The following is a 144,179-nucleotide window of genomic DNA, read 5'->3' as shown; positions in this document are numbered from 1 at the left end:
GGCTAAGCTGGTTTGGGCCGACCAAAGCACTGTCCTTCACTCCTTCAGACTTCAGTCGTTCACTCCCCATTTCCTACCGACGGCCGAGGGGGCCACATCCTTTGGCTTTTCTCCCGGTTTTGCCCCCCGGCCCTGCCGAGCTCCAGCAGGGGAGGCGCTGCGCTCCACTCCGCTTCACGCCAGATCCAACCTCACCAGCTCGCCCCCATGGCCGCCCGTTTCCTCCTCGCCGTTGCCGTCGCTCTCCTCCTCCGCCCCGGGGATGCGTCCGTGCACGAGTACCGCGGGCTCAGCTTGGCCAACAAGGGCAACGCCTTCATCCTCCACGCCGGCAGCGAGGGCCTCTACGCGGCCTCCCACGCCAACACCACCGCCGAGGACGACGAGGACGCCGCCGCGCTGCCCGACGCCTTCATCCGGTAATGTGCTAGCCAGTAGCCGTTCCAGTTCGCTATCCGGTGGCAAATTTTGTTTGATGCGTGCGTCTGCAGTACAAGGGGTTGGCTGCGGTACAGGTACAGCGGGGGTAGATGCTGGCAGCCGGGTGGATCTTGGATCCTACCGACCTGGGCACTCTGCCGCCCGACACTTGGATGGGTGCGGGTTTTGCGGGAATTTAGTAATCTTGCGTCAAGGTGTGCAGCTACTGTTATGTCGGTGGCGGCTGGGAGTGTTCATCTGTATTGCCCTGAGTAGCATTTACCACGCGGGATACGAGAATTATAGCTAAATAGGGTGACTTTGGGTTATCACTTTGCCAATGATGAAAATCAGTCAACATTGGGTGACATTGGAGAGGAACAACCTCAAGCACGTGTTTTGTACTTGTTCAAATGCAGATGCATCTCATAAGCGCAATAGAAAAGAAGTTGTGCTGTTTTCTCCATGCAAATATCAATTTGCAAGCCAGGCTTGTGGTGATCATTTCCAAAAATGCTGCGAGCTTTCTATTTCTTGAGTTTGTATTTACTTGCAAGCTGATTACTCTTCAGCGAGTTCAGTTTTCATCTTCGAAATCATTTATTTAGTAGCGGTACAAGTATATTGACCACTGTCATGCAGAAATACGCACATGCATTTTACATCTATTCAATTGAGTATAATCTGACACTTGGATTCAGATATTTGACTTTTGCATTTCTACCATTTTTCAGGTTTGACAAGATTACTTTTAGGCGACCAGAAGATACTAACGATTCTGTGAAGGGGACCAGTTCAGCTAAGGTTCAGGTACTTGTTTTTGAGATAGAAGACCGTGAAATGATTGGTGGATCAGCGTATGGAGGTCAGAAAGCTATTTGTTGTACTTCAGATCTTGCGAAGTTAGGAGCTTGCACAGAAGGTTCTGTCATCTACCGCCCATCCCAAGTAAATCCTGGTTGGCCAAAGTTGTTTGTTGCATCTTTTGATGGAAGCGATCTGATCGCAACGCTACCATCAAGGACCATTCCAATTACCAAAACTGGGATGTACAATATGTACTTTATACACTGTGATCCATCACTTGCTAGTTTGGAAATCGAGGGGAAAACCATATGGAAAAATCCTACTGGGTACCTTCCGGGTCGGATGGCACCTCTTAAGAACTTTTTTGGACTGATGTCTTTTGCATTTGTCGTACTTGGGATCTATTGGTTTTATCAGTACATGAAATCTTGGAGAGAGGTTCTTCCACTTCAGAACTGTATTACTTTTGTGATTACACTGGGCATGTTTGAGATGGCATTGTGGTATTTTGAGTATGCTGAGTTCAATGAGACTGGAGTTCGGCCAAAAGGCATCACATTTTGGGCTGTCACGTTTGGAACTGTCAAGAGGACGGCCGCTGAAGTTATTGTTCTCATTGTCTCAATGGGATATGGTGTCGTCACGCCTACTTTGGGTGGCTTGACATCAAAAGTGGTCATGCTTGGTGGAACATTCTTTCTAGCAACAGAAATTCTTGAATTGGTAGAAAATCTTGGTGCTGTTAATGATCTATCTGGAAAAGCTCGTCTGTTCTTGGTCTATCCAGTGGCCATTTTAGATGCTGCATTTGTTATTTGGATATTTATTTCTCTAGCTAAGACCATTGGTAAACTTCAGGTGGGCAAAACCTCTTCTTATTAGTTCCCTTGCATTATCAGTATTGCTACACTATATCTTTTGTGCTTGCATTAATTTTTTCCCCAGGCACTGACTTATGTGATACAAACACTAATGTTTCCTAATCTTTGGTGTGAATGATAGGCAAGAAGGTTGATGGCCAAACTTGACATTTATAGGAAATTCGCAACTGCATTGATCATATCTGTTCTGGTGTCTGTTGGGTGGATTGGCTATGAGGTATGCTTATTTATGTCAAAGCCGTATTCTAACTCCAGAATTATAAGGGAATATTGTTGCATCTCACAAAATTAGATTGGTTCCTCTTCAGTGTTTGCAGCTGGAGACCAGGAGTGTAACATTAAACTGCACCTTTCTACTTTCAAGAATCTGTCCATTTTGTCTTGTTTGGATTCATTTGTTTGCACCTTACTTGGTTATGCATCTGTTTCATTATTTCTGAAGTCATTGATGTCATTGCAATTTCTTTCATGCAGATTTACTCCAAATCAACAGATGTATTTAATGAACGATGGCAGCATGCTTGGATTATTCCTGCCTTCTGGCATGTCTTGTCTTTCTTACTTCTTTGTGTCATTTGCTACCTGTGGGCACCTTCACAAAACTCAATGAGGCACGGTCCTAATCTTTTTGTAACTTTTCAGCTGGACAATGTTTTGGTTATATATACCATCTCATTGGTACTTCTGGTTAAGAATGGAAAAACCTTATAGATTTTTGGCTTTTCTTTTCAGATTTTCTTACGATGCAAGTGAATTCTTTGATCGAAAGGATAATCTCTCATTAATTAGGCCAGCACCCAGTGCTTCCAAGAATGGATGGAGTTCATCTTCTACACCAGAGCCCAAAGCTAAAAAGGACATGAATACTGTAGCAGATATTGAAGGTGATGATGAGGAAAACAAAAGGGAGTAGAACGTACTGTCAATTTGATTAGGGGAGGGTATATTTGAGATCCATTGAAGTGGGTGCTAGAGCAATTTTGGTATTTATGAGAGGATTGACCATGCTAGTTATTATTATTAATGGAGCACGCCACTTGAGGTTATTTCTTTCTTTGGTTCTTTACCACCATAGTTCTTCGCATGGCCAGTTATGCTGTTATCATCATAGTCTGAATGATGGTATATGATAGAAACAATTAGTCTGATGTATAATATTTATATTGTTGACACCATATTGCTTCTGGTCCGTGTAAACTCTACATATGCTACGAATGTAGAGAATAAATTGTTTTGCTGGATCTTTGTTACGAAGGGCGGGCCTGGTGCAAACGGTAGAGTCTTACTGCTTGTGATTGGAAGGTCTTAGGTTCGAGTTACGGTCTTCTTGCATTGCACAGGCGAGGGTAAGGCTTGTCACTGACACAATTCTCTAGACCCCGCACAGAGCGGGAGCTCACAGCACTGGGTACACCCTTTTTTTTTAGAATTTCACTTGGTTGTCTAATGTCTCAATATGCTTTTGTCATCAGACATGATCTGTAATTGGTTAGATACATGGGGTCAAAAGCAACAATAAGGCTATCTCATTTAAACCTTTGAATTCGTAAATGTTAAAAGACATTTCCTTGATGGTCCTTTTTGCCTTAGTACAAGGGATACGATTGTATAAATTGTAAATCACACCTATACAATTAATTTCTGCCTTCTAGAAAGAACTTCACTTGGCACACTGGTCAGTGTGATGTCCCAATTGGTTTACGGATTGATGCTCGGCAGATCAATCCAAAAGTAACGTCGTTTTAGGCCTTTCGGAAATATGCCCTTGTTTGATCAGCCAGTTATGATCGGTTAATAAAACTACTATAGTCAAACCAGTTGGCATTGTTTGCTTCGGTTCTTCCTGTCGCCGACGTGCATTGGACCAATCGAGGGAGGCAGGCCGCAGGCAGGGAGCATTAGGGCAGTCCCAATGAAGAAACGGGTAGTTTCTACAAGATAGGATACCGCACAAAAAAAAAAAGTACTATTTTTCAACTCATGGTTTCTATGAGTAATAATTATTCTCTCTCTCCTAACTCTATCTTCTTCTTCCAATGGGAGTGCGATACGAGCTCCCTAGAAACTGGTGGTTTCTCCCCAATAGCGATTTCATGGTTTCTTGGTGCATTTGATCAAGAGTAGACCTGATTTCTTCATGAAGAAACCATTTCTATGATTTTTACTCTCTTTCTTCATTAATTACGTTGCCATGTCAGCATTTTGCCTACGTGGCAAGTTATTTAATGAAGATAGAAACTATCGTCAATGCACCGTTAGAACTGCCCTTACAAATTTACACCATCCTTTCAGCGCATGGCCATCGGAGGAATGATTCCTGGTCTCTCGAGAATGTCAGTGCTGAGTGCTCCAACATGGCCAAGAACCACATGGCCGGGGGCCGGCCTACCTCCGGCAGTTCGAGTTCGGCACCCAACAAAAGCCGAAACCGCTGGACGGCGGTCGTCTGCTCGCCTCTGCACTGCATGTGCGCGGCTGATTGGACGGACGGCAGCCGCTGGCGGCAGTTGGCAGCGGCCGCGTCCGTGCCCCGAAGGCCCGAACCGAGCCGAGCCGCCCGACCACTATCCATCCGGTTGCCGGTGATTGATGGGGATCTTGCCAAAGCAGTGGCCGGCAAAAACGCGACCCCAGATTCCGCCGCCTCGGCTCACGGGACACACGGCGGCACAAAACGCGCGCTTCTCACGGTCACCGGTCACGGGGGCTTGCACAAACGGCACGGCACGCCTCGCCCCTGTCCCCGCTGACTGCTGGTCTGCTGCCCTTCCTTCGCCCAGGTCCAGGAATGCGTCGACTGCAAACTAAACTCTTCAGCCTTCAGGAGAGACTGGGGTTTCTGTTTCTGGCTTTACTATACGTTGCTCTGATCCTGCGCTTGTGCTTGCTCCATACAGTGCTACATCTGGCTAGAGTGGTATAGACTGCTAGAGTAGGTGTTACCAGTCATTAGTCAATTGATCATGATTGATGGAGTCAGCAGCCGGCTTGCCTGATGGTAGTAGCTGACTGGTGTTATTTTCTTTTCAAGTCAATCATTCTATCTGCCAGGAACTGCGGTCTCATGTTTGATTCAGTTGGAGGAGAATTCATTGACGCGCCTGTAGCAAGCTGGTATTCTTCCTATTCGGGGATGAAGTAACACATCAAGGCAGAAATGCCTGCACAACATGGTTGAGCAGAGTCAGTCCGTTGCACTTGGATACAAACACAAAGCTCGCGGGTAAGGTGAAAACAGATTCTCAAGTTCATAACAATCTGAAAAAGGAGTATTCTGATGGCAAAGATCAGTAAAGGCAGGCCATTGTTGTTTTCACTCTGGCGATAAGACTGAAGAGAGGTGTACAGTGAAATATAGTGAATTGATGAAGTGATGGGCCATCGATATTAGCTTAGTACCTTACAGTTCAATGCTTATAAGTGTAACTGATTGCAGCATATAACAATGCTAAATAGAGAACGAAACAGTGACTGGCACCACATGTCATCACAGGTATTCAATAACTACCCTGTTACTAACCGACCAAGCACATGTCACGACTTACATAATAGCCACTTGTAACTACAGTTCACCGTCTTTTATTTCTCAGGTTGAAGATAAATTCTAGGGAATTGTATTCACAACATCTAAATGGAATAAATTCTAGGGAATTGTATTCACAACCTCTACATGGAATACCAACTGCCATACGCACAGATTTCGAGTCGTGACTACGCTGCAATAAAGTAACTTGAACTCTTTGTTAAAGTGCAATGTTGGCTCTTAGTAGCTTTCACTACTGTTTCAATTCCTAGTTAATCTGCAGAGAACCAGAGGAATGGTTTTTATGTAACAATTCTATATGAACTGTGAAGTGTATATTAACATGATGTGTAACATGAGTTGCTTAACTCGCCTTGAAGCAATAAACAGAATAAAAAACATGATATTGACATGATGTAAGTGTTTGATCAGCACGCCATATTATTAGTAGATCGAGAAAGTAAACAATTTATAAGGTTTAAAGCATAAGGTTTTATAATGGCCCTAATTAAAATAAGCCCATTGACATACTACAACCTACTAGTGTGCTGCAAGAAACTTGAACTTACCATTTCGCTGCATAGCAGTAGAATCCTACACACATTTATGTGTGTCATGGGGGTCCAAGGTGCGGCAGTAGTCCCCAAAATAAGTAAGAGAAAATAATGATACAAAAGAGTAAATGCCAGCTTTTTCTCATTATTGAAGAGAAATGAGCAAACATCTTTCTTATTTTTCAGTCAGGTAGAATGTTTGCATGGAAAATATGACTGTAACTTTAATTATAGACATTGTAGCTGTATAGTGACTAATGCTATATTGCACCCTTATTCGCAAAGACATGTAAAGCAGAAAAATCCTCCAAACATATATTTCAAGGCCAGAAAAATGGCATTGCGAAATTGCATCATATGTGCATAGCCTTAGCATTACAATTTCTTTTTGCACCTCATCTATCAAGCAGCATTCTTCAGATACATGTGAACCACCAAAACGATGATACAACATTCCTAAATGTCAAACAGATACAGAAGTTACAACTTACAACTATGTTACATGGCTAAAAGAACATTCCTATATAAACACGCTACTCACAAGAATATAAACAAGTGTAACAAATGAAAAAAGATCGCTTACAGTGGAAGAAGAAATGGGACTTTTGACAGCTTTTTATCAAGATCCTGACCCCGTTTCAGATTACCTCTAGTCGAAGAAATCATCACCAACTATAACCCTCTGCCACAGGAGGACAAAACAAAAGACCCAACTGCATTTGTTGGCCTGTCCCCAAAGAATTAAAGAATACATTGCAAGAAGACTAAGCTTTTTCAAGCCATCTTTCATCCATGAGATCTCCTCCTGTTATGCGGTGGTGGTGGAGATCCCTCAAAGAAATCTGCCAATGCTATCTCAAGATCCTCAACTGTGTACTTGATGTACAACTCAGGGTGCCTGCTGTTCTCTATGTGATGCCGGAACCTGCCAAGGAAGGATCGATACGCTGGGAGCAGCTTCTCCGAAATTGAGATCCTAAGCTCTTCTCGCAGTTGTCTGTCTGGCACATACCACACAGACTGGACCCTGTGTGCCTCGTCAAATGCAGCATTGAAAGCCTTGAATCGCTCCCGTAGTGCCGATTTGGATATTCCAGACGAAAAGCCACCACTAACATGGAGGCCCTCATCTCTGAGACAATTCAGGATCTTCAACCATGCAGTTCGCTGGTAGCTTGTAGCTGCCTGCCGGAATTTCCCTGTGAGCCGCTTCAAATACGCATCCCCAATTAGCCCCCGAAGTTCAGCTGAATCCTTTACTTTGTGCACGATGTAGTGCACATTGTTCATAAGGAACAAGTGAGACAGTGCTGCATCCTTGTAGAGTGACGCCTTGCTCTCAAGGTTGTGTTCAAGAACAACAGTAATCCAGACAAGATGAGTGGCAAGGGGCAACTGGCTGTCAGGATCGGATGGGTCAAGATCAGGGAAGGCCGGTGTAGCCTCATTGCCCTCAGCAGCAGTCCGGGAGCTAGCTGATGGCCGTGAGATGATAAGCTCAGAGAGGGTAGCCTTGTAGTCCGAAATGAGGGTGCTGTAATTCATAACATAGCGAGTGAGCGGGTGGATGGTGCCGCCGGGCACTGGAGTCTTGGATGGGTCGCGAAGCACCGCGTTCTCAAACTCCGAGAGTATCCCACGCACGGCATCGGCCAACCGCGACCTGATCTCGGCGGCCTGCACGTATATGGATTCGGCGGCCTTGGAGGCGGCAAAGATGTCGGAGATGTCAGGCAACATATCGGAGAGCGCGTCGTGGAGGTCAATGATCTTGAACAGCTTCTCCGGGGAGCGGCGCCCGATGCTGATGGCCTCAGCGAAGCCGAAGAGCTGCAGCGCCGCGCCCTTGACGGCCTCAGCGAAGGGCGCGTCGTCCGCGGCGGTGGCGGTGGCGGTGGAAGTGCACAGCGGGAGGTCGTGGAAGATGTGGAAGCAGAGGCGGCGCTCGCTGGCGAAGACGCCCCGGACGGCGGCGCGGGCCGCGCGGATCCAGCGGCGGATCTTAGCCTCGAGGGCGTCCCACTCGAGCCGCTGGACGTCGCCGATGCTGAGCTTCTCGACGCCGAGCCGGCGCAGGGCGGAGTCGACGGCCGGCTTGCGGACGGAGGCGTACACCTGGACGCACTCGCGGCCGTAGCCCGCGGCGGCCATGCGGGAGGCGATGGCGTGGAGGTCGGCGATTGCGTCCGCGGGGAAGAGGTCGATCTCGCGGATGCTCTGCAGGGAGCGGTAGCTGCTGCGCCTGCCGACGGAGGACGACGTCACGGAGCTGTCGTCGTCGTCCCCCGCGGGCGCCGCCGCCTCGGTGGCGTCGGAGTTCCTCCGGTCGCTGCTGGACATCGAGAGCGAGCTGAGGCCCGCGAGCGCCTCGATCTCGAGGTCGAGCGCGCGCGCCGACAGCACGTGGCGGAACTCGTCCTCGAGCCGCGCCATCGCGACCTGAAGGGCGGTGCAGGCGGCGCCGCCACCCGCCGACGAGGCGCGGCGCGGGCTGCCGGCGGAGGCCGGCGGCGGCGACGGCGGCGGCGCCAGGCGGCGGAGGTCGTCCACCGCCCGGAGGAACCGCTCCGCCTCGGCGCGGTCGGCGGCGCTGTCGAACAGCATCTGGTCGTCCCCGCCCCCGCCCCCGCCGGACGAGGACGCCGCCGACGCCGTGGAGTCCCACCGCATGACCACCCTCTCCGCGGCCTCCAGCTCCTCCGCGGCGGATCCCTCCATGCTGGCCGGCCGCCGCCTCGGCTCCCTCCCCCTTTTCCCCTCCCAGTTACGGTGCCGCAGCACAACCCTCACCGAGTTGTCGCAGTCCCCACCACTCCCACACCGCTTTCGCGCGCGCGCGCGCGGAGGCGGAGCCCGCGATGAGTGAGTGGTGGCAGTACGCTACTCCCAGCGATTCGCGGCGGCGAAGCGAGGAGAGGAGAGGAGAGGACAGAGGGGGGCGCTGTATGCTGGCCCCCGCTAAAGACCGGCCGGCCGCTTTATGTAATCCCCCTCCTCGTTCATCTCATCTCGGCGATTTGGCTTCGTTCGTTCGTTCGTTTGGGCTTCCTTTCCTGGTTAACCAACCGGCAGGCGGCGATTACTGGCTGACAGCGGCCGGCACTGATTGGTGGGGGCACGCCTCTGCGGTCTGCGGGTGCGGGCCAGCGTTAGCGTGGGACCAAGGTACCAGTGGCTAGCTGGTTCCTGAGCCTGTGCCTCGTCCGTTGCCGTTCCGGCAGCCTTGTGACTTGTGAGGAATACGTACAGTCACAAGTTCGCGTCGCATTTGCATCCTCGGATCGAGAGGTCACGTATACCACACGTTGGTGCGACTCTTTTTTTTTTTTTTTTTTTTTTGGCCTTGAGGCAGCCTTGACATGGTCAGGATCATCATTACGACCAGAGCCCAGCTGATGAGACCGGCCATCGGAGCGCACTGAAAAAAAGGTAACGGGTGACCATGGACTCCTGAAAACAAAGTTGTTGGTTGCTAATCTGAGTTGAGGAGACAGTTATGAAACGAACACATCAGGTGATGGTGATGATGATGATGATGGGAAGCAGGTAAGCTGACAGCTCATTCAGCTGGGTCTCGAGTGGACGGCACAACCGCAACAGCAGTGCAAGTGCTCCGCCGCGCCGCTTCTAGTGCAGTCTGGCAAGTGCATGCCAGGAAGGATCAATCGTATCGGCCTAATAAACCAACACACCGAGGCCAAACTGATCAAACTGCTGATAAATCAACCTCGGATAGTCGAGATATTATATGCACGATGATTGTTCAAAGCAAGCTTCTTTTTACCTCTTATATAAATTAAATATATAGAATCTAAATCTGCTTAGAATTTAGTGCATCAAATCCTAAATGTAAAACTTTTCTTATTCGAACTTGAGGAGTTGAGGCGTGGCGCCCTTACATGAGAAATCAGAAATGACAGGGAAACTTAACCTATGTGCCGCCTTGACTTATTACCGTTTCAGTCAAATTTGTGATTTTCGTCCTTTCAGAATCAGAGAACTACTCGTGTGTGCACTTGTTTGATTGTTTCTAGCTCATCTTCTTTTCTCGCCTTTGACCGCTGCTAAGCACAGCTTAGCCTTCTTTAGTTCGGATAAAAACTGGCTACTAGTTTCCAAGTCTAGTTTCACATTTAGGATTTGAAGGACCGAAAAAATTCTAGATCTGCACTGAGTCCACCACTAATCCTCTACCTACTCAATGAAGTGCTTTGTTATTAACCTACTGGCAGGTGGCAACCATGCCAAATAGGCCATATAAGGATATGCAAGTAGCGATGAGTTTAATTTTTTTTTACCACATGTATAGTATTACCGGAGACATTATAATCTTACTATATGTGATGTTAGGGATGAACATGCATGGAACCATTTTATTAAGGTCAGTTAATCTAATAATTTTTACTAGCTCCACTTCCACAACAACTCTATTATATAAAATAACAAATCTATCATTTAAAATCGAATATGGCATTACACTAATACCCGGGTTGGATCCTTAGAATTGAAATCCATTCTAATAATCATAATTTGACACAGATCGATTAAGCCAATATGGTTGTATGCGGAATATATTTGTATGTTATTGTTGCCCATATGAAGGAGATATTTATGTGCTGCATTTCTGTTGAATCAGGGCAAGCCGAAGAGTGTATTGTAAGTTACAGAATAGAAACATAACATGATTATCTATATAATAAATTTTCATGTCCCGCCTTATGAATTTAAGATAGGCTTCTATCTAAACTTTGAAAGGTTATGGAATATTAAATTTCAAGCTAAATAGTCTAGTCCATTAAGTAATTTTTAATTTCTCCAAATAAAAGGATCAACACGGCCCCTTAGAGGTTAGGCAGAACGAAACCTCAATGAACCCCAATCCCAGTGACAGGTGCTCCTAGCTTCACTTCGCCCCTTTGTGATACGGACGCATGCAGGTACGGTGGTGATAGATCACGCTCTCTTCTCCTAGAACATAGCTTAACCAAATTCAAAAAAAAAAAAACATAGCTTAACATCCATCAATAGTTAGCCCTGTCAATTGAAGTAGGCCGGGTACATATATATCATATGAATATCGTAACTGTCGTTTTGGAACTGAGCCGTCTGTGCTCGATCGCATAAAGATTCGTTAGAGAACGACGTGAATTTAATTTAAAACGGCCGCCAGGGAGCCCCTGCCGATATTTCTAGAGAGAATTCTTGTGAGTCATTATAAAAGGTTGTAATTTCTTGTGAGTCACTGAAAAAGTTCGGTGAACTTTAGCGCCACTGTTCTAATTTTTTTTTACCCTCCATGCCACTGCCGTCAGATTGGACTCTAACGGTGTCAAACTGTAAGTGTGAAAAATCAAAAATACCCTTAGGTCTAAATATGTCATTATTTTTTTTGAGCATCTTAACGACTTCAAATAAAAAAAACTCAAAACTAGAAAGTTATAGATCTCGTCGAGATCTATAATTTTCATATAAAAATTATCTTCATTTAATTCCGCAAAAAAAGATATGATTTGATATGATTAATATATCTTAGAAAAATCATATTTTTTGCGGTATTAAATAAAGATAATTTTTATATGAAAATTATAGACCTCGACGAGATCTACAACTTTCTAGTTTTGAGTTTTTCCATTTTAAGTCGTTAAGATACTAAAAAAATTAATGGCGTATTTAGACCTAAGGGTATTTTTGACTTTTCACACTTGCAGTTTAACACCGTTAAAGCCTAATCTGACGGCAGTGGCATGGAGGGCAAAAAAAAATTAGAGCAGTGGCGCTGAAGTCCGCTGAACTTTTCCAGTGACTCACAGAAAATTACGATGTTTTTTAATGGCTCATAAGGAATTCCCTCCTATTTCTTCTTCGGTGTCCTGTCTAGACGAACACATGGACACGCATCCAGAGCCTTGTGTTTTGATCGAAGGAGATTGGAAACATCACAGGTAACCGAAATGCCTGAGCCTCAAGGCCAGGGATCCATCCATGATCCGCCAACGAGACAAAGGAAAAGGGTCAACAAAAGAGCAGCAAATTGTCAAGTACTGTATTACGTTCCACTTGTGAATGCAGTACGCTTTCGCAGACTTCCTTTAGAGCCGCTGTTGGCTTGTGCATGTTTCAGCCGTGCAATCACACTGCAAGTGTGCAACGCAACCAGCTGCGATGGAATATTTTGTGTGTGCGTGCTTGTAGAAAAAAAAAACTAATGATCGATTTTGTGTGACTGGCATAGTATAGGGGCTAGGGGCCCCGGCCCTCTCAGACGATGATGTGGTTGGTGCAGCGACTGAAGCCTTAACTAAATGAATTATTTGTGCTAGCTCCTTAAAAAAAAGAATCATTTTAGCTCCTACCGAAAGTACTCATGGCGGACGTAATATGCATGATATAAGACGCGCGCGCGCGCGTGTCTCTCTCTCTCTCTCTCTCTCTCTCTCTCATAGTGTACGTGAAACTAGCCAGGAGTAAAAATTTAATTGAGAAGAGCATGCCCAGTCGAACCAGGTCTTGTATTGTGACCTAAAGAGAACACCATAGAAACATGATACTAGTGTAAAAATCAGTTGGAGCCATTAGGATGTAATAATGTGTTTGGTGGCCTGACAGCTACCTATAAACGGTGGTAACGTAGAAGTGCACATGCCTGCCTTTAATTGTTGGAGGCCGTTGATCGAGTGGCAATAATAGGATGCGTAAGTGAATGCGAAAAGGAAAGCTACCGGATGTGTACATTCACAGTTTCTTTCTCGAAGACAAGAAGTTTGATTTCTCCATGGCGCCACACGGAAAAGGGAAAACGATGGTCAGCCCCATCATCGGTTCCTAGTTTCCTAACCGGCCAGTGGAGAGTGGAGTGCCGTTCCTGACAGGGAAGCGGGAAGCCATAGCCATGCATGCATGCCATCCAGCATCCTGCATCCAGGCTCCATCTGCCCTTCTGCAGCCTGCAGCTACACGCGGATTCCCACGCACATGGCTCGTTGTAGCTGCTAGAAACCTCGTCGGTTCTGTGTTAACCCTCGTTTAGTTCGTGAAATTTGGAAGTTGGGGCTATTGTAGCACCTTCGTTTTTATTTGGTAAATAGTATCCAAACATTGACTAATTAGACTTAAAATGTTCGTCTCGTAATTTTCCATCAAACTGTGCAATTAGTTTTTCTTTTCGTCTACATTTAATGCTCCATGCATGGGCCGCAAATATTCGATGTGACAGGTACTGTAGCAACTTTTTAGACTTTAGGTCCAACTAAACGAGGCCTTACCGTGTGGCGGGGCTTGTTGCAGCCGTTGGCTCGCTGATAAGTCGGGGCTGACAGCTGACAGTATTGATTTGTTGTATGAAAAGAGTACTGTTCGTTAGCTTAAAAAAAATATAGCTTATAAACGAGCAAGCATGATGAAAGCTGAGGCGCATGTGAGCGAGCCCCACTATATAGCATATCGAGTCGGTCCATGCGTATGAGGCTCTCGCGGCTCTGTGTTCTCTTGTTGCAAGCCTCTTCGGCCAAGAGGATATACGAATCCGGTAAAGACGGTGTAGAGCATGTCGGGTAAAATCAGAGGACGAACTAAAGCTAGTAGTACTAGCAAGGAGAGTTTGAAGACGAAGGTTTAAGAAGAAGAGAAAAGAGAGGAGGAGGGCGTTGATTTGATTTGAGAAGAGTGGCTGTGTTTGTTCCCACTCCTAAACTTGAGTTCCTGTCACATTGGGTGTTGGACATATGCATATAGTATTAAATATAGACTAATTATGAAACTAAATGCATAGATTGAGACTAATTTGTGAGACGAATTTTTTAATTCTAATTAGTCCAAAATTTGACAATATGTGCTACAGTACATGACAAATTAATAAGGCTTAATAAATTCGTCTCGCAGATTACTGAGTATATATATATCTGTAATTTATTTTATTATTACTACCCAAATATTCAATGTGACACCCCTAAACTTTAATCCTAGATTCAACTAATACGAATCCTACACGTAGATAAATGTACTACTACTATGACTAAGGTCTTGTTTAGTTTCAGGGTATAAAGTTTTGGAGTATCACATCGGGTGTTACATAGAGTGTCACATCAGGTGTTTAGATACTAATAAGAAAATAAATTACGGAATCTGTCGGTAAACCGCGAGATGAATTTATTAAGCCTAATTAACCCGTCATTAGCATATGTGTGTACTGTAGTACTTTATTGTCAAATTATAGACTAATTAGGCTTAAAAGATTCGTTTCGTAAAGTAGTCATAATTTATACAATTAATTATTTTTAATCTATATTTAATACTCTATACGTATATAGAATATTTGATGAAATAGAGTATAAACTTTTAGGGATAACTAAACAAGATAAGGTGCAGAGCAATTGTCAGCTAAAATGTAGCGCTGGACCAGAATGGATCGCAGATCTCGAGGCTGCATGAGCAGCTAGTGACAGCTCCTCCCACCATCTTGTTTCAGTGTCCGCTGTCCACGGAGATTGATTCCCCTACTAAAATTTTAGTTTCTATGGCATCAGATATTGGACACATAGATAAAGTAATAAATGTAGACTAATTATAAAATTAATTGTATAAATTAAGACTAATTTATAAGATGAATCTATTAAGTCTAATTAGGCTCATGTTTAATCTTTCTAATTAGTATCTAAATACCCGATGTAACATCTACTAAACTTTAGTCCCTATATCTAAACACCCCCGGATGCATGAACAATAAACTGAAAGAATGTTTGTGATACAGATGTGTTTAGTTCCACCTCCTAAACTTTGGTCGCTGTCCTATTGGATATTCGGACACATACATGGATTATTAAATATAGACTATTTACGAAACTAAATGCACAGATTGAGACTAATTTACGAAACAAATTTATTAAGCCTAATTAGTTCATGATGTGATAATGTTATGCTACAGTAACACATGTGCTAATGACAGATTAATTAGGCTTAATAAATTTATCACGTGGTTTAGTGAGAACTTCTATAATTTTTTTATTAGTATTTGAACACTCCATATAACACATCTCCAAGAGTTCCCTAAACCTTATCCTAATCCTTGGTTTTTAGAAAGAAGTAAAAAAAACACCTCTCCAACAACTCATAATACAACCCCTAATAGTTTAAAAGTTGGGAAAATCCCTCTCGTCCGCGTAAAGTTACGCGCAACACCGGTCACGCGTATCCTCGCGTGAGATGTATTCCTCCGCCTCCACAGGACCACGGCGCTGGAGCACTGGCGCACCAGCGAGACGACGCGTCCCGTGTCCACGGCCAGCAAGAACACGCCCACGCCCTCCTCGTCACCCGCACCTAGCACGAGCCGATGCGACTCCCAGATGCGGAGGCGGAGCTCCACGGCGGTGCCGCATTAGTGTTGTATACGGGCCACGAGTGCCTGTAGGTGAGCAACCAGCCGCAGCACAAACAACAGAGGAGGCAGGATTGATTTTATCGATTGCCGGATTGATGCAGACAGCCAGGTTCTGTCCTTATGGCCACCTACTGCTTCATGTGGCTCTCAGTGGCTGCCGGCCGCCTGCTGCTGCTTCCGAGTGGTCGGCTGGGAGAGCTAGGCAGCAGCGACCACCACCGAGGGCCTGCTCGCCCAGCTCTATGAGGCCACGTGGATGGCTACCACTAGCATGGGAAGGTTGGGGATGGCATGTGGCAGAACCACTCGAAATAACACTATCGGGGACCTAATACCAGGGTACCCAATGAGGTGGGACTAATGACCATCGAATGTTGACGCTTCTAGTCAGACAAAAAGCACTACTACGCTTCTTGCCCGAACGATGGAAGACTGGTTCCGCCTCGCCCGATGGCTAAGGGCTAGCTCCGCCTCGCCCAACATCCGAGAGCAGGCTCCGCCTCGCCCGACCCCCGAGGGCCGGCTCCTCCTTGCCCGACGTTCAAGGGCGGGCTCCGCCTCGCCCGACCCTCGAGGGCTAGACTCCGCCTCGCCTGATGACTAAGGGCTGGCTCTGCCTCGCTCGATGATCGCACCCTACTCCTTCACGAGGATGAGCACAGGATACAACAGGACATTCTAGTCAACCATGATATCGAGGGTCATGCCCTATGTGCCTGCGGGAAGGTACCGTCAGGATACGATGGGATAGGCGTTTTAGGTCCTTTTTGACGTAACAATGCCTAAATAGTATTGTAGGCATCGACTTTTGTCCAACAGTGTAGTAGGCGCCGCCTTCAGTCCTCGGGCGTGGATACTAACGCAGACATATGATAGCCATTACGGTCCAAGACAAAAATCACGTCATCTACAGTGACGGACGTATGGTCACTTCCCCTGTTACTCCCCAAGGGGTCACGGCGCGGCTCTCCAGCGCGCCGCACCATTCGTCGGCATAGGATGGGACACACCCACCTACTAAATAAGGCCAGGCCATGGCCTACGAAGATCAGCGAACATGCCACCTCTGACACGGTCTGCCGTGTTAAGCAGGGCAGGGACAGGGAAAAGGAAGACCCGGCTCCCTCGAAGGACCTTTAATATCTTTGGTATTTTCCTCTTTCTCCGATCTGTAACCCCTAGTCCCCTTGGTCTATAAAAGGGAGGGCAGGCCCCCCCACCAAAGGGACCGACTCGGGACGGATAAGTTCAACACACACACGATACTTCACACACGGCTGAGCAGTGACTAAGCTCTCAGCAACCTTTTCGATCATTCCATCAGAGACTTGGGACTCGTCCCTCTCTCGACCGTTTGTATCCCCTACTTGGCGCACCAACTGTCGGTGTTTCGAACAAACACCGGCTAGTAAATTTATGATTGTTGCGCGTTAGGCCCGGATGATGCACTAAAGGACACGAGGTTTATACTAGTTCAGGCTAAACGTCCCTACGTCTAGTCTGCTGCTGCTCGTGTTATTAGTACCAAAAATGGTTCGTAGTAGGGGGTTGACTAGAATGTTCTGTCGTATCCTGTGCTCATCCTCATGAAGGAGTAGGGTGCGATCATCGGGCGATGTAGAGCTAGCCCTTAGCCATCGGGTGAGGCGGAGTCTAGCCCTCGAGGGTTGAGTGAGGCAGAGCCCACCCTTGGACGTCGGGCGAGGAGGAGCTGGCCCTCGGGGGTTGGGCGAGGCAGAGCCTGCTCTCGGACATCGGGCAAGGCGGCGCTAGCCCTTAGCCGTCGGGTGAGGCGGAACCATTCTTCCGTTGTTTGGGCAAGAAGCATAGTAGTGCTTTTTGTCTGACTAGAAGCATCAATATTCGATGGTCATTAGTCCCATCTCATTGGGTACCCTGGTATTAGGTCCCCGACAGTAGCCCCCGGGTGATTCGGATAGAATCACCTAGGGGATAATTTTAGACCCTTCGTGGGTAAGGCTGCGAGATTTGGTTTTTGTCAACTGGAAAGTTTCAAGGGAACCCTAGTATCTCATTCGCGGGGATTTCATCCAGGGTCTACCTAGCTAGGGCTCGACAGTGGAACGAGGCCCTACTAACGCTCGCGTACCTGCGTCTTAGTTGCTCACGGTCCTGTCCCTCGTTGGGATGGCCATCGAGACTATTGGGTCAGCCCTTGGGCTTTCTAGGCCCATACAGGCTAGAGGGGAAATCTTCTGACCCATGTCCCCTCTATGGGAAAAGAGTCCGATCCGCTTGGGAAGATGAACCATCTGGCGTGATTTTGGTGGGAAGGGATAGGGATCGCTTGCGCGTATCCCACGACATGACACGATGGTGTGTTGTGGTAGGCTCAGAGATTGAGGCGGACGGTTGCCCTTCTTGCATCCATCGCCCCTATAAAACCACGAGGTTCGCCCCTAGGGTTCCGTACTTTGCTTTTTCACCTTCGCATCGTCAACCTCCACTGCCAAGCTCTTGGCAGCATCGTCAAGCAAGAAAAGAGCTGATGTTGGGTCCTCAATGGCCATCCACTGGAGCGGTGGCTCACCCCACTTGGGGGAGCGGCTACCCCCCGACAACAGGGCCAAGGGCGACCTCCTACTGATCCTCTCCACCACCGCCACAACGCCCGGAGACCCTCCGGCCATGTCCTCCTCCATCTGGCCCACCTCGGGCGCCGTAGCCTAGGCTGCAGGTGGCGCGGATTACGCCACCCCCTTGGAAGCCACCATGGCAACATCCAGCCCCATTAGGCTTGTCACGGTCGTGGTCACCTCTGCCTGGGCCTCTGGTGGCATAGACTGCGTAGCTCCCTCGGACGCCACAGCGGTTGCATCCGACTGCGCCTGGCGCGCTAGGTAGGGGGCTTTGCACGTTCCAAATCAGGCCGCGGATGGCTAACCACGCAATCAGCTGGGTTTCAGGTGCACACGTGCATTTTGGTGACCTGGACTTTATTGTCACACTGGGAGGAGAGTTAGCGCTGGCCCACGCCACCGTCCAGTCTCTCCCCTCTGTCAACTTCAACAACGGGAGGCTTGAGTACCAGCCCAACTTCTCCCTTAGACCACAGCAGTCTAGGGAGGACCCACGCCACCTCACCCTCTCTATAGAACACTCCACATGGAGCGCCCTGACCGTGTTTCCATTCGATCTCCACAACGCCATGGTGACCGTTAGCCACCTTGTGGCACAACGCATGATCCTATCCCCCCTCGAACAAGGAGTTCGTAGGGATGATTGAAAGCATTACGGAATCCCTCCATGGCCTCCTCACGGAGGGGCCGGGGTCAGACTCTGGCTCTAACTCCAGTAGGGGGAGCCATCATCCCTCTCGGGAATGTTTTATGGTGAAACCTCCAAGGGACATGTCGAAAGCATCTCCATAGAGGAGACTACCCCGAGAGGCAACCGCGGTGGCACAACCGAGAGGGGGACAACTGCCCCACCTCACATTGGGGTGGAGCAGCTGAGAGCCCAAAAGCGGGAAATAGACGAAGCCGGACAACAGCTTGTTCAGGAATACGTGAAGGTTGATGAGGAGATCAGGCGCCGCGGAGATGGAGGGCACGCATGCGCCGTGGCCCGCGATGTAAACCGAAGGATCATCACCGATGATGAAACCCTTCCCCACATTGCTCGAGCAAGCTAGAATATCGCCGCCACAACGGCCTTGCTCCGTGGCCTTCCAGAGGCCACAACACCCGAGGATCGCTGGGCCCACCATGAAATCCGCACGCTACTTGAGAGTGCGGCAGCACAGCAGGCGGAGAGCTCATTATCTTAGCGATGCGAGCCCAACACCAGCCAGTGTACGCCCTTGGTACACCCCACCAGGGATGCATCGGTCCACCAAGCGCCGCAAGGCAATGAGCAGCGCGCTGTAATCCCGGTACATCAACATCTCGACCACAACCGCGACGCACGCAGCACCCTTGATGCCCGTAGACATGTCTATAGTGACCCGAGGGAAGGAGCCTACCACGGCTATCATCCTCGATGCAGCGGACGCTACGACAGCGGCGAGGACCGAAGCCTGAGCCCTAGCCTCCCAGGGCCTTAGGCCTTCAGCCGGCACATCCTCAACGCTACGTTCCCACCAAGGTATCGACCACCTACTAATATCCCTAAGTACTCTGGGGAGACAAACCCTAGGCTTTGGCTTAAAGACTATCGGTTTGCCTATCAAGCCAGTGGTGCAGATAATGATGACTTCATTATCTGCAACCTTCCACTGTTCTTGGCCGATTCGGCTCGGGCATGGTTGGAACACCTGCCATCCAACGCAATCTAGAGTTGGACGGATCTGAAGGAGATCTTTGTGGAAAACTTCCAGGGCACGTACAAACACCCTAGGAACCCATGGGACCTCAAGAACTATCGCCAGAAGGCTGATGAGACCCTTTGTGGGTACATCCGGTGCTTCTCCTGGTAGTGCAACGAGCTCCCCAGCGTCATCAATGCCAACGTGATAGGAGCCTTCCTGTCCAGGATGACCTATGAGTCCTTGGTTCACAAGCTGGGATGCAAGGGCCCACAGACCACCAAGGAGCTCCTGGACATCACCACCAGCCATGCCTCAGGAGAAGAGGCAGCCAGAGCGTTCTTCGACCACCTTGAGGGCAAGGCAAGGTGGGACAAGGGTGCTGGTGAAGGCACCTCCAATCGTTCTACCAAAAGGACAAACAAGAAGCAATGGCATGAGGACCCACTTGTGGCTACTACTGACCACAAGGGTGGTCGAAAACCCATAGAGGGTGCTCCAAACCACTTCGAGAAAATGCTCGAGGGGCCATGCTCGAACCACGCCTTTCCCATAAAGCATCCGCTCAAGGACTGCAGCCTCATGCGGAAGTTCTTGTCTGTAGGCTCCAACAGAGGGGAACAGGGGAAGGAACCTGCCCCCGCTATGGACAACGCCGAGGAGAAGGATGAAGGCTTTCCAATGCCAGATGGCTGCCTCATGATCTTTGGAGGATCAATGGCCTACGACTCCAAACATTGTCAGAAGGTCGCACGCCGCCAAGTCTACATGGCCTAGTCGACCACACCTCTTTTTCTCCGGTGGTCAGAGTTTGCCATAACCTTTGATCAGACCAACCATCCAGACATTGTCCCGCACCCAGGAAGGTATCTGCTTGTGGTCGACCCGATCATCGGCCCAAAGTGCCTCACTAAAGTTCTGATGGACGGAGGCAGTGGCCTCAACATCATGTACGCAAAGACGCTCGACATAATGGGCGTTGACCAGACGCACCTCCACCCAATCCGAGCGCCTTTCCATGGTGTCATGCCCGGGAAGTAGGCCATGCCACCCGAACAGATCGATCTACCTATTACATTTGGGGATCAGTTCAATTATAGGACTGAGACCCTCACCTTCAAGGTAGTGGGGTTCCCCGAAACCTTCCACGCCATCCTAGGATGTCCATGCTATGCAAAGTTCATGGCCTTCCCCAACTACACGTACCTCAAGCTGAAGATGCCAGCCCCCCACGGGGTCATCACCATCGGCACCTCCTTCCAGCACGCCTACGAGTGCGAGGTCGAGTGTTGTGGCCACGCCACGGCAATCATCGCCTCCGAGGAGCTTGCCGCCCTCAAGGAGGAGGTCGCCGAAGGAGCGCCCGATGCAAAGAGGTTGACCGGGTCGTTCGAATCGGCCGAGGGCTCCAAGGAGGTCCTCATAGATTCTAGCAGCTCCAAGGGTAAAACGGTATGCATTAGTACCACGCTCTCCTCCAAATAGGAAAGCACGCTCGTTGACTTCCTCCACGACAACAAAGACATCTTTGTGTGGAAACCCTCGGATATGCCTGGCATTCCAAGGGAGGTCATCGAGCATACCCTAAAAATCCATCCAGGCTCCAAGCCAGTGATGCCACGCCTGCGCCGCTTCAATGAGGAAAAGCGTAGGGCCATCGGTGAGGAGATAGCAAAACTGTCGGCCACCGGATTCATCAGGGAAGTACACCACCCAGAGTGGTAAGCCAATCCCATCCTTGTATGAAAGAAGAATGGAAAATGGAGGATGTGTGTTGACTATATGGGCCTCAACAAGGCGTTCCCAAAGGACCCATTTCCTTTGCCATGCATAGACCAAATAGTTGACTCTACCTCAGGGTGCAAAACCCTCTGCTTCCTTGATGCATACTCCAGCTACCACCAAATCACGATGAGAGAGTTCGACCAGCTCGTGATGTCTTTAATCACCCCCTTCGGATCATTCTGCTACATCTTAATGCCGTTCGGTCTAAAAAATGCTAGGGCTACTTACCAGCGCTGTATGCTCAACTGCTTCGGGGACCTCACCGGGCAGACCGTTGAGGCCTACGTCGACGACATCGTAGTTAAGTCCAAACGGGCTGGCCACCTTATCGCCGATCTTGAGAAAACCTTTGCAAAACTCTAGGCAAATAGCATCAAACTCAATCTCAAGAAGTGTGTTTTCAGGGTCCTAAGGGGTATGCTGCTCGGCTTCATCATCTTTGAGCGTGGCATTGAAGCCAACCCAGGGAAAATCTCAGCCATCATAAGGATGGGCCTGATCCAGAACATAAAGGGGGTTCAGCAGGTCGTAGGGTGCCTCGCCACCCTCAGGCGATTCATCTTGCGCCTCGGGGAACAAGGACTCCTCCTTTATCGACTCCTGAAGAAAGTCGACCGCTTCGAGTGGATAGCCGAGGCCTAGGAGGTGCTTGACATGGTCAAACTACTTCTCACAAAACCCTCGGTCCTAGTTCCTCCAAGCAACGGAGAATCCCTCCTGCTATACATAGCGGCCACCACACAAGTGGTCGGCGCCACCCTAGTAGTAGAGCGGGAAGAAGAGGGGCATGCCCTCAAGGTGCAGTGCCCTATGTACTTCATCAGCAAGGTACTATCCGACTCCAAAACCCGCTACTCCCAAATCCAGAAGCTCCTATACGCCATCCTCATCACCAAGAGGAAGCTACACCATTACTTTGAGTCACACCCTATGACAATAGTGATGTCATTCCCCCTCGGTAAGGTCATCCATAGCTAGGATGCCACAGGAAGAACCACAAAGTGGGCACTCGAGCTGATGGATCAAGGCATCGCGTATGCTCCTTGAACGATGATCAAGTCCTAGGTGTTGGTTGACTTCATCACGGAGTGGACTGAGGTCCAAACACCACCGACGGTCATCGATCAAGAGTACTAGACGATGTACTTTGATGTATCGCTGATGAAGAAGGGCATCGGTGCGGGGCTGGTCTTTGTATCACCCCTTGGGGTCCGCATGAGGTACATGGTTCGGCTCCATTTCCCCTCATCAAATAATGTGGCCGAATATGAAGCACTTGTCAACCACCTGTGCATCGCCATCAAGTTGGGCATCCGATGCCTCGACATTCAGGGCGACTCTCAGCTGGTCGTTAACCAAGTCATGAAGGAGTCAAGCTACCACGATGCCAAGATGGCTGCATACTACCAAGAAGTCTAATGGCTAGAGGATAGGTTTGACGGCCTCAAACTCAATCACATCTCGAGGCACCTCAACGAGGCGGACGACGCACTCATGAAGGCGGCATCCGATCGAGAGCCGGTGCCAACAGGCGTCTTTGCTAGTGACCAACATAAACCCTTGGTGCGCTATGAAGGGTTAGAACGGACCGACGATGGCCCATCTGATCCAGCCTCAGGGGCTGACCAACCGACCGCTCTGCCCGGCAACGGTGTCATGGAGCTTGAAGAAGATCCAGCGATGGAGCTCAGGTGGAGCGGTCAGTTGGTCAGCCCCTAGGGCTAGATCAGATGGGCCATTGTCGGTTCATTCTGACCCTTTGTAGTGCACCAAGGGTTTATGTTGGTCGCTGGCGAAGACGCCTGTTGGCACCGGCTCTCGACCAGATGCTGCCTTCATGAGTGCGTCGTCTGCCTCATTGAGGCACCTTGGGATGTGATTGAGTTCAAGGCCATCGAATCTATCCTCTAGCCGTTGGACTTCTTGGCAGTACGTAGCCATCTTAGCATCGTGGCAGCTTGACTCCTTCATGACTTGGTTAACGACCAGCTGAGAGTCACCCCGAATGTCGAGGCATCGGATGCCCAACTCGATGGTGATGCATAGGCCGTTGATGAGTGCTTCGTATTCGGCCACATTATTTGATGAAGGGAAATGGAGCCAAACCATGTACCTCATGCGGACCCCGAGGGGTGATACGAAGACCAGCCCCACACCAGCGCCCTTCTTCATCAGCAATCTGTCGAAGTACATCATATAGTACTCTTGATCGATGACCGCCGGTGGTGTCTGGACCTCGGTCCACTCCGCAATGAAGTAAGCCAACACCTAGGACTTGATCGCCATTTGGGGAGCATACACGATGCCTTGATCCATTAGCTCGAGTGCCCACTTTGTGGTTCTTCCTATGGCGTCCTAGCTATGGACGACCTCATCGAGGGGGAATGACATCACTACTATCATAGGGTGTGACTCAAAGTAATGGCGTAGCTTCCTCTTGGTGATGAGGACGGTGTATAGGAGCTTTTGGATTTGGGAGTAGCGGGTATTGGAGTCGGACAGTACCTCACCGATGAAGTACACAGGGCACTACACCTTGAGGGCATGCCCCTCTTCTTCCTGCTCTACTACTAGGGCGGCGCTGACCACTTGTGTGGTGGCCGCTATGTATAGCAAGAGGGATTCTCCATCTCTTGGAGGAACTAGGATCAGGGGTTTTGTTAGAAGTAGTTTGACCATGTCAAGCGCCTCCTGGGCCTTGGCTATCCACTCGAAGCGGTCGGCTTTCTTCAGGAGTCAATAAAGGGGGAGTCCTCATTCGTCAAGGCATGAGATGAATCGGCTGAGGGTGGCGAGGCACCTTGCGACCCGCTAAACCCCCTTTATGTTCTGGATCGGGCCCATCCTTGTGATGGCTGAGATTTTCTCCCAGTTGGCTTCGATGCCATGGTCGAAGACGATGAAGCCGAGTAGCATGCCCCTTGGGACCTCAAAAACACACTTCTTGGGATTGAGTTTGATGTAATTTGCCCAGAGTTTCGCAAAGGTTTGCTCAATATCGGCGACAAGGTGGCCAACCTGTTTGGACTTAACTACGATGTCGTCGATGGAGGCCTCAACGGTTTGCCTAATGAGGTCCCTGAAGTAGTTGAGCATACAGTGCTGGTAAGTGGCCCTAGCATTTTTTAGACCGAATGGCATTGAGATGTAGCAGAATGATCCAAAGAGGGTGATTAAAGACATCACGAGCTGGTCGGACTCTCTCATCGTGATTTGGTGGTAGCCAGAGTACACATCAAGGAAGCAGAGGGTTTCACACCCTGAGGTAGAGTCGACTATTTGGTCTATGCATGGCAAAGGAAATGGGTCCTTTGGGCATGCCTTGTTGAGGCCCGTATAGTCAACACACATCCTCCATTTCCCGTTCTTCTTTCATACAAGGACAAGATTAGCTAACCACTCTAGGTGGTGTACTTCCCTGATGAATCCGGTGGCCGACAGTTTCGCTATCTCCTCATCGATGGCCCTGCGCTTTTCCTCATCAAAGTGGCACATGCATTGCTTCACTGGCTTGGAGCCTAGATGGATTTTTAGGGTATGCTCGGTGACCTCCCTTGGAATGCCTGGCATATCCGAGGGTTTCCATGCAAAGATGTCTTTGTTGTCGTGGAGGAAGTCGATGAGCGCGCTTTCCTATTTGGAGGAGAGCATGGTACCAATGCGTAGCATTTTACCGTCGGAGCTACTGAGATCTATGAGGACCTCCTTGGAGCCCTCGACTAATTTAAACGACCTAGTCGACCTCTTTGCGTCGGGCGCTCCTTCGGCGACCTCCTCCTTGAGGGTGGCGAGCTCCCCGGAGGCGACGATTGCTGTGGTGTGGCCACAGCACTCGACCTCGCACTCGTAGGTGCACTGGAAGGAGGTGCCGACGGTGATGACCCCATGGGGGCCTGGCATCTTTAGCTTGAGGTACGTATAGTTGGGGATGGCCATGAACTTCGTGTAGCATGGACATCCCTGGATGGCGTGGAAGGTTTCGAGGAACCCCACTACCTCAAAGGTGAGGGTCTCAGTCCTATAATTGATCTGATCCCCAAATGTAACGGGCTGATCGATCTGTCCAAGTGGAATGGCCTGCTTCCTGGGCACGACGCCATGTAAAGGCGTTCAGATTGGGCGGAGGTGCGTCCGGTCGACGCCCATTACGTCGAGCGTCTTTACATACATGATGTTGAGGCCACTGCCTCTGTCCATCAGAACTTTGGTGAGGTGCTTTGGGCTGACAATTGGGTCAACCACAAGCAGATACCTTGCTAGGTGTGGGACAATGTCTAGATGGTCGGTCTGATCAAAGGTTATGGCAGACTCCGACCACCGGAGAAAAGAGGTGTGGCCGGCTAGGCCATGTAGACTTGGCGGCATGTGACCTTCTAATGATGTTTGGAGTCATAGGCCATTGATCCTCTGAAGATCATGATGTAGCCATTTGGCGTTGGAAAGCCATCGTCCTTCTCCTCGGCATCATCCATAGCGAGGGTAGGTTGCTTCCCCTATTCCCCTCTATTGGAGCCTCTAGACAAGAACTTCTGCATGAGGCTATAGTCCTTAAGTGGATGCTTTATGGGAAAGGCATGGTTCAGGCATGGCCCCTCGAGCATTTTCTCAAAGTGGTTTGGAGCGCCCTCTGTGGGTTTCCGACCACCCTTGTGGTCAGCAGCAGCCACGAGTGGATCCTCACACCGTTGCTTCTTGTTTTTCCTTTTGGTGAAATGATTGGAGGTGCCTTTGTCGGCACCCTCATCCCGCCTTGCCTTGCCCTCGAGGTGATCGAAGATCGCTCTGACCTCCTCTTCTCCTGAGGCATGGTTGGAGGCAATGTCGAGGATCTCCTTGGTGGTCCACGGGCCCTTGCGTCCTAGCTTGTGAACCAAGGACTCACAGGTCATCCCGGACAGGAAGGCTCCTATCACGTCGGCATTGGCGACGCTAGGGAGCTTGTTGCACTGCTAGGAGAAGCACCGGATGTACCCATGAAGGGTCTCACCAGCCTTCTGGCGACAATTCTTGAGGTCCCATGGGTTCCCAGGGCATTTGTACATGCCCTGAAAGTTTTCCATGAAGATCTCCTTCAGATCCGCCCAACTCTAGATTGCATTGGACGACAGGTGTTCCAACCATGCCCGAGCCAAATCAGCCAAGAACAGTGGAAGGTTGTGGATAATGAAGTCATCATTATCCGCACCACTGGCTTGATAGGCAAACCGATAGTCTTCAAGCCAAAGCCTAGGGTTTGTCTCCTTGGAGTACTTAGGGATATTAGTAGGTGGTCGATACCTTGGTGGGAATGTAGTGTTAAGGATGTGCCGGCTAAAGGCCTGAGGCCCTAGGAGGCCAGGGCTCGAGCTCTGGTCCTCACCACTGTCGTAGCGTCCACCGCATCGAGGATGATAGCCATGGCAGGCTCCTTCCCTTGGGTCATTATAGGCATGTCTGCGGGCGTCGAGAGTGCTACGTGCGTCGTGGTTGTGGCCGAGACGTTCATTTACCAGGATTGAAGTGCGCTGCTCGTCGCCTTACGGCGCTTGGTGGATCGATGCGTCCCTGGCAGGGCATACTGAGGGCATATGCTAGCTGGTGTTGGGCTCGCATCACTGAGACAACGAGCTCTCTGCCTGCTATGCTGCCGCATGCTCAAGTAGCATGCAGATTTTGTGATGGGCCCGGCGATCCTCAGGTGTTGTGGCCTCTAGAAGGCCACGGAGCAAGGCCATTGCTGTGTCGATGTTCTAGCTTGCTTGAGCAAAGTGAGGAAGGGTTTCATCATCGGTGATGATCCTTCGGTTTACATTGTGGGCCACAGCGTGTGCATGCCCTCCATCTCTCCAGTGCCTGATCTCCTCATTGACCTTCACGTATTCCCGAACAAGCTATTGTCCAGCTTCATCTATTTCCTGCTTTTGGGCTCTCAGCTGCTCCACCCCAACATGAGGTGGGGAGGTTGTCCCCCTCTTGGTTGTGCCGCCGTGGTTGCCTCTTGGGGTAGTCTCCTCTATGAAGATGCTTTCAACGTGTCCCTCGGAGGTTTTTGCCATAAAACATTCCTAGGAGGGATGATGGCTCCCCCTGCTAGAGTCAGAGCCAGAGTCTGACCCTGGCCCCTCCATGAGGAGGCCATGGAGGGATTTCGTAATGCTTTCGATCATCCCTACGAACTCATTGTTCGAGGGGGATAGGATTGTGCATTGTACCATAAGGTGGCTAACGATCGCCACAGTGTTGCGGAGACTGAATGGAAACACGGTCGGGGTGCTCTATGCATAGTGTTTTGGAGAGAGGGTGAGGCAGCATGGGTCCTCCCTGGACGGCTCTGGTCCAAGGGAGAAGCTGGGCTAGCACTCAAGCCTCCCATCATTGAAGTTGACGGAGGGAAGAGACTGGATGGCGGTGTGGGCCAGCGCCAACTCTCCTCCTAGTGTGACAATGAAGTCCAGGTCACCGAGATGCACATGTGCGCCTGAAACCTAGCTGATTGCATGGTTAGCCATCCGTGGCCTGATTTGGAATGCGCAAAGCCCCCTACCTAGCGCGCCAGGCGCAGTCGAACGCAACCGCTATGGCATCCAAGGGAGCAGTGCAGTCCGTGCCACCGGAGCCCTAGGTAGAGGTGACCACGACCACGACAAGCCCGACGGGGCTGGATGTTGCCATGGTGGCATCAGAGGGGGTGGCGCAATCCACGCCACTTGCGGCCCAAGCTATGGCGCCCGAGGTGGGCCAGATGGAGGAGGACATGGCCGAAGGGTCTCCGAGCGTCATGGCAGTGGTGGAGAGGATTAGTAGGAGGTCGCCCTTGGCCCTGTTGTCGGGGGCAGCCTGAAGCGACCTGATTTCCGTGAAGGGAAATCCACAGAGTCAAAATGTAATAAGACCGTTGTAGATCATATTACCCAAATTTTCAGTCGAATACCACATCCATACAATGATAATATCATAGTACAAATAGTGTGGAATTACATAATTTATTACATCGCCGCATTGGCGGAATCAAAAGTAGCATTCATTCAGAACAGCTTGAAGATAAGATCGCCAAACTCGAGCATAGGAACGAACCCCTCAACCGTCAAATTCCTTGAAGCTATACTCCTCAGCAGAACCTATGTGCCAAAATTTATCAGTATGATTTGTACTAGCCACTCCCACCCTATGAGCATTGCTTTGTGGAAATTGGATGCAAGTTGGATATATTCAAAAGGAACCTATAAGGCTGGGGTTTCCTATGTTTTAGCATATCAAGTATATAATAATAGTTGGTCAAGTTTTAACACCATTCCCACACACATTCCACCCCATTCCCTTTCCAGAGCCAGGTTTCGGTCCTGGGATCATTATACCACCATCTCCACACTATCACCATACCATCGCTCAGCCGATAGGCCAACTCCCTCTCGGCACTGTCTCAAGGCCCATAGCCCCTGGCTACGACTGACACTCTCTTATGGGGGAAGAAGAGAAGGACTCATCTCTCTATCTAGTTTAAGCGAAACCTAGGAAAGGTCCATAGCCGACAAGTCGGCACATGTATCGATCGATCAACCAAACACTCTGTAGAGGTTTTACATACCCACAAGATAGCCATCCTTGACGGTGCCCCATCTAGGTAGATTTTGGCTGCTTGCTAGCTAGAATGATGCCACCCTACCTCTCAGCCCTAGAACATCCCAAGTCTAGTCTGGGATGGCTGATACTGTGAGTCATAGATAGATCCAGGGCCCTCCTAATGTCAAGAGCCAGGTCCTTAAGGCCTCCTAAAGTCTCAGAAGGGTGTGGGGGAAACCACGTGCCCCGTACCTCCTTGCACATGTTCGCCTAGCAGTAGTGGCATTGTTCTACCAAGTAGTCCGACCGTCCCGCACCATATAGGGCGAGTAGGATGTAAAGGATTCCCGGTGAGTCTGAGTACTAGTAAGTCCTTAGGGATTGACCAAGCTAGAATGTCTTCATTAGGGTTTCCATTTTACGTGCCACCACAGCACCTCTACCCTGGGCTCCACCTCTCTGAGGTTCACACCCAAGGACACCTCCAATTACCATTTACCCACCACAGGTATTCCATATCCAAGTGCCCAGGTAGCACCACATGACAAGACTCGCCCTAGGCTTGTCGTGTACTCTAACTTGGTCGACACAACCCTCACCCTCCACACACCCAAGTCACACACGCAGCACTCTCCCCATAATCTAGATAACCCCAGTTTCCACCATGCATTAATATAGTATAAGTGTAGTAGAAGTATAAGTAATGAAATATAGTAGTAAGTGTGTGTCTAGCCTAATAGCAGGGTATGTAGGGGTAAGGTTGCGTCAAGGTGAAGGCCATCAAGTAAGCATACTACCATGCAAGTCCTATAATAGTAAAGTGAAGCAATAGCAGTTCTACATTAGCCATGCGTAAATAGGTGCTACGAGATTGGGTGGGATGTGGCACCTTCAGTGTAGCCGTCTCCGTTCTTCTCATGGTACTCATGATCCTCATCCGTCTGGTTCTCCTCTGATTCTGCAACGATCGTATTGTAGTCGCATTAGCGACGTCTATAGAATAGCATAGAGAAGCAATGAAAATTCAAAAGTGCCAAATGCACTCAAACATGGGTTCATTGCGTAAAGCTCGATTTTAGATGAATTTTGGTCCTAGTTTCATATTTTTCTAAGGTCGTATGAATTAGTTATGAATTTCCGAAGTTTAAATCATTTCTGAAAATGGAAAAAGGCTGATCACTTCAGGGCTAACACATGTCACACTATGACTAGTTGACGTGGCATGCTGACATCAGCATGACGTCATCGTGTCGGTTCTGCTACTAACAGTGGGGTCCCACATGATGTCATCGTGACATCAGCATGACATCACTCAATGACAAGTGGGTCTAGCGGATCTGTGTTGCTGACTTGTGGGTCCGGTCTAGGTCATCGTCAAGCCAATCGGGCGAGTCAACGATCAATAGATCATAGTCACTGACAGGTGGCCTTGGTCAATGGTTAGTGTTGACCAATCAATGGCCAATACAGGCCGGGCCTCGACTAGGCTGGTTGGGCCTAGATATGGGCTAGGCTTTGGCCTGCCATGTGGTGCACGCTGGTGCGGCCATGTCGTCCTACTGGGCCACTAACAGGTCGTGATCCACGGGCGTAGGTGCGGCGTGGTTCATGGTGAACCCGCCTGTGTTGGTCCATAGACCATAGAGCCGGTCTATGAAAGACTTGGTCCACTTACTCCTTCTCGGGGTTTGGTTCACGTGCACGATGTGGTCATGGTCTGAGCTCAGCGGAGCTGCTCGGGACATGGTCGGCGTGGTCGTGGTCAGCGAGGTCATGGTCGGAACTGCTCAGGACATGGTCGGCATGGTCGTGGTCGGTGAGGTCATGGTCGGAGCTGCTCGGTGGAGCTGCTCGGGACATGGTCGGCGTGGTCGTGGTCGGCAAGGTCGTGGTCAGAGCTGCTCGGCAATGGGAAAATCCCCTTCTCTTCCCCGACGGGGCTCCTACTGATGGTGAGGTCATCGATGAGCTCCCGCGGCGGCGCTAGCATCCGATTAGGGTAGGCAATAGTTTCCCCATGCCTCAATGAGTGTAGTGGTGGGGTCAAGGTGGCGGCTGGGGCTTCATAGGGTCTCGGCCACAGTGAACGGCGGCGTGGGTTCATCGGTGTGCTTGGACAGGGCTGCAGTGCTAGCAAGAGCCCAGTTGGAGGAGCATGTGAGCTCCACGGTGCTTCTATGGCCACGGTGAGTGTGTTGGAGGAGCTCTTGGTACTCCTAGTGGCTTCGGTCATAGTGATGGGGGCAAAGCAGAGGCGATCACGTGGGAGAGGTTGGCGTGGGGAGGAAGAAGATGCTACTATGCTAACAAGCAGGGTCGGGTCATCAGGCGCTTGGTGTGATGTGATTGCGTGCTACGCATGATGACTGACGAGCGGGCTCGGCTTGTCAGCGGCTGTGCGTGTGCGGGCGGCGATGCTGAAACGACCCCAATTTCCACGAAGGGAAAAACCACAACATCGAAGTGTAATAAGACCGTTGTTGATCATATTACCCAAATTCCAGTCGAATATCACATCCATACAATGATAATATTAGAGTACAAATAGTACAGAATTACGTAAATTATTACATCACCGCATTGGTGGAATCAAAAGTAGCTTTCATTCAGAACAGCTTGAAGATAAGATCGCCAAACTCGAGCATAGGCACAAACCCCTTATCCATCAAACTCCTCGGAGCTATACTCCTCAGCAGAACCTGTGTGCCAAAATTTATCAGTATGATTTGTACTGGCCACTCCTAACCCTATGAGCATTTACTTTGAGGAAATTGGATGCAAGTTGGATATAATCAAGGAACCTATAAGGCTGGGGTTTCCTATGCATTAGCATATCAAGTATATAATAATAGTTGGTCAAGTTTTAACACCATTCCCACACACATTCCACCCCATTCCCTTCCTAGAGCCAGGTTTTGATCCTAGGATCGATATACCACCATCACCATACCATACCATACCATCACTCAGTCGACAGGCCAACTCCCTCTCAGCACTGTCTCAAGGCTCATAGCCCCTGGCTACGACCGACACTCTCTCACGGCGGAAGAAGAGAATGACTCATCTCTCTATCTAGTTTAAGCGAAACATAGGAAAGGTCCATAGCCGACAAGTCGGCACATGTATCAATCGATCAACCATACACTCTGCAGAGGTTTTACATAACCACAAGATCCACCTTCCTCGCTGACCGTCGTCAACTGGGCTGATTCCAGCCACTTGCTAGCCTAGGATAAAACCACTCTACCATTCAGCCCTGGTTCACCCCAAGTCTAGTCTGGGGTGGCTGAAACTATGAGTCATGAGCTGGGTCCACAAGGTCTCCATGAAGTCTCGGAAGGGTGTGGGGGAAATCCTCCGCACCCCATACCTCCTTACACTATCTGCTATCAACCTAGCAGTAGTGGCAATATCCTACCAAGTAGTCTAGCCGTCCCGCACCATATAGGGTGAGTGGTACGTAAGGCTTCCTGGTGAATCTGAGTACTAGTAAGTCCTTAGGGGTGACCAAGCCAGAATGTCTCCATTATGGTTTCCATTTACCGTGCCACCACAGCACCTCCATCCCAGGCTCCTCCCATCATAGGTTCACACCTAGGACCACCTCATATACCATTTACCCACCATAGGTATCCATTTCCAGGGGGGCCAGGTAGCACCCCATGGCAAGACTTGCCCTAGGCTCGTCGTATACTCCAACTTGGTCGACACAACCCTCACCCTCCACACACCCAAGTCACACACGCAGCACTCTCCCCATAGTCCAGATAACACCAGTTTCCACCATGCATGTAGTATAAGCATAGTAGAAGTATAAGTAATGAGATATATAGCAGTAAGCATGTGTCTAGCCTAATAGCAGGGTATGCAAGGGTAATGTTGCGTCAAGGTAAAGGCCATCAAGAAAGCATACTACCATGCAGGTCCTATCACAGTGTGATTACAACTTTAAAGTAAAGCAATAGCAGTTCTATATTAGCCATGCGTAATAAGTGCTACGAGATTGGGTGGGATGTGGCATCTTCAGTGTAGTCGTCTCCGTACTCCTCATGGTACTCACGATCCTTGTCTGTCTGGATCTCCTCCGAGTCTGCAAATGACCGCGTTATAGTCGTGTTAGCGACGTCTATAGAATAGCACAAAGAAGCAATGAAAATTCAAAAGATCCAAATGCACTCAAACATGGGTTCATTGTGTAGAGCTCGATTTTAGATGAATTTTGGTCCTAGTTTCGTATTTTTCTGAGGTCATATGAATTAGTTATGAATTTCTGAAGTTTAAATCATTTCTAAAAATGGAAAAAGGCTGAATTAATCCTGGGCTGACATGTGTCATGTTGTGACTGGTCCATGTGGCATGATGATGTCAGCATGACGGCAGCATGACATCATCGTCTCAGTTCCGAGCTGACAGGTGGGGTCCAGCTGACGTCAGCATGACATCATCAACATCGTCAGTTCCGACAGGTGGGTCCAGGGGTTATTAGGTCACTGACATGTGGGTCCGGTCAAAGTCAACGTCAGTCAACGGTGAGTCAACAGTCAATGGTCTACGGTCAACGGTCAGGGTCACTGACGTGTGGGGCCAGGGCTGCTGATGTTAGCAGCTAACATCACCATGACGTCACCCCGGCTGCATTGCCTTCTGACATGTGGGTCCTGCGTGACGTCATCATGACGTTAGTGTCTAACGTGTGGGTCTAGAGTGCCTGTGCCACTAACATGTGGGGCCAGGTCAACAGTCAACATTGACCGATCAATGGTCAATACGGGTTGGGTTCAAACTAGGCCGGGACAGGGCTGGATTTGGGCCGGGCTTGGCCCGCCACGTGGCGTGCTATGGTGCTACCACATCATAGCCGTGGGCCTCTACTGGGCTTCATCCATAGCGCTAGCTCACGGTGCATGGTTCATGGTGGACGTAGGTTCACGGTCCATGGACCTAAGACAGGGTCCATGGTGGACCGAGTTCTCCCTTCATCTCCTCCGTTGCGGTCTTCGTGAACCGGGTGTACGCGTGTGTGGCCGGCGAGGGGAAATTTCCCCTGCTTCCTCCCGGCGTGTTCCCACCGGCGGCGAGCCTCATCGGCGAGCCTTTCCGTAGGCACTAGCGTCCAATTGAGGAGGAGAAAAGCTCCCCTACACCATGGAGACTGCGATGGTAGGGTCAGGGCATTGGCTATGGATTCCTAAGGCCTTGGCCATGGTGATCGGTGGCTCAGCGGTGCTCGCCGGTGGTGAGGTTGCGCATGTGGGCTCCCTAGAGGCTCGGTAGGGTGGCTAAAAGCTTCTATGGGTCCGTGGAAGCACGGTGAGGGTGTCTAGGGCTCAAGGTGGGGCTCGAGTACTCCTATGGCCAGTAGGGGCTCCATGGCGTCCATGGTGGCATAGTGGTGACGGCGAGGCATGTAGTAGTGCTATGGGCACTAGTGGGGTTGTCACGGTGTGCGCGTGAGTTACTAGTGGATCCAGCGAATAGGACAGGCGAGACAAGGAAATGCCAGGCTCTCCCAGCGGACCTGGCCACGGTGGAGTCGATGTGGTGGCAGCGGTGCTCCCGCCGTGGCGCGGTGTGGCCTCCGGGGTCCTCCAGTGACCTACGTCTACCCTGATCACGAGTGTGGTGTCTTCCATGGCGAGAAGGAGCTAGCCAAGGCGGTGGCGTCGCTTCTACTGCGGTGATGTGGCTGTGGTGGCTTCGCCACGACCGTGCGCATGTCTACGGTGTGCGCCCGTGCGTGCTCGTGTCCATGGGGCTTAGGAGGAGGTCTCAATGGCATACGGCTCACCATTGGTGTTGAGGGCGAGAGGATGGCGGTGTAGTGAAGAGTCATGGCCGTAAAGCTCCGGAAGCAGTGTTGTGCAGTGTCGTCTGCACCGGCTCCGGTGATCTCCTGGTCCTCCTCCCGGCAGCGGCTCCGCCCTCTTTGTTCTTCTCCTCCCCTTGGCCCTCATGCTGGGTGGTCTGGTGGATGGCCACAAGTGGTGGCGGGGTGATGGAAGGGTGCTAGGGGCAACCGAGGGCCATAGCTTTATAGCCGAAGCTCTGATCTCTAATGGCGGACGGCTAGGGATTGCGCCAAGCGCATCGAGCAGCATCGCGGGGCGTGGGTGGTTGGCGCGGAGATTGTGTGGGCACGACGCCAAGGGGACAAGGCCATGCCCCGGGCGTGACCCCCTGGCCCACCCCTACCATGGCTGTCGGCCTCTGGTCACGCAGCGGTTGAGGCGTGGGGGAAGACGACACTGTGGTGGGTGTGCGGCTGACATGCGGGGTCTAGCTGGTAGCAGCTGTGGGCGAAGCAAAAAGGGGAGCGTAGGTGAGCAGCGTGCGGGGCTGGCTGCGTGGGCCACACGCGAGTCAGGCCGGCCTGCTACTGCGCGCGCGCTGGGTGAAGGCGGGCGCGGTGGGGATGGCTGGGTTATGAAGCCGAGCGGCCTGGGCCACAACGAGGCTTCCTCTTCCTCATTCCTTTTTTTGTTTTCTTTTTCTTCTTCCTTGATTTGAATTCAAATTTGGTTTGGGTATTTGAATTCAAAATGGGTGTACCAAATTCATTGGAGTTTTAGATATGAGGCCCACCATATTCTTTTATATATATATTAGAAATTTATTTAGCTATTTTGTATATCAACATAGGTGTAGTTTGTTATATATAAAAATAGAATTAGTTTTCTCTTTTTACACATTTATCCTTTGGTTTGAATAGTAATTACTTTATGGTGTGTTTCTTTAAAAGAGTTGTTTAAGCATAACATAAAACAAATGGAAATCCAAACCACAATTTGAGTTAACCATGTATGCATCACTTTATTTGTTAGAAATTAAATAATCATAATCAACAAATGACATGCCATGCTTATGTGTTGACTTGGGTTGGGGTTAGACCTAATGCATCTCTTAGGTTGGGTTTCTATACATGACACTTATCATCACATGTAAGTTTTAAGAAAAAATTTTATAGTTGGTATTTTTAGTGTATGGATTTTTGGGTTGTTACAGATGCTGGGCCAGCTCGCAAGCTTGAGCAGGCCTGGGCTGGTGCTACTCCCTCTTCTTTCCTTCCTCTTTTATGTATTGCCAATTTGGTTAGGGTTTATCGTAAAAATATTAAATAAGTTAGTTAAACATCACATAAGGCAAAAAAATCCAAATCACAAGTGGGTCTAAGGATGCATGCATGATTTATTTATTTAGGAATTTAATTACACATGTGGCATAAAACCAAACTATGCTTATGATCTTAACCTAGTTGGGTTACATCCAATCCAAAACTAGGGTTGGGCTTCTACATGTGTCACTCAACATCACATAGGGTTAAACAAAAATTTTGTTGTTGTGATTTTTGGTGTGTGGATTTTTGGGTTATTACAGTCCTACCCCTTAATAGAATCTCGTCCCCAAGATTAAAGCGGATCGTACCCTCCGAAGAGATAAGGATATTGTAGCCGAAGGTCAGACTCTTTCTCCCATGTTGCTTCTCTCTCAGTGTGATTGCTCCATTGGATCTTGCACATAGGAATAGTTTTTGCTTCGGGTCTCTTTGGTATCTCTACCTAGAATTCTGATAGGATGTTCTTTATACTCAAGTGTATCTTGAATGTCAAGTGCATCAGTTGGAACTACTTCATCGGGCACTCTCAAACACTTGTGTAGCTAGGATATATGAAACACGGGATGCACACCCGCCAATTCTTTAGGTAGCTCAAGTTTATAAGCGAGTTTTCTGATCCTCTTGCAAATCTTGTATGGGCCAACAAATCTAGGGACTAGCTTTCCCTTCACATGGAATCTGACAGTTCCACGTAGCGGGGATACCTTGAGATAGACGAAGTCTCCCACATTGAACTCAAGTTCTCTTCTTCTTTTGTCAGCATAGCTCTTGTATCGACTTTGAGCAATCCTCAAATTCTCCTTCACTTGAGCAACTCCTTCTTCTACATCTTGGATCATAGCAGAATCAAAGAATGATCTTTCTCCTGGTTGGGACCACATCAAAGGTGTCTTGCAAGGTCTGCCATATAGAGCTTCAAATGGTGACATCTTGATACTGGCTTGGTAGCTGTTGTTGTAAGAGAACTCTGCATAGGGTCAGCATTTCTCCCAATCAGAGCCATAATTCAGTACACTAACGCGAAGCATGTCTTCTAAAATCTGATTTACTCATTCAGTTTGTCCATCTGTCTATGGGTGGTAAGCGGTACTGAAATCAAGTTTGGTTCCAATGGATTTGTGTAGGGCTTCCTAGAATCAGGACACAAACTGAGGACCACGATCAGATACAATACTAGAGGGAGCTCCATGCAGTCTGAGAATATGCTCAACATATAGATCTGCTAATTTTTTAGCTTTGGTCTTGGTCTTAACTGGTACAAAGTGAGTGATCTTGGTCAAAGGATCAACAATCACCCAGATGGAATCATTGCCTTTCTGTGATTGGGGCAATCCAACTATGAAATCCATGGATATGCTCTCCCATTTCCACTCGGGAACATCAAGAGGCTTTAGCAATCCTATAGGCCTTTGATGTTTAGCCTTGACTCTATTACAGGTGTCACACCATGCCACATGTCCCGCAATGTCTGTCTTCATGCCTTTCCACCAGAAGTGTTTCTTCAAGTCTTGATACATCTTTGAACCTCCAAGGTGAATACAGTACTTGGAATCATGAGCTTCTGACAGAATCTCCTCTCATAGTACTGGGTTAGATGGAACACAGACTTCTATTCTTGAACCAGATGGTTCCTTGTTCATCTTCCTGGTGGTTGGTCTTGTAGCCTAGTTTCATCAAACCATAAAGATATTCAATCTCTTCGCAACTTTTCTGAGCTTGACGAATGCGATCTGTGAGATCATACTATATGCGGAGCTCATTCAACAAGTCATGCGGTAGTATCTCAAGTTGGAATTCATCAATCTCTTCCTTGAGCTCATGCGGTACGGATTCAGTGATCAAAGTGTGACAGTAACTCTTGGGACTAAGAGCATCTGCGACTACATTAGCCTTTCTCGGATGATAGTGAATTTCTAGGTCATAGTCCTTGATCAACTCTAGCCATCGTCGTTGCCTCATATTCAAATCTTCTTGAGTGAAAAAGTACTTCAAGCTCTTGTGATCGGTGTAGATATCACACTTGTTGCCTATCAAGTAGTGTCTCTAGATCTTCAAGGCATGCACAACTGCTGCTAACTCAAGATCATGAGTTGTGTAATGGTTATCGTGTTCTTTCAACTGTTGAGACGCATATGCTATCACTCTTCCTTCTTGCATCAGTACACAACCAAGTCCTTGATGGGATGCATCACAATAGACTACGAAATCTTTACTAATATCAGGCAATGCTAGCACAAGAGTTGTGGTAAGCTTCTATTTCAATTCCTAGAAGCTTTGTTCATACTCGGGTGTCCATTCAAACTCCTTAGTCTTCTTCAGAAGGTTGATCATTGGATGGGCTATCTTAGAGAAGTTCTCAATGAATCGGCGATAATATCTAGCCAATCCTAAGAAACTTCTGACTTCTGTCACATTACGGGGTTGATCCCACTCTTTCATAGCTTTAATCTTGGCCGGGTCAACTGTGACACCTTCAGTTGATAGTACATGGCCTAAGAAGGCAACTTCCTATAGCCAAAATTCACATTTGCTGAACTTTGTGTAGAGCTAATGTTGGGCTAGTTTCTCAAGCATAGTTCTCAGATGATGTTCGTGTTCTTCAGCGGTGGGTGAATAGACAAGGATGTCATCAATGAATACTACCATGAACTTATCCAGTTCATTCATGAAAACCTTATTCATCATGTTCATGAAGTATGCGGGAGCATTCGTGAGTCCAAAGGACACCACAGTGAACTCAAACTGCCCATACCTAGTAACAAAAGCTGTCTTCAGGATGTCACTCTCTTGAATCTTCATCTGATGATAGCCAGATCTGAGATCAATCTTGGAGAAATACTTGGCACCTCAAAGCTGATCAAGCAGATCATCAATCCTTAGCAGGGGGTACTTGTTCTTGATGGTGACTGTGTTCAAGTTCCGGTAATCAATGCACATTCTCATTGAGCCATCCTTGTTCTTAACAAACAGAACAGGGGATCCCTAGGGTGAAGCACTAGGTCTGATATATCCCTTCAAGATGAGCTCATCGAGCTATTTCTTGAGCTCGGCTAGTTCATCAACTGACATGTGATAGGGTCTCTTGGCAATAGGTCCTGTTCCCAGCAAAAGATCAATGATGAACTCTACATCATGGTCTGCTGGCATACCCATTAATTCTTTAGGGAATACATCGAGGTAGTCTCTGACCATAGGCACGTTATGAACTGTCTTCTCCTCTTTCTGTGATTCTGAACTCGCTTTAAGGGCACATAGGATAGAGGTGGACTTTTTAGACCGGGGTTCACATCTAATGACTTAGCCTGATGGGTGGGTCACTTGGACATATCTAGGTGAACATGATATGATACCTTAGTGAATGGTTAACCAATCCATACCTAAGATGACATCTAGGTTTGTGGAAGGTAACAGGGTTAGGTTGGCTTCAAAGACAAGACCTTCAATGGTAAGACTCACTCCCTTACAGATGTGTGTGCACTTTAGGTCTCCTAAAGGTGAACTGGTGATGATAGGCTTTTCATGTGGGGTTACAGGCAGGTCATGCTCTCATGCAAACTTGGATGATATGTAAGAACAAGTTGCTCCAGAGTCAAATAGAACTAATGCAGTATTGCCATTAACTAAAAACATACCGTACACAACGTTAGGGGCAGCCTATGCTTCCTCGGCGTCCAGATGGTTGAGACGTCCATGGGCAGCAGATCCCTTAAACTGAGACTTCTAAGCAGCTGAGTTCTATGGGCACTTAGTAGCCTTGTGACCTAGTTGGCCACAAGTGAAGCAGGTGAAAGGCGTATCACCTATAGGGGTTGGCGCGGGTGCCTTCCAGTTTCCAGTGCTTGGTGCAGAGCGGTTCTATGCTGGGCATTCATTCATAGAGCAGGAATGGTTGAAACGGTCCTGAGTGTTGCGGTCCTGAGCATAACAGTCCCGGGTGTAACGATCCTGAGCAAGGCGGGAGTATTTGGTGATGTAGGCTCCACTACCCCTACTCAATCTAGGGTTGTCATCCCTATTGTGGTGAGAGCATTCCATGGGTGGTGCGTCTCTACGGAACCTCTTGCGATCATGGCCACAGAAGGACTCCTTAGGCTTACACTTCCTCTCCCTGTACTCTTCTCTAGCTTCAGCACAATCTTTCTCGATCTAGATGCAGTGATCCACTAGAGCACGCAACGTGCTACTCTTAATACCGCCAAACTTCAGCTTGATGTGCGGGTTAAGTCCCTTGCAGTAATTGTATAGCTTCTCCTTCTCAGAGTTCACAACATAGGAAGGTGCATAGTGCAGAAGGTTGGTGAAACGAGTAGTGTACCCAGTCACCCTGTCCTTTCCCATCTTGATGTTGTGGAACTCCTCAGCTTTGGCCTCCATGATACCCTTGGGAATGTGATACTTAGTGAATGCTTCGGAGAACTCATCCCACGAGATGTTGGCATGGTCCTCATGGGAATCACTAAAACTATCCCACCAGGTGCGTGCTGCACCTGTGAGCTGGTGTGTGGTAGCTCCAACACACTCATCATCTGTGAAAGTGGTGATGTCAAGCTTCTTCTCTATCTCCTTGAGCCAGTCATCGGCCACAAGTGGGTCAGGATCAGTGCCATCATAGGTAGGTGGCCTTAGCTTTAGAAATCCTTCCAGCTTCCTTTGGAAGTCATTCTACTGACCTCCCTGGTGACTGTTTGCTCTGTTAATAAGAGCTGCAAGAAGTTGAGTCTGTTGTGCCATTACTTCTGCTAGGTTCGGTGGTGGTGGTGGTGGAATGTTCTCCTCAAGCGGTGGGGTATTCTCTAGGTTGAAGGGTATCCCTCCATGTCCATGGCCACGGCCATAGCCATGGTTGTTGCCACCACGCCCCCCATTTGGTTCGACTGGTTCAGGGGTGGGCGCACGTCCATGGTTCATTAGGCGATCAGATCGACGGTTCGGCATCTGCAACACGGATCATAGGAATCTTAGTGTTTGTGCCATAAGTGCTTATAATTTAGTATGATTACATGATTTCGATGATTTAAAGAAAAACATTTATACTATCCAACACTCATTACAAAGAAGCAATAAGATCCATAAGATGCAATAAGATCCAAAGCATTCATTACATGGGTTTTATTACATAGCATTATCTCCAGTAGCTACACTTGAAGACTTGCGAGAATTGTACTACGCATAGTGTCTCATATTACATCTCATAAGGGGTACATCATGGGGTACAACTTATGGAACCCACTGACATGACTCTTGACCATGCAGGGTCATCTACTCCAACTCGTACACTGCAACTAGGATATGACTATTCTCAATCTCGATCTCCTCATTAGACTTATGAAGTTAGGACACGTACTTCAAGGCCTCGGCAAGCTCTTTAGTAGGCTTGGCTCCAGGTAGGGTAGGGCAGGCATCTAGGTTGAGGCGAGTTGGGGCTAACTCAAACTCCTCTATCCTAGGCTTTGTCTTGCTACGAATCTCCTTGGGTAGCTGATCCCACATACCCTTCATCTCCCCGAGATGCTTCCTGTCAAACTTCTACCAAGCCTACCATGTCCTCTCACACTTGTCCTATAGGTACTTGTTCTGCCTGAGTGCCTCGATCAAGTGACCCTAGTTGTGAATGGCCTTCTTCCTGAACTCCTCTAGCTCTTAAGTCATGGTCTTGTTCTGAGATTGGATTTTTAGCATATCAATCCCCTTGGACCTTTCTCTGTCTCCTCTGTGGTTGAACTCGGCCTTCTTGTCATCCAACTCTCTCTGCAACTCCAAGACCTTGCTGTCGAGGTAGCAGTTTTGGTTGCCTAGGTCGGCGGCTTTGTCCTATAAGTCTACGACCTCGGTTCTATGGACTTCTTTACGACGGTTGAGCTCATCCTGTAGCTTGGCAACTGTCTCAAGTAGACTAGCTTGCTCCTGTGCTCCCTGTGAGTCTCACTCTTGGTACTCCCATAGAAGGGCCTGGTCCTGATGTCTCCTCTACTCCAGCTAGGTCACGTACCTATCCTGCTCCAGTAGGTGGATAGCCGAGACACGAAGGCATCTGTCCTCCTCGGCAAAGATAACTCTGTCGGCTGCGAAACTCTGCTCACTAGGGGTAAGGCTGAGGTCGAGGGTCTAGGGAAGTAGACGGAACTCTATCATCTTCAGGTGCTCGTAATGATCCCTCATCACTTTGTGAAGTGCCTTGTGTGAGATAGCTTGTAGCCCCTCCTCGACTATGTCCTCTATAGTCATCTCGGTGAAAGCTAGGATAGAAGGTAAGGTAGTGCTAGCTAGGAACTCGACTGAGGTGACAATCGGTCCTTTGATTCCTCCTTCCTGAGCTGGCTTCCCGGTGCAAGTGACCTTGATAAGCTCGTTGGGGACTCCTAACGTATCGAGAACTCGGCAGAGGGTCTGCGCAAAAACCCCCGAGCTCACGTAGGTTGAAGGTAAGCATGGCGTGGTCCAGAGGTAGAGGTCCTAGAGGTGGCTAGTCAACGTTCGTTGCCATCTGCATGTTTTAAGGAACAGGTGTTAGTAGGTCAATAATAGATAAGCCTTGCATAAAAGTAAATGTAGGGTCGGTATATAACCGAAAGAAGGGCTGTCCACGTCCTATTCTATCGTCCATTTCTAAGGGTTTTGTCCTATGGTCAAGTATGGCTCTGATACCAACTGAAGCGACCCGATTTCCATGAAGGGAAATCCACAGAGTCGAAATATAATAAGACCATTGTAGATCATATTACCCAAATTTCCAGTCGAATACCACATCCATACAATGATAATATCAGAGTACAAATAGTGTGGAATTACATAATTTATTACATCACTGCATTGGTGGAATCAAAAGTAGCATTCATTCAGAACAGCTTGAAGATAAGATCGCCAAACTTGAGCGTAGGAACAAACCCCTCAACTGTCAAACTCCTCGGAGCTATACTCCTCAGCAGAACCTATGTGTCAAAATTTATCAGTACGATTTGTACTGGCCACTCCCACCCTATGAGCATTGCTTTATGGAAATTGGATGCAAGTTGTATATATTCAAAAGGAACGTATAAGGCTGGGGTTTCCTATGTTTTAGCATATCAAGTATATAATAATAGTTGGTCAAGTTTTAACACCATTCCCACACACATTTCACCCCATTCCCTTTCTAGAGCTAGGTTTCGGTCCTAGGATCGTTATACCACCATCTCCACACTATCACCATACCATCGCTCAGTCGACAGGCCAACTCCCTCTCGGCACTGTCTCAAGGCCCATAGCCCTTGGCTACGACCGACACTCTCTCACAGGGGAAGAAGAGAAGGACTCATCTCTCTATCTAGTTTAAGCGAAACCCAAGAAAGGTCCATAGCCGACAAGTCGGCACCTGTATCGATCGATCAACCAAACACTCTATAGAGGTTTTACATACCCACAAGATAGCCATCCTCGACGGTGCCCCGTCTAGGCAGATTCCGACCGCTTGCTAGCCTAGAACGATGCCACCCTACCTCTTAGCCCTAGAACATCCCAAGTCTAGTCTGGGATGGCTGATACTGTGAGTCGTAGATAGAGCCGAGGCCCTCCGAATGTCAAGAGCTAGGTCCTCAAGGCGTCCTAAAGTCTCAGAAGGGTGTGGGGGAAACCGCGCGCCCCATACCTCCTTGCACACGTTCGCCTAGCAGTAGTGGCATTGTTCTACCAAGTAGTCCGACCATCCCACACCATATAGGACGAGTGGAATGTAAAGGATTCTCGGTGAGTCTGAGTACTAGTAAGTCCTTAGGGATTGACCAAGCCAGAATATCTTCATTAGGGTTTCCATTTTACGTGCCACCACAGCACCTCTACCCTGGGCTCCACCTCTCCGAGGTTCACACCCAAGGACACCTCCAATTACCATTTACCTACCACAGGTATTCCATATCCAAGTGCCCAGGTAGCACCACATGGCAAGACTTGCCCTAGGCTTGTCGTATACTCTAACTTGGTCGACACAACCCTCACCCTCCACACACCCAAGTCACACACGCAGCACTCTCCCCATAATCCATCTAACCCTAGTTTCCACCACGCATAATATAGTATAAGTGTAGTAGAAGTATAAGCAATGAAATATAGCAGTAAGCGTATGTCTAGCCTAATAGTAGGGTATGCAAGGGTAAGGTTGCATCAAGGTGAAGGCCATCAAGTAAGCATACTACCTTGCAAGTCCTATAACATAAAGTGAAGCAATAGCAGTTCTACATTAGCCATGCGTAAATAGGTGCTACGAGATTGGGTGGGATGTGCACCTTCAATGTAGTCATCTCCGTTCTCCTCATGGTACTCACGATCCTCGTCCATCTGGTTCTCCTCTAATTCTGCAACGATCGTATTGTAGTCGCGTTAGCAACGTCTATAGAATAGCACAGAGAAGCAATGAAAATTCAAATGAGCCAAATGCACTCAAACATGGGTTCATTGCGTAAAGCTCAATTTTAGATGAATTGTGGTCCTGGTTTTGTATTTTTCTGAGGTCGTATGAATTAGTTATGAATTTCCAAAGTTTAAATCATTTCTGAAAATGGAAAAGGCTGATCACTTCAGGGCTGACACGTGTCACACTGGGACTAGTCCACGTGGCATGCTGACATCAGCATGATGTCATTGTCTCGGTTCTGGTATTGATAGGTGGGGTCCCTCATGATGTCATCGGGACATCAGCATGACATCACTCAATGACAAGTGGGTCCAGCGGATCTGTGTCGCTGACTTGTGGGTCCAGTCTAGGTCATCGTCAAGCCAATCGAGCAAGTCAACGATCAATAGATCACAGTCACTGACAGGTGACCCTGGTCAACGGTCAGTGTTGACCAATCAATGGCCAATACAGGCCGGCCCTCGACTGGGCTGGTTGGGCCTAGATACAGGCTGGGCTTTGGCCTGCCACATGGCACGCGCTGGTGCAGCCATGTCTTCCTACTAGGCCACTAACAGGCTATGATCCACGGGCATAGGTGAGGCGTGGTTCATGGTGAACCCGCCTGTGTTGGTCCATAGACCGCAGAGCCAGTCTATGAAAGACTTGGTCCACTTACCCCTTCCCGGGGTTTGGTTCACGTGCATGACGTGGTCGTGGTCTGAGCTTAGCAGAGCTACTCAGGATGTTGTCAGCGTTGTCGTGGTTGGCGAGGTCATGGTCAGAGCTGCTCGGCGGAGCTGCTCGGGACATGGTTGGCGTGGTCTTGGTCGGCGAGGTCGTGGTTGGAGCTGTTCGGTGGAGCTTCTCGGGATGTGGTCGGCGTGGTCATGGTCGGCAAGGTCATGGTCGGTGAGGTCGTGGTCGGCGAGGTCATGGTCGGAGCTGCTCGGCGATGGGAAATCCCCTTCTCTTCCCCAACGGGGCTCCCGCTGGCAGTGAGGTCACCGATGAGCTCCCGCGGCGGCGCTAGCATCCAAATAGGGTAGGCAATAGTTTCCCCATGCCTCGGTGAGTGCAGCGGTGGGGTCAAGGTGGCTGCTGGGGCTTCATAGGGTCCCGGTCGCGGTGAACGGCGGCATGGGTTCATCGGTGTGCATGGACAGGGCTACAGTGGTAGCCAGAGCCTAGTTGGAGGAGCGTGTGAGCTCCATGGTGCTTCTATGGCCATGGTGAGTGTGTTGGAGGAGCTCTTGGTACTCCTAGTGGCTTCGGTCACGGTGATGGGGGCAAAGCAGAGGCAGTGGCGCTCCGATGAGGTGCAGTGCGGCAACGCCGGGCTTCGGTGGGCTTCTTCCTTGGCTAAGGTGAGCGCAGTGTGTCTCTTGACATGGCGGAGCCAGTTGGGTGTCAATGTTGCCTTTACCGCAACATAGAAGGCGCGGTGGTCTCGCCATGGTTGTGCTCTTGGCCATGGTGAGCGTGTCTGTGCATGTGCACTCCTACTTCGATGTACAATGTCATGGCTAGGGTCCTCCTTTTGGCTGATGGCAGCGTGCACAACGCGTCCTGGGTCTCGGCAAGCATGGCCATGGTGGTCTCCCTAGCTTACCAGTTGGGCTAGGCTAGAGCTCGAAGCTTCAGCAATGTTTCGATCATGGCGGTGCACGTTCCATTTGGCTAGGGAGGTGGTCTCAGCAAGATGGCTCACCGTAGGGTTTGTGGCGGTAGGATGGCAATGCGGTGGCAAGGCGAGGCCATGATGAGGCGATGCAGTGCCGTGACGAGCAGCTATGTTGCTGTAGCTGATCGGGGCGGCGCTCCTGGCTCCGGTGAGGTCCTCCCCGCCGTGGCTTCCTTCTCCTCCTTGCTTCTCCCTCCTCCCTCTCTCTTGGCTTGACGCTATGTGGTGCTGTGCCACCCACAGCGGTGGCAAACTGGCTGAGGGTTAGGGCTCACGGTTGTTGGCTTTTATAGCCAAGCTCCAAGGGCTCCAATGGCGGACGGTGATCGGGCGGTGGTGATACGTGCGGCGTATCCGACGGCTCTCGTGCGGTTGCGTAGGCGTGGCGCAAGGGGGAACAAGGTCATGCAATTTGTGTGACCCTAGGCCCATGCCTGCCACGCTGGTTAGCTCTCGGTCGCGTGGGAGAGGTTGGCGTGGGGAGGAAGAAGATGCTACTATGCTGACAAGCGGGGTCAGGTCGTCAGGCGCTTGGCGCGATGTGGTTGCGTGCTGCGCATGATGACTGACGAGCGGGCTCGGCTTGTCAGCGGCTGTGCGCTTGTGGGCGGCGATGCTAGGCCGGCTCGCAAGCCCGAGCAGGCCTAGGCTGCTGCTGCTCCCTCTTCTTTCCTTCCTCTTTTATTTGTTGCCAATTTGTCATAAATATTAAGTAAGTTAGTTAAACATCACATAAGGCAAAAGAATCCAAATCACAAGTGGGTCTAAGGATGCATGCATGATTTATTTATTTAGGAATTTAATTACACATGTGGCATAAAACCAAACTATGCTTATGATCTTAACCTAGTTGGGTTACATCCAATCCAAAACTAGGGTTGGGCTTCTACATGTGTCACTCAACATCACATAGGGTTAAACAAAAATTTTGTTGTTGTGATTTTTGGTGTGTGGATTTTTGGGTTGTTACACAGCCGCTCTCCCGTGCGAGGTGAGCCGCCGCTATAGTGGATGGCCACTGAGGACCCAACGTCGGCTCTTTTCTCGCTTGACGATGCTGCCAAGAGCTTGGCGGCAGAGGTTGACGATGTGAAGGCGAAAAGGCAAAGTACGGAACCCTGGGGGTGAACGCCGTGGTTTTATAGGGGCGACGGATGCGAGAAGGGCAACCATCCGCCTCAATCTCCGAGCCTACCACGACACACCACCACGTCATGCCGTGGGATATGCGCCAGAGATCTCTATCCCTTCCCACCGTCCGCGTCATGGTTCGTCTTCCCGAGCGGGTCGGACTCTTTTCCCACAGAGGGGACATGCGTCAGAAATTTCCCCTCTGACCTATATGGGCCTAGAAAACCCAAGGGTCAGCCCAACAGTCTTGATGGCCATCCCAACGAGGGATAGGACCACGAGCGACTAAGACGTAGGTACGCGAGCGTCAGTAGGGCCTTGTTCCATGGTCGAGCCCCAGCCAGGCAGACCCTGGATGAAATCCCCACAAATAGGATACCAGGGTTCCCTTGAAACTTTCTAGTTGACAAAAACCAAATCTCATAGCCTTACCCCCGAAGGGTCTGAAATTATCCGCCGGGTGATTCTATCTGAATCACCCGGGGGCTCGGGGGCTACTGTTGGGGACCTAATACTAGGTACCCAATGAGGTGGGCCTAATGACCATCGAATGTTGACGCTTCTAGTTAGACAAAAAGCACTACTACGCTTCTTGCTCGAACGATGGAAGACTGGTTCTGCCTCGCACCTATGGCTAAGGGCTAGCTCCACCTCGTCTGACGTTCGAGAGCAGGCTCCACCTCGCCCGACCCCTGAGGGCCAGCTCCTCCTTGCCCGATGTCCAAGGGCGGGCTCCACCTCACTCGACCCCTGAGGGCTAGACTCTGCCTCGCCCAATGGCTAAGGGCTGGCTCTGCCTCGCCCGACCCTCAAGGGCTAGACTCTGCCTCGCCCGACTATTAAGGGCTGGCTCTGCCTCACCTGACGATCGCACCCTACTCCTTCACGAGGACGAGCATAGGATATGATAGGACATTCTAGTCAACCTTGATATCGAGGGCCATGCCCTGTGCGCTTGCGGGAAGGTACCGTCAGGATACGATGGGACGGGCGCTTTAGGTCCTTTCCGATGTAACAGTGCCCGAATAGTGTTGTAGGCACCGACTTTTATCCAATAGTGTAGTAGGCGCCACCTTCAGTCCTCGGGCGTGGATACTAACATAGACATACGATAGCCATTATGGTCCAACACAGAAATCACATCATCTACAGTGATAGACGTATGGTCACTTCCCCTATTATTCCCCAAGGGGTCATGGCGCGGCTCTCCAACGCGCCGCACCGTCTATTGGCATAGGATGGGATGCACCCACCTACTAAATAAGGCCAGGGCATGGCCTACGAAGATCAGTGAACACACCACCTCTGACATGGTCTGCCGTGTTAAGCAGGGCAGGCATAGGGAAAAAGGAAGACCCGGCTCCCTCGAAGGACCTTCAATATCTTTGGTATTTTCCTCTTTCTCTGGTCTGTAACCCCTGCTCCCCCCTTGGTCTATAAAAGGGAGGGTAGGGCCCCCACCAAAGGGACTGACTCGGGACGGATAAGTTCAACACACACATGATACTTCACACACGGCTGAGCAGCGACCAAGCTCTCGGTGACCTTTTCGATCATTCTATCAGAGACTTGGGACTTATCCCTCTCTCAACCATTTGTACCCTCTACTACGAACCATTTTTGGTACTAATAACATGAGCAGCAGTAGACTAGACGTAGGGATATTCAGCTCGAACCAGTATAAACCTTGTGTCCTTTAGTGCACCATCTGGGCCTAACACGCAACAATCATAAATTTACTAGCTGGTGTTTGTTCGAAACACCGACAAACACGCTTATGGAGGTGCTCGTCTTTCACCAGACACTAATCACCCAAAAGCAAGCTATAGCGGGTGGTATCTGTCGGGCACACCCTAAGGGAGAACCCAAAAGATCCACATTTTGCCCAAGGATCCAATAATTAGAGCGAGTTACAATACTTGTCCATTTCATACATCAGAGTTGAAGGGTCGAGATGGCGACTAGAGGGGGGGTGAATAGTCTTTTCTAAAACTTAATTGCGTCGGCTAACCGATACAAATGCGGAATTAAAACTATCGGTCTAGCCAAGACTATACCCCACTATATATGTTCACTAGCACGTTGCAAAGATAACAATTATGCAACAAAGGTGCCGGGCTAGCTAGAGCTCTCCTAAACAATTCTAGGAGCAAGGTTACACAAACCTAGGCCACTAGTACTTTAAGCAACAAGGGAGCTCCTACACATGCTAGTAAGCAAAAGCACAAAGCTAACTAAGCTCACTAGCAATGCTCAATAACAAGGCAACCAATGCCTAATTAGAGAGCGCAAATACTTAGTTACACAAACTAAGCAATGTGACTAACAAGGTTACTAAAACCAAATTAGCCACGCAAGGGAGCTACTTCTATGCTACACAAGCAAGAAGGTACTTAGCAAGCTACACAAGCTATCTAATTACAAGAGCAACTACACAAGCTTAATATGTATAAAAGTAATTGCAAGCTTGTGTAATGGGGATGCAAACCAACGGGAAGAACAAGGTTGACACGATGATTTTTCTCCCGAGGTTCACGTGTTTGCCAACACGCTAGTCCCCGTTGTGTCGACCGCTCACTTGGTGGTTCGGCGGCTAATTAGCATCACCCGCTAAGCCCGCACGTCGGGCGCCGCAAGAACCTACCCCTTGAGTGAGGGTAGCTCAATGACACGCTTTACTAGAGTTGCTCTTCGCGGCTCCCGCGGGGCGAGCACAATGCCCCTCACAAGCACTTCTTCGGAGCACCGCACAAGCTTCTTGCGGGCTTCGACGGAGACCACCACCAAGCCGTCTAGGAGGTGGCAACCTCCAAGAGTAACAAGCACCACCGGCTTGCAACTCGATCACCTAGTGCCACTCGATGCAACCTCACGATGCAATCGCACTAGAATCGCTCACTCACACAATCGAATGATCACTATCAAGTATATGTGTGATGGAGGGCTCCCAAGCACTCACAAGCATGGACACTAAGTCCCTTGAGGTGCTCTACACCAGCCATGGCCGAGGGCCACTTCTATTTATAGCCCCAAGGGCTAAACTAGCCGTTACCCCTTCACTGGGCAACGGTCGGGCCGACCGGACGCTCCGGTCGTGTTGACCGGACGCTGGACCTCAGCGTCCGGTCGCCCACAGATGACCACGTGTCCCGGTTCCAACGGTCACTTGACCTGACCGAACGCTCTAGCTTCAACTGACCGGACGCTGAACCCCCAGCGTCCGGTCGTTTCCAGTAAGCTCCCGAGCATGACCGGACGCGTCCGGTCAAACGCGATCGGACACAGCTAGCGTCTGGTCACTCTCTAGCTACTACGTCACCGTACGTCAGCTCGACCGGACGCAGCCTGCCAGCGTCCGGTGCATTCAGATCCAGCGTCCGGTCAGTTGACCGACGCTGGCATCTTCGCGACCAACTCGTTTTTACTTCTAACTTCTTCACCCTTGCTCCAATGAGCTAACCACCAAGAATTTGCATCCGGCGCAATAGAAAATAGGCATTCCATTTTCCTGAAAGGGACCCAAACCCATCTCAACCCTGCAAACACCACCTCCTTTGTAAATGTGCCAACACCACCAAGTGTACACCACCATGTGTATGTGTGTTAGCATTTTCACAATCATTTCCCAAAGGATGTTAGCCACTCAACTTGCCACGCCACTCGATCCTAGCGACAATGCAAAGTTAGATCACTCGAGTGGCACTAGATGACCGATATGCAAACAAGTTTGCCCCTCTTGATAGTATGGCCATCTATCCTAAACCCGGTCATAAACTTCTCTACACACCTATGACCGGTGAAATGAAATGCCCTAGGTTATACCTTTGCCTTGCGCATTCCATTCCATCTCCTTCAATGTCGATGCAACACATGCACCAACACGATCAACAATGATATGATCCACTTCATATCATCACATGATCATATTGGTTCATCGATCTTGACTCTACTTGCTCTTCACCGTTGCCATCGTCCATCGGCGCCAAGTCTTGCTCAAGCTTCACCGCCACGCGGTCCATCACTCCAAAGCCTTCGACTTGCCCTTCACGCTTGCAACTGGTCCATCAAGCCAAGTCTTGTCTTGATCTTCTCCACCTTGATCACATGACTCAACGTCATGTCTCATGTGCATTTAAGCTCCTTCATCATCACATGTGTGAGCTTTGCAACATCTCCAAGCCATTTTCACCTTCATGGCATATGTTGCTCACACACATGTACCTGTGGACTAATCACCTGTGTATCTCACATAAACACAATTAGTCCACCTAGGTTGTCACTCAATTACCAAAACCAACAAGGACCTTTCAAGAGTTTCTTAAAATTACATTATTACAATACCAAATGTCAGAGTGCGGAATAATAAACAATGGAATTTAAAATAAACATCTAGCGATAGGAACGAGGATCCAACTGAGCCCACCAGAAGAATCCTCCAGACAAGGGTACTTCTCATGTATTACCTACAACAGGGGTAAATAAATCCTGAGTACACGATGTACTCGCAAGACTTATCCGACTAGTGGGAATAATTTCCTGACTCCAAGGAATATGATAAACTTTATGGTTTGTTGGTTTCTTTTGGCAGAAAGCAATACTAATAGTGAGTCCTTATTTATGTTATTATTATCAGCCATATTAAGTTATCATCTAACCAGTCTATATAAGCACATGTTCTACTTTCCAGCAAGAGTTAAGCAAGCAATTTCATTTCTTCTCCTTTCAACTTTCAGTTCTTACTACGGTGCTAAACACGAAGCAAGTCATACCGACTTGGCGGCGATTCATGAACCAATGTGCCCAGCTGGGTGCCTCGAAAACACATGCCCCGCTTGTACCCTAGGCACAAGCAGGACCAACCGATCACCCTCCTATCCTGGGTGTCTAGGTCCCCGTCTAGACTTGGACTCCAAGCCCCCACTCCTGAGTCCCGGACTCAGTGCGATGCAAGGACCTCCACCATCTCCGTCTCCAATCAGTTGGTCTAGAAAGAGCCGAATCCATGACATGAGAGCAACAAGGCTTCCCTACGCCCATACCCAAGTATGTGCTCAGGACAATAGATCTGTGACTTGCCCACGATGCCTTATGCAATGACCGGTCCTTAATCGACTCAGACAGGGAAAAAGTGTAATCGAGCTATGCCCTATTGGCCACAGGGCACAACCCCATAGACCCACCAATACCCAAACCATATCCCTACCCGGTCACTATTTTTCTTTTGAGCAAATTCCTTCATTACCACTGAAACATATAACACTCCCTTCACTGCCATTCAAAATTATATGCTCCCTTCACTGCCATCCATTCTAAATTTCAAATCCCTTCACTACCATTGCCGTCCAATGCAGGGAGATTGCTGTTAGATGAGCATGTGAAAGACAATCTTACCCTTAGAAATTTTCTCTATAACAATCCCTTAGTTGCCATTGAACTTTAGAACACAGGCAAATCAATTGGAGACCTATCAGCAATATACAGTGACAAAAATGATAACATTTCAACACATGCATAGAAATATGACAATAATATTATATTCATAGAATACTTAATATGGTTCACAACATCCATATAATATATTGATACTCATTAGTTCAAATGTTTACCAACCAAACTAGCAATTCATTGGATTACAGATCAAACAAAATAACATGTTCAAGCAGCCATTGTTGTCCATTTAATTCTCAACTAGGCTCATACTTGCTAAGCAAAATAAACAGCCATAAGTTTATACATCAAGCAAAATAAGAGGGTTGCACGACATTACAGACCATACAAATGAGTTGCTTGAACTACAAATTCAAATATGGAAGTTTTCTCTTGCTTCTAGTATGTGCAGCAGGGCTTTGCCTTAGAGGGTTCTTGCTTCTAGTCCCCATTGCTGGACTATCTGTTGATGCTGTAACTTGTTGCTGCTTCTTTTTCCCTTGTGCCTTTGCCTTCCTTTTACTCTTTTTCTCTACTATAGACATGGATGTGGCAGCTGGTGGTGTGGTTTCACCTAAAGTGAACAAAGGGTACTCAATGGAAAGTGTCTCGGGTTGGTTTGAGCCACTACCAGACCTGTATGTGAGTGAGTTTCACACTTTTAGAGAATAATATTGAGAATGCTATAATTAAGAACAAATGACATTGGATATTGGGCACATACTTGAGAGAGTTTCCAGAATCTAAGATAAGCGAGGCATTTTGGCTGTAATACAAAAAATAACATGCATTTTTTAGAAAAATAATCAGAATTTAAATTTCAGATCTCTAAGTATATGGAAGCATACCTAGGAGGAAAATGCATTGTTTTAGGTCCTGGGTCAGCTGGGACAATGCTACTCTCACATTCAGTTGTTTTCTTCCTTCTTTTTGGTGGCCCCCTGCATGAACATAAACATCAATGAGATCTCAAAAGGAAGCAATATTAAATCAATAACAAGTCAAACTAAGTAAAGATTAGAATGCTTACTTCTCAGCTAGCATAGCTGCTATATCCTCAGGGTCACCATCCTTGCAGTTATACCAGCGGTGTCCATAATCCTTGCAAATGGGGCATTGATGTGACCCTTTCTTCTTTGTTGTACTGCCATTAGCCTCTGTACATCCTTTGGCTCTCTTGTTCTGCCTTCTACCAGATGTAGATTTTATAAGTGGTGGATGCATAAAGTAACCATGGTCAGATTGTGGCCATTGGGATTTGTCAGGCATAGCAGGGATAAGAATCTCATATGCTGCTCTAAATTTCTGAACTGAATAATACATGTCAACATATTTCTCCAAAGGTTCCCGAAGAGATGTTATGAATGCAATTGCATGTTTGCAAGGAATTCCAGAGACTTGCCATTTTCTACAATGACAGGTTCTTTCATCTAGGTTGACAACACATTTGAACCCACTGCCACCCTTGACAGACACCTCAGCTAGAATATCCCCACTTCTCTGTACATCCATATCCAAGTTCCTGCTTTGCTCTTTCAAATTCTTGATGATGTGTGGCAGAATAAGTCCTTCAATCTTTCTTGATACTATTCTTCTAACATCCCACTTATCCATAATAAGTTGCCTGATCTTGTCCATAAGGTCATCCAAATTCAGCCCTTTGAACTGTTTTATCCAGTTGTTGAAGCACTCTGCCAAATTGTTTGTGACATAGTCAACCTTACAATGGGTCCCAAATTGACTTCTTGTCCATATCCTAGTATGCCACTGCCTTATATACGTCATTGCTGATGGTTTAGCTTCCTCCATTGCTTTCCAATGCTTCTCAAAATAGTATGGGCTCCATGAATATGCTGCAGGCCAAAGATGATCATCAAATATTTTCCCGCTGTATCTTTTCTTGAAATTCATCACCAAATGCAGCATGCACTCTCTATGTTCTACATCTGGGAACACTTCTTTCACTCCTGCCATTACTCCTTGACCAGCATCTGTACATATAGCTAAGCCTGTAGGTGCTCCAATGGCATCTCTAAGCCTTTGTAAAAACCATATCCAATTTTCATTAGTTTCTGAGTCTATCACTCCAACAGCAACTGGATACATCCAGTTATGCCCATCTACAGCTATTGCACATGCTAGCTGGCCCCTAAACTTTCCTGTCAGAAATGTGCTATCTATGGCCAAGTATGGTCTGCATCCATTGAGAAAACCATCGATACATGGTTTCATAGCAAAAAACATCCTATGAAATCTGACCTTTTCAGCAATTTTGTGATGATCTATTACTACAAAACTGCCAGGGCAGCACCTTTCCACCTTTGCCTTAAACCTATACAAGTTATTGAAGCTGCTGTCCCAACTACCAAATAGTTGTGTTCGGGCTAGCTCCTTACCAGCATACACTCTCTTGTAGTTGATATATACCTTGTGCTTGTCCTTTATTCGCCTCTGCAATTCTTTAGCTCCTACGCTTGCATCTTCCATAAGCCAATCCTTTACTTGTTCGCATATCCAGAATTTGGTTGCATTCCTAACTTCCTTGCTCCTTCTTGCACTAGAACAGTCATGACGACGTGGGTTTCTCCTCACCTACATACATTTAAACAAGATTATCAAATGTTGGAAAATAAAGAGCAAAAAAATGTGTACAACAGTTCAAATGTTACCTTTATTGTTACGTTGTCCTTCATTGTAGAAGCATGTAATCTCCATCTACACCCTTCGTCTTTCTTCCTTGAACAATATGCCCTCACTCTCCCTGGGTCACTCTTTTCAATGTTAAACTCAAATTCATGCTTGATAGCATGCTGAGATAGTGCAATCCTAAACTCACGCATGTTGGGATATATGCTGCCTACACCCATTGGAGGATCTTCTTTGTCATAAGCTACAACTGGTATAGGTGGCAGAGGATCTTGCCCAACTAGCCCATCCTCTTCCTGGTACTCCTCATCAGATTCAGAGTCGGAGTCACTACTATCGCTAAGAGCAGCTCTAGATTTCCCACAGGTTAGGTACAAACCTTCCTCATCAACACCCACATGTTCATTATGTGGTTTTGGATTTGCTAGGTAATCATCATCATCAGTAGGCTCATTTGTGCTAGGCTGGCTTGTTGTGGGCTCAGTGGGATTGCTTGTTGTAGGCATAGTGGGCTGGCTTGTTGTGGGCTCAATGGGACTGCTTGTTGTAGGCATGGTGGACTGACTTGCTACAGTTAGAATTGGACAAGCCACAGATGGATTGCTTGGGATATCAAGCACCTCTGCATTTTGTTGAGTATAACTCTCAGGGATAGAAACAACATCCGTGGGCTCACTGTAAGTAATCGTCATGCGAACTTCCTTGCTATCAACATGTTTGTTGAACATTGCAAGAAGCTCCTGATCTGTTGTGACTTGTGGGAAATTCTTTTGGACCTCATCATAGTAAAAAACAGATACTATTTCATTATAGCCATGAGGGTATGCATCCACAATTGTTTCCACAAGATCCTTAAAGTTGCATAGATCAGAATCGACAACCTTGGTGATATGAAAGCATGAAAATTCTTTCCTACGCTTTTTAGGATTTCCAGTGAGTCTGATTTTCAGTAGGTAAGTGGACTTAGGGTCCATCCTGTGAATGCAAAATTATGCAAACGCAATAAAGTGTAGTCGTCTTTACTTAAATGTGAAGAACTAAGAATAGCATACGAAGCACTTACCCTGCAGGAAGCCAAGATGTGTCGGGGACTTGCCCCGGCGTTCCCATGCGTCCCAACTGTTTTTTAAAAGCACAGCTGAGTAAAAAGTTGCACAATTAATAAGGCATTAGCTTCTGTGTAGAAAGAGTTGGAGATCAGACACTCAACCTTACGGTTTTTAAAAGCCTATTATATTAGTATAGATCACATCTATCCTTCCTTTCATGTATGATGTATCTGTGTATTGCCACTGATACATGTTTTGTCTTTGAACAGTTCAGTTTTATGGCCATGAGAAAAATGTGGATAGTAGTTTGCCCATCAAAACTGACAAAGATACACTGAGAAAAGGATATAGGTAAGAATGATGCTAGTAACAAACCTTTCAAATGGAAGTCTAGAATTTTAAAGGGTATTTAAAGAAATTGTATCAAACTATCAATGTACAGGTTTTCTCATATATTATTATTATACCCCGAGAGATCAGAAATATATATTCTTGCAAACAGGAACTGCTATTTGTTGATCAATATCAATAATATTCAGTAATAACCAGAATATGCTCTTATGCAGGACAATAACCAGAATAACACTAATCTGCACTAATTGAAAGATTGATTGGCATGGCTTTCCATTTGAGACTCAAATAGTCAAATATCAAAACCACAGGGAGCCTCAGGAAACTAATACACTCAACCTAAGAAGCTTAAAAGATCCTAAACATGGCTTAATTTGAATTACATTTAGCTGGCACAGGCAAATTACAAGTGTGCATCAATTCAATTGATCAGTTACATATAAAAATAGACAAAGTTAATTTCCATAATATGGAAGTTATTCAGTAAGATTCAGCGAAAAGATAAAAAGGCAAATAATTACTCCCCTCCAAGTAGTGACTGTAGGCTGAGTTAGCATTTACTACTAGTATATCAGGAGACACCTGATTTTCACATTGTATGAAACATGGTTGCACATATCGATTTTAGTACAGATAACAACGACACTTGCACATATCGAGTAAGACTGGTAATAAACTAGTACTAGCAGTAAAGTAGTAGTACTTCTTCCTTTGTTACTCGTTTGCTCAGAATATTTGTAGAGTTTGGAAAGGGTAGGGGCAAAAGAACCCAGACAACAGATTTGGGAAAGGAAAGGTGGAAGCGTATGCATACCAGTCTGACAGGAACTGCAGGGTCTTCAATAGAGAGCGTGAGTTCTTCGTTCCATTCCGGATTGGTACTCTTCTTCACCACCCGTGTCTTCAGTTTCTGTGGATTGTTGAAAAAATAATCACGATTCTGTGCACGCATGTGTGAAAAAAAGGATAGACAACTTCATAGGGGAACGAACTCCAAACAGGGAAAATAAAATCCGAATAGCTGGAGTAGCGTACTAGTCGTCGTCTCTGCTGTAGACCGGGCGGGGATCGATTCGAATGAAGTTCGACAGATCTGACGGACAAAACCCACCAGTAAATCAAGGAAAACTTCAATCACCTGTAGAAAAGAAAAGGAGGGGAGGAGAGTAGGAGGCACGGCGTCGTGGGGCAGGTCCGGCGTCGCGTCGGTGGAGTCGGAGGCGGGGCGTCGCGTCGGGTCGGTGGAGTCGGAGTCGGAGGCAGGGTCGGAGGTGGGGCGTCGTGTCGGGCGGTGTCAGGGGCGGGCGTCGCGTCGCGCCATGGGTTCAGGCGAGGCTCACCAAGCCTGGGATCTAGGGTTCTAGCTCGAGAAGATTTGGGACAAGGGAGCAAACTTCTCTGTTTTCATTATCAGGAAGAGGGCAAAATCGGTACAACACTTACGTAGGGATAGTCTTCTAACGCTGTTCCGTTACCTCAGTGGCAATGGACGGAACAAAATATATGTATGAATGGCAATCAAGGGAACGAAGTCTATGTGTTGGACTACAATGGCAGTGAAGGGATTTGAAATTTAGAATGAATGGCAATGAAGAGAACATATAATTTTCAATGGCAGTGAAAGGAGTGTTATATGTTTCCATGGCAATGAAGGAATTTGCTCTTTTCTTTTCACCATTTTATCATGAGTGATCATATTTTATCACCTATTTGCGAGTAATGGCAGGTTACTCACGCTACCGATATCCTGAGCATAGCAGCTACTTGACCTGTACTAGTAGGACTCATGGGTGGATATATTTATGCATGTAGTTTTCATAAAGTGCCTGTAACTTAAATTCACATCCCATATATATATATTCAGTGATCATTAAAATAGGGGTTATGCACCGGGGCTTGCCTTGGGTAGGCGACGGGTCAGTAAGGTCAGCACCAACAGGCTCTGGGGCTCCCTCCTACACAAGGATCTCCTCCTCGTACTCCTCGATCACCTCCTCATACTCCTGGTTGTCGACGGGCACGAACTCTACTAACTCGTGACCTACATACATGAAATGATGATGCAACACTTAGTAACACAGCAACAACAACTCTTAAATGAAGGTACATCTGTCCAACTACTAAGCTAGTGCTACCGACCATGGCACTAAGTTATCTATTGCTACTATTAATAAGCATGAAGTACGACATTCATTATTATAGCAACTACAGATATCTTTACTCCTAATGCTGATTTACACTACATACGATAAAGTAAAAATAAGAGCTACTCTACTTATCAACTTATTCTAGGGCTACAAAATTCACAGCAAGTACCTAATAATCTAGTGAGCCTACTGTAAAATTTCTATAGCTATAGCTAACACCAATTTACCACAAAAATTCCTACAAATATTAATCTATATAATACTAAGCCATCTAGTTTGAATTTATGAACCTACTATTGACACAACTAACTGTAATCTAACTATACTAACAGGTAGATGGTAATTTTACGAACCTAACAAACTTGGTTTCACTATTTTTGGACATCTACAGAATTTACTATAATTTATCAAAGTTCAGCTCATGACTAAATTAAATAAGCATTTCTACTTTACTGAAAATTGAAGAAACCAATTTCTAACTTGTGGCCCAACTCGCGTGGCTCAGCCCACAACGGCGCGACGCGTGCACGTGTAGCGTGGCCCACGCGTGGGCGTGGCCTAGCCGGACAATGGCCCACGGCAGGAAGGATCTACGCACGCTGGTAAAATGCAGAAACACCCCTAGACTATCCCATAATCACTCGAGAGCTAACCACACTGTTCCGCGTGTCTACTATTTTACAGCTACACCCTCGGAATTTCCTATCTTCATGACGGTGATACCCCCGACACCCACGCGCGTGTTCCGGTGCGACAGTGTTGACACCGGCGGCATACGCCAGCCACAGCAAACCTTCCCCTCCCTAACTACCAAGCCGACTCTTACCTAGGAGCGAATGCGACGCGCCGGGCGAAGAAAACGTGAACCGAGACACTACAGCGGGGACGGACCACGTCGGCGGTTACCCTGCAGCCACGACGGGGGCGTTCCGGTGAGTGACAGTGAAAACGCAAGCAAGTGAGTTAGCTAGTGAGTATAAGTGACTCACCATGGAACCCTTCGAGGCGGTGGTTCATTCGGAGATGGCCCGAGCCGAGCTGGCCGTGTGCGCACGGGCGGTGTGGCGACGCACGGCGATGACACGGCAGCGCCAGGGAATGCTAGGCGGCGGTAAAGCTTCAACCGTGGTGAGCAGGGCGATTAGCAGCTGGAGTAAAGGCTAGTGGTGCAAGGAATTGCCAAGAGATGCACAAGATACGTGGATTGCCGACGGCGCATACCCGTCCGGACTTAAGGACCCGGTGGCACAACAATCCCAAATTGGGGCACTGTGCAGCGGTACATACAGCGAAGTGGGGTCGGTTATGCGTCTATATACACCGCAGAGCCTAGGGTGGGGTTAATTGCACTGTGGTGGCTTCAATATGGCAAAATCAGAGGGGGCGATTCCGGTGACACGGCGACTGCGAAACAGGGAGGTTAGGACGGCTTGGCTCAGCGCTGAGCATGACAGCAGATACGGACGTGAAGCGTAGTGAGGCAGCCGTCCCACGCGCGTGCAGCTGCGCTGCGTCAATGGGAGCAGTGAAGGCAATGTAGGCGATGCGCGTGAGCGTGCTTGGGCGAGTGGCGACATCAGTTCCGACAAGCCGAACACGCAAGCACGTGCGGCGTCGGGCAGTGGCGCAGGCGGATGGGATGGAGGAGGTAGCATTCAGTCCCGCTGGACCCTAGTGCGCGCGTGTGTGCACGCGAGTTGCAAGCCAAGCACGCAACAACGGTGTGGACTGAGCGCCAGTAATGGCTAGACGGCCAGCGAGCGGCGACGTCGGGCAGGCAGCGCATCAGGGCGCGTACGACGTGCACGAGCTGCGCCAGAGCGGGGCCGAAAGGTGGCCAGTGCGGCAGCGCAGGGGCCACGCGCGTGGCGTGCTTGCACAGGCGCTGTAGTGGGGACGTGGCTGGCGCGGCAGCGTGCTGCGTAGGCCAGCGCTGGTGCTAGGCCGAGCCGAGGTGGTGACCGCGCCCGGAGATGAACAATGTGATGTGCACGCTTTTTAAAGTGGCTCAAAACTCGAACCCGATGCTCCAAACGCCAAACCAGTTGTTCTATGCTCCAGAGGGTATATAGGGCTATCAATCTAAGCTAAAACACCTTGCCATGACTTAACCCGATCCTCCTCTAAAAATGCCCGAACTTTGCTTCGTCGACACCTCTTCGACTTAAGAAACGACTATGTCATTCCTTCGGATTCGCGTCACTTTTGATTTCCAAGCTATCCACTAAGCTAGCTAGTGACTCTCGTCCCCGACCATGGGTATTCACCGTCACCTACGAAGTTCGCACTACGAACTATATCAAAATCTCGCATAAGCGTTCTATTGCACTTTTGTTCGATAAAAATTTACTTAGAACCCTAAGCGATATAAAGTGACATGAAATGTAGCATTCGTTTCGTGTTTCCGACGAACGTTTCAAGTTATGTACATTACTTTATACCCTATATTACACACATCCACAGACAAGTATGATGCTTATGTAGTGTTTTAGCAAAAACAGTACAATGCAGAAGGTGCAGGGAGGCGTCGGCGACGGAGAAGAAACTTATGATTTGGTGGGGGAAAAAACTACCGGCAACTAAACTGTGTGTAGGACCACAATTTTGATGTTTTAAGAGTGATTTATTGCAAGATGTTCTTATTTATTCCTCCTAATACTGTTTTAGGAGTTGTAAAATATCATGATTTTAGGAAGAAAAAATAAAATACTCTTAGAGAAGCTCTGAGACCTCTTAAACTTTAGTCGCGGTGTCAAACACCCCAAACGACAGGTACTTGTAGCACGAGCACTGAGTTTCTCAAGTTACATTGAAATTGAAGAAGCAACTGACCGGCCACCGCCCAGGGGCAGCTCGGTCATTCCGCTGCCACCGTCGACCCGTCGTGTTCATGGTTCCGCCCCCAACTCTCAACTCCACTCCACGGCCGCGGCGCTAGCAGCAACTCACCGTCATGTAGTTCTTTGAACTTCGAATGGTTGGTTCTTTCAAGTTGTGTTCATAAAGCTCGGTTTGTCAAGATGCTTCAAAAGAAATGGATATTCACGCTGAAAACTGCTTTAGCAAAGCAGTAGCAAGAACAAACAGTGATGTTTGAATTAAGCCAGAAAAGACGTCTTGTACATGGGTAAAGATTGAGACTTTTCCCTGTGTGCCATTGTAAAAGATCGTAATCCCCTGTGTATCCCTGAAAAAATTCAGCGGTCTTCAGCGCCACTACTCCAACTTTTTCGTGTCCTCCATGCCACGTCCGTCAGTTTAGACTCCAACGCCGTCAAACTGCAGGTGTGAAAAGACGAAAATGCCCTTAAGTTCAAATATGTTATTAATTTTTTTTAGCATCTTAACGACTTCAAATGAAAAAAACTCAAAACTAGAAAGTTGTAGATCTCGTCGAGATCTATAATTTTCATATAAAGTCGTTAAGATGCTCAAAAAAATTAATAACATATTTGAACTTAAGGGCATTTTCGTCTTTTCACACCTGCAGTTTGACGGCGTTAGAGCCCAAACTGACGGAAGTGGCATGGAGGACACGAAAAAGTTAGAGTAGTGGCGCTGAAGACCGCTGAATTTTTTCAGGGGCACACAGGGGATTACGATCTTTTATAACGGCACACAGGGAAAAGTCTCGTAAAGTTTCGACGCATTCTTGTACCATATCCTTTTATTTGATTTTTGTTTACTACGGATCCTATCTTTGAAATTATCCATGTAAGGTCAGACTTCACGTAGTTTTAAGTTTAATTAGTCTCTTTTATATCGTATGTTTGAACATATGCATGGAATATTAAATATAGATTAAACAAAAATTAATTGCACAAATTGCGACATTCTTTGTGAGACGAATTTTTTAAGCCTAACTAGTCCATGATTTGACAATGTGGTGCTACAGTAAACATGTGCTAATGATAGATTAATTAGGCTTAATAAATTCGTCTCGCGGATTACTGAGGACTTGTGTAATTTGTTTTATTATTACTATCTGAACACTTCTATGTGATACCCCTATGTGACACCCGATGTGACATTCCTAAACTTTAGTCCCTGGATTTAAACATCGCATATGTCGTTTGTTTCTTGCTGCAAAGCAAAGGGACGAGAAATGTAACCTAAAGCAGGAATCTTACAGGTCCATCAGCGCCTAACAGGCCGATGAAGGCCACTTTAGGTCTTAGCCATACAACGGTGCTTCCTCATCGGCTGGCTTTCCTTACAGATGCCACACCCTCTCCCTCCCTATCCTGAAACACTAATCCGATATCCGATAAAAAGCGCGCACCGGCGTGGCGCGCTTCCTCCCGAGCCCCGATCATCTTCCCCTTCCCTCCTCTTCGTCATGGCTCTGCCGTCCGCCGGCTCGTTCGCCGCATGCAGCCTCCAGCCAAGGTAAAAAAACATGGCGCACCCTCGTCTCTCTCACGCCTCCGCTGTTACGCTAACGCCGCCGCCGTGCGTCTGTGCGCTCCGTATCTTCTGCAGGAGTGCATGCATTCGGGCATGCCAAGCCCCGAGGCCGCCGCCACACCTGAAGCCGGGTGCTGCGGCGGTATCGTTTGCGAGGACGCGGCAGCAGCGCCGGGCGAACGCGGCCAAGGGTGGCGTGTCCACCGTGTGCGAGCCGCTGGGCCCCGACCGGCCGGTCTGGTTCCCCGGCAAATCCCCTCCGCCGTGGCTCGACGGCAGGTAAGTGATATCACGGTGTACATAGACATGCAACAGCTACTGTAGATGTCTAGATATATCATTACTGTCCAGTGTAGTGGATAAACTATTAAATAAACTCATAGATGTATCTAACGGATAAGATGGTGAGGTACCATTTTACTTTGTTCTGATATTTCTTCGCGATCGAATTGTCTTGCAGCCTTCCAGGAGACTTTGGATTTGACCCTCTCGGACTAGGTATAACACAAATAATGATCCAGCACAGAACAGAATGCTTGCAATATTTCGCACATTCTCTCGGTTTGTTTTTAAGAGCTTATTTATTAAACAGAAGTCTAGAACACCCAATTTTCTCCATGATTAATGTGCGCAGGCTCGGATCCGGAGTCGCTGCGGTGGTTCGCGCAGGCGGAGCTGATGCACGGGCGGTGGGCGATGCTGGCGGCGGCGGGAATCCTGATCCCGGACCTGCTGGCGCGGTGGGGCTTCATCGACGCTGGCTACTCGTGGTTCGACGCCGGGTCCCGCGAGTACTTCGCGGACCCCTGGACGCTCTTCATCTCGCAGATGGCGCTGATGGGGTGGGCGGAGAGCCGGCGATGGGCTGACTACCTCAGGCCCGGCTGCGTCGACATCGAGCCGCGCTTCCCCAACCGCAAGAACCCCGTCCCGGACGTCGGGTACCCCGGCGGGCTGTGGTTCGACTGGGCTAACTGGGGCCGCGGCTCCCCGGAGCCCGTCATGGTGCTGCGCACCAAGGAGATCAAGAACGGCCGCCTCGCCATGCTCGCCTTCGTCGGCTTCTGGTTCCAGGCCGTGTACACCGGCCAGGGCCCCATCGACAACCTCCTCGCGCACCTCGCCGACCCCGGCCACTGCAACATCTTCTCCGTACGTGCCCCGCCGGCGGCCGGCCTTGCTGACTTGCTTGCTTCGTTAGCTTTAATTTCTCACCATTTTACTCAGAAAATGTTGATGATCTGGTTGGTTTCTTATACTGCAGGCGTTGACGTCCCACTGATACGATGCTGTTTCGGAGTTTAAGACTTCAGGGAGTGGAGTAATAAGCCAAGAGAAAAGGGCCTGTTCATTTTTTTAGAATAATTGGAGTACTTCGCTTGGCCCACGTACGGTATCATTTTGGCCTGGGACATGTCAACATTTGTTTGTACCTTCATAGAAAAGTTAAACTACTTGTACAAACGTACAAATATATACCAGGCATCGCGATGATTCTGTTTACACCAAAATTTGGAAGCAGAGACTTAAAAGCTCCTAAGATCATGTCATCAAAGAAACAATTACGTACATATCGGAATTAGCTTATTCGAATGCAGCACCGGAATCGGCTTTCTTCAGGCAGCGCTGGTAGATAATGATAAAGGCTACGATCGGCACCAGGACGAAACATGATGACTCTACAAAAGGAAAAAGATTAGAGTCCAAGTTATCTTAAATTAGGAATGTTTTCCTTTATATCAAAGATTGTAACGGATCGTGATCAAGTAGGATTCATGTTCAGACTCCGGGTATAAATACCGAGCCCCGGCTATTGTAAAAAGGACAACAATCAATCCAATATACAAGTTATTTACTTTTTCGGCTCTGGCCACCCCTTAGGAGTAGGAGTAGAGTAGATCTCGGCGAATTCTTCAGCAAGTATGGCTGCATCGATCCGGTCGACCTCCACTGCTTGTTGTAAGTACCGTCATGGCTTATACCTCTATTCATATGGCTGCATCGATCCGATCGACCTCCACTGCGACTCTGGCATAAGTTAGTTATCGATTCTTGCCTAGTTCAAGTACGGCTGCATCGATCCGGTCGACGCCCACTGCATGAACTAGATCAAGGTCAAGTTATCGGCTCTACCTTAGAATGGCAGTCTTTGGTAGATTCATTAAGTTACCGATATTGCTTATTGCTTTCATTATTTATCTAAATTACAACAATATTACTCTGTTCGATTGGGATTGATCTAGATCGGCCTTATATATTATTTAGCCCATCGTTTGTTAATCTAAAACTGATCTAATCTGTGCATTAAACGATGAGTTACGTTTTATTGACTGTTTTACATCAATCTTAATCGTGCATAGCGTGCGGTTAGAGCATGTTGTGTCTTGAGTAGATTTATTGGCCAGCGAAAACCGTTCCATGGCCCGTTATCACGACCTGTGTGATTCTGCCTCACACCCCACTGTTAGCACTATGGAGTGGGGATCATTATTCGATAGATCTATTCCTAATAAGACATGACTTTAACTGTGCGCTATGCCTGAATCGGCTATTTTAGCCGATATCGAGTGCTTTCACGAACAGTTCGCATCACGAGACCGTTGAAGTAGAGATAGGTTGAAAGATGTGTTAGCTCCATGATCTTATTATTGTATTATGGCCTGCATGATTCTGCCTCAAGCCCCACTGATATTAGTAATGAGTTAGGGTCATTGAGTCTATTGTTATTTCTACGGCCTGCATGATTCTGCCTCATGCCCCACTGGTCATAGCGATAGATGAGATCTAACATGTTCATTAGATTTATCTTTATTAAACGGTTAAATGGTATTGAATTGTTTCTTTATATAAAAGGGGTTTGGTTGTTTGTAATCATTGGCTCAGCATAAACCAATCATTGATGACATCTTATTACTATTGATTAATATCTGCTCAAATAACGACATTTATCTTGAATGATAACCGATTTTTCTTATATAACCTAATGAGCTTTAACCAATTTATTATCATGAATATGCTGGAATCGGCTATTTAGTCGATCTCCTTTCATATCGGCTCTCAGAGCCGCATATTCGGGACTGTCTGGCAACATCGGTAAGTTTCGCCCTTAATTACTAATAAGCTTTCTCTCCTTGTCAATTATAGGGTCAAATTGACTGGCACGTCTTGGGAGGAGTGCGTAGGATCGACCATCCCTGCGCTGAAGCTAGGCGGATCTACAGCTATATCGAGCAGACCCTTTGGCTTGCTGCATGAGTCCTCGACATGAGACAAAAATTCTATGTCGACACATGTTTCTGGCACGCTCGGTGGGACCCCACAATCATCATGGCGGTTCACAACAACAATGACATCCTTATGCTGCATTATGAAGATCTACCTGATGGGGATAAGGGTATCATCAGCAAAGCTATAGAAGAGTTTCAGAACAAATGTTTGTTGTCCTACACCAAAACACGTGACAACACAATTATTTAGAAATTTCTACTACTAAGAGTTCTACTACACGGGCAAACAGATATAACTGAAGATGAAGATAGACGTTTCTTTAAGAAAGTTGTAGACAAATCTGTTCGTGATGCCATATCAAGCCATAACGAAGCTTTCGTGGACATATTCCACAACGCTATGAAAGAGACGATTCATGGATTTCTAGTTGGTCAAGGCGGACCGGCTTATTACAACATTTCAGATCCGTCGACCCAAGGGACTAATCAAGTCGATATCAGCCATCAAGAAGCAGCACCAGCTGGTAATGGTGATGTCCAGACAGTTCAGGGTTCATCTGAACAGGCTCAAGGAACTACTACGAATCAGATATAGTATAATCCTGGACCATCAGTACAGCATGTGCAACAGCCGGCGGGGCAAAGTCAGAACTAGGTGATCAATTTTGGCACATCAGGCCATATACCATCGTTAGCTCAAAAAATAGCACCATCAATTTAAAGGATCTGTAGAGATATAGATTCTTATGTCTACAATCAGAGACTTCAAGCAGCAAGCCAGCAAAGGGCCCAGCAGATTGAGATTCCACAAGGGTATCACTATGGCATGGATTATAACACCCTTCACATGATGCCAAATCTTGGATACCAAGGCACATGGAATTTCAATCCACAGATGGGTCAGCAGGTGCAAAGAAATCTAAATCCACAATATGATGAATTACTACTAAGGGTTACCGAGATGATGAAGAATCAGTTCGATCTGATGCCAAAAGGACTAACCTTTTCATACAAACGCCCATATCTAGAATGGTATGATTTGATCGCTCTTCTCACAAATTATAGGCACCCAGAATTCGCTAAGTTCACTGGCCCAGACAGTACAAGCACGATAGAATATATCAGTTGGTATCTTACACAATTGGGCGAAGCATCAGTTGAGGATGCCCATCGAGTTCGTTTCTTCTCTCTGTCCTTATCAGGGCCAGCCTTCACTTGGTTTTCATCATTGCCAGTCAATTCCATTGTCAATTGGGCTGACCTAGAGAAGAAGTTTTATACATATTTTTACACTAGAACTAGAGAAAAGAAGATTACCGATTTGACAACTATAAGACAGAAGACTAATGAATCAGGCACTGAATTTCTTCAGAGGTTTCGAGAAACCAGGAACTTGTGCTTCTCCTTAAACTTGGCCGATGATCAACTAGCTACTTTAGCTATTCAAGGAATGCTGCCGATGTGGAAAGAAAAGCCGCTAGGACAAGAATTTGACAACTTGAGTCAATTGGTTCAATGAGTAGTAGCACTCAATAGCCAATTCTAGAGTATGCGTAGAGATATCCGGTTCCAGAAGAGTACCACAATAGCCAAAGCTTATGATCCATACTCAATCGATGACGGCTATGAAGACGAAGAAGAAGAGGTTGCTGTGGTTGAATGGAATTGGGCCAAGAAGACAGTGATGGTGCCAAATCCTTGGAGAAGAGGAGTCGAGGAGAGCTATGACTTTGATGTCACCAAATCAAATAAGCTCTTTGATTTCTTACTTGAGAAAGGGCAGATCAAGTTGCCCGATGGTCATGTCATGTTGCCCCTGATCAATTAAAGAATAAGAAGTTCTGCAAATTCCATAACGCTACTTCTCATTCCACCAACGAATGCAAAAAATTCTGACAGCATATACAGAGGGCTATTCAGCAAGAGAGGCTCAAATTTGATACGCCTCAGAAAATGAAAGTTGATGATAATCCTTTCTTAGGAGATCAAAACATGGTTGATGCTGGGCTATTTAAAGGAAAAACTAAGGTCCTAACATCAACCAAATCAAAAGAAGCTAGAACATTCGATCCCTAAATGCAAATATCGGCTGACGAGTATAGATATATTAGGAGATGTCGTGTCGAGCAAAAGAGCTGATACAAGCAGGGAGAGACGTCAAAAGCAGAGACGACAAAGCCGCGGGTTACATCTCGGATTCTATTGAATAAGTGGCAGCGGCAGAAAGAAAATGATTGTCAGCGTTGGTTAAAGGATCAAGCATACCAGCATCAACTAAAAGAAGAGAGGTATGAAAGGAAACAAGCTAAATTATATTGAAATTTCTTCAGACATTGCTGGAATGAAGGTTTGTAGTTGCCTACCAGACATGATTATCCAGAATATAGCAATCAATATCTAGAGTATAGGCAGTCTCAAATCAGCCGCCAGTCTATCCATGCTCAAGATGCATATCATCATAATAACATGGATCGGCGCTTAAAAAATAAAAGTGTTCATGATCGGCTTGGAAAAGGAGTGTTGACCAGGACTGGGCTGATCATGAAGAGAAAGGCAATGAAAGAAAATATGTTTGGCAGGAGGGCCAATGGTGTCCAGGAGGTTTAACAAGAAGCCAGAAGAGAAGGGTGCAACGCCTAAGAAATAAAGAGACGGAACAGGCTCAGGCATCTGGTAAACCTCAAGTATGGCGTACCAAGCAGACATCCGATAGAATGCAACCATTGGCTAATATCCAAATGGTTTTTCTGTTGCTATCAGAATTCAGAGCTCCGATAGATCAAGAAGTTTATTTGGATTTCAATGAATCGGAGTATGAGGAGATAGTTGCCAAGTTAACGGTTGTACAACAAGCAATATTTGACAAACCAGTCAAACATCGGCACTTAAAAGCTTTATATATAAAAGGTCTTGTTGATGGGAAGTCGATGAACAAGATGTTGGTGGATGGAGGTGCGTTTGTCAATCTTTTGACTTACACTACTTTTCGTAAACTTGGCAAAGCACCAGAAGATATAATGGAGACTGACATGATGCTTAAAGACTTTGGAGGTAATACGTCTAAGACCTGGGGGGGCAATAAATGTCGAACTAACAATCAGAAGCAAGACTCTGCTCACAACATTCTTTGTCATCGATGGAAAAGGGTCGTACAGTTTGCTCCTCGGTCACGATTGGATTTATGCGAACTGCTGTATACCATCGACCATGCATCTGTGTTTGATTCAATGGCATGGACATGATGTCAAAATGGTTCGTGCTGATGAGTCCATGAGCATCACAACAGTCGATCCAGTCTTTTGGGAACTAGGAGACTTCGAATGTTTTTCTAGCAAGTCATGGGAAGGAGGCTTCATTAAGATCAACAATGAAAGCCAACAGCCGATGCAAGTGATCAGCTCTAAGAGTTTGTTTTAGTAGAAAAGTCACGGCTTCACATCGGCCGTTGGATTAAAGGAAAAATAAACATTGAGCCTTGGAGATAGATTTAGGCCGATGTATATGAATGCTGAGTCAAAGTGCAAGTGTTATTTAGAGTTAATTGATTTCTCAAAGGAGTTCTATTTTTGTTTACACCAAGATTTGGAAGGAGACTCACAAAGACCCAGAAGCTCCTAGGATCGTATCATCAAGGGATCGGTTGCGGGTAGATTAGAAACAGCTAATTTAGACGCAAAATCTAGGAATCGGCTTTCTTTGGACAGCGCCAACAGATAATGACAAGGCTACGATCAATGCCAAGATGAAAACATGTTGGACTCTACAAAAAGGGAAACATTAGAGTCCAAGTTATCTTAAATTAGGAATATTTTCATTTTTATGCCAAAGTCTGTAACAAATCATGCTCAAATAGGATTCATGTTTAGGCTCCGGGTATAAATACCAAACCCCGGCTATTGTAAAAAAGAACCAATCAATCAAATACAAGTCAATTACTTTTTTAGCTCCAGCCACCTCTTAGGAGTAGGAGTAGAGTAGATCTCAGTGAGTTCTTCAACAAGTACGGCTACATCAATCCTGTCGACCTCCACTGCTTGTTGTAAGTACCGTCATGGTTTATACCTCTGTTCGTATGGCTGCATCGATCCGGTCGACCCCCACTGTGGCTCTAGTATAAGCTAGTTATCAACTCTTGCCTAATTCAAGTATAGCCTGTGTAATTCTGCCTCATACCCCACTGCTTGAATTAGATCAAGGTCAAGTTATTAGCTCTACCTTTGAATGGTAGTCTCTGGTAGATTCATTATGTTACCGATATTGCTTATTGCTTTCATTGTTTATCTAATTACAACAATATCACTCTGCCCGATTGAGATTGATCTGGATCAGCCTTATATCTTATTTAACCCATCATTTGCTAATCTTAAACTGATCTAATCTATATCTTAAAAGATGAATTATGTTTTTATTAGCTATTTTATATCAATCTTAATCGTGCATGGCGTGTGGTTAAGGCATGTTTGATCTTGAGTAGATCTATTGGTTAGCGAGAACCGTTCCATGGCCCATCATCACGGCCTATGGGATTCTGCCTCTTACCCCACTGTTGGCACCATGGAGTGGGGATTGTCAGTTGGTAGATCCGTTCCTGAGAAGGCATGACCTTAACTGTGCGCTATGCCTAAATCGGCTGTTTAGCCGACATCGAATGCTTTTATGAACAGTTCACATCACGAGATCGTTGAACTAGAGATAAGTTGAAAGATGTGTTAGCCCCATGATCTTGTTATTGTATTACGGCCTGCATGATTCTACCTTATGCCCCACTGATATTAGTAATGAGTTAGGATCGTCGAATCTATTGTTGTTTCTACGGCCTGCATGATTCTGCCTCATGCCCCACTAGTCATGGCGATAGATGAGATCTAATATGTTCATTAGATTTATCTTTATTAGATTGTTGAGCGGTGTTGAATTGTTTCTTTACATAAACAGGAGTTCAGTTACTTGTAATCATTGGCTCAGTATAAACCAACCATCATCGATATCTTATTGCCATTGATTAATGTTTGCTTAAATGATATTTATTCTGAATGATAACCATTTCTTCTTCACATGACCCCATGAGCTCTAACTAACTTATTCTCATGAATATACTGGGATCGACTATTTAGCTGATTTCCTTCCATATCGGCTCTCATAGCCATACTTTCGGAACTGTCTGGCAATACCGGCAAGTTCCGCCCTTAATTACTGATGAACTTTCTCTCCTTGTCAATTACAGGGTCAAATTGACTAGCACGCCTCGGGAGGATTGCGCAGGATCGACCAACTCTGCGCTGAAGCTAGGCGGATCTGCTCCATTGAGCGTACCCTTCCGGCTTGCTGCGTGTGTCCTCGGCATGGGACAAAATTCTATGTCGACAGTTTTGCTTAATAGGACGCTTGACCTGGGTTGGTTAATTGTTTGAACTTTGATATGAAAAGTTCTGCGGGATGTTATCCTAACATTTGATCAACATTTGATAGCCGATTCGTTCTCGGCTCTAATAGCCAGTACCAGGGGGGTATCGCCTCTAGTTCAAAAAATGAAAATCTTCAAAGATAATGAAAGCCGATACGATATGTATCGCCTATAGAGCAAAAACAAAAAGCAAAAAAAATAGTCATACACAAGGGCATTGCACTGAGGCACATACATGAAAGAATAGGAGTCTTTGTTTATCAGATTACCCTAAGTACAGACTAATCAAAGACCTTGTTCACCACATCATTAGCGGATGTGATGTCTACTATGGCCTCCGCTACCATGATGAATTCTTCGAGCAGGTCCTCATGCTCCTCAGGGCCGTCGCCCATTGGGAAACCAGTCTCCATGGCATGGAGCTCATACCTAGTTTGGACTTGTGCCGCGGTCAGTGCCACCACCGTACCATGATGAACACCGTAGAGGGCAATCTCCTGAACACGGACCAAGACGTCTTGGAGATGAGCGTCGATAGGGGAACCTCGTGCATTGATGACATCCGGGGTCACGTTCATCACCAGTTGGAGAGACTCTAACTACACCGTCAGGGCTAACAGTCACAGGAATAAAAGATTATCAAGATAAATATAATGGAAATCAGAATGAGGTGTTCTTGGAATTTATCTTACCCACCACCATGGCATTAGACTCAGCCAGCCATGGTTGGATGACCCTGGCCTCCTCCTCAGCCACGTGAAGGGCGACCTGAGAGACCCTGAGGCGAATCTCCAGTTGGCCGTTCTCCCAAGTTGCCTCGGAATAACGATTCTGAGCCATCCTCCACTCATGAAGGTAGCGCCGGGTGTCATCGCCATTGTAGGAGTTGGAAGAATCCAATGACGAGGCCGGCATAGAAGATGCGGCGTCAGAAGGCCCACTAGCCCTAGGAAGGGGATGAAGACTATCATTCACAACAAACCTATAGGTGAGTTGGAACTATTCATCATCACAAACAAAAAATGTCAATCTCACCTCATGCGTCGGAGACGCTGGTTCATTGGCATGTTATCCTACGGGATTTCCTCCGCCACGTGCTTGCCTCAGTTGTCTTAACCAGCCATGAGGGATGATTGGATCTATGAGAGGGAGACAGAAAACCACTATAGGGTTTTGGCAGGTAGAGAAGAGCAAAGGAACAGTTGTGAGTGGAGATGTGTTCGAGGCCAAAGCCACCAGCTGATATTTGAAGACCTAAAGCGAAGAGGCGGACACCCCAAGACACGCAAAAGGCAACCACAATTAATGGAAGGCGAAGCGCCACTTTACTAATGCTGATGGGAATACGACGTTGAGCAACTGGAGGCAGGAAATCGAAGGGTTATCTTAATAAAAGCCATGTTTTCAGACTTGATTGGATTAGAAGTCTAGGATCGGCTGTATCAAATCGGCTCTTTAGCCAAAAAAGAAGCGTAATTAAATAACAGAGAGTATGATCAATTCTACACAAGATACACGTTGACATGCAGATTTCAAGTCTGGAACGTCATGGGTCGCTCTCAAAATTTCTAAGCCGAATAGCATCAGCTCCCATAATCCGTTTGACTTCTTCAGCTGATCTAGGGATGCTCTCGAAGATCTACTTATGATGGTCAATGGCAATGAGACTCTAGAGAAAGCTAGGGATGGATTACCCTTGACGACCAAAAGTGAGATAGCCAGTATGGTTGCCTAATCAGGAGAAACCTTATCGGATCAAACGTTGTGCACCTGGTAATATTTACATTTTTGGAAACACTAAGAGGAGAAGAGGAATTCGGCAGAGCAATCGAATGGGGAATATTTAAAGGAAGATTACCCTAATGTTTGGAGTAATACTTGACAACCAATTTGCTCAACTGTTAGTTCTAATAATCGATACTAGAAAGGTATCACTTCTAGTGCGAAGATAAACCCAGAATGGTAAAAGCCGATACGATACGTGTCGCCCGCAGGAGCGAGGCAAACACAGACAAAGTGGTGCATGAAGTAAAAGGAAAATCATTGGAGATGATGGAATTGTTTGCTTGATGTCACTTATTATAAGCTATAGACCAGAAAACACTTTGTTCACTATATCATCGGCCTGGGAGGTTAGGACTACAAAGATTGCAGCGTCAGAGAAATTCTCGACTGGGCGCTCATAATCTCCAGGGTATCCGGTGGCTGGAGCTCCATGGGGAAGAAGTCGAAGATCATGGTCGGAGTGAACTTGTGCAACAGCCAGCGCCATGGCAGCGCCATAACGAACGCCATGAAGAGCAACTTCTCTGACATAGTTTGGGATGTCGTACAAGCAAACTACCACAACGGTGCCCCTGGCATTGACGAATCCCGCCGCATGGTTCGTAGCTAAACGGAGGCTTTCCAGCTGAGACGATAGATCTAAAGGATATAAGGAAGAGGTGATCAGGGTATTGGAGGCAAAAGTTAAGAAGAAACAGAAAATTATGGTAAATATCTTACCAGCAATTCTGGCTTCAAGCTTGGTCAGCCTCTCCTGCACCGAGTTAGCCTTAGGGGTGATTGGCCCTGAACTATGGCTAGAGCTGACTCCGCAATAGCAAGGCAGTTGGCAAGTTTCTTGCTGGTCCAATCAATGGAAGCGGTCAAGTCATCGTTATCTCTTGGCCTCCTCAGATAGCGAGGAAGCTAGCAACAAATTGGTGCTGAGGATGACTCCAAAGGCTGAGTAGAGTCAGCCCTCTGCTCTGAAATGACAGGAGAATCACGAGGTGCACCCTCTTGATGATGGATGTGCTGGCGCGATGATGTAGATCCATCAAGAGCCTCCTCAGCAGATCTATTGCTGTTCTCCATTATCTCAAGCCTATGGAAAAAGCAGAAACTATACTATGGATGCAGAAAGTTTGAGACGAAGTGGGTGGTTTTCGATCTAGAGCCATGGCCCGTATATATAGCCCAGGAAGGCAAGAAGATAGACTTCACCGAGGGTGTAAAACTAAAATTAGGAACAGAAACGGATCGACACTCTGGAAATTTAGGGGATAGATAACAAAAAAATAACAAATTCGGACTTATTACTTCCCTGAATTACAAAATATCATGGGGCGGATACGAAGAATTTACATTGACCAGAGACCGACTCACCAAGACTTCTTTGGATTGAAGGGAGTCCGAATCCCCATAAGGCCGAAGGTCATCATGAACGGAGTCACGTCGGCCCATTAATAGAATTGTGCTAGGAAAAGGGGAAAGGCCACCCAACAGATGCCCAGCTGATTCTCGGTGGCTAGGAAACTGTGGGAAAGAAGCATGTGGCTTTCCCGGTGGGCATTTGGTGGAACGAACAAGGGAAAGGTGTCCACACATTTTAGTCCTTACAAACACAAGAACAGCTCTGTGAGCATGGTGAGAAGACACAGGTGATATCAAAAGACTTCTTCTAGCTATAGTAGCTAATCCTCTTGCTCGACAAGGTGCTAGAATGAGCGACACAATCACCCTATGCACAAGGATTCTTCTAACCACTCAAGATCTTCATAGTAAAAGAATGGACCATGGAGGGTTCGGCAGAGCTAGAAGCACTCGAGGGAGCAGATGGAAGAAAAACATGGCTGGATTGTTGATTTGCTCTCACCAGGGTCGGATAAACATTTTATAGCCGACCCAAAAAGATGAATCCAAGTGCTCGTGAAGCAGTGATGCTCTTGTAAAAGTTTTGAGGCATAGGCTCATGTGATGCGGATGGCAACAAATAGTAGATCCTAGATCAAGATTCTCTGCCTACAACTGTAGATGAATCAGGGATACAGACATGATAATTTTGGAATAAAATTACTTTTATCCCAAAATTGGAGGGCATGTGTTTACACCAAAATTTGGAAGGAGTCTCACGGAGACTTAAAAGCTCCTAAGATTATGTCATCAAGGAAGCAATTGCGTGCAGATCGAAATTAGCTGATTCGAATGCAGCATCGGAATTGGCTTTCTTCATGCAGCGCTGGCAAATAATGACAAAGGCTACGATCGGTGCCAGGACGAAACATGATGGACTCTACAAAAGGGGAAAGATTAGAGTCCAAGTTATCTTAAATTAGGAATGTTTTCCTTTATACCAAAGATTATAATGAATTGTGATCAAGTAGGATTCATGTTTAGACTCTGGGAATAAATACCGAGCCCCGGCTATTGTAAAAAGGACAACAATCAATCCAATATACAAGTCATTTACTTTTTTGGCTCTGGCCACCCCTTAGGAGTAGGAGTAGAGTATGGCTACATCGATCTGGTTGACCTCCACTACTTGTTGTAAGTACTATCATGGCTTATATCTCTGTTCGTACGACTGCATCGATCCGGTTGACCTCCACTGCGACTCTGGTATAAGTTAGTTATCGATTCTTGTCTAGTTCAAGTATGGATGCATCGATCCGGTCAACCCGCACTGCATGAACTAGATCAAGGTCAAGTTATCGGCTCTACCTTAGAATGGCAGTCTTTGGTAGATTCATTAAGTTACCGATATTGCTTATTGCTTTCATTATTTGTCTAAATTATAGCAATATCACTCTATCCGATTGGGATTGATCTAGATCGGCCTTATATATTGTTTAGCCCATCATTTGTTAATCTAAAACTGATCTAATCTGTGCATTAAATGATGAGTTACGTTTTATCGGCTGTTTTACATCAATCTTGATCGTGCATAGCGTGCGGTTAGAGCATGTTGCGTCTTTAGTAAATTTATTGGCTAGCGAAAACCGTTCCATAGCCCGTTATCATGGCCTGTGTGATTCTTCCTCACACCCCACTGTTAGCACCATGGAGTGGGGATCATTATTCGGTAGATCTATTCCTGATAAGGCATGACTTTAATTGTGCGCTATGACTGAATCGGTTGTTTTAGCCGATATCGAGTGCTTTCACGGACAGTTCGCATCACGAGGCCATTGAAGTAGAGATAGGTTGAAAGATATGTTAGCCTCATGATCTTATTATTGTATTACGACCTGCATGATTCTGCCTCATGCCCCACTGGTATTAGTAATGAGTTAGGGTCGTTGAGTTTATTGTTATTTCTACGGCCTGCATGATTCTACCTCATGCCCCACTGGTCATAGCGATAGATGAGATCTAACATGTTCATTAGATTTATCATTATTAAATGGTTAAATGGGGTTGAATTGTTTCTTTATATAAAAGGGGTTCGGTTGCTTGTAATCATTGGCTCAGCATAAACCAATCATTGTTGACATCTTATTGCCATTGATTAATATCTATTCAAATAACGACATTTATCTTGAATGATAACCGATTCTTCTTATACAACCCAATGAGTTTTAACCAATTTATTCTCATGAATATGCTAGAATCAGCTATTTAGTCGATCTCCATTCATATCGGCTCTCTGAGCCGCACATTCGGGACTGTCTGGCAACACCGGCAAGTTCTGCCCTTAATTACTAATAAGCTTTCTCTCCTTATCAATTATAGGGTCAAATTGACTAGCACGTCTTGGGAGGAGTACGTAGGATCGACCATCCCTGCGCTAAAGCTAGGCAGATCTATAGCTCCATTGAGCATTCCCTTCTGGCTTGCTGCGTGTGTCCTCGGCACGGGACGAAAATTCTGTGTCGACAGATACTAACCAGCACACTTTTCTTAAAGCTCCAACACCATATAGATAGACAAAATTTGTTGACGTGGACGATGTACATAGTACTAGCCAGTTTGCGGTGCCACGCCTTCACTTCCTGTCTAGATAGTTTCTTCGATTGTTGGATGGACGTCTGTGATACGATCGTACTGCAGTGTTAGGTACGTGAGTATACATTTAGAGGAGCTGGAGGGCCAATGGTACAAAGGGAACAAACAAGACAACGAGGGCATCAATGGATTATACATTTAGAAACCCAAACACATCCCCATCTCTTATACAGTAACTATTCTTCTTGTTCCTCCAATCATCATATATGAAATCTCTAGATTTTCTTGTCAGCTCCTGTCTAGGACCTAATACCGGGGTACCCAATGTGGTGGAACTAATAACCATTGGATGTTGACGCTCCTGGTCAGACAAGAACGCAACTACGCTTCTTGCCTAAACGACGGAAGATTGGTTCTACCTCGCCCGACCCTCGAGGGCTAGACTCCGCCTCGCCCGACGGCTGAAGGCTGGCTCCACCTCGCCCGACGGCTGAGGGCTGGCTCTGCCTCGCCCGACGGCTGAGGGCTAGCTCCGCCTCGCTCGATGACTGCACCCTGCTCCTTCCTGATGATGAGTAGGAGGTAAGATAGGACACTCAGGTCAACCATAGTACCGAGGACCATGCCATGCATGCCTGTAGAAAGGTATCGCCAGGATATGATGGGACAGGCGCTTTAAGCCCTTTCTAACCTGACAGATCCTGAATAGTGTTGTAGGTGCTGACTTTTGTCCTACAGTGTTGTAGGTGCCGCCATCAGCCCTTGGGCATGGATACTAACATAGGCATACGACAGCCACTATAGTCCAAGAGAGAACTCACATCATCAACATAACAGGCGTATAGTCACTTCCCCATCTACTCCCTATAGAGTCATGGCTTGGAACCCTAACACACCACACCATCCCCCGAGGGAGGATGGGACGTGACCACTTGCTAAAATGAAGCCAGAGCCTAGCCCTATCAGGATCAGCAAGGCATGCTATCCCGAGCATGGTCTACCATGACAGCAGGGTAGGCTCAAGGGAAAAGGAAGACCTGGCACCTTCGAAGGACCTCCTCTACCTTTGGTTTTTTCCTCTTTCTCCCATCTATAACCCCTACCCCCCTCTTGGTCTATAAAAGGGAGGGTAGGGCACCCCACTTGGGGGACAGATCAATTCAACACACAACACATAGTCAAGCAGCAATCGAGCTCTTGGAGTCCTTTTGACCTTTCCATCAGAGACTTGGGACATATCCCTCTCTCAACCGTTTGTACCCCCTACTATGAACCTTTTTTGGTTCTAATAACACAAACAGCAGCAAACTGGACGTAGGGACATTCTGCCCGAACTAGTATAAACCTTGTATCCTTTAGTACACCATCCGAGCCTAACGCGCAACAATATAAATTTGCTAGTTGGTGTTTGTTTGAAACACTGACAGTTGGCGTGCCAGGTAGGGGCCTTTGCATGTTCCAAATCAGGCCTCGAATGGCTAACCATGCAATCAGTTGTGTCCTAGGTGCACACGTGTGTTTTGGTGACCTGGACTTCATCGTCACGGTGGGAGGAGAGTTGGCATTGGCCCACGCCGCCATCCAATCTCTCCCCTCCATCAACTTCAACTACGGTGGGCTTGAGCGCTAGCTCGGCATCCCCCTTGGACCCTAGCCATCTAGGGAGGACCTGCATTGCCTCACCCTCTCTCTAGAACACTTTGCATGGAACACCCCGATGGCGCTTTCGTTCGGTCTCCGCAATGCCGCAATGACCGTTAGCCATCTTGTGGCACAGCACATGATCTCGTCCCCCGTAAACAACGAGTTCATGGGGATGATCGAAAGCATCATGAATCCCTCCATGGCCTCCTTGTGGAGGGGCTGGGGTTGGACTCTGGCTCTAACTCCAGCAGGGGGAGCCATCACCCCTCCCAGGAAAGTTTCATGGCGGGTACCCCCGAGGAACACGTTGAAAGCATCTCCATGGAGGAGGCTACCTCGGTAGGCAACCTCGGTGGTGAAACCAAAGGGGAGATAGTGACCCCACCTCGCATAGGGATGGAGCAGCTGAGAGCCCAAAAGTGAGAGATCGATGAAGCTAGACAACAGCTTGTTCGAGAATACGTGGAGGTCGATCGGGAGATCGAACGCCACGGAGACGATGGGCATGCAAGCATCGTGGCCCATGACGTAAACCAAAGGATCATCGTCAATGAGGAAACCCTTCCTCACTTTGTTCGGGCAAGCCAGAACATCACCACCGCACCAGCCTTGCTTCGTGGCCTTCTAGAGGGCGCGACGCTCGAGGATTGTTTGGCCCACTGCGAGATTCGCATGCTGCTCGAGCATGCGACGGCATAGTAGGCGGAAAGCTCATTGTCTCAGTGATGTGAGCTTGACACCAGCCAGCGCATGCCCTCGGTGCACCCCGCTAGGGACGCATCAGTCCACCAGGCACCACAAGGCGGCAGGCGGCGTGCTGTGATCCCGATACATCAACGTCTCGGCCACAACCACAATGCACGCATCACCCTCGATGCCCGTAGACACACCTATAGCGACCCAAGAGAAGGAGCCCACCATGGCTATCAACCTCATTGCGGCGGACGCTATGATAGTGGCGAGGACCAAAGCCCAAGCCTCAGCCTGCTAGGCCCTCTGGCCTTCAGCCAGCACATCCTCAACGCCCCTTTCCCACCAAGGTACCGACCACCTACCAATATCCCTAAGTACTCTACGGAGACAAACCCTGAACTTTAGCTCGAAGACTATCGGCTTGCCTATGAAGCCGGTGGTGTGGATAATGATGACTTCATTATCCGCAACCTTCCAGTGTTCTTGGCCGATTCGGCATGAGCATGGTTGGAACACCTGCCGTCTAACGCAATCTAGAGTTGGGCGGTTTTGAAGGAGATCTTTGTGGGAAATTTCTAGGGCACATACAAGCACCCTAAGAACCCATGGGACCTCAAGAACTGCTGTTAGAAGGCCAGTGAGACCCTCTGTGGGTACATTCGATGCTTTTCCTAAAAGTGCAACGAGCTCCCTAACGTCACTGACGCCAATGTGATAGGAGCCTTCCTATTTGGGATGACCTGTGAGTCCTTGGTTCATAAGCTAGGACGTAGGGGCCTACAAACCACCAAGGAACTCCTGGACATTGCCACCAGTCATGCCTTAGGAGAAGAGACAGTCGGAGCGATCTTCGATCGCCTTGAGGGCAAGGCAAGGTGAGATGAGGGTGCTGGCGAAGGCACCTCCAATTGTTCCACCAAAAGGAAGAATAAAAAGCAACAGCATGAGGACTCGCTCGTGGCTGCTGCTGACCGCAAGGGTGGTTAGAAGCCCATGGAGGGCACTCTGAACCACTTCAAAAAAACTACTCGAGGGGCCATGCCCGAACCACACCTTTCCTGTTAAGCATCTGCTCAAGGACTACAGCCTCATGCGGCGGTTCTTGTCTGGAGGCTCCAACAAAGGGGAGTAGGGGAAAGACCCTACCCCCACTACGGATGACACCGAGGAGAAGGATGATGGCTTTCCAACACCGGATGGTGAAAGGTCCTTGTATGGTTTTGGTAATTGAGTGACAACCTAGGTGGACTAATTGTGTTTATGTGAGATACATAGGTTATTAGTCCACAGGTATATATGTGTGAGCAACATATGCCATGAAGGTAAAAATGGCTTGGAGATGTTGCAAAGCTCACACATGTGATGATGAAGGAGCTCATTGCACATGAGACATGACATTGAATCATGTGATCAAGGTGGAGAAGATCAAGACAAGACTTGGCTTGATGGACCGGTTGCAAGCGTGAAGGGCAAGTTAGAGGCTTTGGAGCAATGGACCGCGTGGTGGTGAAGCTTGAGCAAGACTTGGTGCCGATGGACGAAGGCAATGGTGAAAAGCAAGTGATGTCATGATCGATGAACCAATATGATCATGTGATGATATGAAGTGGATCATATCATTGTTGATCATGTTGGTGCATGTGTTGCATCAACATTGGAGGAGATGGAATGGAATGCACAAGACAAAGGTATAACCTAGGGCATTTCATTTCATCAGTCATAGGTGTGTAGAGAAGTTGATGACTGGGTTTAGGATAGATGGCCATACTATCAAGAGGGGCAAACTTGTTTGCATATCGGTCATCTAAGTGCCACTCGAGTGATCTAACTTTGCATCATCGCTAGGATTGAGTGGCATGGCAAGTTGAGTGGCTAATCCTTTGAAAAATGATTGTGAAAATGCTAACACACATACACATGGTGGTGTACACTTGGTGGTGTTGACACAATTACAAAGGAGATGAAGTTGGAGTTGATGTGGATCAACTCGGCGATGGAACGGAGGTGAGAAGGGTTTGAAACTCCATCGGTGGAGTGTCCGCCCGTAGAGTGCGGATAGTCCGATGGTGCCACCGGCACACTAGATAGAAAAGATAAGGTCTCATAAAGTGCACCGAACATTGGTCACACAGTGATCGGACGCTGGGGTCATGCGTTCGGTCAATGGCAACAGACAGCATGCAGGCATTGGTCATCGACCAGACGCTGGCGCTAGAAGTGACCGGACGCTGACTGTGTGCATCCGGTCAGGGTGACATGTGGTGACATAGGCAAAGCAAAAAGGCCAAAGAGTGACCGGACGCTGGTGCTGCATCCGATCGTGATCGATCGGACGTGTCCAGTCATGTCTGGTACCTTACTAGAAACTATCAGACACTAGGGTTGCTACGTCTAGTCAATTCAAGCTACTGCGTCCGGTCAATAGATGACCATTGAGATTGGACAAATAGCGTTTGAAGTAGGGGACACGTGGCGTGCATCACATGACCAGACGCTGAGGTCCCATGTCTGGTCGATCGGACCAGAGCGTCCGGTCGTCTCGACTTTTGCCTAGTGAAGGGGTAACGGCTCTATTTGTTCATGGGGTTATAAATAGAAGCCATGGTCAGCCTTGGGCTAGTACCTGAGCACACTAGAGCCTTGGTGGCTTGTGTAGTAGTGCTTGGGAGCCCTTCATCTCACATATACTTGATAGTGATCATTCGATTGTATGAGAGAGCGATTCTAGTGCGATTGCATCGTGAGGTTGCATCAAGTGGCACTAGGTGATCTAGTTGCAAGCCGGTGGTGCTTGTTACTCTTGGAGGTTGCCACCTCCTAGATGGCTTGGTGGTGGTCTCTGTCGAAGCCCACAAGAAGCTTGTGCGGTGCTCTGGAGAAGAGCTTTGTGAGGGGCATTGTGCTCGCCCCGCGGGAGCCACGAAGAGCAACTCTAGTTGAGCATGTCATTGAGCTACCCTCACTTTTGGGGTAGGTTCTTGTGGTGCCCGACGTGCGGGCTTGGCGGGTGATGCCAATTAGCCGTCGAACCACCAAGTGAGCGGTTGACGCAACGGGGACGTAGCGTGTTGGCAAGCATGTGAACCTCGAGAGAAAAATCATCATGTCAGCCTTGTTCTTCCTATTGGTTTGCATCCTCATTACACAAGCTTGTAATTACTTTCATATACATTGTGCTTGTGTAGTTGCTCTTGTAACTAGTTAGCTTGTGTAGCTTACTAGTTACCTTCTTGCTTGTGTAGCATAGAAGTAGCTCCCTTGCATGGCTAATTAGGTTTGTGTAACCTTGTTAGTCACTTTGCTTAGTTTGTGTAGCTAAGTATTTGTGCTCTCTAATTTGGCATTGGTTGCCTTGTTATTGAGCATTGCTATTGAGCTTAGTTGGCTTTGTGCTTTTGCTTACTAGCATGTGTAGGAGCTCCCTTGTTACTTAAAGTACTTGTGGCATAGGTTTGTGTGACCTTGCTCCTATAATTGGTTAGGTGAGCTCTAGCTAGCCCGGCACCTTTGTTGCTTAATTAGTATCTTTGGAAGGTGCTAGAGAACATAGATAGAGGGATGTAGTCTTGGCTAGACCAATAGTTCTAATTCTACACTTGTTTCAGTTAGCCAACACGATTAATTTTAGAAAGAACTATTCACCCCCCTCTAGTCCGCCATCTCGACCCTACAAGTGGTATCAAAGCGAGGTCTCTCATTTGTGGTCTTCACTGACCCAAGAGGATGGCGTCTAGTGGGCTAGATGTTTGTGAGACACACATTTTTTATGGCACAAACTTTGCACTTTGGAAAAATCACATGCTTGATCATTTTTGTGCAAAGGGACCTAAATTTTGGTGGGTTGTCACAAGTGGTCTCACCCATGTCTTGGACCATAGAAATCTCACCAAAGCTCAAAGAGTTCTCTATGAATTTGATGCACATGCTTGTTGTTTTCTAATGGATGCTTTAAGCTTTGATTTGATGAAACAGGTAAACATCAAGGGAACCACTCGTGAGATATGGGAGTCCATCAAGAAAACCTTTGGTGATTCCTCCACATGGGATGATGGTAAATTCAAGAAGGAGGATGAGCCCAAGAAGGAGGTGCATGAGTGTGTTGAGCATAATCACAATTTGGTGATTGTGGAAGATTGCTCCACCTCATGGTCAAGTGATGATGATGATGATCGATCTACTACAAGTTCACTTGACAAGGTTGATGATGATGCCATAAGTGTTGCAAGTGATGATGCTACCCCATGCACACTTGATGGTGATGATGGTTCATGCTCAAGCCATGATGAAGATGCTACTACAAGCTCTCCAACTACATCACCACATTGCTTCATGTCAAAGGTGACACTAAGGTAACAAATGATAATGTGGTTGATCATGTTGATTCATATGATGAGCTTGTTAGTAGACTTGCTAGCATGACCATGTTTTTAGATAATGAGAAAACTAAAACATTGAAATTAGAAAATGAAAACTCATTTCTAAAGAACTCTTGTGAAGAACATAAGAAATTACTTGATGCCTATAAATCTTCACATGATGAGCTAAAATTGAATCATGAGACACTACTTGCATCTCATGATGAATTATTAAAACAACATGCTTCTCTCATTAAAATGTTCACAAAGAAACTTAAAAATAATGAGAGCTCATCACATGGATCAAATGATAAATCACAAATTGTTGCCAACCCTTGTGATGTAGGCAAGAAGCATGTATCCACCTCTTGTGATAATTTATTAGAAATGCCATGTTCTTCACAAATAGATTCTTGTTCTACTTCTATGTCTTGTGAGACTAACCTTTTGAAGGAGAACAATGAGCTCAAAAATAAAGTGAAGAATTTGAGCAACAAGTTAGAGAGGTGCTACAACTCAAAAGTCACCTTTGAGCATATGTTGAAGACTCAAAGAAACTATGGTGACAAGTGTGGCCTTGGCTTCAAGAAGAAGATGACAAAGGGTGAAAGAAAGAGAGAGAGAAAGATGAAGAAGCTACAACAAAGAAAGCTCTCTCATACCATGTGCTACCGGTGTCATGAAGTGGAACACCTTGCAAATGGTTGCCTTAACATTGAGAAGCTCAAGAATATAAAAGAAGAAGAGAGGCTAAAGCATGACAAGTGCTTCAAGTGCCGCACTTGGGGTCATCTTACCTCAATGTGCCCAACCAAGCAATTGGTGAAGCAACAAGTGAAGCCTCAACCAAAACCACAAGTTGAGCAAGAGAAGACACCCCAAGTTCAAATCAAGATCAACCATGAAGATGGTGGTGGTTTGATGATAAAGAAGAAGAAAACTAGAAGGGGAGAAAAGGCAAGGCATCCAATGCAAACTCAAGATGCCAAGATGATAGGTAAAAATGAAGATGAGAAGAAAGATTATGCTCACATCAAGTGCTTCAAGTGTGGAAGTACGGGACACTTTGCCTCTAAGTGTCCTACCAAGCTTGAGAAAAAGGATCAAGCAATCCATGAGAGGCAAGACAATGAGAAGCACCATATGGGCAAGGAAGAGAAGGCTCAATCAAAGAGAAAGTGCTACTCATGCCGGGAAAGGGTACACATGGCACATTCATGTCCCCTAGGTGACACTTCTAAGCCTATTTCAATTGTTGATAATAATTTGCTTAGAAAGGGTGGTAATGGTACCTCTATGGTTGCTATTGCAAAATATCCCACTATTCATACTAAGGCTATGCCTAAGTATGTTGCACCTAACTTGAGAGGACCCAAACTTGTTTGGGTACCATCAAAAAGTGGATGATTGTTTGTAGGTACCATCAGCATTAGAGACTTGATTCAATTGATTTCATATTGATCATCATGTGTTGAATCAAGATATGAAGCCTAGTGCACATCCAAACCCAATGCCAAGTGAAAATTGAATGAAGTCCAAATGCTATCAACATATAAGTGTTATAATTAAAGTTGTTGGTGATTCATTGGATACATTTGATGACTTGCAAATAATTGAGTTGAAGCTTGCTAGTTGGATGATCATGAGCTAACCAAGGTATATCTCTTGTTGATCATTTCATTTGGATGCATATAAGTTGACTGAATTGGATAAATATGCAATATTTCTTGCTATGAGGTGATTTGAATGGATATATGTCTTATGGAAGTATTCAAACAAGTTAGTTTCAAGTTTGATTCATACATGATGAAGTATAGCTAAATTGTTGAAATCTGTCCTATAATTGAGAATCTAAGCTAGCTGTGATCTTAGCCATGTTTGAGTAATCAACACTTATTGGATTGGCATAAAAATTGGTGTACATGCTATAGACTTATGGTATAAGATTTTGTACAATTTTTATGAGAATTGGATAAGAAATGCTTCGGTTTTGGAGTGGATCTTGTCAGTTATAGTGCAGCTGTTTTCAGCATATAGCAGTGGTAGAAGAATTGAAATCTGGTAGCAATCTTGAAGTCAAATGAAGCTAAAAATTTTACAGCTGCTAGGTAACTTAGTATTGCACACCTCCACCAAATTTAGTGGTATTTGGATTTATACTTTGGGAGATATGCTTATTTCTTTGAAGGGTACAAAATCTGTCAGAAAAATGACAAATGTTGGATTGATCTAGAGTCACTTTGATTGAAATGTCCTCAAGTTGGAAATATGTTTACAAGTGTTTGAGGTACCTAAGTTTGGTTTTGAGATGATCTAGAAGCATGACAAGCAAAGAGTACAAGGCTATTTGATTGTGGAGTGTACTTTGCACACATTCGGTACTCAAATTGAAAGATCAAGATCAAACTCAAGATGAAGTTAAAGTTTAAGTTCTAGTGACTATTGGAAATCATTTGGTAGAAAGAAAAGGACTTAAACAAGAAGAAAGAAAAGGACTTAAAGAAGGAATCAAGGTTACTCACCAAGTTAAGTCCATCACTTGGATCAATCAATCAAGTCATTTCAAGTGAGTATCGAGAATGATTCTTGGAGAGAGGTCACTTCTCCCTAGTGTAGGGGCTTGCCGCCTATGTGTAGGTGAACCAAGTGTGGTGCTTGGAAGGCTAACATGGAAGTGGTGATCCGAGAAACATTTGAGATGCTTAGTTGAAGCAATCAAAAGGGTTGATCAAGAAAAGCAAGCAACACCCAAAAGAGAGCTAGTCATGATATTTCAAGTGGTATTCTCAAATTGATACTCTCATGCAAGCAAAGATCAAAAGATAAAGCAAGCCAACCACAACAAGAAAGTGCACTTGATCATAAGTGGTATTCATTTCATATGGGTGAAGAATGAAATTCAACATGGTATCTATTGGTCTTCACCAAGCTTATAATTGGACTTCACATTGCTACTGGAGTAATGAATTGAAATCTATGTGACTATCCTCTACTCCAACATAGCAAAGATATCATTGTAATGTGCATGATCATTTCATCCCTTACTAGTATGCAGTTAGTGCATATAGTTCATACTTCATAGGATCATGCATAACAAATGAAATGTTTAAATTCATAATCTACCACTATTACTTGCATTATTACTTGATCTAGTGGTTAGTATATGAATTTGTTCATGAGCTAGTGATCCCAAGTACTTGATCTAATTTGGATTGCTAACAAGTGATAAGTACAACATTGGCAAGATAACCCTTGCAAGAGGTGTGAAGAAGCTTGCCATTGGTTCAAACCGGACTTGAAAGCTTAGGCAAATCAATTTAGTTCAAGCTAACCATAGAAGCTCATGATAGTGATAAAAGTACAAGCACAAGACAACAATGCAAATGGGTATCTAGTTTGTTTGTTACAAGTGGTATCTAGACTCAAGTATTTCATCAAGAATCTACAAGTAATGTCTAGATTAACTCACAAGTGATATCCTATTAGTGGTACTCATGAAGATAGCAAATGTTTAAGAAATGGTTTTTATTGAAAAATCCAACAAGTGGTTCCATACTAGAAGATTCTTTCAAGTGATATCATATCTACACATAATATCAATCATGCAAGACGATGGTTCCACAAGTGATCCTCAACTTTAAGTGATCATCAAATAAAGAATGCATCCCTCACCTATAAGAGCTCAAGTGTATCAAATGGATGACCCATGCTATCACATAGAGGGAGGTGTCACACAAATTGGTATCAAGATCAAAGATCCTATGTGTGGTATCTCAAGAAGCCTTACACAAGATACAAGTGGTATGAGTTACAAGTGGTATCTACAAGTGGTGTCATTCCAACAATCAAGTAATGTCCATAAAAATGCAAGATTCAAGCCTCAACCATCTACCCCAAACGTATACCTTTGCATCAATGAGAAGCTCACCTTTTATGGAAATTGATGACAAAGGGGGAGAGATTGTACAAAGATATGAAAGCTTTGAGATTGAGATTATACAAGGGGGAGAGATAAGATATAAAAGCTCAAAGAAGTAGAGGTTGGACATGGATATGGACAAAGAGGGAGCAAAATTGAAGAAAAGAGATGGATCAAAATTTCTTAGACAAGAGAAGCACACAAGTAGGGGGAGCAAGCTCATGAACTTTGATTGATTGCATTTGATATGTGCATATTCATGTGCTTGCTTGCATTGCATAAGCTTTCAAATTCAATATACATGCTTGTGTGGTGTATGCTAGTTATAGAACTTGAATGATGATTTGATAACTAGCATGCATAGGATGATAGCTAGACACTTGGTATGCTTTTCAAGTAATGCTAGTACCTTGCTTTTAATGTTGATCTCACAAGATATCTAGTGCCTTTATTTCCAAGTGATATCTAGCTAACCTTGGTGCTAAGGATGAACTTAAAGGTGCAACTTCGATTGGTACATGCTTCAAAGGTTTATTCTATACACCTTAGCATCATTTTGTAGTAATTACTCTCCCACAATTTTAATCTATGCATATGTGCGACCTTCAAATCAAACACTCTAGCACATATGTAGGGGGAGCTAATACTACCATCTCAGGTTTGTGGTACTTGTCCAAAATCATTTTCACATGGTAAAATTACTTGGGCAAGCAACATGAATCCAAAAGAGCTTAATTTTCATATCTTTGTAGAGTTGTTATCAATTACCAAAAAAGGGGGAGATTGAAAGGTCCTTGTGTGGTTTTGGTAATTGAGTGACAACCTAGGTGGACTAATTATGTTTATGTGAGATATACAAGTGATTAGTCTACAGGTACATATGTGTGAACAACATATGCCATGAAGGTGAAAATGGCTTGGAGATGTTGCAAAGCTCACACATGTGATGATGAAGGAGCTCATTGCACATGAGACATGACATTGAGTCATGTGATCAAGGTGGAGAAGATCAAGACAAGACTTGGCTTGATGGACCTGTTGCAAGCGCGAAGGGCAAGTCGGAGGCTTTGGAGAGATGGACTGCATGGCGGTGAAGCTTGAGCAAGACTTGGCGCCGATGGACAAAGGCAACGGTGAAAAGCAAGTGATGTCAAGATCGATGAACCAATATGATCACGTAATAATATGAAGTGGATCATATCATTGTTGATCATGTTGGTGCATGTGTTGCATCAACATTGGAGGAGATGGAATGGAATGCGCAAGGCAAAGGTATAACCTAGGGCATTTCATTTCACCGGTCATAGGTGTGTAGAGAAGTTGATGACCGGGTTTAGGATAGATGGCCGTACTATCAAAAGGGGCAAACTTGTTTGCATATCGATCATCTAAGTGCCACTCAAGTGATCTAACTTTGCATCGTCGCTAGGATTGAGTGATGTGGCAAGTTGAGTGGCTAATCCTTTGAAAAATGATTGTGAAAATGCTAACACACATACACATGGTGGTGTACACTTGGTGGTATTGACACATTTACAAAGGAGATGAAGTTGGAGTTGATGTGGATCAACTCGACAATGGAACGGAAGTGAGAAGGGTTTGAAACTCCACCGGCAGAGTGTCCGCCCGTAGAGCACGTCATCTGCAACAAGGGGGAATAAACCCTGAGTACGAAAATATACTCAGCTAGACTTACCCGTCGTAAACCAAAAATAAATGACACCAAGGAGTATGCAAGGCTTTATCGGTGGATCTTGCTTCACAACCATTTTGCATAAGCGCTTTAATGATATAAAAGCATAATTTAAATTATGAGTAAGCAGCAAGTTATCAATATTAACCTGTCAACTAGATTAGCATCTGTACTAGAGCAAGCAATTGATTAACTCCAAACATTAGTAACCATATCCGATATAATGTTGTATCATCATCATTATCGATTTAACCACCAAGTTCCATTAAGTGCATCTACGTTGTCGCTACTCAGTTAAGTTCTCACTATCTGGGAGAGACAACGATTCGAATCGATTCCTATCTAGCTAGAGGGGTATTCCTAACACAAACCTAGGTATACCGCGCAAAGGCAGCCTTAGGTCACCTTTGGTACAACTCAGGAATCGCGGTTCCGAGCAACGCCGCACCCTCAGGGAGTCCACTCTGCCAGGTGGTCAATCTCACCTAGGACTTACGCCAATGGCTCCCCACACATCCTTACTACCGCCAGGGTGCGCACTTTCACTTCTCATTCTTCCGACCAGAGTTGAGCTACTCGGCTTTGCGGTCGGAATGAGTTATCTAGCCAACTAAGTGATAGGCATGCATTCAACATGACATGAGGACGTATAGCGAATCAGTCCTTAATCGACACAGACGGGGATAGATCCACACCCAAGACCTCCCTGCCTTGTTGCTTCTCTATCGACAACCCGCCCGGTCACAATTCATTATTAACCCATGGTTATCTTCCACGATAGCAAATATAGCCAACTATGACCAGACCTCATCCTAACTTGCAGGTGACAGGAAATCACCTAACTTTTACCGGTCTAAGCAAGGCTAAGCTTCGATTCGCTCATAGACCTAAATAGGATTCAGGGTACGTATACTGGCCAGGGAATAGATATATATGCAACAAGTGTTTGCATCCAATTCCTATCACTTAATGCATCAACAAATAAAGATACTCAAAGTAACAATTTTCAAAACATAAGAGACTTAAAATGCTCCGGGGCTTGCCTTTTAGAAAAGATGAAGGTTGGTGGTTGGGACACTCAAGAACTTCTTCGCTGGCTCCTTCTTCTAGAGCCTGGCCTCCTGCTCTAGAGCTTGCTGCTGCTCCTCCAAAAGTAATTGCTCGAATTCCAAAAGCGTGACTCCCTCCGGAACACCTATTGCATGCATATGCATAGTATAAGAATCATGCATGCACAAGAGATGGAAGGTGATAATGAAATATACAGCCATGTACAGATGGACGCATGAAAGACACGATGATACAAGATTAACATCTATTTTACCGAGTAGGTGCATATCTCTTTTAGAAAACAAGAACGGCACACTAACCAAGCTCTAACAACCTAAGATAAAGTTGTTCATCTTCAATAATAGGTCTAGCACCTGCAACTAACAAGTTATTTTAATTAGCCTAGCATCTAACTCATCACATCGACTCATATCAAGCAAACAAGTTATTCACTGCAATCACAGTTTTCAGGCTGCAAACAGCAGCAGCTAGTTTTATCCATAACTGGAGTTGTACTAATCCAAAAGACATGCAACAAGACAATCTGGAAATCTTATAAAATTATCTACAACTTTCGTTTAATCAACAAAGTCTAATTCAAACTCAAACTAGGTCAAACAGACTAATCTTACAAAATTATCTATAGATTCTAGAGAGTAGGCAGTTGGGAGTGCTGACTTCCAATTGATATAACTCTCACATTACTAGGCCAAAAGCCTTGAAATTTTGACACAAGCTAGATAAACAAGTTTTCTACAACTTTGTTATTGACCAAATTCACAGCAAACATCAAGTTCACCAGTTAATTTGCTTAACTCTAAAATCTGTCCAGAAAGTCACTATAAATAAATGATAGTGAAAATAATATTTCATTAGATACAAGAATAACACCATGAGTACTACCAATATTACCAACAGTTAACATACATCAAATGAACGCTAGAAAACATAGTGGCCATTCCTAAATAAATTATTTTCATGCCTTTATTAATTTATTTAGATAATTAGGTTAAATAATAAATACATACCAAATTGTATAGAAAATTCCGCAAAAATTACAGTAGCTTATACACATCTCCAATAGGCTACTGTATAAATTTCACATCATTTTAACAAGTATAACATCCTACACAAAAATGACAAGCCAGCAGGGCTTAAAATAGCATAAATAGGAAACATTAGTGAAAAGTGTCAAGCAATATATTTTATATTTTTCTTAGCATACTTAAGGTACCAGGACAACTTCCAATAAATTTCATGCGCATTGGATTCATAGATTAATTATTAAAATTCACACAAGGATCACCTAATTATAAAAGGAAAATTAATAACTCAAAAACCATTCATGCCCTGACTCTCAAATTTTTATCAGAGCTTCTACTCATCAAGAACAGCTCACCATACAAAGTTCATAATTTTTCGAGCACTATAACTTTAGATATAAATTAAACAAGTTTGCATTTATTTAAAAACATATTTTAAGTTGCAATTTAATTCTTCTAGAAACTTTACTTCAAGTGTTCATGTTATATTTTTCCTAAATACTACACTTCATGAGGATCCTAACAAAATTAGAACCACCTAATTTGGATTCACCAAACTAGAGATATGAATTTTATAAAGTTGTATTCAAAACTGAACAAATGAGCTATCTTTCAGGATAAGAGTCACTGATAGCCGGGGTCCACCGGTCAGCCGGGCCCGCATGTCATTGACACCAAAACAGAGCACGGCGTGGAATTGGCGTGGAATTGACGGAGCTCGCCGACGGTGGCTTCTCCGGCGAGGTCACCGGTACTACGTGAATCCCCACTTCATCCCACACCGATTAAGCTACCTAGCTAGACCTATTGCCGGAGCTATCAACTACGGCGGCGGCCATGGCGGTGCGGCGATGAGGCTCCGATGGTGAGACGCCGAAGGTGACCTAGACAACTCAAACGAGAGCTACGCCGAGACTCTACAAGCTATGACGAAGCTAGTGCACACGCTATCAAGGCAAGTGGTGGTCAGAAATAGACTGGCCACAGCGATGGATCACGGTGGCAGACCACCAGCGAGGCCGTGCGTGGCGAGAACACCTTACCGAGTGCTTCTAGCTAGCAAGGCGGGCGAGGTGATGAGGTGGGACTGCTACGGAGCTTTGTGGTGGCAAATGAACGATGCGGTGTGAGCTGGCACCGGCAAAGGCCCTGGCGGTGAGCTTGGAGCTTCAACGGCTGCTGCGGGCGAGCGCAAATGCGGAGGAGAACGCCAGAGTGAAATGTGAGCTAGGAGGAGTCACGGGCAAGCGCTGCGGAGTGAAATGCCACGCTGAGGCTCGACGTGGCCTGGCCAGGCAGCACAGCGCCGACGCGTGGCCATCCACACGGCGTTCAACCTCTGAAACGGTCGGCACTGTAGCGCGCCATCAGAGAACCATTAGGCCGACTGACAGCAAGTTTTGGCGACGATAAAACTCCTAATCCGTTAATCATTAGCGAAAATAATCTAAACAACAATTGAAGCCCTATATACCATCTACAATTTCTATTAAAGGATCAAAGTCTAACTCTCAACCAATGCAGAGTAAAATCATGCCAAAGTCAGCTTCACCAAACTGTAAATGCAGTCAATACTTAGAAAATTTTCTAAGTGTTGAATCAGCACCCAAATCTGACTTGTGGGTCATGTTTGGGACTGTTCCACACATTTTCATGACTTGGCCACTAAACAAAGTTTGTTCCACATATAATTTACTACAACTTTACTATAGGTTTCTCAGACATGCAAAGCTTCTAAGTAACACTTTTTAAAAGGTCAAACAAATTGGTTCTAGGGTTTCCAATTTGGTCAAACCTCACTTAGGGGCATAATTAGTCAATTTAGTTAGCGTGAACAGTGCTCCACTATGTACCTTAAGTGTAGTTAAGGTGTTTTAGGTGATAATTAACCACACCACACATTGATCATACCAAAATCAAGCATCACATGCATTGAAATAAGGGAAAACAAGTGAATTGCTCCTTTTGTTTTAAAGCCATGTTTCATGAGTTTGTTGCATAGTACTAACTAACCATGTTTCACTAAAGTAAGTGACATGTTTCAAGAGTGAGTTGAACATGTTGCACTTGAGTGTTGTGCACTATCCATTTCATAAAACAAACACACATGGAATATAAACAAATGTTGCAATGTTTCAAAAGCATGTTCCAAACAATCAAAGCTCATGCATGGATGAATGATGCTCATGTTTATGAAATGCAAGTGCAATTATGCAAGCCTAACACCTAGGGTGTTATAGTTGGAGTCTGCCATAACCTTCGATAGGATCGACTATCTAGATGCCGTCCCACATCCAGGGAGATATCCGCTTGTGGTCAACCCAATCGTTGGCCCAAAGTGACTCACCAAAGTACTGAAGGATGGAGGCAACAGCCTCAACATCATGTACGCTAAGATGCTCGATGAGATGGGCATCGACCGGATGCGCCTCTGCCCAACCCGAGCGCCTTTCCACAACATCATGCCTGGAAAGCAGGCCATGCCACTTGAGCAGATCGATCTGTCCATTACCTTTGGGGATCAGTTCAATTATAGGACTGAGACCCTCACCTTAGAGGTGGTTGGGTTCCCCGGAACCTTCCACCCCATCCTAGGACGTCCATGCTACGCGAAGTTCATTGTCGTCCCCAACTATACATACCTCAAGCTAAAGATGTCGGGCCCCCATGGGGTCATCATCGTTGACACCTCCTTCCAGTGGGCCAACGAGTGCGAGGTCGAGTGTTGCGGCCACGCCACTGCAATCGTCGCCTCTGAGGAACTCGCCGCCCTCAAGGAGGAAGTCACCGAAGAAGTGCCCAACGTGAAGAAGTCAACTAGGTCATTCGAATTGGCAGAGGGCTCTAAGGGGGTCCTCATAGATCCCAGCAGCTCTGAGGGTAAAATGGTATGCATTGGTACCACGCTTTCCTCTAGATAGGAAAGCGCACTCGTCGACTTCCTCCATAGCAACAAAGACATCTTTGCGTGGAAACCCTCGGATATGCCGAGCATTCTGAGGGAGGTCGCTGAGCATACCTTGAAGATCCATCTAGGCTCCAGGCCGATGAAGCAACACCTACATCGCTTCGATGAGGAGAAACATAGGGCCATCGGTGAGGAGATAGCCAAACTTTCAGTGGTCGGGTTCATCAAGGAAGTATACCACCTAGAGTGGTTAGCTAATCCCATTCTTGTACCAAAGAAGAGTGGGAAATGGAGGATGTATATTGACTATACGGGTCTCAACAAGGCATGCCCAAAGGATCCATTCCCTTTGCCGTGCATAGACCAAATAGTCAACTCTACCTCGGGGTGCGAAACCCTCTACTTCCTTGATGCATACTCCGGCTACCATCAAATTGCGATGAAAGAGTTCGACCAGCTCACGACATCGTTCATCACCCCTTTCGGATCGTTTTGCTACGTCTCAATGTCATTTGGTCTGAAGAACGCTGGGGCTACGTACCAGCACTGTATGCTCAAATGATTCAGGGACCTCATCAGGCGGACCGTTGAGGCCTACGTTGATGACATCGTTGTTAAGTCCAAACAAGACGACCACCTCGTTACCGATCTTGAGCAAACCTTTGCGAAACTGCAAGCGAATGGCATCAAACTCAATCCCAAGAAATGTGTTTTTAGGGTCCCGAGGGGCATGCTGCTCGGCTTCATCGTCTCCGAGCATGGCATCAAAGCTAGCCTGAAGAAGATTTCAGCCATCATGAGGATGGGCCTGATTCAGAACATAAAGGGGGTCCAGCGAATCATTGCATGCCTCGCTACCCTCAGCCGATTCATCTCATGCCTCAGTGAACGAGGCCTCACCCTTTATCGACTCTTGAAGAAAGCCGACCGCTTCAAGTGGACATCTGAGGACCAAGAGGCACTTGACATGGTCAAACTGCTTCTAACAAGGCCCCCGATCCTAGTTCCTACAAGCGACAAAGAATCCCTCCTGCTATACATAGCGGCCAACATGCAAGTGGTCAGTGCTGCCCTGGTGGTAGAGCAGGAGGAAGAGGGGCACACCCTCAAGGTGCAGCGCCCTGTGTACTTCATCAGTGAGGTACTATCTAACTCTAAGACCCGCTACTCCCAAATCTAGAAGCTCCTATATGCCATCCTCATCACCAAGAGGAAGCTACACCACTACTTTGAGTCACACCCCGTGACAGTCATGACATCATAACCCCTTAGCAAGGTTGTCCAAAGCCAGGATGACATGGGAAGAACCATGAAGTGGGCACTCAAGTTGATGGATCAAGGCATCATGTATGCCCCCAGAATGGCGATCAAGTCCTAGGTGTTGGCTGACTTCATCGTGGAATGGACCAAGGTCCAAACACCACCATCGGTCGTCGATCAAGAGTACTGGATGATGTACTTCGATGGATCACTGATGAAGAAGGGCGCCGACGTAGGGTTGCTCTTCGTATCACCCCTTGAGGTTCGCATGAGGTACATGGTTCATCTGCATTTCCCCTCATCCAATAATGTGGTTGAGTATGAAGCGCTCATCAATGACCTATGAATCACCATTGAGTTGGGCATCCAACGCCTTGACATCCAGGATGACTCCTAGCTAGTCGTTAACCAAGTCAAGAAGGAATTGAGCTGCCATGATGCCAAGATGGCTATGTACTACCAAGACGCCAAGATGGCTGCGTACTACCAAGAAGTCTGATGGCTGGAGGACAAATTTGACGGCCTCAAACTCAATCACATCCCAAGCTGCCTCAATGAAGCTGCCGACGTGCTTGCAAAAGCGACGTCCAGTTGAGAGCCGGTGCCAATGGGTATCTTCACCAGTGACCAACACAAGCCCTCAGTACGCTATGAAGGGTTAGAATGGGCCGACAACAGTCTGTCCAATCTAGCCTCATGGGCTAACCAACCGATGGCTCCGACGGCCCCAAGGTCATGGAGCTTGAAGAGGATCCAGCAACAGAGCCTAACCCTCTGGACGACTAGAGAACACTCTAAATCGACTACCTCCTCTATGACACACTGCTGATGGACAAGATGGAAGCTAGACGGCTCGCACGTCATGCCAAGTCCTTTGTTCTTGTAGAGGGTGAACTCTACAAACGTAGCCACACTGAGATCCTGTAGCTCTGTATCCCTATCGAATAGGGGAAGCTTCTGCTGAGCGATATCTATGGTGGGGTCAGCGGTCACCATGCCGCTCCTAGAACCTTGGTTGGGAATGCATTCTGATAGGGCTTCTACTAGACCAATGCAGTAGCCGATGCCGAGCAGATCTTGCGCACCTGCGAAGGGTGCTAGTACTATGCTCGACAAACTCACCTCCTGGCCTAGGCACTCTAGATGATCCCCATCACATGGCCCTTCATGGTCTGGGGGCTCAATCTGGTTAGGCCTCTCAAAAAGGTGCTCAAGGGTTACACCCACTTGCTTGTCACCATAGATAAGTTCACAAAATGAATCGAAGCTCGGCCGATCTCTGTGATCAAGTCCGAGCAAGCTATGTTGTTCTTCCTTAAAATCATCCAATGCTTTGGAGTACTGAACTCCATCATCATGGACAATGGCACACAGTTCATCGACAAGAAATTCCTTGATTTTATGATGAACAACACATCCGAGTCAATTGGGCCGCCGTCGCGCACCCCCGAACGAATGGTCAAGTTAAGCGTGCAAATGGCATGCTCCTACAGGGTCTCAAACCCAAGATCTTCAACCAGTTGAACAAGTGCGGTGCACACTGGGTTGCCAAGCTCCCATAGTGCTCTGGAGCCTGAGGACAACTCCTAGCCGAGTCACCGACTACACGCCTTTCTTCATGGTCTATGGTTTAGAGGTTGTCTTCCCAACTAACCTGACTATGGAGCACCAAGGATCAGAGCATACGATGAATAGGGAGCCAAGGCATCCCATGAAGACGTTGTGGACTAGCTAGACAAAGCCCATGACATTGCCCTCCTATGTTCGGCCAAGTACTAGCAGGCACTGTGTCGGTACCATAGCCGACGGGTGCGGGACCGAGCCTTCAATGTCGGGGACCTAGTTTTTCCACCTCATGCAGAGCAACAAGGACCGTCACAAGCTCTCCCCACCCTAGGAGGGGCCATATGTTGTCGTGGAAGTACTCTGACTAGGCACCTACAACTTGAAAACCATCGATGGTGAGGTCTTCACCAACGCCTGGAACATTGAGCAGCTACGTCGCTTTTACCCTTAAAAACACATACTTTTTCTTATTAGTTTTTGTCAACAAAATCCCTGACCTTTCGTGACATCCAACCCCTGCAAGTGCGAGGGGTCGAACCTCACTCGGGGGCTAATATAAGTATGTTTACCTTGCAAACACTCTCTGTGTTATCTTTGCAAACATTCTCTATGTTTTCCCTCTTTTCTCATGGTAAGTCCTAAGGGCTAGGATTTTAGGAACAAAATCTGAATATAACTGGTAGGACTACGGGAAACCCATGCCCTAATGGCTACGGCCTCCTTGCTCACTAGGATGATTAGAATTAGCTCACCCACACTCTGAGTCTTTTGCGATCGTAACTATGGGAAGGGTCAAAAGGCATTAAACCTCCTTTGCCAAAAAGAGGGAGAAGAACTGAAAAACTGTTTGTTGTAACAAAATTTAAGAACTTGTTCACTTTTTGCACAAATTCATCGCTTACAAAGTGACTTCATCATGAAAAGGATTGATGTATTCATAAATACAAAAGACTTTTCACACAGGGGCTCCCCCACAACTTATTCGATTACAGTTTTTGACTAGTTCTACTATAAGCACTACTACGGTCGTCATGCCATGCTCTCCATCGGTGATGTCCTACCACTTTACGGGATCCTAGAGGGCACCATCGTCTGCAATATTAAGCACCATGTTGGTGATTGTGGTGCCTTCGCCAGGGCATCCAGGGACCATGCCATCATGATAAGTTGTAACCCTGACAACGGCACCTGGACAGGGGGCGCTTCCCACTAAGGAAAGGCCGCCATGGCTGATGGATGTCTCTGACATCTCATCGGGCTTCATGAACTGGCCGATCTGAGCAGCTACAAGGGTGCCACCCCCTATCGATGTAGTCCTGTGTGGCTTCCCCACCAACAAGGCTTGCCCGGAGAAGATTCACCGGAAGAAGTCCTCGTATAGCTCCATTGAAGGCCTCGCGGATGATGACAAAGCTAATGAGGCTCAGCACCCTCCGGTGCGCCTCCTTCTTCGGCAGTAGCGGCCCCTTCTCGGCAAAGGTGGGCCAGCACCATCTCATCTATGTTGGATGAACTCTAGCTCGACATCGCACTTCGGATTCACGAACGGATCTATGAGTTCTCTCCCTCGCATTACCCTCTCTCACTTAGAAACTGCCGCAACATGCGAACACGCTCGGTGAGAAGGAGAAAGGAGGAGAGGTAGCAGCTCAGGAACAGGTGAAGGAATGGGACGAGAACTCCCATCTCCCTCCCTATTTAAGGAAGAGGCGCAATAGCTAAGGAAAAGCGAAAGGTTGGGACAAAAAACTCTCTCCCTTCCACTATTTAATGCAGATGGGAAATTGATGCTGACGGGAATCCAAGGGGACGTGCCTGGACCGATGGGATATGCTCTAGTTGATGAGACATCACCTAGTCAAATAGGACATTGCCTAGGCATGGCCCACCACTACCGCACGCTGGGCGCGAGAATCAGAGCGCACCCGCATGCAGGCGACTCTCTGCTTCCCCATGTAGGACCATGAAACAACCCGACAATGGAACCCCCATCCAGGGGGGCCCAATGGGCCTCCAGGGTCAATCGAACGGCCCAGGTAAGACAATGAACGAATGACCACTGAAAGATAAGCACCTCTGTCTACTTACTTTGCGTGTTAATTTCATTACTGAGCTTCCAACCCTAGCAACGGTAGGGGCACAGACATCGCTCGGGGGCTGCCGAGAGTGTCTACTTGTTTAGACATCCTCATTGCCTGACCCCTCCTTACATTAAAAAAATAGAGACGCGGTGTGCGGGTGTAAAACTTTGAGTAAAACTAGACGAACCGCTAGACCCTACGCCGCAGTGGCTACAGTGTTTTTGTTCACCAGAATAATCGAATTCACAGTTCTCGAGAAGGGTTCGGAGGGGTCCTCCTATAGAATCTATTTCAAGGAGAAGCTATCAGGTCGCCTAAAATCGATCAAATGGCTCGGATCGCCGCCGAGAGACAAATGAAAAATTGCGATGCTCGTGCAGGTCGCGCCGGTCCCATCGCAAACGCTAGACCCAAACCCCACACGGACATGCCCGGTAAGAGCTTCTCATCGCTCATACCACCAAGGTAACATTATCGACCTCTGCTTTCGTTTCAATTAAATTGTACATTAATCCCATACATCCAAACATTGCATATGCAATCGCTGCATCTCAAATGCTTCGTGTTGCACCCCAAAGCGGCACCCGCCTCATTCGATATGAGCGGCAACTGACCGAGGTTCGAAGGCCGGCCTGTAAAGGGCTCAAGGCCACCTCATGTCAAACAGAGCTAGGGGAGAAAAACTGAGATGAGCCCCAGTGGCCTTGCCTGACCCCGCTCAGAAGCAGACAGGGACATCTTGACCTTTCTCATTCTATTCTAACCTTGAGCCAAACTCACAGAATCTCCATTGAGTAGAGTACAATGGGCCACCTGAGCCTATCGAACGGCTCGACCATCTACCAGGAGGCGGGTTAAGAAGTAGTGGAATGCCACATGAGGGCTCTGCCGACCCCATCAGCTAATGATGGACCCGGATTCCACACAAACATACCCATTAGCGAGCTCATTGAGGACAACACTCGAGCCGTCGAGGCAAGTGTCGTCAGCTTAGCCCCTCCGATTGCGGAAACCAAGGATGGGGTGACGCACGAAACACGGCCGACCCCTATCATACCCCAAGGGGCTCGGGGGCTCGAGCCGCTTGATCTGAGATTGAGAGACTGAGGTTTGAAGGCTGTCCCACGAAGGGTCTGAGGCCGCCTCACGTCAAACAAGAGCTAGGGGAGAAACACAGATGAGCCTCTATGGCCTTTGCCCAAACCGCATTGATGCAGATAGGGTCATCTCAACCTTCTAGTTCAATCCAGCCTCTAGCTGAGCCCAAAGAATCCCCATTGAGGGGGAATTTGTTGGAAGGCGGGTCAAGGAGCAATGGAACGCCACCCGAGGGCTTTGTTGACCCTATCGTAAAGCAACGGGATTGTATTCTGTTCGAACAACCCTATTAGCGAACTCATCAAGCATGTCACTCAAGCCGTCGAGGCAAGTGACGTCGCCTCAACCCCTCTAGTTGTGGAAACCGTGGATGGGGCGACAATCACAAAACAAACCGACCCTTGACCGAATCCTTGCCACGCGTGGGGGCTCGGGGAAGGCCGGGCTAGCAATAAGACCAAACGCACGGTCATGGAACGATTGTTAAAATCCTAAGTAAGGGGTACATGCGAATATAAGAGTAAGTTTGCTACCCTCATTTCGGTCTCCAGTAACATTCGACCCCAGCGACTGCAAGGGATAGGATCTCACTCGAGGGCTGATAAAGGTATAAATAACTCCTTTTTCAAAACAGTCATTGCATCAGACCTCTTCCTCGCATTAAGGTTGACGATAAGGTTTGTGGGAACAGATAAATGAGCATGCCTGGTAAGACTACAAAAAACCCATGCCCCGACGGCTATGGTAACTTTGCTCACCAGCACAATCAAAATTTCCCCCTTATACATCTTGGGCCCTATAGTTTTAACGAATAGAAGGATCAATCACATAAACCTTTTTTCTCAAACACAGAAGGGAAGAAAGTAAGCTCAAACGAACGAAACAAAATTGCGAAACAAAATTACGAATATGTTTTCGGACACAAAAGTACCAACACTTGTCCACATATTATAGATAAATGTTTATCAAACTTATTCGACTAACTACTTCCTCGGAGAGAGAACTATGTCTTTCAGCCTGTCTGCTAGGTTCTGCGTGATAGGAGTCATCGCCTTCTCAATCTTAGCTAGCTCAAAGTTTTTGTAGCCAGGCGCGAAGCTAAGGCTCATTGCCTCCAAGTTATTCCTAATCATAATGAGAGTGGGCAACAACAAAGGCTTGGGTAATCCTGGCGTGAAAGGCATTCTCTCCAAGCTGGCACACCCGCAATGTGATATCTAGGGCACAGGCCGCAAGTGAGCCGGTTTCCTCCGGCCGTGCCACCCCTAGGTCATCAAAAACAACCCTGATGGTAGCGCGTAGGAGATCATGCTCATCACTCTCGGCCTAAAGAATCCCACGCACCTCGGCAAGCTCCGTGCCTAGCCCAGCAGAGATGCTCTCGGCCTCTAGCTTTGGGTCACCGTGGCTCCAAGATCTGCTCGGAGGGAGCTGACCTCCTGACGCACCTCGTTGCGCTCTTGGATGGCCTAGTCATGCTCCTCGCGGGATGTGCCGCACTTCAAGTGGAGTCTTTTTGCAGTCTGGCGTAGCTCATCTTGCTCCTGGTGTAGCTGGGCAATCACCTTGGCATCCACATTCGCCCTCTATTGTAGGGCCACGGACCTATCCTCGGCTTCCAGCTTGAGATCCTGCTCTATCTCCAACTCAGCCAAGAGGTCGACAGCCCGCTGGCAGGCCTTAGCATCCTTCTAGAGTAGCTCGTCCTACTGCACCCTCATCGATAGATCCTAGAACATCTCATGCATCTCCTCTGTGTCCCGACGCGCCTTGGCTTCCCGCTATTGGGCGACGGCAAGCTGGGTGCTCACATCTCCATGCAGCCAGGCCTCCTCAGTGAGGTGGTCCCATTCCACCTTCTACTCATGGAGGAACCGAGATTTCTCCTGGCTATGAGCAATGAGGGACTAAAAAGAAGACCAGTGTCAAAAATACAAAATACATGGAGAAAGAAGAAAGCGAGAGGGAAGATCAAGAGAATACCCAACCATTGGGAACAATGATGTCATGTAGGATGCCCCTGGCCTGGTTTAGGACATCCATCATCACTAAGATCCCTTTGTCGAGACTCCCCTGCTCTATGCTCTCAGCAGCATTGTTGAGCGAGAAGAGCACCGACGTTGGGTTTTGGGGATCCATCCACTGGAGCAGCGACTCACCCCGCGCGGGCGAGCGGCTGCCCCCTGATACCAGGGTTGAGGGCGACCCCCTACTGGTCCTCTCCACCACCGCCACGACACCCGGGGACCCTCTGGCTATGTCCTCCATCTGGCCCACCTCGGGCGCCGTCGCCTGGGCCACCAGTGGCACGGATCGTGCCGCTTCCTCGAACACCACCATGGTTGCGTCTGGCTATGCCTAGCTTGTTGCGGTCATGGCCACCTACACTTGTGACATTGGGGCCTTGACTCGCGGTGCCATGCCCGCCACAGAGGGCGCCACAAGCATGGGCGGTAGCTCCATTAGCTCTGACATAGGCGGTGGAGTCACCTCCACTATTGTTTGCTCAGCGATGCCCAAGGGCGCTCCGTTAGCCCTCGTGTCCGCTTGACACACCGAGGGCACGGGCGTTGCCGAGGTAGTTGCCGACGAGCCTGTAATATCGGCTCTGCTCCTGCCTAAAATAGGAGCAACGGCGGGCAACGGCGCCCGCCACGCCTAAAGAGCAATGCTCTTCTTGGGCGCCAGTGCCAAAGAACGACCCTGTCTCAAGACTTTGCAAAGAGTTAAAAGGCGTAAGGTCACACTGAAAAATAGAAAAAATAGAAAAATAGAGGAATCGGTGACTTACGCTAGCGTCGTTGGGTGGTAGGAACATTTTGGGGACGAACCCCTAGTTTCCTGCTCCAACTCATCTAGGTGAGACCGTTTCGAGCCTGCCTCCTGCTCCTGGGTAGAGGGGCTCATCTCCCTTACCTTCGAGGGTGTGGCGGTGGAGCTGCCACTCTTTATCGGTGCCTTGGGCGCGGGGCAGATCCACCCACCCCTATCAGCTCGTGGGGCATGGCAGTGGGGCCACCCCCCTCCATCAGCACCCCAGGCACAGTGGCAGATCCGCCCGCTTCCACCTGTCCTGAGGACGGCCTGATGGTTTGGCCTGTCTCTACCGACCGCACGGACTTGCTTCCTCCCGTGTGAAATGGGAAGGGTCCCTACGTGGATGAGGGGGTACCTTAAACGTATCCTCACCCTCTAGGACATCGCACTCCACATCGGCAACTACCTCGTCGTTATCATCATTGTTGTCTTTGCTGTCTGTCTCCTCTCCTTGCTCCCGCGCCTACTGTCTCTACTGTTTCTTCTTCCGCTTGGACTCCTTCGTCTTCCTCTGCCACTCGGCCATGGCGTGGTTGGCCACCGCCACGAATTTGTCCTTCGGTAGCGGAGATGGGCAATCCATAAAGACAAGTTTCTTCAGCTGGTCCTACTATCCCAATGTCAGCACCAAGGGGTCAGGAATTTAAGTAAAAAGGAGGCACAGGGAAAGAGAACTTACAAAGTCGATGAACCCCAGTTCCGGTCGCATTGGGGAATGCCCCAACACTGGATACACGAAATCAAGGACAACGCTGACGTGGTCCTTCAAAGGCTCCATCACCTCCTTGATGCGCTGTGCCACTTCAGAGGGGTGAGCGCTTCATCGACAAGCACCGTCCCTTCGAGCGATGCTCCAGGCACCATCTGGTGCAGGGGAAGCGCGCGTGCCATCAGCGGCGCCACCCTCCTTATGTGGTAGGCATCGATGATCCCTGACCCCTTCATGCCCCTCTCCTTCAGAATTTGGAGGGCGGTGAGATGGTCCTTGATCATCTTCTTATCTTTGTCCGGGACACCCCACTTCCACGACTTCGGGACCTCTTCGATGATGCGCCCGAAGAACACTGGCAAGGGGGCGGCAACATCATCCGTGACATAAAACCAATGCAAATGCCACCCCTTGTTGGAGGTCGACAGATGCATTGATGGGTATTCATTCACCCAGTTGTTACGGAGATGAATGCCGGCACATCCCACCACACGCTTAGCTCTTGCTTCCCAGCCCACTTCTTCAGAAGGTTGATGGTGAAGAGATACCGCCACAGGTCTAAGTGGGGTGTAAGAAAAATGGACTCTAAGCCCATTTACTTTGGATTTTGGTGTTTGATGACCAACACAACCAAATTGGACTAATAAATTTGCAAGTGTTTGTTTTGTAGTCCAACAGGGTGCAAGACATGACTTGGACAAAGGCGAAGTAATGATCCGATGATCAACACCATAAGAAAGACCTTAGGAGCATAAGAAAAGACCCAAGATATCAAGCAGAGTCTAAGCATGAAGATAGGAACCAAGCCGTACGCAAGATCGCGAAGAAACAAGCTCGCAGAGGCGACCGGACGCTGGAAGCGCGACCGGACGCTGGACCGGTGGCTCGGCAGACAGGCAACCGGACGCGAGGTCCGAACGCTGGCGGCAACCGATCAGACACAGAAATGCAGCGTTCGATCGAGTACAGAGAGGTTCCAGGCGCACGAAACTACGACCGGACACGTCCGATGGCAGATGACCGGACGCTGGCAGCGTTCGATCGATGGTTCGCGGCTGCAACGGTCGGGACGACCGGAAATGTCTGGTTAGGACGATTCAGCGTCCGGTCAGTAGCAGATTTACAGGAGTTTGACCCCAACGGCTACTTTCTCAGTGGGGCTTATAAATATAACCCCCAACCGGCCATTTGAGAGAGTGGAGCTGAGGAAACATACCAAGGGTGTTGATACACCATTTTAGTGATCTCCACTTGCATAGTGCTTAGTGTTTTATTAGGTGATTAGCATAAGTGCTTTGCGAAGTGCTTAGGTTTATTAGACCACTGCTTATGCGCTTGCTCTAGGTGTTTGCCTAGTGTTTAGTGAGGTTTATACACCTCTTCCACCCCGTGCTTGCGAGCACAAGTGTTGTACATCGGAGGGGCTTGAAGTCTTGTGAGATCACACCAACCGCGTTTGTGGTGTGGCCGCCACCGTGTACTAGAGGGAACAAGGCCCGTGGCATTTCGACCGGAAGCTTGATAGTGAAGACGGCGGGGAGCATCCGGGAGAGGCTTGCCGAGAGGCACATCAGAGACCCACTTGCGTGTGGGGAAGGCCCGAGGCTATCCACGGAGTTACCCGGCCGGGAGCTTGGCCCTTGCGAGGGATTCCTTGCGAGGGGCTCCAACGAGGACTAGGGGGAAGCTTGCGCGCTTCTCGATACCTCGGTAAAAATACCGAAGTCGTCGACGGGAGTTTGCATATCTCTACCTTGCTCTTTAGCTTCCGCATTTACATTGATTAATTTACTACGTTTGCGGTAGAGATAGCAACACACTAGCAAAATCGTAGTTGCACATCTAAATAGATTATCTTTTGCATAGGTTTTGCTAGAGGTTGAAAAAGAGGCCATAGTTTTGAGTTAGATTTTTTAAGTTGCCTAATTCACCCCCCCCCCCTCTTAGGCATCACGGTCCGTTCATGGGGATCAATCCCCAAGAACTCCTCATATAGGGCGACGAATGCCGCAATGTGTTGAACCCCATTGGGAGTAAGGTGCTACAACTCCACCTTATAGTAGTCTAACAGCCCCCAAAGGAACTTCGGGGCGGGGATGGCGAATCCTCGCTCGTGAAAGCGAGCGAAGGACACGACATACCCTTCGGCGCGGCGACGGCTCGTCCTCATTACCGGGCAGCTACCACTCCTCGTTAACGGTCAGCGGACAAAGGAGGCCACGGTGAATGAGGCCCTCCAGGCGCTGAGGGGTGATGTCAGATCTGCACCACGACTCCATTGAACGATTGGGAGGGGGTGGATGCGAGCTTGACGGCGACTGCAATGCGGGTGTGAGCTTGACGGCGGCTGCGATACGGGTGCGGGAGGCTTAGGCGATTGGCGGCGGAGGTTGCAGATGCAAAGGCGAGAAGGCAAAGTACGGAACCCTAGGGGCGAACCCCTTGGTTTTATAGGGGCGACGGATGCAAGGAGAGTAACCGCCCGCCTAGGTCTTTAAGCCTACCACGATACACCACCATGTCACGTCGCGGGATATGCGCCCACGATCCCTATCCTTTCCCACCAAAATCACGCCAGACGTTTCGTCTTCCCGAGCAGACCAGGACTCTTTTCCCACAGAAGGGATATGGGTCAAAAAGCTTTTCTCCAGCCCGCCTGGGCCTAGGAGTTCAAGGGCTGGCCCAATAGTCTCGATGGCTGTCCCAACGAGGGATGGGCCCATGAGCGGGCAGAACTCAGGCGCACAAGCCTCAAGGGAGCCTCGATCCGCAATCAAGTCCCAACCGGGCTAACCCTAGATGAATCCCCGCAAACGGGATACCAGGGTTCCATTTAAACTGTCCAGTTGACAAAAACCGAATCTCATAGCCATACCTGCGAAGGGTCCAAAATTACCCCCAGGCGATTCTATCCAAATCACCCGGGGGCTCGGGGGCTACACCCGAAGGGTGCGCTCGCGCGCACCCTCGACGAATCGAAATACCTCCAGGGCGATTCTGCCCGAATCACCCGGGGGCTACACCCGTCGGGTGCGCTCGCGTGCACCCTCTGGTAAGTCGAATCACCGGGGGGCTCGGGGGAGCGCACCCTCTGGCGAATCGAAATACCCCCCGGACGATTCTGCCCGAATCACCCGGGGGTTCGGGGACTACACCCGTCGGGTGCGCTCGCGCGCACCCTCTGGCAAGTCAAATCACCCCCGGGCGATTCTATCTAAATCACCCGGGGCTCGGGGGCTACTGTCAGGAACCTAATACCGGGTACCCAATGAGGTGGAACTAATAACCATTGGACGTTGACGCTTCCGGTCAGACAAGAAAGTAACTACGCTTCTTGCCCGAACGACGAAAGATTGGTTCCGCCTCGCTCGACCCCTGAGGGCTAGACTCCGCCTCGCCCGACGGCTGAAGGCTGGCTCTGCCTCGCCCGACGTCTGAGGGTAGGCTTTGTCTCGCTCGACGGCTGAGAGCTGGCTCCGCCTCGCCCGACGACTGCACCCTGCTCCTTCCTAATGACGAGCAGGAGGTAAGACATGATACTCAGGTCAACCATAGTACCGAGGATCATGCCATGCATGCCTGCAGGAAGGTACCGCCAGGATACAACGGGACGGCGCTTTAATAACCACCGCCAGGATACGATGGGACGGCGCTTTAATAACCATTGGACGTTGATGATCTGGTTGGTTTCTTGGTTTCTTATACTGCAGGCGTTCACGTCCCACTGATACGATGTTGTTTCGGAGTTTAAGACTTCAGGGAGTGGAGTACTAAGCCAAGAAAAAAGGGCCTTTTCATTTTTTAGAATAATTGGAGTACTTCGCTTGATCCACGTACGGTATCATTTTGGCCTTGGACATGTCAACATTTGTTTGTACCTTCATAGAAAAGTTAAACTACTTGTACAAACGTACAAATATATACCAGGGATCGCGATGATACTAACCAGCACACTTTTCCTAAAGCTCCAACACCATATAGATAGACGAAATTTGTTGACGTGGACGATGTACGTAGTACTAGCTAGTTTGCGGCGCCACGCCTTCACTTCTTGTCTGGATAGTTTCTTCGATTGTTGGACGGACGTCTGCGATACGATCGTACTGCAGTGTCAGGTACGCGAGTATACATTTAGAGGAGCTGGAGGGCCAATGGTACAAAGGGAACAGACAAGACAACGAGGGCATCAATGGATTATACATTCAGAAACCCAAACACATCCCCATCTCTTATACAGTAACTGTTCTTCTTGTTCCTCCTATCATCATATATGAAATCTCTAGATTTTCCCGTCAGCTCTTGTCGGGAATCTAATACCGGGATACCCAATGAGGTGGAACTAATAACCATTGAACGTTGACGCTTCCGGTCAGACAAGAACGCAACTACGCTTCTTGCCAAACGACGGAAGATTGATTCCGCCTCGCCCGACGGCTGAGGGCTAGACTCCGCCTCGCCCGACGGCTGAGGGCTAGCTCCGCCTCGCTCGACGGTTGAGGGCTGGCTCCTCGCCCGACGACTGCACCCTGCTCCTTCCTGATGACGAGCAGGAGGTAAGACAGGACACTCAGGTCAACCGCAGTACCGAGGACCATGCCCTGCACACCTGCAGGAAGGTACCGCCAGGATACGACGGGACTGGCGCTTTAAGCCCTTTCCGACCTGACAGAGCCCGAACAGTGTTGTAGGCGCTGACTTTTGTCCTACAGTGTTGTAGGCGTCACCATTAGCCCTCGGGCGCGAATACTAACACAGGCATACAACAACCACTACGGTCCAAGAGAGAACTCACGTCATCAATAGTAACAGGCGTATAGTCACTTCCCCATCTACTCTCCGCAGAGTAATGGCTCGGAACCCTGACACACTGCACCGTCCGCCGGGAGAGGATGGGACGTGACCACTCGCTGAAATAAAGCCAGAGCTCGGCCCTATCAGGATCAGCAAGGCATGCTATCCCGTGCGTGGTCTGCCATGACAGCAGGGCAGGCTCAAGGTAAAGGAAGACCCGACACCTTCGAAGGAACTCATCTACCTTTGGTTTTTTCCTCTTTCTCACATCTATAACCCCTGCTCCCCCATTGGTCTATAAAAGGGAGGGCAGGGCACCCCACTAGGGGGATGGATCAATTCTACACACAACACATAGTCAAGCAGCAACCGAGCTCTTGGCGTCCTTTCGACCTTTCCATAAGAGACTTGGGATCTGTCCCTCTCTCGACCGTTTGTACCTGCTAGCACGAACTTTTTTCGGTACTAATAACACGAGCAGCAGCAAAATGGACGTAGGGACATTCCGCCCGAATCAGTATAAACCTTGTGTCCTTTAGTACACCATCCGAGCCTAACGCGCAACAATATAAATTTACCGGTTGGTATTTGTTCGAAACACCGACAGCTCCTATTCATTAACTGTTCCACCTACAGTGCCACCGCAGCCGTTCCTTCCTACGAATCCATCGTAGTCGTTCGCCCGTTCCTTTATCCTCTCCCCTCGCGTCTCCAGCGTGACGGAAATCCCCACCGCCTCGCGGCTTCTCGATCTCTCCTCACCCGTCCTCTCCGTCCCGATTCTTCCCCTCCGTCGCTTCCAGGCCCTCCGATCGCCGCCCCTGCCTCCACGCAGCTTCCGGCGATGCCGCGCTCCCGAGCGACGTCCTCCCTCCCCCTACCTAAGGTTGCGCCACCGCCGCTGGTACCCACGATGCCACCGGTGCCAGGAAACAGCCGCTCCGCCCTCGCCGGCTCCGACTCGCGGCGCGGTCCGCCTTTCCCATCGCCGCACGCTCTACCCCTCCCTCTTCCCGGCTTCGGTACCCCGACGTTGTGCCGCGCTACCACGGGAGCCCCAGCGCGGGCAAACCCTAGCGAGGCAACCCGGGCGTCAGGCTTCCACGTGAGTACATTTCTTGCCAATTTAATTCTTCCTTCATTTCTTATTGTTAGCAATAAATGACCATGCCATTTTTTTAGAGGTTGCTAATGCAGATGTTGATGGTCTGGTGGATGTAGACCTACCGAGCTGTGTTGATGCCTTTCCCACTGCCTTCGATTTTGATTCCAGCCATTCCATCCGACGCCGCCTATCAGCTTGCCTTGCCGGTATACCATGTTGCTTCTCTTTTAGCAATTTTCTTTAGTATTTTCATGCTCTCTGCTCCATGCTAATTGATTGTTCCATGTTTACCATGTCTGTTACATTGTTGCTGATACAATTAGTCTGCTTCTTAATTAGATTTGTCACGACCGGCCAACTGGTGATCCTAGCCATTCCATCCGCCGCCGCCTATCATCTCACTCTGCCGGTATACCATTGCTCCAGCAATTTGATGTGCCACCATGCTCAGCTGACACTGAAGGTGCCTATGATAAATGTATATTTATGTCAGCTTTTCATTTGGTGTGCGCAACAAGTATGTCATTACTGAATTGATGTTACTATATGCAGGTATTCATATGCAGGATGCCTACTTCCTTATTATCAGTGGACTGCAATGATTAATACGATAATCAAGATATTTATTAAGGAGTTCATTGAAAATGGGAGTAACCTCCGCAGCAAGGATGCCAACTTCATTATCAGTGGAATTCCTTTGCCACCTGTTTCAAAGGTAAACCTATAGTAGTCATTTTTCCCTTAGTCAAGTTAATCGGATGCACTTTGATTAATTATTGTACTACAAATAACCCAGTAGGCGCAACCACAAGCATATGCCTTCCATTTGGGAAAGAAACTTCTAGGTGCCAACTGTTATTTTTGTATGATCTACTGGTCATTTCCATGTGGTCACATCCTAATGCACTTCCAACATTAAAAATTGAGTTCCCAATGTGTTACATATACTCCCTCCGTTCCTTAATATAAGCCATATAGTTTTTAGCACCAATATTAATGCATGGCTTGGGGAAGGATGTAAGACCAAAGAAAAAAGGAAAATCAGGCCATCTTCTCTCTCCCAATCAGATTGCTTACTAAATCTAAAGGATTGGCTGGGGCATGTGCTATGTACGGTGGGAAGGTTTCCAAACTAATCGGCGTGGGAGCTGATATGTACCTATATTTTGGAATTTTCTTTAGAAATCTATATGGCTTATATTAAGGAACGGAGGGAATATTATTTTTAGCCAGTTCACACTCCTGACTTATTTCTCAAACAATTCCAGCACTGAACTCATGCCAAATGCAACCTATTGTTCTTTCTTTGTATATTTCCTTATCCCAACAAGCGCCTATGCCTGGACGCCTCATGGGACTTCTGTAATTCAATGGCATAGAGTTCGTGGCAAATATATATATATATATATATATATATATATATATATATATATATATATATATATATATATATATATATATATATATATATATATATATATATATTTCTATGTGCATTTTTTCCTTTTTATATTATTATATTCATGGAATTTGTTCTCACTATACTTCAGGAATATAGATTTCAACATGTTGCTGCCAGGATTAATAAGCCTGAGGATATTTTCTGATGCATAGGCTATACGAGCAGATACAGATGACACCCATTTAAGGGTAACATGTTCGTGGAGAAAAAAGTATAGAATCATTCAAATCACAGGTACACAAATTTCGATATGTGGTCATCCCTTTTTTGTATTGTTGTATTCAATGGAATTTCTTCTCACCACATTTCATTTATATAGATCAGATTTTTTTTGCTTTTGATCTATGTAATGTAATAGCTGTCGTTGCTAAAACAAAAGGTTTGGCTCATCAACGTTAAATTCTTCATGCATTTGCCATTCTCAACAGTGTCCTGATTCCTTAGTTCTGTTTGTTCATATAAAGATTTGTGCTACATTCTTTGATCATATAACTCCCTACAATTTTTGATCTACCACTTGCCACCTTCCTGCAGTTCGTACTTTATACCATGCTGTAATTGTGATGTACTTAATATGGATTGTTGCATGCTATCTGCCAAGAAGTGCATCAAAAAAAGAAGATTATTGCTAACAGATTCCTATTTTTTCCAGTTTCATGTCCGATGAGTGCATGGACAGAAGGCAGAACAAGCAGCACCAACAGAGGTACTGTTGCTGCCTCGCCAATCCAATAATGCTTTGCTCAAAATGGTTTGGCAAACCCATTTTTGGTTCCATCGAGTAAAGACCTCTTTTTTCTTCTTATAAATCATAAATTCAAATGTCCTTTTTCTGACTTTGCTCGCCCTGTCTATCGGCGTAAGGATATGTGTGCTTCATGCCATAATAGTATGTCATAATAATATAGTTTATTGTGTGCTCAGAAGATCAGATATAAAGACATTGTAGGTTGATGTGAGCTGCTGATTGACTGCATCTCTTATTGAAATGGCTGCCTCCAGTTAATTACCGATATTTTTATCTTCATGTACTATGGTTCAAACATGGTACATTGTGATGTGAACTTCTCCATAAATCAATTAATTACCTTTTCTTTTTGGTAGTCATGCAACTGAAATATATTATCCAAATGTCTAAAAAAACACAAACGTCGATTATGATGTGAGCTTCTCTTTAAGGTTGATCAACTTTGAAGCATTCTAGAATGGTTAGATAATGCCGATTTGATTCGGTTAATCCAGATACATAAAGGTTCATGTTATTACTATACTATTGCATGCCTCTAGATTGCCCAATGTATGTCTTTTGCAGCTTATCCCTATTGTTTCTTCCTAAATTACCCTAGGTATACGTTCTACATAATCAACATCCGGATCAGTTGTCATCTTCCTGCTGCAGCTGTAGGTGAACACAAGCAGTACACTTTACAGGATATAAGCAGTTTGGTCTCTGCAGCAACAACTGCAGCTGCAATCCAGAAAAGGCCAGCAGATCAGGCCTACAAAACCTACCTCATCCCTTTAATACTGCAATTGTTTTCTGCGTACATCCTAAATCCTAAATCTTAATGTATTCTCCTGAACATATTACATTATAGACTATAGAAATATTGATGTGTACCCGTGTTCCTTCATCTTCTTTCGAGCTTATCGTTTAATACTGCTTAAATACTATTCAGATTTTACCGAGACATGTGAATATTGTTTCAGATAAAAGGAGACTTTGTGTCACACTTTCCTGGTTATGATGATAACAACTTCAATAGAATACAGGAATAGGTGGTCCATAATAATATTTCAGTGTGAAGATGCTAACTCTGAAACAGGGGGGCATTGGGTGGGACTTGGAAGCATTATATAAAGGTGAACAAAAGAAACAAATAGGTTCACAATTTCTGTTAGTAAACCCTCGCAGCTTGCAGGTCGCAGTTGCATACCGTGCAGTTTTGTATGCCATTATAATATATGTGATCATGCTCAATCTGTGTAAAGATCTATTCACATCTCTGGTCTTAATATTCTCGCAGGTAGCATTTTTTGGCTGCTGAAGTAGGACCAAGAGTTGCAGCATCCTGTGCAAATGCAACATTATCGGTTTTGACAAGGGATGATTCTAGGTGAGCCAGTTGTGCAATAGGCGATGCCCAGTGACTTGATTAATGAACATTGGCTGATTTTGATATACCATGTTAGTTTTATAGCTGGAATGCAGTAACTCTTTCTTATTTAGTGGAATAATTTTTTTGTGGATTCTGCAATTCAGTTATTTTCGTGTCTGACCGTATTGTGTAGACATTCCCTTGGTGTATTTGTGATTGAGTGCCTATCTTAGAGCAGTATATTTAAATATATGATTCTACCATAAACGCTCCATCTCAGATCACTATATGTGATTTTACTATACAGAATGTAGAACTTATAAAGTTAACACTTAGTTCAGCTTAACCATACTTTGTGTAAACTTTAGGATTTTAGTTTGAAGCCATATTAAAATTTTGGTTACTGAATCTACATCTTTTCCTATTTTGTTTGTCCAAAAATACAGTGTCATTTAGGTTCATGAAGATGAGATGACAAGCGCCTTCCTCAGGTTTGCTCAGGTTTCCCTCAGGTTTCCTTGCAGCTTGCTTCCCAGGCATGGAGTCCCTTCACATCAAGCTTCAATTATGCAAGGTTATTAGCTCATGGATCCTTTGCACCTCACACAATTTTCTAGGTTGTCCTTTGCACCTTACACCATTGTTACATTCAAGTGAAGTGAAGTGAAACAATCTTACAGTGAAGTGAAACAAACCTAAAGCCTACTCTGGCACTCTCTAGGTGTGTGCTTTCAGGACACTCCGTCCAATGGTCTAAGGTTTCAGAAGTAACGATTTCGTTCACAACTTATAGGCTCCATTTCATTATGTAATGAACAATCTTGCTTTTATAAAGTTCGTTTCCATATCACTGTTGTTATTACAGTCAAATTGTTGTGAGCCGAAGTGACCTAATTTGCAATTATGCCATGCAACTCGGCTTTTTCAGCTTGCTCTTTTTGCCCGCGGCAACGCGCGGGGTCCCTGCTAATGAAGTATAAGTTACTGCTCTCTCGTGTACCCAGGCCCTTAGCTTCCATTGTCTTCTAGAACATTCTATTATCATTGTCCTATCTAGCATGGATTCTCCCCCTGGTTGCTACTTGTCCCTGAATTACATCTTATGTTTGGAAGGCTGGTATTTAGTCCAAAACACTTGTAAATTACAGGTCTGATAATTTTTCCAACCTAAATCTAAATTGGTGGTTTGGATGGCTGGTGAGCACATTTATTTTACATCTGGAGTGAGTCAAAACCGGTGTAAAGTAATGAACTACTACTCTGCTCTGGAAAGAATACGGCACCTATCGGTCACCCCTCCCGCTTCCGCGGCCCCATGTCCCCATCCTCGCGCACTCCGCCGCCATCGCCGTTGGCCGCCGCTGTCGTGCCCCCGCCCTGCAGCCCTACCCACACGGCTGTACCCACCGACCGATCTCGCGCGGTGCCGTATTGGCGTATTGCCGTACTCCAGCGATAGAAGAGAATCTCACGGCGGCGCCACCGATGGAGTCCTTCGGCTGCCGCGTGCAGCGGGGGACGCTGTTCCCGGTCGTCACTCGATTCGCGCTGAGCCGCCGGTGTTCCTGGTCTGCACGTGGAGCCCCTGTCCACGGGCCCTATCTCCTGGAGCTCTACGTGGTGGCTGTCGGCGGGTATCGGTGCCGCTTCACGGCAGTATCCTCGCCGGTCGGAGAGCCTCATCTACCTCGGGGACGCCGGCATGCTCCTCATGTTCTTCCTCTTCTGTGAGCTCGCCATCCTATCAGCAGGTGCGTAGCCATCGCTCTCCACCATGGATCTGTGCAGTCTGTTCTTGAGTTCATATAGCTTAAAATTTGCAGAATTTGTGCAAGTAAATTGGTAGTGCTGAAATTCGAATAGAGACATCAGTCTGGTCACAGCCTCTGATCGACGGTGATCTGCGCCTGGTGGCAGCGGCGGCCTTCACATTTTGCTGCGACACCTGTGTTCACCTCTGCAAGCAAGCAGAGCAGTGCACCGCGAGCAGCTGTAGGCATACTTTCCATCCAAACAACATTTTCCAGGTGAAAAAAAAAGTTAATGGTATTCTTGTGCACAGTAGTTTACAAGTGGAAGCTACTTGCTGGTGTAAAAAGATTACAAAGTAACCAAACAGGCCCTTAGTTGTATCAAGATTCTTGGCCTACACAGTTCGGTCGGTGAAGTGATTGGCTTGCTAACATACAAAGCCTTAGAGGGTGCCGCTTCAGCCTGTCACTGTGCAGCAGTAAACAAAACGGGTATGGTCTATGGTGTGTGGGCGCTCGGTGACTGTGGGCTCCGCTGGCGCTGCCAGTGGAGGAGGATTCCCGCGCGCAACGGTTTTGACTCGTCCTAGTGGCGTGCGCGGTGCCCAGTGTTTGGTGTTTGGGCCTCGTTTAGTTGCACCGAATCGGCGGCGGCAGATTTACTGTACAGTACTGTAGTGCCCTGTAGTATTTCGCTTATATTTGGTAATAATTGTCCCATCGTTGACTAATTAGGCTCAAAACGTTCGTCTCGCAAAGTACAACCAAACTATGCAATTAGTTTTTGATTTCATCAACATTTAGTACTCCATGCATGTACCATAAATTTGATGTGACGGAGAATCTTATTTTTGTATAGTGCCAAAGTTTGAATTTTGATGGAACTAAACATGGCCTTGAGGTCCATGATCGTTTGGGTGCTCCGATGACGACGATCGAGAGGTTCGTCCTGTCGGAGGCCGGGGCATCCACGAGCACGACATGGCTCCATTAATCAGGGACTCCTCTTTGCTGATTATCCAGATCCGGAGCGCGCTTTGGCGAGAATTATGCCACTCCAATTTCAGTGTCATTTCTGCACAGTTGGCACGGACTCGGAGGCTCTGCAGCTACAATTGATCCTCTTGTCGTCTGCTGGCCATTGCTGCGGACGGCGTGTGTCGTTGTAGGAGTACTTGCTTCTGAATGACGCGAACACGCAATGCCATGGGTCAGTCTGGATTGCTCAAAGCAACATGCCTCGTCTCTCCTTCAATCTTTCATCAGTCAGCTTGCCATGTTGAGCAGCACTCCGTACGTCCAGAAAAGAACGTAACTATGGGTTACATGCCGATAAAAATTAGTTCAAGTTTGACTAAATTTCTAGTGAATATTATTCATATTTATAGCTTTAAAATAATTTATTATAAAAATATATTTCGTAGTTAATCTAATGATATTCATTTGATATAATAAATATTTATACTTTTTTATCTATAATTAATTCATTATAAAAATATATTTCATAATTAATCTAATTATATTCATTTGATATAATAAATATTGATATTTTTTATCTATAATTGATCGAACTTAAGATACTAAACCATGATACTATGATATAATTGTGTTTTTTCCTACATAGAGGGAGTACTGTATTAGCAATTCTGGAGTCTATGAGGGCAGTCCCAATGCTGTAGTTTCTATACCTGTTAATTTACATAGACACTACATATAGAAACTATGGTGCCAATGGATAGTTTCTATACAACAATTTTTGATCCAATCACATACATTCTATCTCCATTCTTTATCAATCACATCCCTTTATGTATTGGTTCTCGTATAGACATGGTTCTAACTTAGATCCGGTTTCTGTAATTTTTGCTCTCTTTCTTCAATAACTATATTACCACATCAACAAAATACTTAGGTGATAGTATAATTAATACCTATAGAAACTAGGATGGTTTCTACGTTGGGAGTGTACTGATGGAACTGGGAAACACACTACACTCGTACACCGGATCCAATGCCGAAATCAATGGGGACACTGTACTGGTAGTCTGGTAGCCACAACACAAATTTCGCGTCTCTTGGTTGACCTGCGAGATGGCCAAGGGGCTCGCTGCACAAGGCTACCCTTGTCTCCAGCACCGCCGCACCGGCGTTCGCCATATGAAGATCGGACACCGTGGTGAATCTGCCGACGTTTTATGTCTCGCTCTCTCCACGATTGCGGTGGCTACTGGATACTGGATAAGCTGAGGCAGCACACCTGAGCCCAGAATTATTCGTAGAAGGGTGGGATTAGGCCCATCAAAACGAACCGTAAAGGTTCTTTTTTTTTTTTGAGTGGAACCGTAAAGGTTTTTTTTTTGAAAACTGGGTGTGGGGGTACGACCCTGGATACCCACGGCAGACCACATGGGCTGCGCCCCCAGGGGCGACTCAGCCCACAAGACGAAGTCTTGCGGGGCACGACGCTGTTCGACGCGTCCCGCAAGACACTAGAAGATATCCTGAAGATACTACGAGATCTGTTAGGATACGTATGATCCTATGATTCCTGTAATCTGTTATTACTTTCCAGTGATCTCCTAGATTTAACCAATTTGTAACCCTACCTCTGGACTATATAAGGTGGGCAGGGACTCCCTCCAAACACACGCAATATCATACGATAACCAATACAATCCAACAGAACATAGGAGTCGGGTATTACGTCGTGCTGATGGCCCGAACCTGTCTAACTCATGTGTCTCTGTTGCCTTCTTATTCTCGATTACACGCATTTCTACCGATCAATCTACTTTCGTGGGATACCCCTCGGAGGACTGTCGACGATATTCTGTCAACAATTGACGCGCCAGGTAGGGGTGTGCGTGATGTTTCCATGTCAAACAAGATGGTACGTTTTGCAGGCTCTTCGTCCCTCCCACGGCCCGGCCAGATCTTCACGGTCGAATCGATCTCGTGGATCATCAACGCTGACGGAGTCGGAGAGCTCGTTGAGCCAGTGCAGGCCAATACTGCGCCGATCACCCCAATACCTGTGACTGTAGATCCGATCTCGGAACCGCCTCCGAGGTCGTCTTCATCGACAATTCGCCGCCCGCTTCCCCGCTACCAGAGGAGGCAAATCAATAACGAAGATCTAATCGCATCCATCGATCAGGTTGGCCAGAAGCACATCTATTGTCTCTCCATCGCAGAATCGACTTTGACCACTCTGATTCAGCGCCGACCACCCTCCGATCTAGATCTATCGGAGGCTGCTCGAGAAACTCTAGGGGTTACGGCCCTACCCTTCGGGCTCACCAGCATCGCCGCCGCCTATTAAGATGCCCTAAGGGGTAAATTCGCCGACCAGGTGGGAGATATCCATCCTCTTGCCGATGAGATCGTCGACCAGCTCCTGCCGGCTATCAACATGCTACACGTCGGCCGATGCCCTGGAGCGTCCCTTCAAACCATCTTGGAGGATAATTCAGACTCCGAGTGATGTAGACTAGGTCCGATCTTTCGAAAGGTATGATAGCGTCGATTGGTGGAGACTCAACGTTCACGATCTAGGCTTCGAACCAAGACTGATTCGGACCCCCGCAACCGTTACACCACTACTCCATTGGTTATCAACCATGCGAATGCGATTGACCTCGCCAAGAAGGCTTTCCTGCAAGCGAATCAAGAACACAAGCAAGAACGGGATGAACGCAATCTGAAATTATAAATAAATATGAGGCTTATGATAACAAGGAGTTCAAGTCTTTATTCGAAAGGACTAATCACCATAGGCGAATAAGATCAAGAACTGGGGCCCTGGTTCACAGCAAGCAGCCTTAGTGGCACAGTTGCAGCAAAACGATGTCTGTTTCACGAGAAAATCAAGAACTAAACAAAACCCAAATCTTAAGGAGAACGACAACTGCTATTTATAGAGTCTTGAGCGTCACCCCCTGGACGTGCCCCCTAATGGACCCAAACACGATACACGGTCCAACAGACCAAAAGACGGTGTCGCAACACCCTGACAGATTTTGGATGCTGACTTGTTTCGACGATTTTTGTTGATTTCAAAGGGATTTTGACGTGAGACCACTTGCATTGGCTTTCTTATCAAATTAGATTTCCAACCATATATGGATCATCGAAAACGGAGTCCAAATGCGTCCTGGTGACCAGTTTAAGGTAGACTGGTCCTGGAGGCCGAGGCAGACTCGAACTTGAGTTGCTTTGGGCCTCCACCTCGGGGATTCGAACTGAATTAACCTCGGACCTCCTTCTTGACTTAGACACCCTTGCTGGCCTCCTACCTCTCCATGCCATGCGCCAAACATGGTCATATGCATGGGTGTCATGTCCTCATCATCGAGTCCTAGGGCTCTACGGAGACTGTCGTCGAGACTACCGCTGAACAACTTCATTTCCCTCCCTTCCGTGGGGGCGCAATCTTCAATGTCAGCGTCGATAGCCCCCCACGGGAAGGGGAAACCGAGGAAGACCACGCCGCCCACGTCAATAGGAATGTCAACCGAGCGTAGCGCTGAGCAAATGAGGCTACCCTTGTGCTAGCCAAGGCCCAGCTCAATTCGCAAGGAAGGCCACGCCAACTCCAACGCAACCTCGATGACAAATTTGTCTACGTTGATGGCCATGACGTCTACAAGACCCCAAGTGCCAATTTGGTCGTGGCCGCCAACAAGCTCGCTTGGCTCCCGTAGACACCGGAGGTCGCCAAGGTCGTCGTCATACTTAAAGCGGCACACTGCCAGGTCAATGAGATCCGCTAGGATCAGAGACCTTCCTACTCAACGAGCTCGATTCGCCGATCAGCTGTGCCAAGATCTAATCGCCTCCCTAGCCAAAGTTGTTTCACCGACCAACACCGCGACAATGGACAACCTCTCTAGGCGAGAGCTAGGGGCAACCGCATCGAACACCCTCACCAACACAAGTAGGAGGTCTACCAGGACGTCCGAGCACACCTCAACAATCTCTGCAACGCGCGACGACGTATCGATGAGCGCTGTTTCGGTCGCCATGAAGAAGAAGTACGTCGCCGCCAAGAATACGAGCAAGAGTTCGGTAATCTAGACTCAGCCCTCCAGCCACTCAACATCGGCAACGCCGCAGATCACGACGGTGACAATCCCAAAGGGCCCCCAACATTCATGAGGGCGCTCCAAACACTTAAGTGGCCCCATGGTTTCTAAATCACTAGGGTCAAGCCCTACGAGGGGCGGATGAACCCCCACACAGTGTCTACAAGCTTATGCCACTACTGTGCGTGCTGCCGGGGGAGATACCATCGTCATGGTGAACTATGTTCCCATCATGCTTACGCAAATTGTGATGAACTGGTTCACAAGCCTCACCCCGGACTCCATCGGATCCTAGGAAAGAGCTAAAAAAGGTTTTCATCGACAACTACATGGCAACGTGTACTTGGTCGGGCACCAAGCACGATCTGAACCGCATCTACCAGAAGTCGTTCGAGCTCCTCCATAGCTACATCAGACGCTTCTCCGAGATGAGGAATTCTATTCCCAACATCATGGAGGCAGAGGTCATCACCGCCTTCGTCCGAGGACTCCATCACCATGACCTCCACTCCAAGTTCAATCGCAAGCCGCCCATGGGGATTGGCGAGATGATTATGACCGCCAAACAGTACGCCGATGCCAAAAAAGCCAAAGTACGCTTCAATGAGGACATGGGCACTCAACACAGCGATGAGCGACTCGATGACCAACACCACAACAACCATTGTCACGACGACCGCAGCCACCACCGGGACAGTGGCCATGATCGGCCAGAAGGGACCAAATCTGGTCAATATTGCTGCCGCCGACCAAACCACATCATCGCTGCCGTCGAAGAACCTCAAGCCAAGCGCAGCTATGATGAGTAGTACAAGAAGATCCTTGAAGGTTCGTGCCCTCTCCACAAAAATGTCAAGCATAAGATGAAGGATTGCCTCGGCTTGGCTAAGGAGTTCTAGGCTAAAAAGCCGGACGATGACAACAACGATGGAGCCGGAGGCCATCGACCACCTGAGGGAAACAACAATGCCTTCTAGGATCATGACAAGGTGGTCACCACCATCTTCGAGGGCCTCGCCGCCACCGAGAGCAGAAGAGATCAGAAGCTCACCGCCCACCGGGTGCTCGCCATCAACACGAAAGACATCGCCACCAACCCCAGCTATCGCCCCTAGTCTGAGGTCCCCATCACCTTTAGCAGGGGTGACCAGTGGGTGGACATCCCTTACACAGGGTGTTTCCCCCTCGTCATTGATGCGACCGTCTAGAAAGTGCTTTTCAGAAAAGTGCTCGTCGACGGTGGGAGCGCTCTGAACCTCCTCTTTGCCAGAGCCCTAAAGGAGCTAGGGCTTGGGATAGTAGATCTCACACCCTCCAACTCCTCCTTCTGGGGCATGGTACCTGGCAGGGCATTCAAACCGCTTGGAGGGCTCATCCTACCAGTACAGTTCAGCATGGCTAGCAACTAAAGCGTCGAACACATCAACTTCTACGTCACCGACTTCAACACCGCCTACCACGCCATACTTGGTCGACCAGCTCTGGCCAAGTTTATGGCCATACCACACTATGCCTATCTAGTGCTAAAGATGCCTTCATCTATAGGAGTTCTGGCCCTATGGGCCAACCTCTCCATCACCTACGCCTGAGAGATAGAGAGTCTTGCCCTCGTTGAAGCCACCGACCTCTCCATCTAGATGGCTAGTGTGGTCATCGACACCAAGACGGTGCCCGTCGATGACCTAGAGATCCCATCGCTGGAGCCTCCTCGCACCTCCATCAAGTACAAGGAAACAAAGGAGGTTGGCCTCGGCCTTGACGACCCCTCTAAGACCATAAAGATTGGGGCTCACCTTAACCCCAAATAGGAAAGCATGCTTGTCTCCTTCCTACGTGCCAACACCGACGTATTTGCTTGGAAACCTGCAGACATGCTGGGGTACCACGGGAGAAGATCGAGCACTCCTTGAATGTCTCGTCGACCGCCAAACCGATCAAGTAGAAACTCCGACGATTCGCGCCAGACAAGAAGGAGGCTATTAGGGTAGAAATAAAACAGCTCCTAGCTATCGGATTTATAAAAGAAGTGTATCATCCTGAGTGGTTAGCAAACCCTGTTCTTGTTCGAAAAAAGAATAAAGAATGGAGAATGTGCATTGATTACACTAATCTCAACAAACACTGCCCTAAAGACCCCTTTGGTCTACCTCGGATAGACAAGGTTGTAGACTCCATCGCTACCTACGAACTGCTCTCCTTCCTCGATTGTTACTCTGGCTATCACTAGATATCTCTCAAGGCAGATGACTAGATCAAGATGTCGTTCATCACTCCTTTCGGTGAGTATTGCTATACCACCATGTCCTTCAGACTCAAGAACATTGGGGCGACCTACCAAAGGGCCATCCAGATGTGCCTTGATCAACAGATAGGCCGCAACGTCAAAGCTTACATCGACTATGTGGTCGTCAAGTCCAAGACCGCCGATAATCTCATCGTCGACCTTAAAAAACGTTCGCCAACCTGAAAAGGTACCGATGGAAGTTGAACCCCTCAAAGTGCATCTTTGGAGTTCCATCCGGTATACTCTTGGGCTACATTACCAGCGCCCATGGCATCGAGCCCAACCCTAACAAGGTCTCTGCCATCACCAACATGAAACGACCAACATGCGTAAAGGATATACAGAAGCTTATAGGCTACATGGTTGCTCTCAGCCGCTTTATTTCATGCCTCGGCGAAAAGGGACTACTGTTCTTCAAACTCCTCAAGGCCTATGAACGCTTCTCCTGGTCGAGCAAGGCAGATATAGCTTTCGAGCAGTTCAAGTTGTTCCTAACAAAACCTCTGATCATAACGGTGCCTCTACCAGACAAAACTCTACTAATCTACATCGCCGCCACATCCCGCGTCGTTAGCATAGCTATCATCGTCGAACGTGAGGAGGTCGGGCATGTCTATAAGGTGCAACGTCTGGTCTACTTCATCAGCAAGGTCCTTAATGAGCCCAAAACTTGTTATCCTCAAGTTCAGAAACTGCTATACGCTATTCTGATCATGTCACGCAAGCTCCACCATTACTTCGAGTACTACAACATCATTGTGGTCACCAAGTTTCCTCTATAGGACATTCTTCGCAATAAAGAGGCCAATGGCCGCATTATCAAGTGGGTTGTTGAGCTCAGCACTTACTCCATTGAATTCAGAAGCAGGCCTACCAGCGTCCGCGCCTCTAGACTCCGACGAGGCGCTGACAGCACCTTCCCCAGGCTGAGTTGGTGGCCGAGCATCTACTACCTATGGCCAATCGCCCCTTGGCACGCCCGAGAAGTACACCACTCGTTCCTGCGAATGGATCTTTCCATAAGTGAATCAGTTCACTGCTCGACAACGGTACAGGATAAAAAAGGATCAGGAGCAAACAATTGAGATGTTTACTTGAGGAGGCAGGTTTGTGCAGTTAAAGGGTCTCGTCTGCCCTGACACGCTGAACGAGGCAAATGGAGCGAATAGCTCTACGGCCCGCTCCAGCACATCGTCCCTCGACAGCATCTCTGTCCTCTCCCGAGTGTCGTCGGTGTCCCCCTTGAAGTCAAAGCCAGCGTGGGCCCTTGCCTTGTAGGGCTAGATACGGCGCACTATGAAGCTCGCCGCCACCAGTCCACCATTCGTCTTTATGCCTTTTATCAGACCAAGGAGCTCCCTTACCTATGCCATATCAGCACTGTTTGGCCTCTCCGACCAGCTTTTCTGGCTCTCTGGGATGTGGTCGGCGTCACAACAGATGGCAAGATGGCTCTGCTTCATGTAGAACCACCTGGCGTTCCACCCCTTCAGCGACATGTTCAGTGGTATAGTGAGGTACTCGCCCGCCATTCCATCGTGAAGTTGAAGATACATGCCGTCGACCACCTTGGAACCGCCGCCACCCTTCTTCTTCAGCCAGAACAGGTGATGGAAGAGGTTGAAGTGGGAAAGAATCCCGAGATACGCCTCACAGAAATGAATGAAAAATCAAGATGTGCAAGATGGTGTTCAGGTGAAGGTTGCACAGGCTGACTCTCTAGAACTCCAGCAGATCCCTCAAGCATGAATGAACTTGAAATCCTAACCCACGCCAGAAGTAATCCTCAAATACTACAACTTCATCGGTATGAGGCATTGGGTAGGGCTCATCGAGGGCTAGCCACCATCCGACGGTGATGCGGTCAGGAAGAACGCCCGCCTCCACCATCCTATTAAGCTCCGCCTCCCCAGTGCGAGACGGCACCCACTCATCATCACGGCTGACTCTAGTGCTCGCTTTCTTTGGGTTTCTAGCTCCCTTCTTCAGCACCATCTCTTAGATCTGGTTTGGGATTAGCGGTGGAAGTGCGTGAGTTTGGATGTGTGAGGGCTGAGGAGGACCGTGAAATGGCAAAGTGGCAAAGGTGGGAGCGCGGGGTGCGGCGGCGCAGTTATAAAGCACTCCCCCCACCTTTCGCATTTGAGGGTTTTTGGGAAATCGCTTCACGATTTGCGCCTCTCTGCAGTCTTCGAAACAGCGTGGTGGGCTGTTACCTAGGCTTTCGAACAACTGCAGCCCGTATCGCCCATTTATCGCCGCAAGTTGTTACTGCTCACCGAATATTCGCTGACTTCTTTGCCATCCGTTACGGCTCAGTAATTACTATTGTACAACCGTTACTCCGGGTTTTTCTCTGTGATTTGTTTTTCTCCAAGATTTCTACTTGCGGCTCAGGGACTGCGTCATCAATACAACTTGTTTCCTCAATGCATTGGGGACTTTTCTTCTATTGATTGTTTCTGACGCTGGCACCACGTGACCACGTCACCTACTGTCAGGCTCGGGGACTATGTGGGCACACTTCACTTTGCGGTGAATGTGCTTTTCTTATTTCGGGGTTACACCCGAGGACTGGTTGCCTGCTCGGCTGGTCTTGTGCTTTTCTTTACTTTGGACCCTACCACCACGTGTCTGTCACCTACTGTCAGGCTCGGGGACTAAGTGGGCACACTTCACCTCGTGGTGAGTGTGTTTTCTTTAATCTAGAAGACTCCGCACCTCCCGAAGCTGAAGAAGACTTTCTCCCTTTCTTATGGTCGGACTCTACATGGGCACACTTGGTCCACTGTGAGGAACTTTTCGATATCGAACTTGAGCTCCTTACATCCTTATGGCAAGCCTAACTTGGGATACACTACTCGACGACAGTTAACACTGCTCAGCAATGGTTCACAGCTGCTTAGCGACGGTTCACAATTGCTCGCCAACTCTTCACGGTGGTCGGACCATGAGTTTGATTGCTCGGCTTTGTTCGCACCTGCTCGGAAAAGCTCAAGACGGCGTTGCACAATGGATACAAGGTGCTCGGAGACTAGCTGTGGGGGGGTACGACCCTGGATACCCACGGCAGACCATATGGGCTACGCCCCCAGGGGTGATCTAACCCACAAGACGAAGCCTTGCAGGGCATGGCGCTGCTCGTCGCATCTCGCAAGACACCAGGAAGATATCCTGAAGATACTACGAGATCTGTTAGGATACGTGTGATCCCATGATTTCTGTAATCTGTTGTTACTTTCTAGTGATCTCCTAGATCTAACTGACTTGTAACCCTGCCCTTCGGACTATATAAGGCGGGTATAGACCCCCTCCAAACACACGTAATATCATACGATAGCCAATACAATCCAACAGAACACAGGAGTAGGGTATTACGTCGTGCTGACGACCCGAACCTGTCTAACTCGTGTGTCTCTGTTGCCTTCTTGTTCTCGATTACATGCATCTCTGCCGATCAATCTACCTTCGTGGGATACCCCTCGGAGGACTGCCGACGATATTCTATTGACATCGGGTTTATATTTCACATAAAGTTTTTGGTGATTACATCCCAAATCTTACAAGAACACCCTTGACAGGAAAGAAAATTACAACTCGGTCCTTGTAAACTCCTCCCGGTCTGCCTCGCCGCCAGTAGCCAGAGCACACTACTTGAAGCCGACCTCCTCTCCGGCGAAGAAACAAAATTTTTTGTTGCCGTCTTGTGTAGCACGTCGACCTTGACCTGCTTTGTAACCGCTGAACGACCCGGCTGGAAAAGTTGGTCATCGGCCATCACATCGTCCGACACAAGAGGAATCTGATGCCTCAAGGACCAGAGCCCTCGGCACACCGGACGACGACGAACCCCGAAGGGGAACTGAACAACCAAAGAAGGAGGGATCCAAAACCCAGCCCGGTTTCTCCTTGAGTTGGTAGCCATACCTTCCGAATCTTCCGCCAGCGACGACGAAGACGACGAAGGGACAGAACCTGATGCTGCCACCGCTCGTGAAGTCGAGGAAGCCACCAGAGATGTTGGAAAGGCCCACGTCTAAAGTCGACATGGCGTTCTCATCGCATCCCCGTCGTCGCTCACTGGAGCCACAACAGCATAGGAAGAAAAGACCATGCCTCAATGTCGGCATAGTCAAATACCTGATACCGTCGCCTTCCGTGCAGGCAGTGAAACCGGCGTAGACGTCGTAGGAGCTGGCCCTGAATAGGCATGAACCAACCTCGACGCATCCACGCTGTCGCTCGCCGAAGACGCAGCAGCACCAGTAGAAGGATCCGCCACACCTCTGACATGGATAAACCTATCCCTAACCTACTTAAACCAAACCTAATAGTAGTGGGTATATACACCGGACGACCAAATCGAAGTTTCCCTCATCCTCCAGCGCCGGCTAGGCCGCCGGAGGCAAGGGGAAAAGCTTGATTTGGTCGCCGGAAATAGGATCGCCTACGATTCGCCTTGTTGGGACTGTTCGAGAGGAAAGCAGAAGAGACGAGAAGACAGTACCGTAAAGGTTCTCTTGCTCGTTTTGCCCCTCAACTAGGCCGAATCATGACCTGGACCATCAGTTACATGCTCAACCTGCGTATGGACTAACCTGAGGAGTCATATGTGCTGCCTGGGTAGGCCGGCTGATTAACGCATAGTTGTTTGTTAGGACTTAGGCCTGGGCCGGATCTCTATTCTTAGCTTTAGCTTTCCGATTGTCTGAAGGCAGTCTCGATGCCAAAAATAATAATATATCTAATCCCTCCGTTCTAGAAAGAAAGTCATACCGATCAAACTTTCTCAACTTTAACTAGATTTTTAAAAAATACGTGTAATATTTATATCTTTAAAAAAGCTTAATATGAAAGCATATTGAACGATCTATCTAATGATACTAATTATGTATTGTAAAATATTAATATTCTTTTATATAATTGATTAAAATTAAACAATAGTTAATTTTTTGAAAAGCGAGAACGACTTCTATTTTAGAACAGAGAGAGTAGTTTCTATGCCTATTAAATTATATAAACACTACTCCCTCCAGTCCTGTATATGTGGCGCGGCAAGGTTAATTCCAGAGACCAAGAAAGTATTAATTGCATGTTAACAGCCGCGCCGCATGCATGAACCTGCTGAGAGAAAACGCTTCCTACCTCATGGCTCACTAGTCCATTGAGCTCGCCGTCGCGCGTGTCGACAAATCACCTGATTAAGTGCAGGTAAAAAACATGTTTAATCTCTAGATGGAAATAATATTAGGAGCTAAATATAGATATGTCATGCACAAAAGCTGAAAGATTGGAGCCTTTTTTATATGGTGCAGGACACATCTACTATGCATACTTTTAAAATCATGGCATTTTCTATACGTGGTAATCACGAATTTACAACGCAAATTTTAGAACGGTGTCTTAAAACCGCAAGGCCACACAAAGCACTGTAAGCTAACATTGGTGATTAAGAACTTCCACACTACTAAAAACTCAATGTTACTTTGATATAGACAAGGTTCCTCCTTTCTAGCTTCGTTATTAACATTTCTTTAATGTAATTTAGAGGCGGACATGTGAGTATATTCTTTAATCAGGAGTGCAGTCGAATGGTGATCATATCCAACTATATTAATTTTAATTGAAAGCTGCGGGTTGACCCTAGATGCTATTAGACCTATTTTTGCGCCACTAGATGCCAAAGCACAGAGCAATTTAAATGTAGGTCTCGTCTTCAAATTATAAATTATTTCAGAAAACACCAAGAACCAAACACAGAAATAGTAAGTAAAATCCAATTGCAATAATTTCTGGATTTGGGGCTAGGATTGGAGACCTGAGGATGCAGTCACCGTGAATTATGTCAACATTGTTCTCCTATACTTTGGCGGCATGGAAGAGATCTGGGAACCATAAATTAGTGGCACAGAGACTCCTTTTATCACAACTGCAACAAAAACCGTCTACACCTACAGCCAAAATCAAGTTATGCAATACAAAGGCCGAATCGGACAACATACCTAAAAGGCATTCATACATGGAATCATAAATCTAAACCTAAGGGGTCTGTGAAGCCAACAGAACTCATCAGACTGTAATGTTATAAAAAAAATTCACGCTCTCAAACACTGACACCCTATTTTTTAGGTTACATACATACTCAGGTACATACGTCAGGCCAGTTATAGGATGAAAATATTTTTGTCCATCTGTCCACAATTCCCAATGGGATTGAATCCGCACATAGTTTTCATCATCCTGAGTAACCATCTCTCCCAAGCACATGACTGAGAAGTAAAAATATCATGTATTATTTCATGTTGTTAGCTCCGCTGATAATTTAATTTAGTATAGCACTACAAAAGATAATGTAAAATTTTAACGATGAAGTACACAAACCAACTAATTTGATGACAGAGACCGCCTACCAAATTTTCATTCATTGAACAATCGCATACTGCATTTTCACTACTATTAATAGGTTTAAAATGACTCATGGGTTGTCAGCAAATTGCACCTGATGCAGTCTGGCCAACGGTTAAAGGGGTGTTGGGCATTACTCTAATAATTCGCCGTCGAACAGAAATGGAATTTACTGGTCACATGTTCCTGTTGCGTATCCGTGATGAGCAAACCCACATAACAAGACTGGGAAAAAAAGGCCATACATAGAATGGAAGTAGAGGCAATAGGAAGAGACATAGAAGCCATACCTAGAAGAGACATAGAAGCGATACCTGAAAAAACTACTTTTTCATAATCCCCAACTGATCCTGAAGAAGCTTGCTGACAATCATTATTTGTTTTGTAAGCATTAGAGTCATATGCTATGGCCTGAAAATAGAGGATTAATTTGCTGAAACTGTCGCCAAACTCAAAAGAACAGAAAAGAAAGCACCAATTAGATAGCAACCATAAGAGATTTGTTTAAGAAAAAAATAGTCACAAAATGCAAGGATGGAGGTGAGCATTATTGGGAATTCCAAGAGAATTAGCGAAACAAATGGAACCTGTTAAAGGCGCAATTTAGCAGAAGCACATATTCAATCTGAATAGACTAAACTAGAAAAAAAATTATGGAAAAGGGTAATCTCGAACTGGACCTTGATGGTCCAGCTATCCATCTGTCACTAAGCTACGATAATGGTTCAAACATTTTTTTACACGTGATAGTTTCTAACACCGAGCTGACAAAAGTTTGTGCAGGATGTAAATTAGAATTTATGTTTGAAAATTGCACAATCATTTCATGCTATTTCATTTAAGTGGAAATCACATACGCATCGACAAACTCATAACTACAAAATCCAAATAGATGAGAACCTGGAACTGGTACACAAGGCCAACCAAAACATGTTAACGAACCTGCTGTGGTTACAAAGCACTCAAATGATGCAATGGTTCTCTTCACAGCTAAAACTGAAACAACGGTTTTGGTTAGTTTTTTTTACCCAGGAAGAAGATGTGCGAACAACAAATCACAATGTCATACATACCTGTGGAAGGGGGCAGCCGCGCCGTCAACCACCGGGAGGGCTCGCTCGGTCACGTCGTGGCCGGGTACGGCGGCCGTCGGGGCCCCCTCGACGGGGGGCGACCACCCACGCAGCACTCGGCGGGGGGGCGGGTGCGGGTGGAGGAGGTGCGTGGAGGAGGAGGGTGCTGAGGGCTGGCGCTGCCGCCGGCGAGGAAGAGGTAGCTAGGGTTCCATCGAGCGGTCGTGGGTCGCTGGGAGGACGCAGCGTAGGGGAAGCAGCGACGGCGGCCACAGGAGGGGGGGCCTAGCCGCGCCGCTCCGTGTGCGGGGACGGCCAACGGTGTGTGCTGAAGATGTGCGAACAACAAATCACAATGTTATACATACTTACGGAAGGGGTCAGCCGCGCCGCCAACCACCGGGAGGGCTCGCTCGGTCGCGTCGTGCCTGGGGACGGCGGCCGTCGAGGCCCCCTCGGCGGGGGACGGCCACCCGCGCCACCGGCGCAGCACTCGGCGGGGGGCGCTGTCGCTCCACCCCTACGGCGTGGTGGGGGGTGTGGAGGGCCGTTGAGGAGGAGGAGGAGGGTGCTGAGGGCTGGCGCTGCTGCCGGCGAGGAGGAGGCAGCTAGGGTTCCGTCGAGCGCCCGCGGGTCGCCGGGAGGATGCAGCGTAGGGGAAGCCACAACGGCGGCCACCGGGGGGGGGGGGGGGGGCTATCCGCGCCGGTCCGTGGCCGGGGACGGCCACCGGTGTGGCGAGGTCGAGCGCGGCCGCCGCGGCCCGCAGGCGCCTAGCGCCGTCGCCGCTGTCCACGTCGGGAGGACGAGCGAGAGGGAGCGAAGAAAGAGAGAGACGAGGGGGCGAGACGAAGGGTCGGGAAGCAGCAGGGGGATCTACTGCAGCGTTTGGCGGAGTCATTTCTAAGCGTCGATCGCGAATCGGAAGGCCAGGGGAATTTCGGGTGACGTGGCCACCCTGGTTGGCGGCCAAAGTCCCCAGGTTTGATAATAAGAGATCGGTGAAAAAGGCGACCTGCTGAGAGTAAGCATGCATGAATCGCTTCGTTGCTAGCCACCGTGCATGCAACGCTCCGTTCCTGACCATCCGTTTAAACTGCACACTAATTAATTTACTCTCGGTATCCCCACTCCGCCAGATATTATGGCCAAAATGAAAAATGCCTGTATGCCAGATATACAGGACCGGAGGGAATAGTACATGTTAAAACCATAACTTTTAAAGGACAATTTGTTTAAAATAAATTTTGTGTCCAATCACGTGTCTTCTTTCTTTATTATCTACTTATCACATCTTTTCATCTCTTGATTACCGTGTAGATATAGTTACTTATCAAAAAAATCATTTCTTCCTCTATCTTCTTTGATTACAATGGCACATCACTAGCCTACTTAGTTGGCACCCTAATTCATGGATATAGAAACCATCCTAATTTCTTGGTTGGTGAAAGCCTTATGTTTAGTTTTGGCAATTGAGTGACAAACTAGTGGACTAATGCTTTTAATTGAGTTGTGATTAAGCTAGAGTCCACACCAAGGTGGTGAGCAAGGTTAAACGATAGATGAAGGGTGATCAAGCCATATGGAGCAAGATCACACTTGGTGAGATGAAAACAAGCCCGACGCCAAAGGTATATATGCTAGGGGTTTTCATGTTGCTACCCAAGACTAGAGTGATGAGTGGTCGGGTTTAGAATAGATAGCCGTATTATTAAGAGGAAAATTCCAAAGCAAAACGGTAATCTAAGTGCCACTACGTTTGAACTAACTTTGCATATACATTAAACCTAGTGACGTAACGAGACAGCAAGTGAAAAATGGTTTTGAAAAGCTAACTCAGTCCCTAAGATGAAGGTGTTCATGCTTGAACACATTGAGAATTAGTGGATTTGAAACGCTTGCGAAAATATGACTTAGGGCAGCCTTGTTCCTGTGCGTGATACGCTGACTCGATTGCCAGAGTCAACACCTCTGACATATTCGTAGTCACAAGGAGCTGTACAGTGTATTGTTAGCCTGTTCACTCAGCCAACAGTGTTTTCCTCTCATAATAAACCAGCACCAGCCAGCTTAAACCAGCCCAGAAACCAACCAACGAACAGGCCGAGTATCACTAGGGACTAGGGAGTAAACAGGTGGGGCCTCTTAAGACATATGCATCATCTTAATATGTCTATCTCCGTTAATGGATTTAAGAAAAGACCTAATCAACCGATCGTCTCTAATACAAAACATTTTGACAAACACAGACGGGCTACACGCCTCTGTTAAAAGAAAGTGCTCGCCTTTGAAAATGGTTCATATACTAGTGTATACCAAATGCAGTAGCATACTAGCATGAGTCAATGGGCTGTATCACAAATGGAATTTAAAATGCGAGCACCCATTTGTTGGCAGTAGTGTCTAGAATGTGGTTCTTTTGTCGCCCTCATGGAACATGTGAGGTTCCTGTAGGCTGTAGCGATGCACGGCCTCGCTAGATGCCTGTTGGATTCTGTGAGGAGAATGCAGTAGCGCTTCCTTGGATTCGGGAACACGAACACAGATCGTTGATCTATTTTGAGCTAGTACGCAGTTTTATCTGGCCAGATCCACGTGCTTATGCTCAGGTTCGTGAATTGCCTTTGCGCCTCCGAGTTCACTGCCTTGGGCCCTTGGCTACAACTCCGAGGCTTACTCCCCTGTCCAGAAAAAAAAACACAATTCATGGAGGATGCGTTTTCTCTAGGCGGAGGGCGTACGAGTTACGACAACGAAGTTGACGAAACGAGGCCTGGTTTAAATGCGTAAAGTTTTAGCTATCACATCGGGTGTTATATGAGGGTGTTGTATTAAGTGTTCGGATATAAAAAATAAATTACAGAATTCATCGGTACACTGCGAGACGAATTTATTGAGCCTAATTAATCCGTCATTAGCACATGTGTCACTGTAGCTCCACGCTGTCAAATAATAAACTAATTAGGCTTAAAAGATTCATCTCGTAAAATAGTCACAATCTACGTAATTAGTTATTTTTTAATCTATATTTAATATTTTATGCATATATTAAACATTCAATAAGATACGTGAACTTTTAGCAGGAAAGTAAACGAGGCCTCCATGGTACTACACTCGATTGGACACGGACACTCGGACAGCTTTATAAATTTGATTAAAGCTGCGTTTAGTTGGTGAAATGAAAATTTTTGGATGTCATATCGTATGTTTCGAGGATGTCGGAAGAGGTTTTCGGATACTAATAAAAAAACTAATTACATAGCTCGTCTGGAAACTGCGAGACAAATTTATTAAGCATAAGTAATCCATCATTAGCGCATGTTAGTTACTGTAGCACTTATGGCTAATCATGGACTAATTAGTCTTAGAACATTTGTCTCGCGATTTCCAACCAAACTGTGCAATTAGTTTTTTTTCGTCTATATTTAATACTCCATACATGTACAGCCAGATTCGATGTGATAGGCCCTGTTTGGATATTCTAGCACAGCTAGAGGTTAGAGTTAGTTTCTAGCTCAGGATTAGCCCTGAACTAACTCTAGCCTAAGAGATGTTTGGATACAAGGATTAAAATGATAATAAATGTGCTTTCCAAATCATTGGTGCAGGTGAAAGTAGAGAGAAAACAGTGGACCCCACCTCAAATAGCCCCAACTAGCCCAAATAATCACCTCTTTGGGGGATAGTTTTTTAGGGTGGGCTAGTTACAAATAACACACTCTAGCCCTCCTATTTGGCTACTTTAGGGCTAGTTGAGCTCCAACTAGCCTAAATTAACTCTAACCCATGGATCCAAACAGGGCCATTGTTTAGGTTGAAAATTTTTTAAACTAAACCAGGCCTTAATTATTAGCTAGCTACCCCAGCCGGCAGGCACGCACGCACTCACACGGAAATCGTGGCACAAATTTGGGAGACCAGAGCCGTCCCCGAGAGCAGGTCGGGCCCGGGGTCATATGAAACTCGTGACGCCCTTTGGTGGAAGGACGGAGCTCACTACTTCAGGCAGGGTTCAGGCCTGCGAACCGACCGGCCGTACCGTACTGTCACCATACAGGCCTGCGAACTCGCAGTCGCTCGGAAAAGAAAAGGAGCCATGGCCCATGACCATGAGCCATCCACCATCCAGCGGGGTGAGGGCGATCGGGCGTAGCCCGGCGAGTGCCGAGCGATCAGCCATCGCCGTCGACAGGAGAGCGGTCGCGGGTCATGTGGTATGACCGCCGACAGATGAGAGGTGCCGCGTCGTCGGATCGGAGGCGAGGGTAAAATATTCAGTGCAAACACATAAGATGAGCGAACGACGTCGCCCCGCCCGTTGCCAACAGCGTGAGTGTTCGGCATGCCACTATAAGTCAGCTTAAAAATCATGATACAATATTTTTCTCTTTCAACAAATTAACCGTAGAAATTAGCATAAACGGCTTTACGAGCAGCGAACACGGCCAGCGTGCGTGGCACTCCTGAACCCACCGGTGCGCGAGGACGCTCCATCGTTTCGGATCTCACGCTCCCACTGCACAGGCGATACGCGTATCAAACAGTAGCAGCACAGTGCCGGAGATTGAGACCTGGATCGTCTCTGATTGCACCAACCGATGGTACGGGACAGCATGCACAAGCACCACACTAGTAGTCAATGTCGGGGGGCCTCTGCCTTAGGCCGCGTTCGGATCCATCTGGATTCCAGAAGCTAACCCACTATTACGAAATACATTCATGTCATTATCATCATCACCTAACCCACTATTGCCACCACCAGGACGAGATGAAGATTCCATCGGTATTGTCATGTAGTTCTCATCCTTATCACACGTGTCAAAATCTGCATCTCAATGCACTTTCACGTATGAAAGTATGCAGAGCCATGCACGTAAGTATCACTTTAGATTGCTTTCTCATTGGATAACTAGGTAAATTCAATAAAATCCTCAACTTCATCTTCAGAACACAAAATGCCCGTTCAATAACATTACGAAGTGATGAATGCAGATAATTGAATATCTCTTTTTTGCCACATGGTCTTAGCCCTTTTCTAAATTCGGGCAAATGGTACTTGGTGCCCTTGCATGGCGCAAGATAACCTCATCGGTTAGGATAGCCTGAATCCACGAGGTAATATTTTCCTATACAACTAAAATGTATTAGAACAGTTCACAACTAACTCTGTACCAAATAAGACGAGCTGTTATAAAATTGAGTTTACCTGGTGGAGGATGCGGGAATTTTTCCCTATATTTGCATACAGCATCAGTGAACACCCTCATATCATGTGCTGATCCCGGCCATCCAGCAACAGCAAAGGTGAACCTCATGTCGAAATCACATATGGCTAATACATTTTGACTGGTATATCCATGACGGCCAATATGCTGCAGCATCTTTGAAGACGACACAACAACAGGTATGTGCGTGCCGTCTATTGCTCCAATGCAACCATTGAAAAGTGGTGAAAATCGAGCACCTTGAAGTCTAGGATGCACCATCCTAAATTCTGGCTCTCGTGGTTTGATAATATCTGCTGAAAGCATGTAAACACTATGCAACACTTTGTCAAACTTTCTACTTATCGTCTCAGTTGACCGCTCAAAACGATTTACAGCTTGTCTAAAAGATTGAGGTGCACCAATAATCCACAAAAACATGGCTAAAGACTATTAAGCTCATTTTTCGTGTTGATTTTAATCCATAAGATGAGACCAACACATCATGTAGGCTATTAAATAGAGCATAAGGTGTAGTATACATAGAGTACCTCTAGGAGTAGATTCGGGGTAAAGCCTCTTACTTAGATGGGGAAACAGTTGTTGTACCTTAGGATGGGTCACCCTTTCGGTACATGGCCACCGGTGTTGTGGCAGCTCCGGCGTAGACGTCGGTACCACGTCGTTGTAGTGGCGATGCAGTGGATGTCTAGTGGCCCGATGGTGACCCTGCAGGGGCGACGGCGGAGTCGATGGGCTTCCCGTCGTTGGCAGCACTCCTTTGATCGGATTAGGTTTACAGTGGTGGCTCACGGTGGCTCAGACCAACCTTGTAGTTAGAGCCGTGATCCCCACCTCTCTTTTATATGTGCTGTGCGACAGGGGTCCATCAAACCGTATTAGGGTTGGACGCCCCCGATTAGAGCGCAGAGACAAGGGCCCAATAGGCCGTTGGGCCTATTGGTGGAGATCAACTAACATTCTCCCCCTTGATCTCATTACTATCAATTTCATATCATTTACTTTTGTTCATTCCATTACAGATTAGCGCATAGAGCATGTCTCATCGTCATGGTCCATTATCGATAGATTTAACAGCTACAACACACTACTCTGTTCTGAAATAGATACTTATCTTTGGGCCTTCTTTTGTCCAAGAATTTTAGGCTTTTCCTTAAACCCATGCTAGCTACATGTTCTCTGAACACGTTGGGTGGTAAGCCTTTTGTAAGCGGATCCACAAGCATCTTTTCTGTACTTATATGCTCAAGACTTATGACTTGATCCCGGACTTTATCTTTCACAATATAATACTCTATGTCAATATATTTGGCAGCACCACTTGACTTATATTGTGAGCATACTGTACTACCGGATTATTATCGTAGTATAACTTAAGTGGTCTATAGATATCGTCAACCACCTTCAAACCGGGTATGAACTTCTTTAGCCAGTTCACCTGCCCCGTTGCCTCATAACACGCTACAAACCCGGCATACATTATGGACGATGTAGTGACGGTTTGCTTTAAGCTTTTCCATGAAATAGCTTCCCCCGCGAGAGTGAATACATATCCAGACGTGGATTTTCTATCATCTCTCGCATAATCAGAATCTGAATATCCCACTATATGGAGTAAATCAGATCTTCTATACGTCATCATGAGGCCTTTCGTTCCTTACAAATAATGCAAGACTTTCTTTACTAATTTCTAGTATTCTGTTCCAGGATTGCTCTGGAATCTGCCAAGTAACCCGGTAACAAGTGCCAAGTCAGAGCGCGTACATACTTGAGCATATTGCAAGCTTCCGACAGCTGAAGCATATGGAACCACTTTCATTTGATCGATCTCATATTGGTTCCTGGAGATTTAAAATCCCCATATCTGTCGGCCTTGACTATAGGAGCAGGTGAAGGACTATATTTGTGTATACAGAATTTCTTTAAGATCTTTTCTATGTATGCCTTTTGTGATAGTCCTTATACCCCTTCACTTCTATCTTGGTGAATCTTGATCCCTAGAACGAACGAAGCTTCACCAAGATCTTTCATATCAAATTTTTTAGGACAAAAACTTCTTTGTCTCCAGCAGTAGACTGACATCACTACTAGCAAGTAAGATATCATCAGGTTGTGCCATGTAAACATTTTCCTCCAAGTCCCCGTTGAGAAATGTTGTCTTTACATCCATCTGATGTAATTCTAAATCGTAATATGTCACTAATGCCATTATGATTCTGAAGGAATTCTTACATGAGACTGGAAAAAAAGTCTCATTGTAATCAATCCCTTCTCTTTACGTAAAGTCTTTTGTCATAAGTCTTGCTTTATATCTCTCTATATTCCCTTGAGAGTCGAGTTTTGTTTTGTAGACCCATTTACAGTCTACTGCTTTGGCTCCTTTAGGAATTATTTCCAAGTTCCAAACTTTATTAGCATTCATAGATCTCATTTCATCTTCCATGGCCTCAAGCCACTTTGATGAATGATCACTTCTCATGGCTTATTCAAATGAGGTGGGATCATCCTTCATTTGAAATTCCTCAGTGTTGTATACTTCATTATCATCAGGAATAGCTGATTTTCTAACTCTTTGAAACCTTCTAGGGGCCTCCACATTTGGCACATCTTCTGTTTGAGGCTGTTGTTGCCCCCCCCCTCATGTGTGGCAATTGGTTCTATAGGATCCTAAAGAACAGGTTCCTTATCATCATTCATTGTTGCCACAGGCGGAATAACAACAGGTGCTGGCACCATAGTATCTGACACTATCGGTGCAGCGACAGCAAGTAGTGAGAAAAATAGCCCATGAATCATTAGAGTGGGTGCATACACCCGTTTCTATTCAAGGTCAATTTCTCGAGCTACCATGCCCCCCTCATCAATTCATCCTCTAGGAAGACAGTGTATCTCGTTTCCATAAACTTTGTATGTCTCTCTAGACAGTAGAAACGAAAAATTTTTGACTTTTCTAGGTAGCCAATGAAATAGCAACTTACTGTTTTGGGATCTAGCTTTCCAATATTTGGGTTAAATCCTTTAGCCTCAGTAGGGCTCCCCCGCACACGTAAGTGTTTAGTGAGGGTACTCTTTCTGTCCACAACTCATACGGTGTTTTCATCATCGACTTACTTGGTACTCTATTGAGAATATGAATGGCGGTTTTTTTAACGCCTCCATCCACAGGCTCATCTGTAAGGTGGAGTAACTTATTATACTATGCACCATATCTATCAGGGTACGATTGTGTCTTTCATCTACTCCATTCTGCTGAGGTTTGCCCAGTGTAGAATACTGGGCTACTTTGTCATTCTCCTGTAAGAACTTTTCAAAAGGTCCAGGAATTTGGTCATATGGGGTATGCCGACCGTAGTACTCCCCCACGGTCGGACCTGACTATCTTAATCTTTAAATTACGTTGGATTTTAGCTTTTACCTTAAATTTCTACATTTATCCAATGCTTCTATTCTTTCTTTGATTGGATAAATATAGACATAACAGGAGTAATCATCTATGAATGTTATGAACGAATCATTACCATCCACACTCTTTACAGGAAACTAACCACAGATATCTGTGTGAATGATCTGTAAAATTCCTGTGCTTTGTTTGGCATCTTTCTTAACTTTCTTTACATACTTTTCTTTTATGCATTCTCTGCATTGTTCTAAATCTGAGAGCTCTAATGGAGAAAGAATATTATTCTTAACTAGTCTTTTATTCTCTTCCTCGAAATATGGACTAAACGATAGTGCCATAATTTCGACGACGCATCGTGAGCTCTCTTATACCACAATTTTCAGATTAACTTTCTGTCACCAACTGCTTGATCAGCTGGGTAGCATATGTCTTTGAAGAGCCAGTAAACTAACTCTTTATTCTATCAAGGTACTTGGTGACCGTGTCATACTCTAGGATTAAGCCCACAATTACAAGCTCAATTGTGTTCTTTATCACAACCAAAAATTTCTTGTTGGCAGTGACCCTCTTCCTATGCTCAAAGTCATAGGACATCTTTTGGGATTCAAAATCCCTCTCTTTAGTTGCCCAAACAACAACATCCTCGTTTGTCTTCCTCACTGGTGCCATAGACTCTGTGGAACACGGCGATGTGACTACCCAGTCCACCTTAGACAAGATGAAAACTAGGTCAAACCTTTTCTTAACATAAAAATAACACCATTTGCATGCCTTGATCCCAACGTTGGTCAAAATCAAAACATACAACTGTTCGTATACACTAATTCTATATCACCGTTGGACAGAAATAGAATTAATGTATAAAATTATTAAAATTCACAACTGTTCTTACACACTAATTCTACATCACCGTTGGGCAGAAATAGAATTAATGCATAAATCATTAAAATTTACAACTGTTCTTATACACTAATTCTACATCACCGTTGGGCAGAAATAGAATTAGTGCATAAATCATTAAAATTACGATATTATTATTAACAATGTTGGTCAGAAAATAACAACATCATAATCATGTCAAAATCTCTTTTTCTCCAATTAAATATCACATTGGTTCAAAATAACTAGAGAATAAACAATTTCTTTAGCAGCGGAAAAACTCTCTTTTTCTCCAATTAAATATCACGTTGGTTCAAAATAACTGGAGAATAAATAATTTCTTTAGCAGCGGAAAACATATACTCATTTCTTGAATTTTACCCACGGGGAAAAATTACTTTTTCTATTTTCTTTAAGCCATTAATCAATTTTCAGGAAATAAACATTTACTGGAAAAAGAAAAATGAAAAATTCTCATTGTTCTTTCAGCCCGGCCAGCAAAACAGCCCGGCCTAGCTTCTCTCCGCGTGCGCTACCTGCACCCAGGCCGCATCCTGGGCCTGGGCCGACAAAGTCACGCGGTGCGCTCGCCCGCCTGGGCCGTGAGTCGGCCCGATCAACCGGCGCCATTCATTTTGATCCGACGGCTGCGCGGTGAGATCGACCGATCAAAAAGGGCGACGGGCGCCCTCCCCTGAAACCCTAATTCATTCGCTGCCTTCCCTTTCTCTCTCTTCGCTCTCTCCTCTCAGCGCAGTGTGCACAACTGAGCGAGCAACCGAGAGAACGCAGTGAGCGAGTGGGTAGCCATGGCGCCGTCACCGGCCCCCTCGCCGGCGTGCGCGCTCCCCAATGGGTGAGTGCGCCGCTGTCAAGCGGCCTAGCAGCGGCGCCCCCTTGGCCGAGCTCGGTGAGCAGCTGCCCCCTGCTCTGCCCTTCTTCTCCTGCACCGGCAAAGGGTCATCCCGACGCATGGTGAGGTAGGTCCGTTCCCCTTTTCCCCTTCTTCGATTTGGATTTCTTTTCTCTTCTTCCTTTTCTTCTTTGGATCTCTTTTGGTGCTCGGATTGAATCGATTTGGGATGGGGATCGAAGTTAGGGTTAGGGTTAGGGTTTTATTGTTTCTCTTCCCCGTTGAAGACTTTTATGAGTTTAGGGTTCAGCCTCGTGTGCCGAGGGCCCTTCCTTTTCTTCTTCTTTCTTTGGTTTTTCTTTTTTTTTCTTCTCGAATTCAACCGATTTGGGGATCTAGGGTTAGGGTTTCTATTCGATTCGGTTCATCTCATTTATTTGATTCTTTTCTTCTTTTCTATTTGTACCGAATCATTCTCTTCCCTTCTTCGTCACGAGTTAGGGTTAGGGTTCTTTTCTCCGTTCCTTTCTCTTTTCCCCTTCTTTTCTTTTGGATCCTTTTCTAGATTTTCTTCTTAGATCCGAACGGAGGACTGTTCTTTTCTTGCCGCGCGCCGGCAAAGACGGTGGTGTGGCAAATTTACCTACGCAGTGGCGGTGGTGACTGGGAGTTTAGTGACGCTCGCCACCCCCGGTCTTTCTTCTCTTTTCTTTTACCCAGTTAGGATTAGGGTTTTAATCCAAAATGGATTTAACCCTTGTTCTTTATTTTTTATGCTCTACCCCATACTATAAACCGGCTCTGATACCATTGTAGTATACATAGAGTACCTCTAGGAGTAGATTTGGGGTAAAGCCTCTTACTTAGATAGAGAAACAGTTGTTGTACCTTGGGATGGGTCACCCTTTCGGTACATGGCCATCGGTGTCGTGGCAGCTCCGGCGTAGACGCCGGTACCGCGGCGTTGTAGTGACGATGCAATGGATGTCCAGTGGCCCGATGGTGACCCTGCTGGGGCAACGGCGGAGTCGATGGGCTTCCCATCGCTGGCAGCACTCCTTTGATCGGATTAGGTTTACTGTGGTGGTTCACGGCGGCTCAGACTAACCTCGTAGTTAGAGCCATGATCTCCACCTCTTTTTTATATGTGCTGTGCGACAGAGGCCCATCAAACCGTATTAGGGTTGGGCACCCCCGATCAAGACGCAGAGACAAGGGCCTAATAGGTCGTTGGGCCTATTGGTGGAGATCAACTAACATAAGGAACTCACCATGGAATCGTGAGCAAGAGCAGCCTCATCTCCATCTATGATGGCGGAATCATGTGCTGGGTGGCCACGAACACCACGACGATGGCCACCCGAGGGACGTCCTCCCTCGTCCCCTTCACCTCTAGAAACACGATGATGATGGTCACCATTGTGAGCACTGGGAGCTATTGTATTCACTCTGATAGCAGGTCTGGCCCGACAAGGAAGCTGATACGGCCTCGCGGCCGAGGCTGTACCACCACTCGACTTGGTTGGAATGGGCGCGACGCGCCGAGTTGCAGTAGTGCTCGGCGAAGGGATGGCGCATCCATGACCAACGCCGGCAACCTCTTGCCTTGACCCCCCAACAGCACCGGCGGTGTGAGAGTGCAACAACTCACCAAATGACATGTTGAAATCGAGGTCGAGGGCCTGGGAGTTGAAGTCCAGGTCTTCCGTTGCACCAGCTGCTGCAGGAGGAGGGACACCGTCGTCTGTGGGGTGTACCGCTGAGTCGAAGCCGGCCAGATCGGGAATAGAGTCCGAAATCTCGCCCGGGCCGACGAACTCCATGGAACCTAGATTGGTGCAACGGGTGTGCGGATCTGGAAAGAGTGTATCGTCTTCAGGCTCCTCGAGTGATTCCTCATGGGGCGGACGAATCGGATGGGCCGGCAGAACCCACGGGCGACGGTGGTTGGGTTGAGCGGTTGGGGCGGGGGCGAGGCGCGGTGAGGGAAGGTTGTGGGCGGTCGGAGGGGATGGATTTTCCTGGCTGAGGGAGACAGCGGCGGCCGGCTCACCAGCACGGCCTGCCGCTCGAGCGCTTGGGAGGAAGAAGGGTGGCGCCGTTGTTGCGGATGGGAACAGATGCGAGGAGACGGAAGTCACGAAACAGGAGGATCGATTCCGGCTAGGCGTAAACGATCGTGCATTATAATCTGGAATAGTATTTTTCTCTCACACTAAATCAGTCAAATCAACCAACAGTAAATAATTCACAATCCAGTCCAACCAGCCGAACAGATTGTCTTTTACTATCCAGAAGGTGCAAGAAGCTGGGCTGGATCAGCTTGCCAGATCGTAACAGTCTGTAACACTCTAGATTTTATAAGCTGCTTAAAAGTTGAGCTCCAGCAGATTCTGGAAGCCGGATTGCAAAATTCAGGACAATTCAAACGGGCCCTTAGCTAGATGCAATAAGTTTGGTTCGAGGACAAGGTGGATGGAACATGGCTATCTATAGATTTCAGGATATGAATATCCACGTGGTCTATTTGGTTGGATGAATGTGATGAGCTATTTTTCTGTTTGGGTGAATGGATAAGATTGCATGGGATGAGAATATTTGACTAATTATATCTATTATTTAAAAATAATAACAACTAATTATACCATAATAAATATGCACTGACACTAATCTTATCATTATAATCACTAATTAAAAATAAAATATATTAATTAGCACTATACTACTCTAATTGACACACAAAACATGCGCTAATCAATATGTGGATATCCTCGTCCGCTAGATTTTTGAGGACCAGGATATTTATCATCTACTTTAAATATTCCATGGCGTGGATATCTGGATTCAGTTTGTCCATCTAACCAAACACAAGATACTATTAGATTTCCATATCCCGTCCATAAATACGTACGGAACCAAACACACACTCAAGGAACGAAGCGAAGCACTGGAGCAGGGTCGCAAGGCGCCAGCCAGTTGGCCTCAACCAAGTTCTGGCCCTGCCTGTGTACCACAGTTCGTTCAGCTACGGTCTGAAATCTACGGGGGTCTCCTCTCCGTGATTGAAAGAAATAAGAGCCCGTTTGGAGGGGCTCCGACACTGCAGTAGTACTGTAAAT

General features: G+C 47.2%; 5 protein-coding genes, 1 long non-coding RNA gene and 1 pseudogene across 9 annotated transcripts; 3 read left to right on the top strand and 4 right to left on the bottom strand.

The window, feature by feature from the left end:
- Positions 1 to 38: 38 nt before the first annotated feature.
- On the top strand, positions 39 to 3,391 carry LOC136546307 (uncharacterized). Its single transcript, XM_066538285.1, has 5 exons — positions 39 to 419; positions 1,155 to 2,085; positions 2,230 to 2,325; positions 2,583 to 2,719; positions 2,841 to 3,391. Exons 1-5 carry the CDS (start codon positions 208 to 210, stop codon positions 3,019 to 3,021), a joined length of 1,557 nt encoding a protein of 518 aa, XP_066394382.1. The 5' UTR covers positions 39 to 207; the 3' UTR covers positions 3,022 to 3,391.
- Positions 3,392 to 4,343: 952 nt separating this feature from the next.
- Positions 4,344 to 9,207, bottom strand: LOC136541985 (exocyst complex component EXO70B1-like). Of its 2 annotated transcripts, none has more exons than XM_066534204.1 (2): positions 6,769 to 9,207; positions 4,344 to 5,269 (listed from the first exon to the last, which is right to left on the bottom strand). In XM_066534204.1, the coding sequence occupies exon 1, from the start codon at positions 8,901 to 8,903 to the stop codon at positions 6,972 to 6,974; it is 1,932 nt and encodes a 643-aa protein (XP_066390301.1). In that variant the 5' UTR covers positions 8,904 to 9,207; the 3' UTR covers positions 4,344 to 5,269; positions 6,769 to 6,971. The 2 variants fall into 2 exon arrangements, with proteins under 2 accessions (XP_066390301.1, XP_066390300.1); XM_066534203.1 differs by lacking the exon at positions 4,344 to 5,269 and adding an exon at positions 6,550 to 6,641.
- Positions 9,208 to 53,238: 44,031 nt separating this feature from the next.
- On the bottom strand, positions 53,239 to 54,992 carry LOC136544143 (uncharacterized). The gene is made up of 4 exons (XM_066536403.1): positions 53,904 to 54,992; positions 53,722 to 53,814; positions 53,598 to 53,639; positions 53,239 to 53,509 (listed from the first exon to the last, which is right to left on the bottom strand). The coding sequence occupies exons 1-4, from the start codon at positions 54,977 to 54,979 to the stop codon at positions 53,239 to 53,241; spliced, it is 1,482 nt and encodes a 493-aa protein (XP_066392500.1). The 5' UTR covers positions 54,980 to 54,992.
- Positions 54,993 to 55,346: 354 nt separating this feature from the next.
- On the bottom strand, positions 55,347 to 56,634 carry LOC136547602 (uncharacterized). Its single transcript, XR_010781593.1, has 3 exons — positions 56,583 to 56,634; positions 55,543 to 55,634; positions 55,347 to 55,465 (listed from the first exon to the last, which is right to left on the bottom strand). It is a non-coding gene; the product is annotated as an uncharacterized lncRNA (long non-coding RNA).
- A 6,641-nt stretch (positions 56,635 to 63,275) lies between these two features.
- LOC136546306 (photosystem I chlorophyll a/b-binding protein 6, chloroplastic) lies at positions 63,276 to 108,449 on the top strand. 2 transcript variants are annotated; one of them, XM_066538284.1, is made up of 5 exons: positions 63,276 to 63,455; positions 63,549 to 63,752; positions 63,934 to 63,971; positions 64,108 to 64,625; positions 108,360 to 108,449. In XM_066538284.1, exons 1-5 carry the CDS (start codon positions 63,286 to 63,288, stop codon positions 108,375 to 108,377), a joined length of 948 nt encoding a protein of 315 aa, XP_066394381.1. In that variant the 5' UTR covers positions 63,276 to 63,285; the 3' UTR covers positions 108,378 to 108,449. The 2 variants fall into 2 exon arrangements, with proteins under 2 accessions (XP_066394381.1, XP_066394380.1); XM_066538283.1 differs by lacking the exon at positions 108,360 to 108,449 and adding an exon at positions 64,738 to 64,984 and having other exon boundaries at positions 63,278 to 63,455.
- Positions 108,450 to 110,164: 1,715 nt separating this feature from the next.
- LOC136546305 (uncharacterized) lies at positions 110,165 to 114,887 on the top strand. Of its 2 annotated transcripts, XM_066538282.1 has the most exons (9): positions 110,165 to 110,545; positions 110,623 to 110,751; positions 110,885 to 111,008; positions 111,098 to 111,260; positions 112,160 to 112,241; positions 112,660 to 112,713; positions 113,407 to 113,870; positions 114,035 to 114,124; positions 114,553 to 114,887. In XM_066538282.1, exons 4-7 carry the CDS (start codon positions 111,144 to 111,146, stop codon positions 113,574 to 113,576), a joined length of 423 nt encoding a protein of 140 aa, XP_066394379.1. In that variant the 5' UTR covers positions 110,165 to 110,545; positions 110,623 to 110,751; positions 110,885 to 111,008; positions 111,098 to 111,143; the 3' UTR covers positions 113,577 to 113,870; positions 114,035 to 114,124; positions 114,553 to 114,887. The 2 variants fall into 2 exon arrangements, 1 of the variants encoding a protein (XP_066394379.1); XR_010781327.1 differs by lacking the exon at positions 110,165 to 110,545 and having other exon boundaries at positions 110,575 to 110,751; positions 112,096 to 112,241; positions 112,660 to 113,870.
- Positions 114,888 to 135,361: 20,474 nt separating this feature from the next.
- LOC136544142 (uncharacterized) lies at positions 135,362 to 136,451 on the bottom strand (annotated as a pseudogene).
- Positions 136,452 to 144,179: the final 7,728 nt, after the last annotated feature.

The sequence above is a fragment of the Miscanthus floridulus genome, chromosome 3, assembly GCF_019320115.1.
Source record: "Miscanthus floridulus cultivar M001 chromosome 3, ASM1932011v1, whole genome shotgun sequence".
Classification (NCBI taxonomy): domain Eukaryota; kingdom Viridiplantae; phylum Streptophyta; class Magnoliopsida; order Poales; family Poaceae; genus Miscanthus; species Miscanthus floridulus.
This window is presented reverse-complemented; position numbering and strand designations above follow the sequence as displayed.

Excerpts from the sequence above, each read along its gene's own strand:
- LOC136546305 (XM_066538282.1), top strand. The coding sequence starts at position 111,144 with ATGATTAATACGATAATCAAGATATTTATTAAGGAGTTCATTGAAAAT. Across the intron at positions 112,242-112,659 it reads TAGAATCATTCAAATCACAG|TTTCATGTCCGATGAGTGCA; the intron begins GTACACAAATTT and ends TATTTTTTCCAG. Across the intron at positions 112,714-113,406 it reads AACAAGCAGCACCAACAGAG|CTGTAGGTGAACACAAGCAG; the intron begins GTACTGTTGCTG and ends TTCCTGCTGCAG.
- LOC136544143 (XM_066536403.1), bottom strand. The coding sequence starts at position 54,979 with ATGTATCCAGTTGCTGTTGGAGTGATAGACTCAGAAACTAATGAAAAT. Across the intron at positions 53,815-53,903 it reads GCAGCTATGCTAGCTGAGAA|GGGGCCACCAAAAAGAAGGA; the intron begins GTAAGCATTCTA and ends ATGTTCATGCAG. Across the intron at positions 53,510-53,597 it reads GATTCTGGAAACTCTCTCAA|GTCTGGTAGTGGCTCAAACC; the intron begins GTATGTGCCCAA and ends ACTCACATACAG.
- LOC136546307 (XM_066538285.1), top strand. The coding sequence starts at position 208 with ATGGCCGCCCGTTTCCTCCTCGCCGTTGCCGTCGCTCTCCTCCTCCGC. Across the intron at positions 2,086-2,229 it reads AGACCATTGGTAAACTTCAG|GCAAGAAGGTTGATGGCCAA; the intron begins GTGGGCAAAACC and ends TGTGAATGATAG. Across the intron at positions 2,326-2,582 it reads TTGGGTGGATTGGCTATGAG|ATTTACTCCAAATCAACAGA; the intron begins GTATGCTTATTT and ends TCTTTCATGCAG.
- LOC136541985 (XM_066534204.1), bottom strand. The coding sequence starts at position 8,903 with ATGGAGGGATCCGCCGCGGAGGAGCTGGAGGCCGCGGAGAGGGTGGTC.
- LOC136546306 (XM_066538284.1), top strand. The coding sequence starts at position 63,286 with ATGCCACACCCTCTCCCTCCCTATCCTGAAACACTAATCCGATATCCG. Across the intron at positions 63,753-63,933 it reads CCGCCGTGGCTCGACGGCAG|CCTTCCAGGAGACTTTGGAT; the intron begins GTAAGTGATATC and ends ATTGTCTTGCAG. Across the intron at positions 63,972-64,107 it reads ATTTGACCCTCTCGGACTAG|GCTCGGATCCGGAGTCGCTG; the intron begins GTATAACACAAA and ends TAATGTGCGCAG.